General features: G+C 34.7%; 11 protein-coding genes and 1 non-coding gene across 15 annotated transcripts; 7 read left to right on the forward strand and 5 right to left on the reverse strand.

The window, feature by feature from the left end:
• Positions 1–760: 760 nt before the first annotated feature.
• Positions 761–8401, reverse strand: LOC110635975 (phragmoplastin DRP1C). Its single transcript, XM_021785481.2, has 16 exons — positions 7964–8401; positions 7665–7728; positions 7105–7212; positions 6298–6399; positions 5916–5966; positions 5712–5773; positions 4940–5030; positions 4761–4825; positions 4468–4662; positions 4213–4332; positions 4052–4122; positions 3104–3329; positions 2402–2452; positions 1858–2110; positions 1383–1522; positions 761–1179 (listed from the first exon to the last, which is right to left on the reverse strand). The coding sequence occupies exons 1-16, from the start codon at positions 8093–8095 to the stop codon at positions 1054–1056; spliced, it is 1857 nt and encodes a 618-aa protein (XP_021641173.1). The 5' UTR covers positions 8096–8401; the 3' UTR covers positions 761–1053.
• A 1141-nt stretch (positions 8402–9542) lies between these two features.
• LOC110635957 (microtubule-associated protein 70-2) lies at positions 9543–15659 on the reverse strand. The gene is made up of 11 exons (XM_021785466.2): positions 14961–15659; positions 14751–14836; positions 13768–13833; positions 13509–13679; positions 13231–13401; positions 12954–13109; positions 12700–12846; positions 12504–12575; positions 11876–12412; positions 11605–11792; positions 9543–10132 (listed from the first exon to the last, which is right to left on the reverse strand). Exons 1-11 carry the CDS (start codon positions 15199–15201, stop codon positions 10093–10095), a joined length of 1875 nt encoding a protein of 624 aa, XP_021641158.2. The 5' UTR covers positions 15202–15659; the 3' UTR covers positions 9543–10092.
• An 8959-nt stretch (positions 15660–24618) lies between these two features.
• Positions 24619–28894, forward strand: LOC110635964 (E3 ubiquitin protein ligase RIE1). The gene is made up of 5 exons (XM_021785471.2): positions 24619–25283; positions 26917–27036; positions 27509–27641; positions 27777–27935; positions 28388–28894. The coding sequence occupies exons 1-5, from the start codon at positions 24769–24771 to the stop codon at positions 28547–28549; spliced, it is 1089 nt and encodes a 362-aa protein (XP_021641163.2). The 5' UTR covers positions 24619–24768; the 3' UTR covers positions 28550–28894.
• Positions 28895–29842: 948 nt separating this feature from the next.
• Positions 29843–29916, forward strand: TRNAN-GUU (transfer RNA asparagine (anticodon GUU)). The gene has a single exon. It is a non-coding gene; the product is annotated as a tRNA-Asn (tRNA).
• Positions 29917–42390: 12474 nt separating this feature from the next.
• Positions 42391–46940, reverse strand: LOC110635978 (probable UDP-3-O-acyl-N-acetylglucosamine deacetylase 1, mitochondrial). Its single transcript, XM_021785485.2, has 7 exons — positions 46667–46940; positions 46260–46586; positions 45970–46176; positions 45701–45802; positions 44294–44358; positions 43743–43887; positions 42391–42887 (listed from the first exon to the last, which is right to left on the reverse strand). The coding sequence occupies exons 1-7, from the start codon at positions 46715–46717 to the stop codon at positions 42828–42830; spliced, it is 957 nt and encodes a 318-aa protein (XP_021641177.2). The 5' UTR covers positions 46718–46940; the 3' UTR covers positions 42391–42827.
• A 1607-nt stretch (positions 46941–48547) lies between these two features.
• Positions 48548–57468, forward strand: LOC110672334 (nuclear pore complex protein NUP155). 3 transcript variants are annotated; one of them, XR_009144207.1, is made up of 5 exons: positions 48548–49535; positions 49691–49862; positions 51246–51334; positions 52225–52443; positions 52604–54827. XR_009144207.1 is itself a non-coding variant. In XM_058136586.1 (4 exons), the coding sequence occupies exons 2-3, from the start codon at positions 52237–52239 to the stop codon at positions 52766–52768; spliced, it is 372 nt and encodes a 123-aa protein (XP_057992569.1). In that variant the 5' UTR covers positions 49873–51334; positions 52225–52236; the 3' UTR covers positions 52769–52909; positions 57163–57468. The 3 variants fall into 3 exon arrangements, 2 of the variants coding, with proteins under 2 accessions (XP_057992569.1, XP_057992570.1); XM_058136586.1 differs by lacking the exons at positions 48548–49535; positions 49691–49862 and adding an exon at positions 57163–57468 and having other exon boundaries at positions 49873–51334; positions 52604–52909; XM_058136587.1 differs by lacking the exons at positions 48548–49535; positions 49691–49862; positions 51246–51334 and adding exons at positions 51950–52111; positions 57163–57468 and having other exon boundaries at positions 52604–52909.
• Positions 57469–59163: 1695 nt separating this feature from the next.
• On the forward strand, positions 59164–66549 carry LOC110672346 (protein VAC14 homolog). 2 transcript variants are annotated; one of them, XM_021835102.2, is made up of 20 exons: positions 59164–59560; positions 59661–59774; positions 59928–59993; positions 60509–60598; positions 60691–60810; positions 60917–60945; positions 61046–61188; positions 61309–61403; positions 61599–61685; positions 61862–61969; positions 62063–62154; positions 62374–62455; positions 62839–62904; positions 63643–63758; positions 63833–63953; positions 64102–64263; positions 64354–64482; positions 65164–65232; positions 65688–65987; positions 66073–66549. In XM_021835102.2, the coding sequence occupies exons 1-20, from the start codon at positions 59471–59473 to the stop codon at positions 66175–66177; spliced, it is 2184 nt and encodes a 727-aa protein (XP_021690794.2). In that variant the 5' UTR covers positions 59164–59470; the 3' UTR covers positions 66178–66549. The 2 variants fall into 2 exon arrangements, with proteins under 2 accessions (XP_021690794.2, XP_021690795.2); XM_021835103.2 differs by having other exon boundaries at positions 65688–65964.
• Positions 66550–77546: 10997 nt separating this feature from the next.
• On the reverse strand, positions 77547–81120 carry LOC110672349 (ankyrin repeat-containing protein At2g01680). Its single transcript, XM_021835106.2, has 4 exons — positions 80933–81120; positions 80448–80785; positions 79420–79829; positions 77547–78810 (listed from the first exon to the last, which is right to left on the reverse strand). Exons 1-4 carry the CDS (start codon positions 81103–81105, stop codon positions 77935–77937), a joined length of 1797 nt encoding a protein of 598 aa, XP_021690798.2. The 5' UTR covers positions 81106–81120; the 3' UTR covers positions 77547–77934.
• Positions 81121–82333: 1213 nt separating this feature from the next.
• On the forward strand, positions 82334–83500 carry LOC110672383 (probable calcium-binding protein CML25). The gene has a single exon (XM_021835152.2). The coding sequence runs from the start codon at positions 82716–82718 to the stop codon at positions 83292–83294; it is 579 nt and encodes a 192-aa protein (XP_021690844.1). The 5' UTR covers positions 82334–82715; the 3' UTR covers positions 83295–83500.
• A 2900-nt stretch (positions 83501–86400) lies between these two features.
• LOC110672355 (uncharacterized) lies at positions 86401–91281 on the forward strand. Its single transcript, XM_058136407.1, has 5 exons — positions 86401–86787; positions 87798–87964; positions 89343–89642; positions 89754–90017; positions 90721–91281. Exons 1-5 carry the CDS (start codon positions 86454–86456, stop codon positions 91096–91098), a joined length of 1443 nt encoding a protein of 480 aa, XP_057992390.1. The 5' UTR covers positions 86401–86453; the 3' UTR covers positions 91099–91281.
• Positions 91282–92062: 781 nt separating this feature from the next.
• Positions 92063–92660, reverse strand: LOC110672356 (uncharacterized). The gene has a single exon (XM_021835119.2). The coding sequence runs from the start codon at positions 92499–92501 to the stop codon at positions 92271–92273; it is 231 nt and encodes a 76-aa protein (XP_021690811.1). The 5' UTR covers positions 92502–92660; the 3' UTR covers positions 92063–92270.
• A 23401-nt stretch (positions 92661–116061) lies between these two features.
• Positions 116062–117904, forward strand: LOC110669727 (nudix hydrolase 18, mitochondrial). Its single transcript, XM_021831488.2, has 5 exons — positions 116062–116534; positions 116854–116959; positions 117073–117156; positions 117260–117388; positions 117602–117904. Exons 1-5 carry the CDS (start codon positions 116461–116463, stop codon positions 117734–117736), a joined length of 528 nt encoding a protein of 175 aa, XP_021687180.2. The 5' UTR covers positions 116062–116460; the 3' UTR covers positions 117737–117904.
• Positions 117905–144179: the final 26275 nt, after the last annotated feature.

Consider the following 144179-nt stretch of genomic DNA (forward strand, 5'->3'; position numbering starts at 1 on the left):
ATATTTTAATTAATTATTTTAATAATTTTAATGATTTAATATATATTCATTCATATAAATTCATGCATATATTCAAATTTTAAAAATATAAATATATAAATATTCTGCTTTATTGTTTAATTATTAATAGGAATTTCTAATTATATTAAAGTTTATATTTTAATTTTATTTTTAATTATAAATTGATTGATATAGTTATAATAAATAAGAAAAGCTGGCTTATTTTGGATAAAGTAATTTAAAAGCTAATTTTTAGTCGATGACCATCAGAGAACAAAATCTCAACCAAACAGGCTAGTTAAATAACTGAATATATATATACTTTTAATTTTAATTTTTAACATTATCATTAAATTTATTTAATTATTTTAAAAAAATAAAAGAAAAAATAAAAAAAATACCGTGTGATTTTATACTTTGACATATAAGTTACCATAATTTAATTTTTATCAATTTAATATTCTATTTTCCTACGTTGACAATTGCGGTTTAAACTTTAAATTACTATTAAATAATGTTGACATGGTAATCATGTGAAACTGACATGGGAAATACATGAATGACACGTATTCGCTACATAAAAGTTATGTTTGTCATGTGTCACCACATCAACGCCACATATTTGCTAAGGATGAAAAACACAGATTTCAAATTGAAAAAAATTAAATCACGATTCCTAATATGTTAAAGCGCAAAATCACGTGATATTTTTTTTTTATATATCTTTCCAAAAATAAATTTAGAATAGCATTCCACAATCTAGACATCCAATTGCATTCCCAATCTATTCTATTAATAAAAAGAACCAAACATGCTCTAAACGCATTATGATCACTGTGTTATTTCAAGGAACAATTTGATATCCAATTAATATGGGCAAAAATCAATGAAAGAAATATATTACCATACCGTGCTTGTATACTTTATAGAGCTTAATCAATTATCAAACAAAAAAAAAAAAGGCAATCTGGTTGTCATCTAGCCTAAAAATTGGAAAAAGAAAAAGGAAACTAAAAATATGAATTTACTGAATCTTGTGAGGAAGTAACTCTATCATTTCCATGCCACTGAATCAATCTCATCCCTGGCTGACTTGTATAATTCAAGCCTTTTTGCTATGGCTGCTCTTTTTTCCATGAGTTGCGGATCCTCATCCAACATCGCACCAAGTCGCTCCTTCTGCAAAAAACCATGAAAATATTCGAAATCATTTTTTACGGAAAATAATCTTCCTTTTGCCAATCAACACAAGGAAATCAAGATTTAACCAACACAAACACAAAGCTCCTGTATGTCTTCAACATTGTTATAGTGATTGAAAGATTCAAATATGGAATGTCATCTGCAAATATCCAAGAATAATAAAATTCTTACGACTTTACCTCCCTTCTCCCAACTTGTGCGTAGAACTGATTGAGAAGAGATCTCTTAGCCTCTCGGACTTGACAATAAACTACGGCTTTGGGAATAGAATTCTTTAGTGTATCACAAACCATACCAATATAAGCATTGACATTTGATCCTGAAAGAAATTTTCCAATGCATGTCACAGTACTTATTAATCCAAGTACTACATAATAGCAGAAATTTGGATGTTATACATCTTGCATCTTGTGAAAGAAATCAAAGGATCCTGGAATTATATTCAGTACTATTAATACAAGAACCTAAACTATACGCAACAATGACACTCATTAGTGAGGAAGAACATAAATGAATTAAATTAATGAAATGATTATGGAGATGGTTACTAAGCAATACCACTAAGCTAAACAGATTGTTTATATAGATATATTTAAACATACGGAAAACAATTCGCCGGATTAAAGAATGTGAAGACAAGGGTGGATAGCATACCAATCTTCCTGAAATGATAATCAGCAAAACGGTCTGCATTTGGGCCTGATGCATTTGAATTTGAGTTTGAGTTTGTGTTTGTGTTCTTCTCCCCTTCAAGGTGAATCTTCCGGAAAAATTCCACTGTAAGATAGCTAGACTCCATGTCCACAAGCCTCAAAACTGTTCTTCTGCTTTCATCACGGAATCTTTCCAAAGCTTCATTTGCTGCAGCAGCAATGTCAGATTGAAGAGTTGGAAATCTCTTCAGCTCCTGGAATCACAATGAAGTACAATTGATACAAATTAAAGTAAGGTCATTATGTTTGGCATTATGAAATTTCTGGATGAAATTCGAGATGAAGAGAAAAACATGCATACAGCATACTCTCTGAACTAGTACCAGAATGATAAAAGTAATTTTGAACTCTTTTCAGAAGAAAACCTATTTCTGTTGATCTAACAAAGAATGAAACTTTGCAGTATGAAGGTATGTGATTCTTTGCAGAGAAAGAACTAGTAATATCTAAATGGAAAAGGCTATCTTCAATGAAAGATTGCTTACCTCTGTTTCAGCTATTGACTTCCTTACAAGTTCCTTCAGAATGAAGTGCACCTAAGGAAGGCAACATAAAACACTTATCTGTGAGAAAAATATATATAATAACGAATAATCATACATAATAATGCATGCAGAACGTCACTACAAGAGATCTCTGTTTTCTTATAAAACCATTTCCTCTACAATGAAAACAATAATGATAATAATATTGCAATACCATCCTTCTTTCCCATTCCTGAATAAATAAATAAAAATGTTCTTTCATATGTGCCCTTACAACATCCATGGATTATAACTAAATGTTCTACTTGTTATCACTTCTCGTGAAAAAGAAAAATGTTGAAGGATGAGTCCTTTCAATTATTGTCCAAACACAAAAGGTCTACAAGGGAAAGTACCCACAAAATCTCAAAGTAAATACTCATGAATAAGCAATAAAAAATGAGGATTCTTTAGCAGAAGCATTATTCATCACCAATGCTGTCAAAGCTGTTGAATCTGTCCCTGTTTAGGCATTCCATAAATGCAACGGAATGTAGAAGTATTCATCTAGACAATGGAATGTAATATCAAGAACATAAATAACAAGCTGGAAAAGAAAAAAATGCTGCACAGAACCAAGTACATTGAACACATATCAGCATAAAATACATTCACCCCAAACTTCAAAATCAGCAGGTACAGCTCAAGCAAGAAGAACATTACCGCATCCACAGAGGCTTCAGCTGGGCCTTTGAAGTAGCTTATAGATCCATCAATTAGCCTTCTATACCCTTGTTCTGGAGCAATTAAATGTGGCTGATAACCATCAGCTTCTGAAACAACTTTTTGCACATTTTTCAAAGAGAGATGACGATCAAAGGGAAGCTTTTTTAAAGCAGCCGGTAGTTGATGATCAAAGACCCCATATATTCGATCCCCACCAGGACGCCTGAAATTTATTTTTATTTTGATAAGAAAAGAATTTTTCCTGAGAAAATGAATGAGAGTACCAGCTGTGGAAGACAGGATCCTCCTAAAAAAAAAAAACTCTACAAGCAATTACAGACAAGAACATGAAAAACAAGCTAAAAAAGTAATAACCTCCAATCAAGGTTGATAACACTCAAAGAAAACCCCTAAAATAGAAACTTATCTCTCATCTACATAACAATTTCAAGGTCCAGAATAATGGTTTGTGCATGCAATCATGTGGGATTACAAAGGTAAAGGCTTTCCAGCAAGTATCTTTTATTCCTTGTTCATCTGTGGAAGAATTCTTGAGTTACAAAAGTAAAATTAGCTTCTTTCACGCTTTTATGAGTTCTAATCAATTTTTTGTTGCCTAAATTATCAAATTCCAAAGAAAAAAAAATTTAGTTTCCAACATCCAAATTCTAATGTTTTCTCCACTCGACCATATATGTAGGTCTGCTCCAAAATCATTGATTTTTCCAATATGGTATGGACACTAACACAGGGAAATTGATTCAGAAAGCGCAAAATATATATATATATATATATATATATAGTGAATGTTCATAATATGAATAAATTTCTGGTTTTTATTGAATTATTACTACAGTAAAAAAAAGAAAAAAAGACCAATTTAGAATTTTCAATGTAGTATACTTTCAACTGATTCTGGAGAAGAAAATGTATATTGTAAATTACCCTCCATCCAGGTGTTCCTTAAATACACGGTCAAAAGCACGACACAATTCTAGGATTGTGTAAAGTTGTGCCTGTGAAAAAAAGTAACATGCTTCCAGTAAGTCAAATAGGATCATTTTTGCAACTAAAGAAATAGAGTCCTCAAAATTCTCAATTTTTACCCCTGAGTCTACTGCAATAGGTCTGCCAATGCGGTCCAACTCAGCATTAAGCTCATCAATGGTCTTATTTATCAAAGCAATGATACTTGGTATCCGCTGTCTGATAACCGTCTCCAAATGCTGATTCGGGGAAAATACATGAAGCATAAGAACATCAGTATATGACAGGTGTCAAAATTCAGAGCTTCAGTGAAAATAACAACTTAGTATAAAGTAGTAGGGGCCTCTACATAAATTTGATGTGGATGAAAAGACCTTGGATAAAAGTTTGGCAAGATACTCTGCTCCCATTTTACTTGCCAAATGTCCATACTCAGGGCTTGTTTCAAAATATTCACGCTCCTTTCGACGGGCAGCAATCATGTCAACATTCTTGTTGATATCGGCTTGTGAACGATTAACAATACCAACCCAGGGATGTTGCAGCCTATATGCCCTTCCTTCAAGAACCTTAATCATTCATATAGAAAAATATCACATTTACAAATCATGCAAATAAACTGTAAGCTTTAGCAATTAATTCATCAGCAATAAAACACAGTCTGTACATCCAGAGCATTGGTTCCCTTGTCCATGAGATCAAGCTTCGTCAACACACCAAATGTCCTTTCACCTATGAACACCAAGTACAACAGAAATTTGCATCTCTGTCTATCAGCAATTAACCCAATACAACACTTGGGAAGGGAAATACTTTTAGCCATGGACAATCACAGATTTTTCTCACCTGAAGGATCAACTTCTCTGGCAAGTTTTATGGCATCCGAAGTGGCAATATCTTGATTGGCAGGAGAAATGGCCAATATAATGCAGTTGGGCTACCAAATGGGAAATATATAAGATGAAGTATATAAAAAAAAATATAAACAACTGCAAAACTAGTGTATCACATAAATCGTGATTTGACCTATAAAACCGAAATCGTTAATGAAATGAGACAAATAACCAAGAAGGCAATATGCACGTTGAAGGGTTAATACGAGTTAATACTCTAAGGAACCTTTTGAGTGAACAGAAACAAGGGATATACATTTGATAGTGGAGTATGTTGGATTAGCAGAAATTTTGTAGTGCTTGAAAGGAAATATAAAATGTACGATGGAAATTGACAAGGAAATCTCATATGCCCAAAATTACTCTTAACTAGTTAATCATTGACATAGACTAAAATTCAATTACTCTAGTATGGGCATAAAATTCTTCTAGCATGGACTTGGTAACTAAAATAGAAAATGAACCAATATGCTTCAGTGGTCAATCTCAACAAGTAGTTTATTCTTTCTTTTATCAACCCTGAATTCCCTGCTTCAATTATTGTCATTTTTTTGTTACTTGGTAGAAAGCTGTGAAGGAGTCTCTTGTACTAATTCATTTCAAGTTAATTAAGTATTGAAATGTTATTTGTTCCGCAAACACCTCATGTATATGAAAGGCATCTTCTTTCTTTGAACAGATTCAGTATCATTCATCAGTAATGCTATATATATATATATTCTCACCTTCTCAACGTAAGTACGGACCATATTTTCAATATCTTCAACTATACTCTCTGGCTGGCCCTCTGCAAAACCCAAATTAACATCATTGCACAAATAGACACGAGATTAAATCCATGTACAAAATAAATAAATGGAATTAGAATGGGAATAAAAAAAAGTTAAATACAATTTGCACTAGAAGATAAGGATTGCCATAATAGTTACCTACAGCAACCTTTGTCAACCCAGGAAGATCTATGAGGGTCAAGTTGACAACTGATAAACAAAAACCATTCAGTTAAGAGCCACAGAATCTGAATAAATATAAAGCTTTAAGAAATCAACAAATAATTAATTTTATAGTAAGTGAATGTATGGAACAGAATTAATAGTGTGAAACTAAGAAGGCAACAACATATAAAAGTACCATATAGAAAACTCATTAAAAGCTCTTCGTTTTTTAGGTTCTAAACATGATAATTAAAGTGAAATTCAAAATTAGCACATGCATCAGAAAAAAATTTTGAAACTTAAAATATATTACTGTAACTAGTCAGCTACATAACTTCATTGAGCATGCAACTGGGAAAGAAGTCTGGATACAAACCATTTGGAGAATATATACTCAGGTGAATTGGAATATTAGAGATTTGTTTTGACTTCCCAGTAATACGATCAGTTTCATCCGCAATCTCCTTACGCACAGCAGCTACATAAAAGAAAGAAAGCTCATTTTTTATTGGGAAATGTTGTAAAATGATTAAATAATGATTTTCAGTACATGAAAACATGACAAAGTACCTAATTGATGAATCAAACTTTCTCTGAGATTAACAGGTTAGAAAAGACAAGTCAAGGGAAAATGTCCAACAATTCAAAATTGAAAACGAGATGAACACAACTTCTAGGGAGGCTAGCCCCACTCTTGTTTTATGATCATTGCATATGACATGGTGCATTGAATTAGCAATACTTAATGATATAAAAAGGAAAAATTTCTACAATCATTTCCATATTTATATTTTAGTAACTGATACAAATTACTTCTCCAAATTGACAACAGTTATATTGCTCAAAAAGGACATTAAGATATCCTAACTCTAATACCATTTTATCAATATTTATTCACATTTTCTCAATGTAATTATCATAGATCACTGAATCATGGATAAAAAAAAAAGTCTCTTCAGACATAACATACTGCTTTTGGATAATTTTTTTGTATAAGTTTAAGGTTTTGAACCACAAACATAACCTAATCAAGTAATAAGTAGATGAACTATTGAACATTCCCAATGCCCAAAGCGGCAATTCAATTTTTGTTTGGTTTAGTTGAGAACAAGCAGACTTCTCATCATAATAAACCATATCTGGTACCACGTCATGATCTGAGGAAACAGTTTTCTGAGCCTACCAAAATCTGTAAACCTCTTCTTTGGTGCATGAAGAAATTCTGCATATTCAGATTTCCCATCCTCTATCTTATGAAGTTGCAACACCAATGGCCTCCGTGTAACAATACCTACAAGTGCAAAAGATTAAACTGATAATGAAGTAATGAAAAAGAAAAGGAAATTATTTGTTTGTCAACTGAAATACGGCATTGACTAGGTAATGGTGTTATGACATTGACTGGATAGTGGTGATCACTTAATTTTGAAAGGAATATATCATGACTCATGAGTTGCCTTAGCTCCATTTAACTGCTTAAATATTATAACACAAGTGGAAAAATTAAATTGTGTTCTTCAAATTTTATTTAGAACCAACAAGAACGAAAAACGTTACTCTATTGAGCTGCATTCATATACACGCAGCTTAATTCAGATAGCTTTTCATTTCCTTGTTAACCAAAGCACAACGACCGACATTTGATTATCTTTTATTTTCTTCCATTGGGACAAACATCAAATGAAAATGAAAACCAGCATTGTAATGCACAATCAAATAATTCACATTAAGACTGAGAATTACCAGATCCACGAGGCAAGAAATCTCTCCCCACCACGCTTTCCAACACTGAAGATTTCCCAGAACTCTGGATTTTCACGATAGAACAACAAATTTCAGCACATTAATCACAAAACCCGCAAATCCAAAAACAACGAGAAAATCAGCAAAATATCATTCCTAACGCAAACCCAGAAATCCAATCGAAAAATTGATCTATAAGAAAATAAGATTGAGATAGATATAAAATCCCCAGAAATTAAAAATATCAAGAATGCGTAATAAATGGAGAGAGAGAGAGAGAGAGAGAGAGAGAGAGAAACCTGGCCACCAACAACAGCAACAGAAGGAAGAGCTTCCCAGAGGGACATGCCTTCACCTCCATGATCGCCTAAGACAGTGCAAGCTCTTTGGATTCTGTTGACTAACCCGATCAAGCTCTCCATTGTGGCCATTTTTCAAACGGGATCTAATAAAAATGAAGAAAATGTTTATGTTGAGAGTACAAAAGCAAATGTGAGATGAGACGAAAGCCGATTTAGATCAAAGAAGGGAATGCAAGGATCAAGAAATTAATGGGTGCTTGGATCAGAAGAGAGAGGGAGATTGGTTTGGATGTGGACGTAGAATCTGAAACACAGAGAGAGTAAACGGCAAAAACGGTTTGGAGGAGAGTTGGCATTGATGCAATAGCAACAGGAGACAGGGAGGTTTTGATTTGAATATTTGTTAAAGTTTTGGCGTTAAAACGTGATATTTCCAATATTTTAGAGGGCAAATAAATTAATAAAGGATGCAAATCTGAAAAGGGAAAACTTGTGGAAAATAATGGAATTATTATTATTATTATTATTGTTATTATTTATCATTAGGCCTGTTTAGGACAAATAATAGAATAGAATCTACCGTGATGAAGCTTCTATTGATTTTTGTACTGATGTACCTACCTTCCAATGTCCATTGTAAAAGTGTCATTTTTTTTGAAATTTGTGTATGTTCAATCAAATGGCAAGGAAAAGACTCCTTGCAGATTCTGATGAGGGTTTTGTTTCCATCAGTGAAGTACCATGGAGAAAATATATAGATCTATGGCTGATTATATGTTTCAACATCTTAGATTTTTTTTTTAAATAATAATAATTTCATCCATTTAAAAAGAAATTAAGATGAATAAAAATAAAGATAGTTATTAGACATTGACTCGTTAACTCAGGCACAGATATCATATGGCTGTGCAAATGATCTTGCATATGCCCGTTAAAAAATTTGAATGGAGAAAAAGAGAAGAAATATATATAAATTGTTAGGAGGGCAGGCTACGGGCTAAAGCTTTTACTTTCGGTGAGATATTATTACATTGCCGGAGATAAACACAATCAATCATACGTGTATGTTCCAGCAATAGGATTATGGACGACTCTAAAGACCTGCCATTCTAAATTGGCTTAAAGTTGATAATTTAATTTAATTTATTTTTAACTTTTTTTTTATCTAAATTAATTTAAAAACTTTAATTTAAATTCAATTTAATTAAAATAATTAATTTTATTAATTTTTTTTTAACTTTAATAAAGAATTTACTAAATTATATTTTAATTTAATTCATAAATTTTAATTTTTAATTTTTAAATTAAATTAAACTTAAATTAAAATTTATCAATTAATTTAAATAAAAAGTTTAAAATATGTTAAACTAAACTTTCCAACAACTACAATGTTTCGAAATTGAACCTTTTACCATTCCAAATTTAATAAAGAAAATTCTTATCCATTTTAGATACCACATGTACAATAGATCTCACATACGTTCATTACTCTAATGTAAATATTCAAAGTATCCGTTCAATTTTCAGACGATAATTTTCTTGTCAGCAATCACCCACAAAATCACAAGAAAACAGATAGAACAAGTCAATCAGTCGGAGAAAGATTTATCACCAACAATAAAGTATAGATGAATAACACAACCACAAGATACTGTATTTTATCTGATTACAAAAATATTAACAAACCTGAACCTATAACAATCACACTAGCTGCAGAATACAAATATGAACTGCAAAATGGTAGACAACAGAAAACCCGATAAGCTACCTATACAGCCACACCACCACTGCCCACTCAAAAGAAAACCTGACAAAAGGTTAGCCCAAAGTCAATTTCTTCTCTTTCTCATCCGTTTTTTTTTTTTTTTCTTTTCTTTTGCTGATCTCTAAGCAGAGGAGTAACAATCCTATGTCAGAAGAATGCCAATTTCCATCCTTGAAAATGTTCTCTTCCTGAGTATAATTTTCTTTGCCAATTACAACGTGACGCACGGTCATTAGGCATGCAAGTTACCATCTTATAATCAATAACAGGAGAAAGGGAAAAATAAAAAAATATAAAAAGAACTAAAGAACAAGGCCGATGCTGATTTATGCCTCACTGATTATACAAGAGGAATTTACCGTCATTGTGTGTTGCGTGTTAACCCACCACGTGCCACATGTCTGCACAAATAGGAGTATCTGTCAGCTTTTGAAAGACTAATTCAGAAGGCAACTTATTTGGTGATGATAAAGAATATGAGCCTATGAAATGTACCAGAACAGAAAAGTTAAGCAGAAAAATTCCCAATGTTTTCATGCTCTTAAAGCATGTGCATGATCTAACAGAGCTAGGACCTAAAATCTCCACCTTCATCTTACTAGCTAGCATAACGTTACAGGACTGGTATCTCATAAAGTATAGTTTTGCCCCTTAAACATTTCCACCAATTTCCTTTTTCAACTAGTGGAACTTTTTGTGCTATTTTTATACGTGGACATTAATTACAAACTTGAATTTAAGGTAAATAAAAATTCAGATAAAAGCTTATGGCTACCGGTATACTGTAGCAATGGAACATAAATTCCTAATATTCATATTATCAACCAGAAACACAAGAACACAAACCAGAATGCAGTTGGCTGGTTGCCTTGTAGACAACTTATTTTATTTTCTCTCATCACAAATACTCTCAGCTGAATTGCTGATCTTCAGTGATAAAGAAGAAGATAACCTAAATGAATCAATCAGATCTTAATTCATTTTCTAGTTTCAAGACAACCTCAACCTCAAGGGGAGAGGTTGGGTAAACGGAAGCAGAGATCATAAACTAAAGCCCAGTTTCCTAAGTTTTCTAGCCATGGCATTGTTACAGGCAAGCAAAGAGAAACTAAACTCTTAAACACATTCAGCTCATTAGCTGGAAGTTTTGTCACTGCAGAAAGCTAAAGCAGCACCAAGCCTGTTCTACAGAAAAAGGCAAACAATGTGCTATCAGAATGATGAACCAGACACGGAAAGGATCAATTGTATTTATCATCTCCTTGATCCTTGTGAAGCAACTGCAACATCATGGGCTTTGCTTTTCTTTTGTGTTGGGATCAATTTTGTTCTTCCAGGTTCCATGAAGGATTTTCCTCAAGGACACCATAGCAAAGCCATTTCAAAGGTGAAGATAAAGCCTTGGGGGATGGTCTAGCAATTGTGAATTATATGGAGAAAACAATAAATGGATTGTGTTGGAGGAAGGAATTCTATCCACAAATTGATGGATAGGGTTGAAGATTTTTCAGTGTCGGATAGACATAATATAAAGTACAAAATTGTAAAATATAAAGTACAAAATTGTATTATACCAAGTATTAGCATATACTTACTATTATACACTAAGTAAGCATATAATACTATTAATGTAATAACTGCTAGTAAAAATTTGATAGCTTTGCTATTTTTGTACCATCTCCGCACAAAAGATTGTGCCCCTATTTTGGCACTACATGAATTATGCGTATTTGCTGATAGTTGTAAGTTATCATGCAGCTGATAATAAAACACAAGCCAATAGACATCATTCACATCATGTAACAAGTAGTTTAGTCCCCACTCTGAAGTATATATTTATAAAGAGAAGCAAGCAAAGTTCTAAAGCAAATACCTTCCAGCAAGCAACTGAGCAGTACTGACAGGCCCTTTTGAATTACCAAACCGCTTCGCCCTATTCTCATGTTCTTTCTCTACACGCATGGCAGCCACTTCCTTCTCCATAGCAGCTACTTCCCTTCTCATCTTCTTAGCCTCAACTTCCATTGCTTTAGTTAATGTTTCTACCTTCTTCGCTAACATCTGAGAAATCAATGATCAGACAAAATGATCAACCACATATACAAATAATTTAATTGTAATACAGATAGGAGAAGACTATCAACCTCAATTGCATCATCCTTATCTTTGAGGCTTTGATCTTTTTCATGACCAGCTTTCCTCAAAGCTATGACCTCTTTTTGCAGCAAATCATACAATACCACTGGAACACTATCCTCTGTCTCTGCTGCTGGGAACTCATTGGGCTTCTCATCAGGATTTCCTTTCCAAGAATTAGGTGCCTCAGCATCTTTGGTTCCATCACAAGGTTGGTTGAATGAACGATTGGTGCTGGTGCCATTTAGGAGCACCCGACTACCCCTATCCAGTGATCTTGTGCCTCCATCAAATGACTTTGATGTTCCTTTAGCATTCTTAAGCACTGAACTGGTACTAGAAGACAGGGAAGATCTCAGCTGAGATGTTGGCATTCTCTTGGACAAAAAGCCATTGGAGGTCAATCTTGAGATGTTATCAGCCCCACCAAGGGACTGACGTCGAGTAGGCCCATTGCTTACACTTCTTCCCTCTGGTGTACTCCTATTACTACTTGAACCTCTCAAGCTTCCTTCTAGCACTTTGAGCCTCAACTGATATTTCTCCTGAAAATTCCAAGATCATATTTTACTTTCATGAAAAGGAGAAACAACGCAGCAAATGGCAAATGTCCAGCTTACAAAATCACATAATTACTTTCAACTGTGCTTCAGACTTTGCAGCTCGCTCAGTAATAGCAAGCTTGTCACGAAGTTGCTGCATTTCTCCCTGTAAAAACAGTAGCATTTGAGTGTTACTTTTGAAAAAGATCAAGGACAAGAGACAATAGCCAACAATTTTAATCAAAGAAAGTAACTGCCAGAAAGAACTCAAGTTAAAGCTCAAAATTAACCTGCAAAAATCGGCGTTCTTCAAGCCATTGTTTGACAGGCATAACTTTGTCATTTGCATCTTTCCACTCATTTGCCACCACTGTGGCCACTCTGTTTGCGGTTACTTTTGCACGGGCCAGCTCCCTGTCAAGAGTTTTTCTTTCCTCCTGCAAAATAAGATAATACACAAACCATATTTAGGGCTTGCCCAGAGAGCATAGCAAGTCCATGAAATCCAGCAAGCCTGAGTGTTTCAATCTTTATTGCACATTACATTCATCTCCTGAACTTTCCGTTGGTAATCCCTCACAGCATTCGCTGCTGCACCACCAGCAAGAACTGCCTCTTCCAGTTCTCTTACAGTCTGGGTAAGCTTTTCAACCTCCGCAACCTTTTGTCTATGCATTTTGTCTAAAATTTTATTTTCTTCCTGGTACAAACAAGCAGTAAATATATTACTTATCCTAGTTGTATATACTAGGGACATAAAATATCCAAGTTCTGACAAACTTGAAAAGAGGAACATCGTCAAAGCTAGAATCTTAAAATACCTGACAAATTTCTATCTGTTTCATTAGCTCCTGGTTCTTATTTTGGAGATCATCCACCATAGAAGCCTTAGCCAATGCAACTTGAACAGTCCTCTCAGCTTCAAGTAAAGCTGCTTCTTTTGATTTTGTTAGACGATCCAATGCTTTGTTGTCATCTTGAAGCTTTGTGATCTGGAAGCAAAAAAAAGAATTTATTAATGAAACAGAATCATCAATCACCTAATATACAACATTTTTTATATAAAACCATCATAGTTAGCTCAACACACATAACATACCTCTTGACGAGCAAGCTTAAGCTCAGCCTCCAAAGGTGCAAGAATGGCTTCAATGGGAGGCATATCATCATCCTTCTGAGCAGCATGAACTCTACGAAGAGTTGCTTCAGCTGCAAACTGTGCTGCCATGGAAGCCTTCTTCTCATCATTGATTTTCTTGATTTCAAGATTCTGCAGTAAGAGTTTTAATTAATAAATATAGCAGTATAGCATCAATAGGCAAAATCAATTTAGTTATTGAAGAGGATCCAAACAATACTTTGCTTTCTAGAAGAGATTCTGCTAACTTGAGCTTTTCCTCCACCTTCGAGAGTTCTTCAGTGAGCTTCAGCAGGAAGGGAGAAAAGCAAACTCAGCAATATTCTAAACCACATAGTTGTCAAAATGAACGAAATGAATCAAAAGCGTATGATATTAAATAAAATACTGCATGCCAAAATTTAGACATTCCAAAAGACCCTCATGTTAAAATTGCCCGCGCGGGCGCGCACACATAAATAACCCTGTGAAACTTCTGTTCTGTGAGAATCAAAAGCCACAATAATATATCGAAATTACATCACAAAAAAAAACAACAAATTAGGAACTAATAATTATTAAGACTGAAAACCTTTCTTCTGTTCTTGCAAATAATCGAAATAGAATATGGGCCAATAGACAGGGGTATAAAAAAGGAGAAGAATAAACCAGGAGATAGTTCCTGGGAAATATCAATGCTGTTAGTTGTGATGGCTCATCACTAATACTGTAAGATTAACAAGCAATGATGATGAAGAAATAAAGAAAAAGGATCAGACAGCTGATTTGGGCAGTGTAGTTGTAGGGAATACCATCCCAACAATAACCAAAAAACAAGTCCCTATTCGTTTTCACCAACTTGGAGGAGCATTCATTTGTAATCGGTGCTGTTAACATTACATCGTAGACCGGTGCTAGGATCTACGTTTCCAACTAAGAGAAGAAAATTCATAGACAAGATCCTATAAGTCAAAAATGCCAAACTCAATCGACTTCAAAGCTTAACATTTAATCAAGAAGCATTAGCAATGATCAACCATAAGTTGATATCTAAGGGATAATCAAATTCACTTGCAAAGGGGGAAAGATTAACTCACGACTGCCAATGAAAGTGAAAATCATCGATCAATAACATAAAAAGGAGCCCGATTTGTAAATGGAAAACTCTCTAAAATGGGAAACCCTGGAAAAAACAGAGTAGAAGTAGAGAGAGAGAGAGATGACCTCTTCAACTGCCTTCTCTCTCAGTCGCTCAGAAAACCTCAATGCCTTGATCTCAGCTTGTGCTTCTCCTAACTCTCTGTCCTTATCTGCACCCAAATATCAGAAAAGGGAAAAATAAATAAATAAAAAATATCACGACGACGAAAATAAATCCAGCTCAAAACCCGGCGAAATAGAGCTAAAAACCATTAGATCGAACCACATTCAGACCTCTAACTTCATTCTCAAGCCGATTAAGCTCAACCTTAACCGGATCCGAGCCGTGCAGCAAAGTAATAATCTCATTATCAGCATCAAAGCTACGCCTAACCGATGTCCTCCGACGAGACGAACTCTTAGACCCTTCCTTAAACGATCCAGAAACAGCAAGCTGCTGAGCAGACGTTAAAGTAGCCACCGCAGCCCCATTAACATCGGCAGCCACCGTCCCGTCGCCGGAAAACTCCGCCATCTCCGATCTGATCCCTTCCTGGCCCACCTTATCCCTCACATCCAAATGCACCAAGATCAAATGCCAAACGCTTAAAATCAACACTCTACAAACCTACAAAACTACTAATCCAGGGATAGCAAAACAGAAACAGAAACAGAAACCGCTTCTTTTCTCTCTCTATTTCAGGCTGAAGAATCTGAAGATTGAAATGTAGATAGGAATATATAAAACCAAATCTGGTAATTGAAACAGTGGCTGTAACTAAGCAGCTACTACTTAACCACAGGGTGTAAAATGTGTAGATTACAGTTACAGAGAGAGAGAGAGAGAGAGAGAGAGAGCAAGTGAACTTTTGTTTGAGTGTTTTTGTTTTGTTTTTCTCTCTCTATCTAAATTCTAAAGATTGGGTTTTAAATCTGGCCTTTCTCTTACAGAGAAGAGAGGGAGAGAGAGAGAGAGAGAGATAGGAAAAAATAAGAGGGATTTGATTTTGGATTATTTAAAGCGAGAAAAATACGTGTTGTAGGAAGAGACGAGGCGCTTTGCTGTTAAGCAGTGACACTACTACTTAACTAGCCACTATATTATTGAGATAATTTTATTTAATTTATTTTTAAAATTTAATTATTGTTTTTCTTTTTAAATTTGCTTGGGTGGGGTGCGTATTGCGCCACATCACACTAACTTGTGATTTGCCTGAAAAAGGCCACAGAGATTGGGACATGCGTACAGCGCACGGCGGCGCGTTTTAGTAGTTTTCGTGTTGGATATGGCTTATAATGTGGAGGAAGGAAATATTTTTAGTTTTGAGTTCATTTATTGGTAAGTATTATTTGGAAAGTATGTTTTACGTACAAAATACTATAAATACTTATTATTATTAAAATGAGATCCTCGTTTAATATATTTTTATTAGCCAAAAGTAAAGGCAATTGTTCACTTTACAGAATGTATTAACTCAATATATGAATGTATAAAAAATCGTTCAATTAAAAAAATTACTTAATTTAAAAATTTAAATTTATAAATGAAAATTTTAAGAATAGATTTATATTTCTATTATAATTGTTTATTTGTTATATATACATATATGATATTTATATTTAAACACTTATTTCTATTATTAGCAAATTAAACTAAACATCCATGATAAATAAAAGTGTTTAAGTTACTTTAACAAATAAATTAAAGATAAAATTGCTTCATTTATATAAATGGTAACTTGTTTCTTTAAGTGAGTACAGAACTATGTACAACTATAGAATAACTCTCCAAAGACCCTCACTTTTTTTGTTGTTTTAGAATGATTTGGTGAAACTTCCCTTTTACAACAAAAATACTATCACTATTCATGAAAAAGAAAAAGCAGAAACACCCAATACAAAAGTAAGCAATGCTCAACTTCCATTCCAAAAACAACCCAAATAAGCCATGCTAATGATAAATATAAAGAATGAATATAAGATTTATGTAATTTAACCTTAAAATTTATGTTAATAAATAAAATAAGAAAAAAATTTTCAATTATAATAGAAAGAGCAAGATATAATTGTGCAAAATTTTCAATTTTTAATGTTAATATATTTTTTTCGAAATTCTCACAATATTATCATAATAGTTAGAAAAATATAATTTTTATATTAGTTTATATTGCAGGACATTAGAATACGAAATTTTTTAGATCGTATTACAGTTTGAATATATGAAAAATGTATCATCAAGACGTATATAAAATAATTTTTTTAATTAAAATTTTAATTCTCAAATAAGATGTTAATTATTAGTATCTAAACAAATGAAGTATTAATTATATATGTGAACAAGTAATATCTTAAAAATATATGATTTTTTTAAAATACTTGTATTAATCTACTAAAATATTATATTATATTATGATTTTTTTTTTTTGGGGGGTAAACAGAAAGACTTTAATTGAAAATTGAGAAGTGATTGTCCCACTATCTATCTAGAATTGTGGTGATCAAGGTTTCAGTTCATATTGCTGCATCTGAAAGTGAAAGGGAGTTATGGGGCGTATTATGCTATTTTCATGTGGGCTTGCATGTCCTTGTAGGGGATAGAAACTTACATAACTGTGCTAACCAATGCTAATTAATTAAATTTAATGATATAATTAAATTTATGAACTCACAATTAATCTCATATTAATAAAACTTTTCAACTACTTTTAAATATTTTATATTGTACAACTACAACATTAAAAAATATACATATATAAAGCACCAATCAAAGTTTTAATTATTTTATTTAATCTCAAATAATTAATAATGTAAAAATAAATTATTTCGAAATATAAAGTCTCACATTTCTCAAATTCACAACTAATCACACATGAATATAAATAATTTGAATTTAAAAAATTAAACAACCACAAAATAAAAAAAGTAATATAATAAACTTATTAAAAGACTATTCATATATTATCAGGTATTTGATATAAATGATTTAATACTCTTATTTTTTAAGTGAGTTTTAATGTTCGATTCTCATGAATAACAAAAATACTCATAGAAAAAAAAAAATCAATTGAATTAAATTCTTTACAAGTAAAAATTTTTTTCATATTAAAAAAAAAAAAAAAAGGCTATTGGGAAACTTGGGTTATATTTAAAGAGTCAGTTCAAACATCAAGTACAAAAATTGACTTCAATAATATTCAATTATTTCAAATTACAAATGAAAAGACAATTCAATAGCAAATCATGGAAGCCATCAATTTGCATATGTGTGTAGTCTTGCAAATGGCCAAACACAAGATGTCCATTTTCTCAATAGAGTAGTGCGATATGGTGAAAGAATATTGAACCCTAAACCTAGTAATGAAGTACAAAAGAGTAGGGATGTTGCCACAGTATTAGTTCATTATTCCTTTTATTTTTGCATGGAACCAATTGTTACTTCTAAATTCATACAAATTTAATGTACAAAAAAAAGAAAAAGCAAAGAATTCCAATTTCCAAAGGACCGCAAGGCAACTTCAACATCACATGTTCTCATAGTTCAATATTATTCTATGAAATTACAGAAGGAAAATTTTATGAAGTTCGAAAAATATATATTGAGCATGTTGATAAACAACGGATCATGTGGCAAATTTCACTATCAATATTGATTTGATGAATTCAATTCAACCACTTATATATACACTCCCATATGTAAAATTTTGCTTGTTTATTATGTAATTTATGAGATGATAATGATGGATAATAAATAAATTAATTGATGAATGCGTAAAGTTTATTCATATATATTGTAATTATGGTAATTTATCATAAACAAAAGGCTGAATGCAACAATAGCATTAACTCTGCGATATTCATCAATCCACATGTCATATGTGAACAATGAAAATTGTATATCATTCTATAGATATCATTCCATGGCTTTATATAGATAAAGGGATATGAAATGCATATGACGAGCTATGTTTTTACAAAAAAGAGATTTTAATAATACAATTAGAGTGTTGATGGAGACAAAACTCAAAGGATAAAGAATATCAATTTGCTCATATATATATATATATATATATACTCATCTATAAAGCTTGGGGATTGAGGATATATGTGGGAGATACAATCTAAAGAGACCATTTACAAAAATTTGGGAAATGCAAATATAATTTTTTTTATTAAATATATATTATAAATGAGTGAGAATCGCATTGATCTCTGGTTAGATTAGATTAAAGTTTGTGTATCATCTAAAAACTGGTAGCATCATATAACTTCACCTTAACATTCATGATTGGTTGAAAATTAACTAGTCTATCAACTAGGCCAAGGCAAAAAAATATTAAAAAAAAAAAAAAACTTGATAGATATAATTACTCGAACACCATCTTGTCTATCAAGTAGACTGAGGTAAAAATCTTCAAGAAATATTCTTTTCAGCTGAGAAATCCCATTGAATATAAACAAAAACCAAAAAAGGCCTTAATCTCTATTAAAAAGAGAAAAATAAATAAATTTATAAAAATATTCATGAATTTGAAATAATTACCCTTATTAACAAAGCAAAACAACTAAACAAACAGGAAAAATAAGAGAAAGGGCCACTACCAATCAAAGAAGGGTCCGCAGTAGCCCTTGAGAGCCAAAAGAGATGGGAGATTTTTTTTTTCCCTACCTATTTGAGAGTCGCTATTAACTTCTAACATTGTTAGATTAAAAGATAATTGAGCATATCATAAATCTCAATAGACTTTATGGGCCTAATCTAGAAATAAATCTTTATCATGAAGGATAAATTTTGCTTATTATTTTTAATTTTGACCCTTCAACTTTAATGTCAAACGGGCTCATAGTTTGCAACTTCTTTCAAATTGTTTTTTTTTTAATAATATTTTAAAATTATGTATTTTTCTGAAAAGAAATCTTAACCTTCTAACCTTAATGTCAATAAGGTTCATAATATGAAACTTTCCATCTTTATTTAGCAAGGAACAAAATGAAGGAAATGAGCAAGTCACTATAGCTTAGATCACAATTACCCCTTGAAAGGCTTGATAGACAGCCACACTATCAAGCTCAATCATTATCCAAAAAATAATTCAATTGAAACACTTGTACACTTTAAATTTCCATTAATTCAATTGAAACATAAATATAATTAAATTTGCAGATGGACTCGCATACTCTCTCAAATTGTGCATCTCTCCATATAGAAAGTGAGAGGACAAAATAAAGGGGAAAGCAAAAGCTGCAACCCTTGGCCTTTTGTTGATATCCCTTTAAGAATAGGCATCAATGGAGAACCAAAATCCATAATTAATCTGCTCTAGTTATTAATCAGTATGGGATTGTTAATCTTAATTATTGGTCTTAAAAAGGGATTTGAAATTGAATGTAGTGTGGTAGGGTTTCTTTCTGTTCCCACAACAACCTCTGCTCTTACTATTTATTTTTTTGCTTTCAAATCTAGAGCAAACAAGGCCTTCCATAATACACACAAGCAGATAGACACTTGTTGCTTGGTATTCTAACGACAGCGTGAATATGACGCTTCACCTACTGCCGTGTACGCCCTCTTTGAATGAACCTTCCCTCCCTCTTTCTCTCCCTTTCCTCCGGCTCTCATCATTCATCAATCAGTCAGCAACTTTGTTTATGGGAAGAAGGTTTCTTGAATCTTCAACAATACAATACATTACATTACATGTCCCTTATTAATATGTTTATTGCAAGTTATTACAATTGGGGTTGTATTGCTCATAAAAATCAATATTGTTAATAATTTATGTGCATTCAATATCTTAATTCAATATTGTTAATAAAATTTATGATTTTTAATTTGATATATATATTTAATAATTATAAAATTAAATTAATTGATTATATTATTAATATATATTTCTTTTATTTATTGTCATGGTATCTTCATGTCAATTAATACACATTGGAATTAATATCACATAATATTTTTTTTTATTGATTTAACTATTGAATTCTAATTAATAAAAATGGAACTTTTCATTCTTATCAATTAAATTAACCTTGTTGGATTATAAACGTAATTATACTAATTAATCATTAGATGGGGCTGTTCGGTCTCCGATCAGTCAAAGTGCAAGGATTGTTAAAGAAAGATTAGGAGGCCCGCATTTTCCATGACTACAGAGTCAAATTTTGGTGCGGACTGATTGGCTAATGAAGCTCTCTCCCTTCCAGTTGGTTTCCAGTAGCTCGTTTCTCCTCCCCTGGGTCTGTTGCAATGGCTTGCTCATGATGCGGCCGGGATGGGCTATACCCGGATTTGCATAGTGTAGTTTTTGTTGGTTTTTCTCCGTTTTTAACTAAAAAAATTAATAATTTTTGCTAATTTTTATCAATTATTCATTAATTTTAGAATTTATTACACTTTCATTTTTCATCTTTATTTTATTACTATAAAATTTCTTAATTTAAAAAATATTATATAGAAGTTAAAAAACGTTATGTAAAAATCCCTCATGCTAAAATCTCATCATATCTCTGATATGTGACAGTATCACATTCTAAAATGAAAAGATTTATCTGTTTGACGTTGCTATTAGAACTACTATTAAGAATAAAACTTTCTTAAATATATTAATTGTAGAGTATTAAAAGCTGATTTGAAAATAAATTTAATATGTTTCAGTATAAGAACAGTAAAATAACCGAATAGTTTTTTCTAAATTATATATTTTTTTCAATAGCATCTAAAATTATGTTTTTTTTTTAAAGACTTTTTTAGAGTGCAAAAAATATAAGATATGTTAGATGGATTTTCTGACTTTAAAACTATATTTTTTTTTGGTGAAGCGATTTGTTATACTAAATATAAATGAGCATGAAATTGTATGAGTTTCAATTGTGATGGGTATTTTGAGTGATAAAATAACACAATCCCTAATCAACTTGGAAATATTATTTTTAGACTTTTGAGTAGGATTAACAGACGTGAGGTGAATGCTAATTTCATATATAACACTTGATTTTCTTTAATTTTAAAATGTGGGACTGTCATGTATTAAATTAGTTAGAGATATGATAAAATTCTGGTACAAGAAATTTTTATGTAAAATTTTTCTAAATTAAGAGAACTTTTATGTAATATTTTTTAAGTTGAGGGATTTTATGATAAAAAAATGAAGATGTGAATGAAAGTGTAACATTCTCAAAAGTTGAGGTACACTGGGGAAAAGTTTACCAATAATCTTTAGAGAAGTTGTGGAAAGAAAAAGTGAAAATAAATTGAAAGAAAGAAATCTAAGACAAATCTTGTTCAATGTTAGGTGAAAAGAGAGCAAGGGCTACAACCTCAAAGGAAATAAAAGTGATAAAGTATTTCATTGCACATTGACACAATGTCAATATTTAATTTTTGAAAGCAGCATTTGATTTTGTGGGTTGTTACAATAATGATAACTTTTATGCAGACTCCGAAAGCATGGGCTTTTTTATTGAAGGGGAGTATAAGTTTTGTTAATTAAATATGTACATTTTGGGTGGTGCTAAACCTTCACTAGCTTTGTACTTCAAGATTTCTTTTGAGATGAATCTTGCAATTGTGCCTCGCTAACAACCTTTTTACTATCTCTTTTTGAAACATCATGCAACATGAGGATACTTGGTACATCTTCCGAGTGGGAACCTAACAGTTGAATCATTTGCTGGATCATTAATCATTCATACTGCCCTGCTCTTGGTCTTGGAAGCGTGATAAAGATAAAATGAAGAAGTGTTTTCTCATGAAGCAAATGATCAGTTGATCATCCTTGTATTGTTTGATTTGTACGTCTTGAATGTGACATTTGTATGGAGGTTCAGGTACACAAATATATGTAAATAATTGGCATTGGTTGGCCACCCAGTACATGTTTGATATTTCTATTCTTCTGTTTAGGGTATCTGCTGTCATTTTATGGTAGCTGAAAATGTTGTACTCTCAGTTCTGTAAAAACCGTAGTGAAATAGTACAGTGAAATATCTTTTCGGACTTACTGTAGCTTCCCTTTTCTTTTCTGGATATTGTGTGGCAGGAACCATAGGACATTGATGTAGGGTAAACCCACTAACATTAATTTGGACAAGGACACCCAAATTGATGTCCAATGCCAGTTGCATATTCATCTTCTGACTCTTATATTATTAATACTCTGTTATCATTATAATTATGATGATTGCTATATTTTGATTCAAATTCTTTGTGATAGACAATTTGTTTGTGATTAAGACTTAATTGTTGTAAGTTTATGATACTAAGTACTTGGTGAGAAGTCTAAATGGCTTCTCTTAAAGAAAGAATCTAATCTGAATTGGAATTCAATGTTATGTCCCCGCAGATTGTGATACTATTTGCATCCCTTCCTCTGTCTTTGTGAAAGCAAATGTTTTTCCGTGGTTGCTGGAGCCCTATGAAAGAGGTGCTGAGGGGATCCTGGCTATGGAAAAAAGCAAAAGGCAAGGGTTGTACACCAAGATGAGCTGCTGCTCATCTTGGGAGAAAACAGTATGAGGTTCAGTTTGCTTACTGTTGTCCTGTACATGTTTGACAACAAATATGAGGCTACTTGGTCTCTTTAATAAATGCAATTGGCTTCAGCAATTATTCACAGAACTAACAACTGATTATCCTGGACTTTTTTGTCTGATAATGTTGTGTAGATGGTGAGGTTTTTGAGATTCATATTTTGCGCGCAGGGATGGAATATTAGTTTTGTATTATTGATATCAGTTGCTAGTAGCAGCCTCAACAGCCGTGTTAAAAAGTTTACAGCAATGCAGCATATCACCAATTCTCTAAGTTCATCAGGATTGAAATTCAAACGGCATTCATGGCCATCATGTTTTAGTTAAGAGAAAGACTTACTCAGTCAAATGGTCTCAAAGAAAAGCTCCAGCCCACAGAAGATCTACCGGAATAAGTTATCAGATGGGATATTTGCCTTCTGTTGCTTTTGTTGTTTTCATTTCTCTGTTCTACAATGCCCATTTTTCACCTTGCCTCCTTTGCTTTCTATAGGTTGTAAGTAACAATGTCATTTCTGGATAGCTTAATTTGGCCTTTGAAGTCTAATAATTAGGACTTCATGACAGTCCTGAAATCTCCTTTGAAAAGAGTTTCTTCTCGCTCACACTTTGCAAACAAAGTATGAATCATTGGATCACGCATGCCCTTATTGAATGTTTTCCATGCTGTGGATGTTGCAGCTAGTTATTTAATTCCAACGACGAGAGCATGTTTTGGCTGTTAGTCAAGGAGGCAAAAGCGAAAATAAAAAGGAGTACAACGTATTAGGTGATGATTCATCTCCTCCTCTAACATACTGACAACCTACGATCTTTCGTCTGTGCCTTACCACTCTCAATTTACCATTTGCCATTCTTACTTACCCATTATTTTTTCTTAATTAAAAATTAATGAATTTTATATATATTATATGTCTCCATTTCTTTTTAGTGATAGATATACGCTACTCAACAACGAAATAGATATTTATTAAAATTATTATAATTTTAATAAATTTTTTATTTTTATATAAATTATATATGTAAGCTGTCCATAAATTAATGTAAAATCTTGCAAGACTAGCTTCTATGCATGCTCAATCCACACGCTCGACACACACATACTACATTGAAACATGTTTCTAATTCGATTAATATTTATTAAAAATAATATTATATTAAAGTATTTACTATTTTTTGAAAAAAAATTATAAAAATACCACTGAGAATGCAGTGAGTAGGTGAAATTTCGCGCGCAAAAACCTCAACTATGAGTCAAACAACAGAAACGCGTCCACCCAAATCCAAACCCAACTGTGTGTTTGGGATCTACCATTCAAACCCTCATAGCATTGAATTTTAGGGAAAAAAAAAAAACTTTTAAAAATAATTATATTATATTAAAATTAATTTTCAATATTATTTAAATAGTTAATAATCTCTCTTTTTTTTTTTCTGTAAAAGAGAGATCTCTATTTTTGGTTTCTTCCAAAAGCCCTTCAGTTCAATCTTCACCTCCCAAATGAGCTACTCAAGCCCCTAATCCAATAATTATAATCTTCTTCCCCAATCTAGATTTGCGTCTCCGCCAATGTCAACGCAAACCACCGCCTCTACAACCGCCTCCTCGGCGGAGAGTGAATCCCACGCTCCGCTCCTCCTCCCCAGCCAAGAAGCCCCCTCCTCCCCTCCCGTCCGCCCAACTTCCCTCGCGCTTCTTCTCGGCCGGGCCACTGGCCGCCGCGGACCTTCCATGTTAGTCAGAGAGAGAGCGGCTCGTGAGCTGGAAGAGCGACGCGCCGATTGGGGGTATTCGAAGCCTGTGGTGGCCCTGGACTTGTTGTGGAACACGGCGTTTGTTGTGGTTTCGATAGTGATGTTGATTCTGACGGTGAACGAGAGGCCGAACACCCCGGTTAGGCTTTGGATCTGTGGGTACACGCTGCAGTGCTTGGTGCATATGGTTTTGGTGTGCTTGGAGTATAGGAGAAGGAATACGAGGAGAGTGAGAGTTGAAGAGAATCAGCCAGAAAACGAAGGAGGGAATGTTGATAGTGAAGATGAGGATACGAGTGATAGGGGTTCCCAGAGTTCTAGCCGATCAAGGTGAGTTTGTTTGATGTTGAATTTGACTTATTGGCTTAATTGGATACTTGAAATTGTGCTGTTCAATTTAAATTTTTTCTTTTTTAATTTCTGGCGTGTGTTTGATAGTTTACTTTAATTATAGAAGTATAGTCATTGTTTAATTTTGGCTCGCTCAACAGTGAGCATATAGTGCTGTAAATCTTTTCTGGTCTGGGTAACTAGTGTAGAGATGAAGTGCTGTTTAGCTTAGTAATTATGAAATGATTGTGCCCATGAAGTGAATTTCGCTTGGTTGACTAAATTTGTGATTCTAGAACCTGGGGATCAAAACAATGTAACAGATATAGATAATCACTAAGAACCTTGGTTAGAGGAAGCAGAAGTCAGAGTGGAAAGACAAAATTTGAATATTATATGCAGAATACACAAAGAAGATGTGAAGTAGGAAAATTTTGGAATCAATGGGAACTTATAATGAAAGTTCCATTTTAAATAATTATTACGTTGGTCATATGGATTCGTTGCCTGGGAAGCAGTATGATTTGAACTTGTATGATAATTTATGAATTGCTTGTAAGAAAAAAAAAAAAGGCTCCAATCTCATGAGTAAGTGATTTTGAGAAATCCTTACCATGTAAGTTAGTTTTACTTAGCTTGCATTTTTTCAGAAGTTCTCGTCTATTGTCCCAAATGTCCAACTAACTTTCAAAAGGCTTGCGATTAGATTCTTGGGAACTTTATCCTTGTTCCAGTAATGGACTTTAGGCAGTGGATGGATTTTATGTTATGAAATAACTTGTTTCCAGCAAAATGATAAATTATGCGTTAATTTTATTTTATTCTTAATCAAACACAAAGACAAGAAGCCAATTTGCAACATTCTGTCGTTACTCTCTTTCCCACCTAGTGCCATACTAAATGTGTCAAATGGGGCATTGAGAGTGGCTTTCTCATGGAAAAGTGTTGAAAGTTTGGTCATACTCATACGATCTCTCACAGTTTTTTGGTCATGCTTGTACTATTGGTATTATCTGTTTCTATTCTATTATGTGAGTAGCAGAGAATTGGCTGGAACTAATGGGTGTTGAACTCATGTAAAGAATGAGGAGCTGGTGGATTATTATTTTTTATCAGTCATTGTAATGCAAAAGATCAGAAAAGGAAGAAGAAAATTTTCTTTCTTTGGGTTTCAGTGTTATTTCAAGTACAGGGCGAGCTGCTTTTGTGGATTTATTCATAAAATATTGTCTTACCTTTTGATAAGCACCACCTGTCTTTCAAGTTTAAACGCCAGAATTTTTTTAGGTAAGTTCAAGGACTATATATTGAATGAGAGTTGTTGTCAAGCCAAGGAGAATTATTTATTTCTTCCTAGCAAATTATTTTATACTTCCAGTTCCTTGATCAGATCACTAACCAAAAAGCATGTCTTAACTACATCTAATTGCATATTTATGGTTTTGCAATAATTATTGTCGTACTTGTACACCCAGTCTGTCATCCATTGTGGTATTGATTGATGCAAAATATGAATCAGTGTCGGCTTCCCTTGGTACTCAATATTTTCACTGCTTTTGGTCTTGTGTTATAGTAGGCACATTAAAAGATTTTTAAGTATTGATCTCTTATTGAATTTGTTATGGTGGCTTAGTGTGGCTAAACGATGTGAATCAGTGAACACAATGGCTTCATTTATATGGTGGATAGTTGGCTTTTATTGGGTAGTTTCTGGTGGCGACGTCCTTTCGCAAGATGCTCCACGCTTGTACTGGTATGTGTTCTGCACATGTTCTTCACTTTCTTTATGTTATACTCTTTTTTTTTGTGTGTGTGTGCGCGCGCACGCTCACGCTCACCATCCTGGGAATAAACAAGGAAGGGGACTTCTGTTAGCCTTTTATGTTAAATTGCAAATTTTACTAGAATGTGTGGTCTGGGATATTATGTTGTGTTAATATAATTTGAATATAATCTTTGATGCTGTATGTCTAACTACTTCTTTTGTACTTATAATTCTCTGCAAAATTACAAAGTTGTTGCTCTTGGACTTTGGGGATGAGGATGGTGGGCTGTAGGTTTCATTCTTTAATAAAAATAAATTTTCAATAAAGAAAGAAAAGTTGGGGTCCCACGAAGCAATCAAAATGATATTTCTCATCTTATGCTAATTTCCCAAGAAGTCATCTTAATTAACATTTATTCTTCAGATGCATTGTACAATCTCTAATTTGGAATCTATGCAGGCTGGCTGTGGTTTTTCTGGCATTTGATGTGTTCTTTGCGATCTTTTGTGTTGTTTTGGCATGTTTGATTGGGATTGCTCTCTGTTGCTGCCTACCATGCATCATAGCAATTCTTTATGCTGTTGCGGGGCAGGTATGAAAAAAGCAATATTTATTTAGTTTGATAATAGAACCATAAACAAATTGGAGTTTTACGCTTCTTGCTGCTGTTGTTGCTTTTGTGATTGATTTAGCTTATTGCTGCTGTCATTTTATTTTTATGAAATAGGAAGGTGCATCTGAAGCCGATCTTAGTATCCTCCCAAAATACAGATTTCAGGTGATAGGCAATGAGGAAAAGCCCAATGTTGGGGCAGGGAAAATGGTTCCTGTTGAAACAAGCAGTGGATACTTAGCAAATGAACGCATACTCTATCCTGAGGATGCTGTAAGTTGCTGTCTGTATTACAGAATGTTCTTTTAATTGAAGTATTATTATGGAATTAGAGATTATGGGGTGAGTGGAAAGTACGTTCTCTCTCTCTCTCTCTCTAGTTCTATTCCACTTGGAGTTGAAGTTAGCAATTATGCCAACAAGTTTTGCTAACTAGCTTCCAACTCAAATCATTTAATGGTGATTCGTGATGGAACCCTAGTTGCAAAAATTAATAAAATTGGCTGCTATTGAAGAACGTTTTAAATTATAAAACTTTAGTCATTAGCTCGATATTATTATGGTTAGGAATTAGGGGAATGGAAAGTGAGGATTACTTTCAAGTGGCTGTGTTTCAGATTACTTGTTATTTTGTTTGTTACAATATAAGATTTAACTGGCCCTTTGGAGATTGGTTTAGCATTTTCTTTAATTTTTTTTTTATTTTTCTTCCTTTTATTTGTTAGGAATGCTGTATATGTCTCTGCCCATATGATGATGGAGCGGAGCTCCATACACTCCCTTGCAACCATCATTTTCATTCAACATGTATTGTTAAATGGCTCAAGATGAATGCTACTTGTCCTCTCTGCAAGTACAACATTGTCAAAGGAAATGAACAAGTATGATGAAAGGGATAGGGAAACCCACAAACAGCTGGGTTCATCCACCTGCTCTCTGTTTATCTTTCCGTGCAGAATAGATCAGGGCAAAAGGAAAGAAACTTCTCCAAATTCTTGGCAAAATTACAGTATATGGAGCTGAATTTGTCAATAGAGCTGCCTTTGTCTTTTCCGGCCTTTTGGAGTTGTCTCAATTTGTATTCAGTTGTTTCAGAATTTGCTGAAAAGAAAAAATCACATTTTGCAGGCTTTCTGCTTTTGCTTGCTGAACTGTTTTGTAGTTATACATTTGTTCCTATATCGCCTGCCTGCAAAGCATATACCCCCCAGCTAATTGGCGGTTTTTTTTTTTTTTTTTTTTTTTTTTTTACCTCTCTCCTTCTAAATCTGATTTCCAAGCTTAATGACAAAGTATTATGCATCTGTATTGCTGCTTTCCTTTCCAGGCAAAGGAAAAGGAAGAATCTGAAATTGCATTAATTGAAAATTGAAGTGGCTTAATATTCTTTTTGTTTTATTTATTTTTCCTCATGTTGAAACCAATATGGATGGAAGGGGTATAATCCTTGTTTCTTTTCCATTTTGATAATTTGAAAATAACTTGAAAAGCATAATCATTCTCATATGTTATCACTAGATAGATTATGACACATGAAGGCATCTTTAACACCAAGTTGGATGAATCATTTGCCATTATCGTAAAAGCCAGAGGTGGAAAGGTAGGATGGATCTTTCTGGCTTCAATGTTAATTCTAAAAGCCATAAGCTCCCACACGCTATGAAAATTAGAAAGGTGTCAAGGTGACGAGTTTTGTTTTTGCAAGTCACATCGCACTTTCATTTTCATCCATTGTTGTGGCTCTCAATTGGAAGAGGGTCACTCTAATTGCACTACCAACTAAAGTAAATGGAAAGCGTTACAATAAGAGTAGAGTTTAGTGCGTATACTATACTATTAGGATTAAATTCATTTAGTATAATATGTGTTTTGTTTTTATAAGATGGTTTCATCCATGAATAATGGCCTGTGATTAAGGGTGGAAATTGTTAGCTTAGGCGGCCAACGTGCAACCTACAGGGCAAATGATTAGGCTTGGATTTAGCTGATTCCAATTAGTTTAAGACTTTTGTTGGTGTTGCTGTTATTTTACAAATAAGAAAAATGGAAGAATCTGGGTCAGGCAGAGGCTCAGCCAGAACTAATTAAGCTTTAACCCTTGAGCCCCAATTTGCCAACCAAGCCCTTAAAATTTTTTCAACATTAAATAAATAATACTAGTAAGTTTCAATTAATAATCAGCTGGAGTAGCTCAGTCGGTTAGAGCGTGTGGCTGTTAACCACAAGGTCGAAGGTTCAACCCCTTCCTCTAGCGGTTACCGTTTAGTTGCATTTTCTTCTTTTTTTTTCGTTTCTTCACTTTATTTATTTTTTAAATATTAAATATCCCCCTTGTTTTCATATTTTATATAACAACCCAGAAAATTAAAAAATATATATATATATATTTTGAAAAATGGGATTGGCGTGTGACAGTGGGTTTCCCACTGTCACAGCAGCTTTTTTAAAAAAAAAAAAAAATAAAAATAAAAAACGGGAGGAGGAAGCCCCCCCCCCCCCATTTTCTCTTCTCTCCCTTTCCTTCCCTCTCTTCTTCTTCTTCCTTTCTCCGATGGCCGTGGCGGACGTCCCAAGCGGCTCCCACCGTGGCGACCCTCGCGACCACCGGGACCACAAAAAGCAGCGGCAGAGAGGGAGAGGAGAGAGAAAACGCGCCTGATGGGCGCGGCTTTCAGTAGCGATTCCGGCTTCATCCTACGTCCGATCGAGGCGATTCCGGTGGCGTTGGAAAGCTTGTTCCGAGAGCTTTCTTTTAATACCAATTTTGAAGCAAATGGAGGTCGGATGAGTGAGATATGGAGGAGAAAAGTTTCGGGTTTTTCAAGCTTTTTCGTCAGATCTATATGCACTGAGGAAGAGGAGAGGAACATGGTGGTATGATCAGACCCGGCAAATGTCGCGTGGCCGTGGCCACCGTCTTGTGATGCGGTGGTGCCGTGATGGCTCCGTGAGCTATGGAGATGGTTCAACTTCCAGAGGCTTCCTCATAAATTTTTGGAATTTTTGAGACACAGATAAACTTCTGGTAAGACAATTTTCATTATTTCTCTGTCTGTGGAGCATAAATATAGTGTTTCTTAAACAGGAAAAATTGGAGAAAAATTCTAAGAAAAATATATGATGAAAGTAAAATTATTTGGAGATATTCTATGGTGTTTGTTGAATTTTTGAGTGATTGTAGAATATTTTTGAAAAATATAGATAGATTTTAGTTAGATTTTTAGCATATGGGCATATAAGATTATTTGAAATTAAGATAATTAAATTTTATATAATTGGTTGAAGCTTGAGGATGGAAGTTTAAATATGTAAATATTTAATTGGGTTGGATTAAGAATACGTTAGATGTTGGAAACTTATAGAATCGAGTAAAATTCTTGAATAAAATATTCATGGGTGATTAGAAAATTACAATTCATTTTGCAATAGCCTTATAATATTATTAAGGACCGCGGGGCAAAATTTTAGAATTTTTAGAGCTTGTTTGAATGGATTTTTGAAAAATGTCAATTATAGGGACTAAAACGTAATTTTTAAGATTTTGAGTATTGTCTGATTTGGAGGGCCCAGGAGGGGCCATGTGATATTGATGAGATGTGATTGTGGAAATTGAGAATTTAGAAGTGTTATTTGAGCCTTTTGCAGGTTGGGTAGGTTCTAGGTATAGGGGAAACTCTGCCGGATTTTCGGCACGACTTAGGACGTAATTGGTCTTTTCTTGAATTGTATTGAGTTATTTGTATTAAATAATTGTAATATAATTGTCAGGTGAGCCGGGACAGCCTTCTTCCTCCGCCCAGCCGCCACAGTGATTGTCGTCAAGTCTGTGAGTAAAATATTAATTTTAATTGTAATTTCGATATTATTATATGTTTAAGCATGCCCATGCATCACTTATATGCATATATCTATGTAGATAAATCCTAGGCACGATTTATGTTGCATTCATAACTGTGAAAGTGCCATGTATGTTGTTGTGGTAATTTGGAGCAGTGTGCGTGCGTTGGCGTGCGTGTGATGTGGTGTGGACTATGGATAGGACGGGGTAGTCACGGCTTGAGTAATTCGCTGGGACCCGATCCTTCGAGGGGTAGTCACGGCTTGAGTAATTCGCTGGGACCCTCGATTTGGTTATTAAGTGGAAGTCCGAGCTGAGTAATTCGCTGGCACCAGGTTGGATTTAAGAGAGCTGTATAGGGGATCAGCTCCCATATGTTATGATTGATACTACAGGGTGTGTGAGTGCTCCAAATTACCTTTTTGATGTTATGATGTGAAAATGATATTGATGTTGCATTTCACTCTACAGGGTGCATTAGTTTTAGATAGTTATAGAGATTATGGTTAAAATTGATATTTTACTCTCTGAGTCGAACGCTCACTCCTGTTCACCATATTTTTCCAGGCTACAGGAGGAGACATTTTTCAGAATAACCTGTCCCTTTCCTCTCAGGTTATGAAAAGATTACTTAATTGTATTATTATTCTCTAAATTTGTAATTTAGGACTCCGCATGTGCTAGTAGTAGCATTAAGCCTATCAGAGACTGTATGAATTCAAGTTTTCATATTAATAAATGAAAAGAAAAAATTTTATGAGTTTTAAATGGTTATAAATGAGGTAATAGGGTTGAGCTGGGCTCCCCTAATTTTTGTTTCTGATAATTTCTGGGCTAAGATGGCTCGAAATAAAATTATAACAGTTTAATTTAAAATTATTTTATATGCATATTGGGCCTAAATTGTGGGCTTGATTATGGATTTGAGAACAGTAAGGCTTACTACGGGCCTCGGGGCTTTATGCCGCCTGTGTCCTAGTCTTGGTCCTACCATAGGTTGGGTCGTGACAAAGTTGGTATCAGAGCTTAGGCTCTAGATTCATGGGAAATAAAATACTTGGGAGTGTAAAAGGAGTCTTGTTAGGATGTTACATGCGGAGTATAGGATTCTGTTTTGTCTTTTTTGTAATTCTTTGTTTCTAGATTCTGCGTTATACCTCGAGAAATATAAAAGTGCCTCAATTAGTGTCTTGATTTTCGTGGAGTACATAGAAATGTGAAATAGAGTTAGTAGACATGTGACGTCTATCATGAGGATACGTACTCCAAGAAATGCTATGTTTCTGTCTGTATGGGTTTAAATGGTGTGCCCATTTCGTGCAAGGCACGAGTACATAAAGGTGAGTCTTGAAAGTACAGTTGCCCTAGATAAGGATGAGGATACCACTACAGGCAGTCATCAGTGGATGACCCCGTCAGAATAAGTTTATGATAATAGAAGATGCAAGAGAGATAAGAGATTAAGAGGCCTAGTCTTCCAGGACGTATCGTAGTAACTATACAATGTTCTCGATGTCTGCTCTGTAAGCTGCAGATTATAGTACCAACATGAGATTATTGTATAGAGCTGCGTGCATCCCCGTGGTGCTCCATAATGAGGGTGTTTGCGGATGGCTTCTATTTTGGTACAATTATGCCAGAACAGAGTTCTATATCTGCAGAGGAGTTGGGAACTCCTGGTTAAGAGTCTAGAGCTAGAATATCGAAAGGTCACAGTTGGGTGGTAACTAGAGTCAGTGACTCAGTTACCCTAGCATGAGCTAGAGTTACAGTAAGAGTTGCCATCAGACCAGAGGTTTCGGACTAGTTGCAAAGTAAAGGTGACACTTATAGAGTGAGATCATCTAGTTTTCGGTATGGAATTTTGGATGATTTTTGCAGTATGACAAACATTTTGCTTAGAGCTTAGTGAGAATAGTATACCTTGCGTGTATCAGTATGAAATAAAGTACAACCCTACTACTTAGAGAAGGTCGAAACTATGAATTGATGATTTACAGAGCTATGATATGATAAAGGAGGCATTAATTTGACATGGTTTTGGGCAAGGTAGTAAATGTAGTACCTTTGTTACAGCAAGTTAGGGTATAGTACTATCTTTTCAGAAGGGATCGAAAGTTATTACTAATAATGGTGACCAACAAAAATAGTGTCCCAGATGGGAACGTAAAGTGTGGTAGAGAATAGTTGGCTCGGGTATCCTGCAGATGATACAAGTTCCATTATAGGAATCATATATAATCAGATCATGATGGATGTAAATCCTTTGAATTGGATGACGGGTTTGGGTACCCGGAATCTTAAATTTTGGCTAGTTGAGTAAACATGGAAAATAATAATAATAATAATAATAATAATAATAATAATAATAATAATAATAATAATAATAATAATAATAACAAATAAATAAAATTACTGCATAATCAGTTCTCGAGGTAGTAAGGGTATTATGCAAGCTAAGAATATAAATCATACAAAAAAAGTATGACTGTAATTTCCTGAGTTCCTTTCTAACTTCATATCGTTCAAAACAATAGTATAATCTAATTATAATAGTGTTAAGAGTAATAAATTAGCGAAGATAAATTATAGAAGGCCAATGGATAGAGAAAGTGCAGAATGAAAGTTTGGACAATTGATTGCAGATGCAATATAATCTAAATGCTAGTGGAAGTACTAGCTAGGGTGGTCAAAGGACCAAATCTGAGTAGCATAGACATGTGATAACGTGGTAGAGACTCTAAAAGATATAGTTTGCAGGTACAGCTGTCATGTTAGGAAGAAGAATGGAACCAGGGATAGAATAGTCAAGTTCTATTTTGGGTAAGACAAAGGAGATAAACGGAAGGACAACCTGAGGAGCGCATAATAAAAGGAACAAAGTTAAGATATAGGGTAGGCTAAGTGTTATTCTTGGCAAGGTGAATGACAAGGATGGAAAACCCAAAATGGGACCACATTAGTGAGAATAGTGATGGAGGTATGGGATAACATAATAATGAGTAAATGCTAGAAGGTGTGCGATGGTATTGCGGACTACCTAATTAGGTAGAGAAAACGAAGTTAGTAAGTAGTAAGTTGAATAAAGGTCAATCTAAGGGATCAAATAGGTATGATGATAGGAAAAGAATTATAGATAATGACACATAGGTTTTAGGTTAGACTTTGGAGATAGTGAGAAGGTAATTAGAGGTTCGTTATGAATGTCAGGCAAACATTTTTAGTGTGATCAACAGAATCATTTTGCAGTGAAGCAATAACGACAGAACAACAGTAAGGGTAGAATGAAAAGTGACAAGTATGGGTGGTAATAAATCACTAGAAAGTTCAAGGATCAAATTAATGACCATAGATAAGGGTGGAATTAGTGTTGAAAGAATTTATTAGTGAGAGAAATCTTTCAGGAATCAACAAAAGTTAAGGGCACAATATAAACTATAATAGATATGAATCATAGGTCGAGTATAAGTAAAATTAATAAATTATAAAATATTATGTCAGGAAGGACAATGGTACGATAAAGGGTTCATACAGATGATATCTTATAGGTAAAGCACAATTGTGCTAAGAGATGATGAAATTTGAAGAGAAAGACCAAGAAACATAGATTAAACATTATTATATGGACAATTGGCGTAGTTGAATATAAGAGGATATTTTTCTTTCTTTTCAAGTTTAGCTTGTGCTTTTGGTTTTAGAAGGTTATATAAGGAACAGAGACTGAGTCAAGGAGACCTAGTTATTTGAGAGTTTGGTAGGCACCAATTCATATACAATTTCCTGATATGAGAATGACAGTAAGTGCATACCTAGTGTTAAGTATGAAAGGATGATCAGAGTAATGACAAGAGTTAAATTGAGTTAGCTACTAAGGCTTGCGACTGTTTTAGACCATGAGCTAGATGAAGTACTATTTATGGATGAGTTTCAATAGATGAAATTGTTGCTGATGGATAATTTGAGGTTGAAGTTTAGAAAGCTATGGGCAGTATACGTGATTATATTAAGGAGAATGAACATGTGAAGTATCTTGTTTAGAATTAAGGCATGGCACATATTTTCCATAGCCGTGTTAGTTCAGATGGAACTTATAGTTTCTGGGGCTCATATCCATCCAGGATAAGTAATTTCCTACTAAGGCTGGTAGGGAATGATAATGTTCTGATAGTTAAGTTGGAAAAGGAGATACAAAAAGAAATTTTCATAGGTAATTATAAGTGTTACATAAGGTGAAGACTGTGCTGGTTGGAGTAAATCGTAAGGTTAGAATTCCCGAAGTAATAGAATTAGTAATCAAGATAAGACTAAGTAATAAAATGAAAGTTAAAGTTGATGATGGAACGGACATCCTTGAAGGAAAAAGTATAAGAACGAGAGAAAACCAAGGTTAAAGAATAAGTACAGTAGGTTGGAAAGATATCAACAATAGTAGAAATAGGAAAAGGAAGTGGATAAGATCCAAAGAATAGGAAGAAAACTTGTAAAGCTAGTTATAATAATGAGGATAAGGAGGAATAGGTATGCTAGGAACATACTAAGAGATGTTTAAAACAAGTTATTATGAGATGATAGATTAAAGGGGTAGTAGAGCCTCGATCTGAGTGCCAATGTGTCAGAAGTAGGCCATATACTAAGAAGCTATAGGAAGAAGTCTAGATATTTATATTCCAGAGAAGGAGTGAGAATTGATAAGTCGCATGGGTTGAGTTGTCAGAGAATATAAACACTTTTGTTACCTAGAAGGAGAGACCCGGTTTACTTTCCAATATTGATAAATGATACACTTGGCCCTTGGAGGAGACTCTACCTGACTAGTTACATAAGATCGATAGAGGTTGGTCTAAGTACCTTAGTAATGACACAAAAGAGATTAAAAATTTGAAGTATCATGGGAGGAGAAGAGAAGATTTATAGGTATTGACCACTGAGGTCATAAGTAGAGTGAAGATCTCGAACAAGATGCCTAGATTAGGAGCTACAGGAAAGCTACTCATAGGATACCATGGAATAAGGAACATAAGTTATGTCATTGGGGAAACAGAGATTATTAAAACAAAGGAATGATGACTGAAGTCACCAAGAGACATGTTGGGGCGTAATAAAAGTGAGGTAAGCACCAAAGTTGATTGAAGTTATGAGACATCAAGTCAAGAACAGTGAGGTATAGCGAATACTTGAAATGTCAGAAAAATGGTCAATGAATAGTTACAAGATAAAAGCCCTCTAGAAAGAGATGATGACAAATAGGACACTATAGTAGAATCAGAGAACAGTAGAATGTCATATATAATATACGAAGAGTTCGAAGAATAAATATTTTACCAATATCTGCATAGCTGGAGGAGTAATGATTGCACTTATTTCGATAATCTTCTTTTCCATATCTCTTGTTTATTCGTAAATTCGAGGACGAATTTTTCTTAAGGGGGGAAGAATGTAACAACCCAGAAAATTAAAAAAAAAAAAAAATTTTGAAAAATGGGATTGGCGTGTGACAGTGGGTTTCCCACTGTCACAGCAGCTTTTTAAAAAAAAAAAAAAAAAATCAAAACCGGGAGGAGGAAGCCCCCCCCCCCCCCATTTTCTCTTCTCTCCCTTTCCTTCTCTCTCTTCTTCTTCTTCCTTTCTCCGGTGACCGGCCAGCGACGTCCCAAGGAGCTCCCCACCGGCCGGCGACCCTCCGGCGACCACCAGGACCACCAGAAATGGCGGCAAGAGAGGGAGAGGAGAGAGAAAACGCGCGCACAGTGGGCAGCGGCTTTCCGGCGCGATTCCGGTGGCGTTGGAAAGCTTGTTCCGAGAGCTTTCTTTTGATACCAATTTTGAAGCAAATGGAGGTCGGATGAGTGAGATATGGAGGAGAGAAGTTTCGGGTTTTTCAAGCTTTTTCGTCAGATCTACGACGATCCAACCGTTGGATCGACGATCCGAGACCACATATGCACTGAGGAAGAGGAGAGGAACATGGTGGTATGATCAGACCCGGCAAATGTCACCGGCGGCCGTGGCCACCGTCTTGTGATGGTGCCGTGGTGGCTCCGGTGAGCTATGGAGATGGTTCAACTTCCAGAGGTCTCCTCATAAATTTTTGGAATTTTTGAGACACAGATAAACTTCGGGTAAGACAATTTTCATTATTTCTCTGTCTGTGGAGCATAAATACAGTGTTTCTTAAACAGGAAAAATTGGAGAAAAATTCTAAGAAAAATATATGATGAAAGTAAAATTATTTGGAGATATTCTATGGTGTTTGTTGAATTTTTGAGTGATTGTAGAATATTTTTGAAAAATATAGATAGATTTTAGTTAGATTTTTAGCATATGGGCATATAAGATTATTTGAAATTAAGATAATTAAATTTTATATAATTGGTTGAAGCTTGAGGATGGAAGTTTAAATATGTAAATATTTAATTGGGTTGGATTAAGAATACGTTAGATGTTGGAAACTTATGGAATCGAGTAAAATTCTTGAATAAAATATTCATGGGTGATTAGAAAATTACAATTCATTTTGCAATAGCCTTATAATATTATTAAGGACCGCGGGGCAAAATTTTAGAATTTTTAGAGCTTGTTTGAATGGATTTTTGAAAAATGTCAATTATAGGGACTAAAACGTAATTTTTAAGATTTTGAGTATTGTCTGATTTGGAGGGCCCAGGAGGGGCCATGTGATATTGATGAGATGTGATTGTGGAAATTGAGAATTTAGAAGTGTTATTTGAGCCTTTTGCAGGTTGGGTAGGTCCTAGGTATAGGGGAAACTCTGCCGGATTTTCGGCACGACTTAGGACGTAATTGGTCTTTTCTTGAATTGTATTGAGTTATTTGTATTAAATAATTGTAATATAATTGTCAGATGAGCCGGGACAGCCTTCTTCCTCCGCCCAGCCGCCACAGTGATTGTCGTCAAGTCTGTGAGTAAAATATTAATTTTAATTGTAATTTCGATATTATTATATGTTTAAGCATGCCCATGCATCACTTATATGCATATATCTATGTAGATAAATCCTAGGCACGATTTATGTTGCATTCATAACTGTGAAAGTGCCATGTATGTTGTTGTGGTAATTTGGAGCAGTGTGCGTGCGTTGGCGTGCGTGTGATGTGGTGTGGACTATGGATAGGACGGGGTAGTCACGGCTTGAGTAATTCGCTGGGACCCGATCCTTCGAGGGGTAGTCACGGCTTGAGTAATTCGCTGGGACCCTCGATTTGGTTATTAAGTGGAAGTCCGAAGTGAGTAATTCGGGCACGGGTTGGATTTAAGAGAGGCGTATAGGGATCAGCTCCCATATGTTATGATTGATACTACAGGGTGTGTGAGTGCTCCAAATTACCTTTTTTATGTTATGATGTGAAAATGATGTTGATGTTGCATTTCACTCTACAGGGTGCATTAGTTTTAGATAGTTATAGAGATTATGGTTAAAATTGATATTTTACTCTCTGAGTCGAACGCTCACTCCTGTTCACCATATTTTTCCAGGCTACAGGAGGAGACATTTTTCAGAATAACCTGTCCCTTTCCTCTCAGGTTATGAAAAGATTATTTAATTGTATTATTATTCTCTAAATTTGTAATTTAGGACTCCGCATGTGCTAGTAGTAGCATTAAGCCTATCAGAGACTGTATGAATTCAAGTTTTCATATTAATAAATGAAAAGAAAAAAATTTTATGAGTTTTAAATGGTTATAAATGAGGTAATAGGGTTGAGCTGGGCTCCTCTAATTTTTGTTTCTGATAATTTCTGGGCTAAGATGGCTCGAAATAAAATTATAACAGTTTAATTTAAAATTATTTTATATGCATATTGGGCCTAAATTGTGGGCTTGGTTATGGATTTGAGAACAGTAAGGCTTACTACGGGCCTCGGGGGCTTTATGCCAGCCCAGGTCCTAGTGCCGGTCCGGCCCATAGGTTGGGTCGTGACATTTTATTTTTTATATGCTAATCAAAGTTTAGAAATCAAATCATCAGATTGAAACCGATTCAGTTTTGAAAATTAATATATATTGAATACTTATTTATATAAATAATTAATTGAATTTAAATTATATTTTTAAAATAGTATTTATAAATTTTTATATATTATATTTAAATAAATAAATTTAAGTATTTTATAAAAATTTAAATTATATATTATTAATAAAATATTTTATACAAATTATTAACTAAAATATATAAACTTAAACAAGTATTAAATAATACAAGTTATAATTACATGAAGTATGATGGAACTTCGATTGTAGAATGAAATATTAATAGAGCATCTGATTATCAGATTAAAAATGTCCTTCAATATATGACCATGTATGCTATAGCCTCTAGTGCTAAAGGAAATAATGACTTAGCAATAGCTAAAGCTACTATTGCTAGTTTTACTGGCTAACTAAAAGGTTTGTGAGATTTTACCTTATCTGAGGAAGGAAAAGCTCAAATTTTAAATGCGGTTAAAACATAAATCAGAGCTGAAGCCCAAGTTGTGGTCCCAGACTGTATCAATACCTTATTATATACTATAGGTATACATTTTATAGGATCAGCCAGTATGTATATAGATAGATATCAGAAATAGCTTATGAATCTTAGGTGTCCTGATTGATCTCACTTTAAATGGTATAAGGATATCTTTTTTGCCATTATTTTTACCAGGGAAGTTAATCAATTTGATTTTTTGAAATAAAAATTTCTTTATGGGTTACCTTCTTTATTTGCTAAAAGAGTCAAAAAATAAATTAGAAGCAAAAACGAAGGTACAATTCCTTATCATCACTACACTGATGGAAAATTTGCATCCGAAGTGGTGTCTGCAGGAATAGCATTGTGCAATGAATTAAAAATACATAAACAAATACAAAAGGAGAAATTAACAGGAAAAAAGAATTTTGGGCAATTTTTGTGAACATATAGATTTTCAACCAATAACTTTCCCTTATAAAAGGAAAGTTAGGGGCGAAAAGAAAAGAAAGAAAAAATATTATAAGTCTAAAAGGACTTACAAGAGGAAAGAAGAACTGAGTCTTCTGGTAGCTCTAGGAGTTCTAGCGCAAGGTTTGAGGACAAAGAAAAGAAAAAATAAAAAAATAAAGAAATATTATTAGTGTTTAATATAGATAGTAGTCTAAGTAATTGGAAGTTGCCTCCTATTTCTGCAAATCTTATTTATAAGTCTAATACAAATTTTCTTTTAAAATCTGATTATGTGGTTAAAATTGTAGAATAAAGAACTCCTATCCATGAAGGATTATATTTTAGGAGTTTGTTTTCTGAGGATCTCTTAAAAAAACATCAAAAAACTTACTCCTTTTTGCACATAGGAATTGTTCAAGTTGCACTAAAACCTACAACTAGGCTAGGTTTTCAAAAATTTGAATCTGATTTATTGAATCAGAAATTCTTTATAAGGATTGATCGCAAGAGTGCTAAAGAGATACTCTTGAAAGATGTTAAAAACATCGTTCCTAAACAAATATTTGCTCACTGGCAAGCAATTTTGTCAGTATTTGATTTTGACATTGAATTTATAAAGGGAGAAAATAATTCTTTGTCTGGTTTTCTAACTCGTGAATTTCTTATAGGACATGAGTTCAAAGGTACCAATGACTCCCTCAAAGTGAACCCATGAGATATCGCCACCTCCACCTAAAAGTGTGGATAAACTAAGAGATGATGTTTATGAACACAAAGACCATTTAGGGTACATAGAGATTTGTAATAATCACAGTTTCCATCACAGTTTATTTCTATGTCAGATTCACTAGTATATTTTTTTTTCTTCAGAAGTGTAGTCTAGTATATTAACTTCTACATCTTCTTCATCTGAACTGTTCAAGAATATCTTTATTAAAGACTCTTTCAAGCCTTCATCTACTAAGGCAACGAAAATTCAGCTGGTTTATTCAATTTCGGCTTGAAAAGGAATCATGGGAATTTCCTACATAGTTCTATGAATGGTTTTTTAATTATGGACTTTTCTTAATTTCTCTACCTAATAAGATAAAAGAAGTCTATGAAAATTTTGTAGATTCTAATAAATCCTTAAAGGATGAAAGATTATTATTTACTATCCTATACAAAATGCCATAAATAGTACATTGGGATTATATTATCTCGGCCAAAAAATATAAAAAATTCTCTGAGTTCTCAATAGAACATATTCAATGGCTAATCGTTTAGTTGCATTTTTTTTGTCATTTCTTCACTTTATTTATTTTTTAAATATTAAATATCCCCCTTGTTTTCATATTTTATTTTTTATATTAAAATATTTATATGCCAATCAAAGTTTAGAAATCAAATCATCAAATCCAAACTGATTCAAATTTGAAAATTAATATATATTGAATACTTATTTATAAAAATAATTAATTAAATTTAAATTATATTTTTAAAATAATATTTATAAATTTTTATATATTATATTTAAATAAATAAATTTAAGTTTTTTATAAAATTTTAAATTATATATTATTAATAAAATATTTTATGCAAATTATTAACTAAAATATATAAACTTAAACAAGTATTAAATATTATTTAGATAACAATAATCAAATTTTAGATGAACTTAAATAATTTAGGATAAATTTTCATCAAATCTAAAATGAATTCAAATATTGAGCATAATAATTGAGCTTAAAAGTAAATATTTTTTACGAACACGTAACCTATTTAATTCTGACCCAAATTGTCCTCAAACCAATAGCCTTTTAGTTATTCAGTTGAAAGGGTGGTTAATCTTGGATGGAGCCACAGCCAACCCATTACCCCAAATTCTCGCCATTAATTGAAATATACCACATGAACTCTGAATAGAATCTCCACCTGTTGAAAGCAAACTGGTAAAAAGCCATCCATTTTCCTCTGTGAGTGCATGAGATTGAGAATCCCTTAGTTCTAAATTCATTTGATGGATGCCAATATCAAAACTACCACCAACGAAAATCTAATTACGGATAATATCAAAAACATTTGGTTCTAGAGGTCAACATACCATGCCATGAAGATTAAAAGAACACCATAATTAACAGTAAGCCCATGGCATCAAGGCACCCCAATCCTACATCACCGTGAGGGGAATCTAGAGGTTGGAAACATCAAAAGATTCGTAGGGTGTCCCTCTTTTTTCCGATCACTGAACCACACAAGACCCTTACCATAAGCTGCATGACTGGCTGCGTCTCTATAATTCTCGTCAGAACTCGTATGTTCTCCATGTGAATTAAATCATCAGAACAAAGTTGATGTGTTCTCAATCAGTCAAAATTCTATATATAAGAGATGCCCACACCTTTTCGATTTTTGTGGACAGCAAAGTTACTTCTTCAATAGGTCATTAAGGCGACACACAAAATCAGCATGCAGTGCATGGCCACCCTGTATTACATTATATTTAGTTAGAAACTTAGACAAAGTCTTGGCAATTGTCACATAATCATTAGCCAACAACATTAGTAAAGATAATGAATGCAGAGCTTTCACATGATACAGCCACAATATTGGGAAACGCATAAATCAATTGCATTCAATAATCACACGACAGAAAATGACACCACTTTATCAGGCAAGGGAAATTCAAACTGCCAGAATGACAAGTTTTTGACGGGACACACCAACAGCAACAGTACTCCACAAGCTTTTGTTGAAATTCAAGTGTAAATAAGCTGAAGTGTAAGGAATTGCTTCTATAAAATTTCCAGAAATACTTAGAACATCTAGATCACTGCTTAGGGAATGATAGCTAGAATCAATAAACAAGTGATGTGCTGTCAACAATAAAAAGTGTGAATATTTTGTTTTTTTATTACCAAGATGAAAATGTCAATTTCAACTTCAAGCACAGTTGCACATAAATTTATTTGTCCATTTTATTAAATCAGGAACATCAGAAAGGAACAAGTCAATGGATTTAGTAAATAAGCATAGTTGATGGTTTTGCAAAATTTGGTAACTATAGAATATCCAAGGTAACCTATCATTATTCATATATTACCCACAAAGACAGGCGAAACGGAACTTTCCTACTGTTTGGTTAAAACTATAAAACCTGAACTCCTGCATTATCACTGCAATATCCTCCTAGACAAGAATACATAAATTAAAAAACAAATGTAAAAGAAGCCTGAAGATTAGAAAATTTTTCATGATTGCTAAAATAATCCATAAACATTTAATGGACATGGACTATAGCTGTCAAAACATGCAAGAAACGAAAAAAGGTCTAGAGAAAACCTTGTAAGCAATTATGTGTGCCACTGGAAGCCCTTGATTACCAAGCCGTGCAAACAGGGAAAGGTCACCAATAAGATCCAAGATCTTATGACGACAAGGTTCATCAGGGAAACGAAGTGGTGGGTTCAACCAGCCTTTACTGGCACTACAGACAAAGACAATGGATTACATAATGAACAGAGTGAAGAGCTAACTAATTGATAGGTTTCAATCTTACACTCATTTTCCATGTGTATAAATTAAATTGAATCCAGGTTTCATGTCATTCCATCCATTTTCCAGCAAAAGCAAATGGTCTACTTTAGTTTAACAAGAGAACCAGTTAATATATTTTGCTTTAAAAAGAAGGGAATTGCTTGCTATGTAAAAGAATTTAACAAAAGTGCTCCAGTGAATTGCAAGCAACTCCTAATATTTTAGAGATATTTTTGACTTTCATCATTTTCCTTTGGCATGGGAGTCATGACAGCTAAAGCAGCACAATAAGCCTATGCTATCTAGCATCTTGGAACCTTCTTCTTCAAAAATGAATAAAGCATCTCGCTAATCACCTGCAAACAATAGCATTCTGTAATGTTCCCCCTTTAATGAGTCCTATATTTCGCATTTGCTCCACCTGCAACAATTTTCCAAATGGAACTCTAGCATTAGAAAGCAGACTAGATTTAAATGTGCACACCTCCTCCCCCCACAAGCCCACACAAACCACACCCCCCCCCCCCCCCCCCCTCCTCTTCCTCCCTTTTTTCCTTTTAGTTTTGTCATCACCAGAGCTAAAACATCATAGTCACCCACTAAATGACTGCCAGGTATAGAAACCATGGAAAAAGGAATGCCTAATAGCAAAGCTGATCTGCAAAAAAATTTTGGTTCTGTGCATAGCTGTAACATATGATGACATGTCAAGAGGCTAGATATACTTGACAGATTTTTATCTAATGGAGCAATGCCTAAGCCAATGAAAATTATGATCAACCTTTTCCTAATTCACTGGAACCATCGACAGCCAGTTGCTCCAGAAATATTTTTCCATCCTCCGTTGACATAGGCATTATACTAATAGACCACCTGAAGCACTTGAAGAAATTTTGTTAACTCACTGTGAACCAATTAAATAGGGTGATCTTACAGTGGTGTATGCACAATTACTTTTTATATCCCTGAAGTGTAAACAGGTGTTTCCTTAGAGAATCTTGCATATACAAGTAACCCACAATATATCACTAATCAGCTACAAAAATAGCTTTTATAATCAATTTTGATAAAGAGAAAAATGATAGAAACAATAAACTGTACGTCACAAATTTTGTAAGGGAGCATACATGTCACTTTTTTAAAAACTTAATACAAGGTTACATCGGGAAAAGAGCTCAGGCTATTGGCAGAATGTCTAGAGGAGAACCATGAAAAGAGCTCTGGCTATAGGCAGACTGTCTAGAGGAGAACTATGTTCTAGATGAATTTATAAAAGAATCCCACTTGTAGAGGAAAAGAGCTCAGGCTATAGGCAGACTGTCTAGAGAAGAAGTGAAGAACTAAGTTCTAGATGAATTTATAAATGTATCCAGGTTTAACTATGTGCTGATTCTTTTCTTCACTTCCCCCCTATAGCTTCAAGCAGTTAAAGTCAAAGAAATTCCTAGAGGTACAGTTACTACCTTTTAGAGAAGTTAAAAGGTTGATTTAGGGTCTAATACTTAAGATAAGAACTTAAACCACACTTAGAGACAAGAGAGGTGTCTGCTTGTCATTTATGTGCAATTCAAAAATCCAGTAAGAAACATATCTTTCAATTATCATATGCCTGAACAGTGATAATATAAGATGAGAAGAAAAACCAGTAGTACCCTTTTTTTTTCATCACTTAAAAGGTTGATAGTCCTTTATTCAACAATATCAAGCTATGATATTGAACAGAAAATAAAAATTACCTACTACAAGAGAGAAGTTAAACAAACCTCCTCGTATATGCAAAAAGTTCTTGATGAAGCTATTTGTTTGACATAGAAAGAATCATCCAAAGGAGCTAAAGAAAACCACTGGCAGCCAATGGCACAAACCTGGGAATAAAAAGAAGAAATGGAAGAGTCGTTAGTACAAATCCAATCTCGTCTTTCTATTTCTGGGTCAGACAAGAGTCGTGCTTCCTCAACCAGTATAAAAGAAAATTAGAAAAATGCCACTCTAGCTATCCTGTAAAAACAAAAACAAATAAAAGCATAATCACCTTAGAAAAATCAATCCCATAAGTCAAGCGAACATTAGGCGATGGGATTGCAGCCACAAAAGAATCATTCTTGCACACATACACAGGTTCATTCAAATAAGGCGCCATTCTTTCACAGCTATTGCCACTCTCATCTACCGCCACAACCAAACCAGCCTTTTCTATAGCTTCAACCCATTGTTTCGCCGACCCATCCAATATAGGAATCTGACTCATTTAGTAAGTCCCATATTAACCTTTCACATATCGAGCATAACAAATCCCAAAAAACATAGACAAAGCCATCAAACCTCAAAATCGCAATCATCTTCTTCGGAGTCGACATTATTGTTGAAAATCTGAATCTTGCAATTATCAATGCCGGTGGCCTCGAGAGCAGAAAGCAAGTGCTCAACGGTTCGAACTTTGAATCGATCAGCAGACAGCGTAGTACAAAGAGGCGAATTTTGCTGGGCGAAATCAATGGATGCAGGAATGGAATATTTAGAGTGGAAATCAAAGTACCTCCCTTTCTGAGCATACTCCGGCGATAACCTCACGGTTGATTCATTGCCTGAGTGGAGACCCTTCCCACTGACCTCCACGCATCTCCGTATGGTTTGTTGAAGCCTCCCGCTCTAGTATCGACAAAACACAGAATTTAAATATAATTTTTTAATCTTTACATATGAGAGAGAGAGAGAGAGAGAGAGAGTACGGATTTCCAGGAGATGATGGCGGAGGACATGAGGGCACCGGAAAGAGTCATTCGGTAAGATGGACACTGAAACGGTGTCGCTTCTTCAGGGAAACGATATTGACGGCGAGGACAGGACGACAGGAATTTTGGCGCGATAGATGGGTTTTGTAGTTTTCAGTACACTTCCTTCAACCGGATATACAGGTTCAATGCACCGGCGTCGTCAAACCGGGCCAACCTTGTCCAAGGGCCGCGTGGTTGGATTTCATTTTTTTGGGTCTTAGACGTCAATCTTGGAGCCAAATTCATTAAATTATTTAAAAATAAGATATAAATTTTTAAAATAATAAGTATATAGGTATTTTTTTATCAAAAATAAATTATTTTATTATTAATAAATTTTAATTATGTGATATTAAAGTCTTTTTAAAATTATAAGGTCTCAGATTGGAGTAACAATTAAAATTATTTATAAAAATAAAGAATTTCACATACATTGCATACGAGAGTCCCAAGATTTTGGAAAATGCATCACGCTTTGCATTAAAAGCCATGAGAACCATCTTCATACAACAGAGCTAGCAATTCAGAAGGTATTGCTGTTAGCCAATTACACGAAAGTTTTCCTTTTATATATAACTTTACTAAACAGTCTGTTACCCTATTTGCCATTCATTTCACCTTTAACAAATATACATGGCCAATAGAAAATAGCTAAGTTTCGGATTAAAAGGATCAGCGCTTGGTTGTTCTAGTCAACTTCAAGGATTGGATTTTGAAGAGCTTAAATTAAAATTGAAGAATCCAATTCCATGGTTGCTGAAGTAACTTCCATATCAATAGCTATTCTGTACGCTTCCTACATAACTCTTGCTTCACCTGCTAAGGCTGAAGAGCAATAGGCTTTTTGAACAATCCCATCAACAATGTGTCCTGTGAAATTTCGCACTACAACTGTAATCACTGCATCATGGGATCCTTGTTTCCTGGCTACATCTGAATTAAATTTTATAGTTCCTCTTGTTGGAGGTGACCACCTTTCCGAGGGCTCTAGCCTAAAGTCTTAAATTATATCTTAAAGCTATTTAGCATTAGAAATAAAATCCCAAGGCCCACACAACAAAGAAACTCATAGCAAACAAGCATAGGATCTTATAGAAGATCATTACCTAACGCCACTTGGAGTGGAACGATGCCCTATCTGTCGCACCAAAGACCATCAGCTGCCAAAAGGCTAGCCAAGCAAAAGACTGCGATAAATTGAAAGAGAAGATAGGGCCATGTATATGCTGGAGAAAACCGAGATAGAAATGATAGAATCCAAACTCTCAATCTCCTCTAATCCATAAAAAGATTGGTGGCTAAAAAGAATTTTATCTTTTTAAGGTAAATAAAATTTTTAAGTCTCTAATAAATTATTGTTAATTTAGTTGATTCATCTAAGCACTTAATAATAATTATTAGAGTCAAATAAGTACTTATTAATTAAATTGATAATTATTTATTTAATTTTAATAATAATTATCACGTTTAAAAGGATTTTTTTTTCAATAACTACTGTTGGACATACTGAAAAAGAGAAGAACAAATACAACTTAGCAAGTAACCATCCTAAAAAAAGTTACCTTAAGAAACATCGCCTTGCAGCAAGGGCAATAGCTCTCGAGGTGAGCTGAAAAACCGAAAGAAACCAAGAGGCATTCCATGATCAAATTTAGCCAACCAATCAGCACAATTGTTAGCTTCTCTACGTATAAGAGATCCGTGGTAATTGAGGGCCATAGGTTGACCCAAAATAGATCGACTCGAAATAGCATTGCATGCCGCAATACTATGGACTTGCACAATAATTTGCTTATAACCCAAGTCCCAAGCTAGATTAAGACCCCAAGAGCACCCAGAGCTCTGCACTAAAGTTATCACATTGGCCAATGCAACAAGCAAAACCAGCAATCAAATTCCCATAAGAACCACGCAACGGACCACCAGCATCCCCAAATCTATTAATCATGCTTCCATCAATAAGCACAGCCACCTAATCCTCCGGCGAGGGAAGCCATTGAACCAATACTCCATGTTGCACTTTAGAGATCGAATGTAGGGAGTCTGAAACTCAAGCATTAGTAGTTTCCTTAACTTGGAGAGGATGAGGAGAGCAAGATCTTTAGGTGGGTCAGCTTCTCAAAAAATTTATGGCATTCCTCTATTTCCAAATCATCCATAAAGCGAACCCAAACACCGTTGTCCATTTAAAAGTATGTGGAACCAAATTTAATCAAATTGAAATTCGACGACTTTGCCATGCAGCCTGACGCGTTTATTTGTTCAGTAAATCACATTATCACAATGAAAGCTGGTTTATATAGCTAAACAAAACCATAGAGCTATCGTTTGCTTAACTAAGCCCAACGATCTGAACCGGAGTGCTCTTCAAAGTCTAAACCATTTCGTCCCCTCCCGCCTTTCAAAAATGGCTTTATTTGCCCGCCGCCACTCTAAAACCTCCCTCAGAAGCCCTATGGTATCTCTCGACTCCTTTACCTCACAAGTGCTCGAAGAACACCTTTCTGTCTCTTCATTTCCTGCGCGCTCTCCAATGTTCCATTTCAAGTCTCGAAATTCCAAGCCTAAACTTATTATAGTGCTTCAATTTCAAAAACTGCTCCTAACCCTTGGGTTTTTTTCTAGGGTTTTGTTTTTCTTTCTTCTTTTGTTTTTTCATAACAAAATGTCGTGGGAAGGGGAGATTGTGCTTCGAGACGAGACAAATGCTGGTCTCGTCGTTAGCGACCGCATTGGGCGGGAGGTTGCGGCTCAGCTTGACCTCGAAGAGGCCCTTGAAGCTTCCAGATATGCTAGCCATCCTTATTCTACTCACCCTAGAGAGGTATTTTTGAAATCTTTTTTTTTTTTTTTTTTTTTTTATTTTCTTTGGAAGAAATGGGTAACTATACAGAGGAAGTTCTACATGGAGAGCCTGTCTCTCTGTTGTTGAATATGCCTTTGCCAGCAAATAATTCATGATGTGTGATTCAATTGCAGTGGCCTCCTTTCATTGAGGTGGTGGACACCTGGGAGTTGCCCCCCCTGTACTAATTGAAAGATACAGTGCAGCCGGTGGAGAAGGGACGGCTTTATGTGGAATATTTCCTGAGATACGTAGGGCATAGGCATCGGTTGATGATTCCCTGTTTCTATGGAGATTTGATAAGTGGTGAGACATTCTTTACTTGTCTAGTGGGCTGTTTAATGATTCGGCAGCCCAGAAGCCTAATTACCTGAGGTGATACTAACTTTGGCCAACAATAATGAGCATTCTGTTTGCCATGGAAACTCTTTATTCTGACTAAGTTTGGTTGTGGCTGTCTGTTAGTGCTTGAGTTGCTACCGTAGATTGGATTATTCACGCATGCTGCCATTATATCTTTTTGTCAATTTATAACTGAATACTGATTAATGGCAGGAACCAATCTTGTATATTAGCTTCCTAATAGGCAATGACAACTTTAAATTACTAACCGGCACATTCTACCTGCATAATGAGACATGGAGTTAATTTTCAGGATGAAAATTTTTTAACTTAAAGGCCCATCAATGGTTAAAGTTGGTGTGTCAGTTATGTTTAATGTGTATGGTGTTGGTTCTTGATCAGACCTAACAAAAATTTGGATCACGCGTTCACATTTTCTTGAGATCATTTTTTCCTTGCTCAACTCAACTCAACTCAACCGAGCCTTTATCCCAAAACTTTATAATAATTCTGTTTTTATCATTGCCAATTTCCCATAAACTTAGGTTATTCATTTTTTTAATGTCATGTGATAGTGATAAATTGATAATACAGTTTTCAGTTAATATTTCAAAATAGTTGCCTTACATAAAGTCATCAACAAAACTAGGATTCATTCTCTTAATGTAATGTCATAGACTAATAGTTATGGTTCAGTTTTCAGGTTATATTTCAAAATAGTTGCCTACATAATGTCATAAGCAGAACTAGGATTACTGTCCTTTTCCTGTGAATGTATAATGATTTCCACACTCAGAAAAGAACTTCATGAATTCTGATCTTGTGAATAATGGACTGTTGTCTGTAGGCAATCTAGATTGGTAATGGACTTGTCGGAGTCGTCATTTATTGTAATACACATTGTAAAGTTCCTAAAGTACAACTACAAAATAGTACTTACCTTACTTGCATTGTTCTCTATTTGTATTACCCTCCAGCACCTATTCCTCTCGTTTCCATTTTGTGTTTTCATTTCTTCAAACTGTTTGATCTTGCCCTCTTTGTGCAAGTCTCTTTTATTCTTTCTCTTTCTCTCACTTCCTGAGCATGCCATCACTGTCATTGTTCTTGACTTGATGTCATAATAAAAATACTAATTTCATTATTTGTTTTCTTTGTGTCTAAACATTCTATTTACGATGAGGTATGGACAATGTTCTGAATACAGTGGAGAGGGACAAGCCATTTGTGTTGTAGGCCTTGCCAAATCTAAACCTGGTGTTTTTGTCAAAGCTATTCAGTATCTTTTAGTTTTAGCCACTCCTGTTGAGGTAGTAACTCAAAATTTCTTCCAATTATGTCTTGAAGCGAGAGCACATGCTTGCAGCTCATGTATTGCTAAAACTGGCTGAGAGATGCTCAACTGGTGCAAGAGATGTTCCTAGTCTTGAACAGAGGTCAGCAGTCTCTTTAAAATTGTCTGATTCCATCTTTATTATCTGTCTGTCTTTCTGATAACATGAAGTCTTGCTATTACCTGGGTCAGGGCAGGTTGTTATCACAATCCAATTTAAAATAATCCATTGTTTTGAAACTATTGGACATTATGATACCTAAATCACATGAAGTATTTGTAAATACACACACAAGCACATCCACATGTACAAAAGGTCGAGGGGCCATATAAGGGCTGATACTGAGCAGGACACTTCCTGGCATAGCGAAATCTAATTTCTTTCATCATTTCAATATGGATCGAATTAGTCGATGAAAAGGGCCAATCGAGCTCAAATTTTGTCTGCCTTCATTTCCTCAAATTCAAAATTCTCTCTTTTACATTAACAGTTAGAGTAACAAGTCATTTCATTTTGTCAATGTCAGGCATCAATACCTAAGCAATGCTGTTCTACAGGCAAAGAATGCAAGTGATAGTGGTGGTCTGGTAGGCTCCACAAGGGGTGCCAGTGCCTAGACAGTGGGTTGTTAGATTTGCTTGAGGGGAAGCTTGTAGTTCTTCAGTTTCAAATAAAAATAAAAGAGGAACTGGAGGCTATAGCTTCCAGGTTAGAATCTTTATCTAGCATGTCTGAGTCTGTCCAAAATGTCAGTCCCTAATAATAATGCCCATGCAGAGTATGCAAAAGTGGCACAAGAAAAAGCCAAAGAACTATCATTGGATTTAAAGAGTATAACTACTATATAATGAATATGCAGTTCCTTCTGAACTCTGGGAGGTATATCTATCTCTTGCGTTCTCATTCTTACTTTGATCAGACCATTGTGGCGATTCAGAATTGTTAAGGTTAATTGTTTTATGCCATGATTTTCATTTCTTTTTTCCTTTCAGGTATGTCTGGAGATGCTTTACTTTGCAAATTATTCGGGTGATGCTCATAGTAGCATTGTCAGAGAAACTTGGGCCAGACTAATTGATCAAGCTCTTTCAAGCGGTGGCTTTGCTGAAGCTTGTTCAGTATTGAAGAGGGTTGGTTCCCACGTATACCCTGGAGATGGAGCTGTTTTACCATTAGACCCTTTATGTCTTCACCTCGAGAAGGCCGCTCTGGTAAACTTTAACTCCATAGATATTTATATGCTTTGCTGTCTAACTTAATCTTTTGACTTATTGTCCCATTTATACTGTTTGACCAGAATCATCTATTGTATGGTTAACTATACTTCTTTGTATGTTTCAGCTTTATTTTTTTCTTTTTGAATTTTTGCAGGAGAGAATGGAACCAGGGGTTGAATCTGTTGGCGATGAAGATGTAGCAAGAGCTCTTCTTACTGCTTGCAAGGGTGCAACTGAACCTGTACTAAATGCTTATGATCAGTTGTTGTCAAATGGGGCTATTTTGCCATCTCCCAACCTTAGGTTATGCCTTCTCTGATCAGTTCTAGTGGTACTCCAAGAATGGACAATGTCAGTATTTGCTCAGGGGTTCCCTAATATTAGGCGGAACATTCTCACATGAGCAAACAACAGTCATTAACAAAGGGATTCGTGATAAGATCACAAGTGCAGCGAACAGGTGAATTTGTCCTTTCAGCTATTTGTTACTTTTTGCTTCTTTAATTGTCATGCATGCTAGACAAGAGTTTCTTGGCAGGTAAAGAGATTGCGGTTACAATCTGATAGCTTTCGTGTTTCATAAGTTTGCTGAACATAAATAGTTTGAAAAGAAACAAAAAAAATGTGAGATCCTAGATCTTATTCTTATATTGGACTTCATGAAAACTGAATATTAATAAGAGGAATGCTAGCAACACTTTCTTTTGGACCCTTTCATTAGAAATTTCCTCTACAATTGGACACATACAGAAAAAAATTGAATTTTAAATCAATAATTTCATGTGAGAGAATATAGACCAATTATTAAGAGAGTCTCTAAGAAAGTGTTCAAGAGAGAGTTTTGCTGGCATTCTCAATACTACTAAAAGAGATATAAGTTTAAGATTATTGGGACTGGAGTAGTTCTGAAATTATGTGGTTGACTTTTGTGATGTTCAAAGAATCAACTCAACTCAACTAAGCCTTTATCCCAAAAATTTGGGGTCGGCTATATGGATTCGCTTTTTCCACTCTGAACGATTTTGGGTTAAATCCTCAGAAATGTGTAATACTTCTAAGTCATGTTGTACTACTCTCCTCCAAGTCAATTTAGGTCTACCTTTTTTTTTTTTTCTATCCTCTAACCTAATGTGCTCTACTTGTCTAACTGGAGCCTCCGTATGTCTACGCTTCACATGACCAAACAACCTTAATCTCCCTTCTCTCAATTTATCGTCAATTGGCACCACTCCTACCCTTTCTTTAATACTTTCATCACGGACTTTATCTAGTCTAGTATGGCCACTCATCCACCTTAACATTCTCATCTCTGCAACTCTTAACTTAGATGCACACGACTCTTTCAGTGCCCAACACTCACTACCATATAACATAGCCGGTCGTATGGCTGTACGGTAAAATTTTCCTTTTAATTTATTGGGAATCTTACGATCACATAAAACTCCCATGGCACGTCTCCACTTCAACCATCCGGCTTTAATCCTATGACTAACATCCTCCTCACATCCCCCATCTACTTGAAGGACTGAGCCTAGATATTTAAAGTGATTACTTTGGAACAGTACCACTCCATTCAAACTAATTCCTTCCCTATCACCAGTTTGGCCTTCACTGAACTTGCAATGCATGTATTCTGTCTTCGTTTTACTTAACTTAAAACCCTTTGACTCTAGAGTACTTCTCCAAAGTTCTAGCTTCCTATTGACTCCTTCTCGTGTCTCATCTATCAGAACAATATCATCCGCAAACATCATGCATCAAGGAATACTCTCTTGTATATGTTTCGTCAGTTCATCTAAAACTAATGTAAAAAGGTAAGGGCTTATGGCTGATCCTTGGTGTAATCCAATTGAGATCGGAAAATCTCTTGTGTCCCCTCCCACTGTGCGCACAATAGTAGTTGCTCCTTCATACATATCTTTCAATACTTGTATGTACCTAATAGATACCCTCTTTTGTTCTAACACATTCCATAAGACCTCTCTTGGAACACTATTATAAGCCTTCTCCAAATCAATAAAAACCATGTGTAGATCTTTCTTCACATCTCTATATTTCTCCATCAAGCTTCTAATGAGAAAGATCGCTTCCATAGTTGAACGACCGGGCATGAAACCAAATTGATTGAGAGAGATAGAAGTATCATGACGTAGTCACTGCTCCACAACTCTCTCCCACAACTTCATAGTATGGCTCATGAGTTTAATTCCCCTATAGTTTGAGCAACTCTGTATGTCTCCCTTATTTTTAAAAATAGGTACTAAAATACTCTTCCTCCATTCATCAGGCATTTTCTTTGAGTTTAGAATCTTATTAAATAATTTAGTTAACCATGCCACTCCCATATCTCCTAAATACTTCCACACTTCAATTGGTATTTCATCTGCCCACAGCTTTACCCACTTTCATTCTCTTAAGTACTTCCTTTACTTCTAAAGATCTAATCCTTCTAGTATAATTTACATTCTTTTCTATTGTTCTAAAATCTATATTCACGCTATTTCCATTTTGACTATTATTAAAATAATTTCTCCATCTTTCTTTAATGTCCTCATCTTTCACCAACACTTTTCCTTCTTTATCCTTAATGCACATAACTTGATTGAGATCTTGACATTTCCTTTCTCTACTCCTTGCTATTCTATAAATATCTTTCTCCCCTTCTTTAGTTTCAAGTTTCTCATATAACTTTTCAAAGGCCTGTGCTCTTGCTTAACTAACTGTCTTTTTTGCCTCTTTCTTTGCTATCTTGTACTGTTCATATGCCTCATTATTATCACATTTAGGTAATTTCTTATACCATTCCCTTTTTCTTTTCACTGCCTTTTGTACTTTCTCATTCCACCACATCTCTCTTTTGAGGGTGGTCCATGTCCTTTAGACTCTCCAAGTACTTTTCTAGCTACTTCTCTAATCTTTGATGCTATCTGTATCCACATATCATTGGCCTCCATATCTAGCTTCCATACTTCGGACTCGAGAAGCTCATTTTTGAACTTCACTTGCTTTACTCCTTTGAACTCCCACCACTTTGTTCGAGCTACACTATTTCTTCTGACCTTACTTGAATTGTTCCTAAACTTGACATCCAAGACCACCAACCTATGTTGACTTGTTAAAGCCTCTCCTGGAATGACCTTGCAATCCTTGCATAGAGCTCTATTTGTCTTCCTGGTTAAGAGGAAGTCGATTTGGCTTCTATGTTGCCCACTTTTGAAAGTCACTAAATGTGACTCTCTTTTTATAAAGTAGGTATTTGCTAGTATTAGGTCGTATGCCATAGCAAAATCCAGGATGTTTTTTCCCTCCTCATTTCGACTGCCAAAACCAAAACCTCCATGAACATTCTCATAACCTTGCCTATCACTTCCTACATGTCCATTCAAATCTCCACCAATGAAAACATTCTCTTCATTCGGTATGCTTTGCATTAAATCATCCATATCTTCCCAAAACCTTTGTTTACTCTCACTGTCTAGTCCTATTTGTGGGGCATAAGCACTAACTATATTTATTGTTTCTCCTTCTAGTACTAGCTTTACTAGTATAATTCTATCTCCTACTCTTTTCACAGCTACTACTGCGTCTTTCAATGTTCTGTCTATGATTATACCCACTCCGTTCTTGTTTCTCTCCTTTCCGGTAAACCACAGTTTGTACCCTGAATTACCCACTTCCTTACTTTTCTCTCCTACCCATTTAGTCTCCTGAATGCAAGCAATATTCACCCTTCTCCTTTCTAAGGTATCCACAAGCTCCATTAATTTTCCTGTAAGTGATCCAACATTCCAAGTATCAACCCTAATTCTCCTTCTATCCTGCTCCTTCCTAATTGGTCTCCTTCTATGATATCTTCTATTGTTTTCTATGTCTATCTTGTGTTCTGTTCCACTATTTGTTCTACTATCTGTCCTATGGACTAACTTCTTTACCCACATCCGTCCATGATGTGGGAACCCTTGCTCACTTAACACCACTCCCGAGCGCCGGCATGGCGTGTCGCTTTCGGTGAACGCACTACACCCTTGCATATTTATCACTACACCCGGGCTCCGATGTAGCGCGTCGTTAGTAGAGGACGCTCCAACGTTTATATCTTTTGAATCCATATCATAGGGTGTGACGAAATTTTTACGCTGGTTGTCACCTACCGCAACCCTCCTCCTTTATCCGAGCTTGGGACCGGTTAAGTGCAAACTACTTAGGCGGAGTTATGTTCAAAGAATCAATTAAAATAAAATGGAATCAATTGAATGGAGCAAAGTAAGTGACCTGGTTGGCATTGATAGCCAAGAATGACAAGATGCCATAGGCTTACAGGTCTTGTTTTGCCTTGAATTTTGGCATTAAAATTAGCGAGTATAGGTGCTTGCTGTCTCTTAACAATGTGACTTTAGGAGTAATCCTATGTGGTGGACTAAATATTTTATTGAAAGCTTCATATCCAAAGAGCTTTCAAGCATTAGTTTTTTGGGGTGCTTTCGGCATGGTATTTTTGTTTATTAGGTGATATTCATACGTAATTGGTCATAATTATTTCCTTAGATTCTTCTTTTTATTTTAATTGATTCCATTTGCTTCCATGAAAGGAGGATATTTTATCCTTCGTTTTGTAGTTCTCATGACCAAATCTTCTTTTAGTAGGAAAAAATTGTTGAGGACTTCAGCTTCTCATTCCAAATATTCTGTTATTGATGGATTTTTGGATAACAGGTACATGACAGAGGTGAGGGGGTTGCCCCTTCCCCTGAGCAAGACTGAGGCTGTTTACTGAGGATTTCGAGAACTTGAGGAGTCTCTGGCAAGTTTTCTTTTGATCGATTATAATTGTTTTATGTTCAATGGTGTTGTATGGAATATTTTTTTTCAGAAATAAAAAGTTAATAGATTCAGTATCTGTTATGTAACACTATGCTTTGAATTTTTTTACCATTCTTGTAAAATTAACCCTTGATTCATAGAGAAGCATGAATTCTGATGCCAAGGTGCTCATAAAATCACTTGGCTGACATTTGATTCCTCCCTTCCCCTTCATGTAATTGGGTCACGTATTGATATGTGCTGTATGATTTATGTTAATATTCTTTTAGACGTTTTTTTTGAAGATTGACAAAATTTAAATACGTCATATTTGTAAACAATGCTATTTGATCTATGCATTTATCGGCTGCTACGTTGCTGGTTGGGGGAAGAATATGCGTATAGGAGCTGTCCAATCTTCACCGTCCTATCCTTTTGAATCAATAACAACTTAACAAAGACAAATTTTTGTCAATGTCTTCTAAAGGTGGTATTGGGTCCCATGGGCCATACTTGTCATCTTTCTCCCCAATATCTACACGCCTATCTGAAGATTCTTCTCACGCAATTCCTAATGTTGGGTGACTACCATGCCCATTTGGAAACTGATTAAAATTTTTCTCACAGCTAGAAGCCAATAAAACACCACGAGGGAAAGATAATTAATTTTATAAAAAACAAAAATAACAACAAATCAAAAGGCAGGTTTATGTCTTAATCAATCTCATCATATGTTTACACCGTCGCAGAACCAACGAAAGAGATTTCTACCGTTACAGCCCCTTATTTTTGTTTGCATTATCCACTATTCTAGAGATAAGATTATTATTATTATTATTATTATTATTATTATTATTATTATTATGCTGATATTGATGGGAATGGATTTGGATGTAAAATTATTATATACAAAGAATAATAAGAGGAAAATCAAAGTCATTGTTAGTCCTTATTACTTTAAGCAATAAGCATTTTTTTATTAAAAAAAATATATTATAAAGTTTTCATGTAATGTCCAAATACTGCTGCGCATGTAGTGTATGGATAATGGAGTCATTGTTTGTTCTTATACTTTTATTTTAGTCCTATTCTTGTTTTCTTCAGGACTCTAGCCATTGAATTCTCAACTTGGATTGGCAAATCTGCCAACTGGATTGTTCTTTTTTTTTTTTTTTCATTATTATTATATAATATATTTTTTTTGAAAGCAATATGAGCAATTAGTATATATTAATAATGAAATAGAGACACTCTTTAACCTTCATAAAGTTACACTTTTAAGTTGAAAGCAAAAGGGATAATATATATATATATATATATATATATATATATATATATATATATATATATATATATATAACTGCATTATTTTTATTAGTTATACACTTATATTTTGCTCAATTTAAAAAAAAAAGATTTTTTTTTTGAATTTCATGTGTATTGAAGCAACCAGAACATTTCAAGATAGTAAAGCAAATGCTAAGATTTTAGGTAATACTGCATAATGATAAATTATTTGGTATACAAAAACCACTTTTGTGTATGTCTATAATTTTTTTGATAATGATGAATTGGCCATAGGATTGACATATAATTAAGCATATTTTTCACTTTCTATAAGTTTCATGTGAATTAGAAATTTTGAAGTGTGAAAATTCATCATCTCACAAATAGGGATTTTGTTGTACAAAAGAGATTTCAGTAATAATAATAATAATAATCTTCTAGAGCGGAAGTAATTATCCAAATAAAAGGGAGGGTATTTAGTAATTTCGTAAACCCAGACTTATGAGTTGAAATTAGGCATTTTTAGCATGGAAACGGCATCTCCGTGAACACAAAGACAGTGTTCTGTGTGACCTTTGAAAATTTCACAAAAACCAAACGATAAAAAAGAAAAAAGAAAAAAAAAGAAAATTACTTTCCTGTCAAAAAAAAAAAAAAAACGGAACAAACGAACGAATCCTCCCTCTTAAAATTAGGTCATATTTTCATCACTGGAGATTTCTCTCCCTCTTTTTTTTCAGATCTGATTTCCCTCCTTCATTTCTTCTTTTCTTCTTCTGATCTCTCCGAGCTGTGCACCTAAGAGAAGAGGAAGTGAACCAAAATGTTTAGATTCGAACAGGAGAAGATCAGGAAACGAATTTGATTTCCGTTTCCTTCCAGGAATTCACATCTAAGTGACGTTGATTCTCAGGGTTTTGTTGTTTCTCCGGACATGGCTGACGCGCTTTCCGTGGTTCCGTTCTCCGTTCTTCGTAATCTCTCCGACAAGCTTTATGAGAAGCGCAAGAATGCTGCTCTCGAGGTATATCGGTCTTTCCACTTCGTATAATTTGATATCTAGGGGTTTTAAATGGTTTAATTTTATTAATATGTTAGGTTCTTTTGTGTGTGTGTGTGTGTAGGTTGAAGGTATAGTGAAGCAGCTGGCGGCTGCTGGGGATCATGACAAGATATCTGCAGTGATCAATTTGTTGACGACGGATTTCACCTACTCGCCTCAAGCCAACCACCGCAAGGTTTGTAAATGCCTTAGAAATGAGTATTTCAGTCGGTTCAATTAATCGCTAATTAGAATTCTGGATATGAATTTGAAGCTACGCTGTCTGGTTCATAACTTTTGTTCTGTAATTTGATTTGTTTTTTCACTGTGTGTGAATTTAATCTTGTAGGGTGGATTGATAGGACTAGCTGCTGCAACTGTAGGGTTGACTACAGAAGCAGCCCAACATCTTGAGGTAATTGATCTAGCACAAGTCTTCAAATGCTTTTAATTTGAAACTTGTTTTCCTCCTTCCTTTTCTTTAATCTAGTCCAGATGCTTTTATTCTAGTTAATAGATATGGCATTACATCGTCACACTAAATTCCGTAGAAGCATTTCAATTATCAGCTTCCCAAATTTACATATTTTTCTGTTTTATTTTAGAGATACATATGGATGCAAGGTCTCATGAAGTTGGTGCTATTTTTAAATGGGAATTGTTGACTATCTTAAATTGTGGAAAATATTCATTGAGGTTTTGGTATAAATTCATAACTCTCTTTGGAAATGCCTTCTTCTGAAATAATATGAGATACTATTTTCCTAATGGAATACTGTGATTAGAAGTTTAAGAACGAGATTTGTATGAAACAGAGTGACTGAAAGACATGCCATCCTTTTATGTTTTGTTATATTTTTATTCAAAATTTGTAAGCATTGCTGAACTTTTTCCATCTACTTATCTTTTGCTCTGAATGCATCTCAACAGCAAATCGTGCCGCCTGTGCTTAATTCTTTTTCTGACCAAGATAGCAGAGTTCGTTATTATGCTTGTGAAGCCTTATATAATATCGCAAAGGTAGAATGGAATTTGTTGATTTGTATTTCATGTTTTTTTTTTCCTCTGGATGTAAGAGGCCTCAATATGCCCTTTTTTTTTATTAACTGCAGGTGGTGAGAGGAGATTTTATTGTATTCTTTAACCAAATTTTTGATGCCTTGTGTAAACTCTCGGCAGACTCAGATGCCAATGTACAAAGTGCTGCTCATCTTTTGGATCGGCTTGTAAAGGTGAATAATTGCACCCACCCACAAGTATTTTCTGGTTACCTATATTTGTTAATAGGAGTCTCTTTAAACTTGAAATCAGTTCTCATATTGTGCTATAATGAAACAGGACATTGTTACTGAAAGTGATCAATTCAGGTATGTTTGTATTGGATATGTAGATCAAGATTAGCAAGAGAATTTTGTCAACTGCCCTGGTAATGTATTTTTAATGTTTTTATGATGTTCTCTCTGCCAGCATTGAAGAATTTATACCGTTGTTGAGAGAACGTATGAATGTCCTTAACCCCTATGTCCGCCAATTTTTGGTTGGATGGATCACTGTGTTGGACAGTGTTCCAGATATAGATATGCTGGGTTTTCTTCCTGATTTTCTTGATGGTAAATATCATTCTTTATCTGAAATCTGATATGCCTTTTTAAAACGTATTTTATTATTGCTTTCTAATGCATGTGAACTCACAAAACATGTGAACTCACAAACTCTTTTATGAACCTTAGGTCTATTTAATATGTTGAGTGATTCTAGCCATGAAATCAGACAACAAGCTGATTCTGCCCTTTCAGAGTTTCTCCAAGAGATCAAGAATTCCCCAGTAAGACTTCTTCTCATGCTAAATCCCCAATTTTGCTCTTGTACTTTCTGTTTCCTGGTGATTTGCCCTAGAAAATTGTGTGTGCGTTTGTGTTTTCTCAAGAATTTATATAATTTGATATCTAGCATTTTGACATAAAAACCAATTCTTTTGTTCATTTGTAATTTTCTGACTCAAGCAGTGCTACTGTTGAAGTCTGTAGATTATGGTCGTATGGCTGAGATATTGGTGCAAAGGGCAGCTTCTCCAGATGAATTTACTCGGTTAACAGCTATCACATGGGTAAGTAGATTCGTAGTAAATACGTACATCAATGGATATATGCATTTGTGTTTCATGCCCATTTTTTGTTAATATCATTTTTATTCTCTTTATTTGTAATAAAATGCAGTGTTGGGATTAGTTGCAATTTATTATTTCATTTGGATCATTTCAGCTTTTTATACCATTCTGTGCAGATAAATGAATTTGTAAAACTTGGTGGAGACCAACTAATTCCTTACTATGCTGATATACTGGGAGCCATTCTGCCCTGTATATCAGACAAAGAAGAGAAAATTAGAGTGGTAAGCTGGTTTATGGTTTAAACTTTCTGGAACAAATAAATATGAGATTTCCAAATCATCCTAATTCCTAAGCCTTCTTTTTTGGTCTTAAAGGTTGCTCGCGAAACCAATGAGGAGCTTCGTGCAATCAAGGCTGATCCTGCTGAAGGATTTGATGTTGGAGCAATACTCTCCATTGCAAGAAGGTGTAGTTTTTGTAACCTGGGATTAAAAGGAAAGGGTGGAATTAGGTTTAAAATGTTGTTAGCAACTTGCCTTTTGAGTTCCTACGTAGCCCTTATGCATCATGATTTGAAAGTGCCGACTATGGTTCCTTGTTTAAGCTAGTCATAATGTTGTTTTTGCTCAATTGTTTAATGTTTAAAATAATCTGATATTGGTTGTTGATCTTTTCAACGTTTCAGTCAATTATCTAGTGAGTGGGAGGCCACTCGGATTGAAGCGTTGCACTGGATATCAACACTTTTAAACAGGCATCGATCTGAGGTGATCAAGGATTGTCTATAAATCCTATAATCTTGTCCTTTTTTTTTTGAATATCTGATATTGTAGACTCCAATAAGATCTTCTTTTTTTTTTTAATTTTTAAAAGGTCCCTGTAGTTGAAATAATTCCATTCCTGTTACCAAGGTTTCCAAAAGCACATTTAGCTAATATTCTGGAATTCTCTGTACACTGGGTAAAACTGTGTTAGTGGAACTTACATTCAGTGTAAAAGGACCATGATATTTTATTAGGGGGCATGAGGGGGCTATGCTAACAGGGAAGGAGATTCATACTCTCCACTCTCGAGGCGGCACTACTTTGGTCTTATATCATGTTCACTGAATATGTTTAGTGCCTTACTTCTAATTTTCAATATGAAACAGGTATTACAGTTTCTGAATGATGTATTTGATACCCTTCTCAAAGCACTTTCAGATCCTTCAGATGAGGTAATCATGTACTATTGATCCTGCTTTCATCTTTCATTGGTTAGTGTGAACACCAGAACAATAGTAAATGGAACTAGAAACAAATTTCCTTGCATAGTGTGAAATTTGAAAATCCAATGATTTGGTCATCTATTTCTGAGTTTCATTTTCTACTTGTTTTGAATTTCATATCTTCTTTAAATCACCTGGGAGCAAAGTATTTGAAATGAATCACGGAATAGCAAAGATGAAATACACCAAACTATGGGGTGGTAAACGTGCATTGAACTTTTTGTTCATCTAAAATTCAATAGATTAATTCTCATAAATCATTAGATTATTAGTCTATAATATTACTATGGATCATATCGGTCATTAATATTTCTTGATTATTAGGCTTTGTCAAAACTCTGTAAAAGAAAGTTGTGTACTTGTTTTTTTATGGTAAAAGTGTAAGTTAAGAAGTCATTAATATGAAAAGAAAAGGAAATTTGGGTCATAGCATTCTGTAGTTCAACCTTTTTTTCCTCGTTTCTTTTCTGCTGTAAAGGAAAGCTGCTTCTAATTGCTTTTTCCTACTTTGTAACAGCTCTTTCCTTTCCCAATGATGAATTCAAGAAATCTTATATCTTACTGAGTTCATATTCTCACTATCAGTGCTTTATATACAAATTTACATTTTTGTATTGTTGACCCAAAAAGTAACTTGTAGTTGTCTCTCATTTATTTAATATGGTGCAACTCTGAACATCTTTCCAGGTGGTCCTCCTTGTTCTTGAGGTTCATGCATGCATAGCAAAAGATCCACAACATTTCCGTCAACTTGTTGTTTTCTTGGTGCATAATTTTCGTGTTGACAATTCTCTTCTGGAGAAGTGAGTGTCTTATCTCTTATTCTTTCCCTTGTAGTTTCTTTTATTAAATTCATGATTTAGCCGTCTCTTCTCAGGCGTGGTGCTTTGATAATCCGAAGACTCTGTGTACTTTTAGATGCTGAAAGGGTCTATCGGGAACTCTCCACAATACTGGAGGGTGAAGCTGATCTGGATTTTGCATCAATTATGGTTCAGGTTTGGTCATTCTTCTGAAAACTAAAATGCAGCATCATCACATAAAGCAGCATTTGAATGATATAATTGAAACATTTGTAACATACCAAACTTTTATTTAATATTTTTCAATTCTCACTCTTTTATCTCCAATTGTTTATTTTTTCAGGCTTTGAATTTGATCTTACTAACTTCCTCTGAACTAGCTGAGCTTCGGGGTCTTTTAAAACAATCACTAGTAAATCTGGCTGGAAAAGATTTATTTGTTTCTTTATACGCTTCGTGGTGCCATTCACCTATGGCAATTATAAGCCTTTGCCTATTAGCACAGGTAAGAGTTATTTTTCATGTTCAAACCCTTGCTTTCTCTGTCATGAATTTTTCACTCTGATTTTGTTGCACGTGATCATTTGTTGTTCAGACATACCAGCATGCAAGTGTGGTGATTCAGTCACTGGTAGAGGAAGATATCAATGTCAAATTCTTGGTCCAACTGGATAAATTGATTCGCTTGCTAGAAACTCCAATCTTTGCTTACCTTAGATTGCAGGTGCATAATTGAAACTATCAGAATTTACCTTTCTACCTGGTAGAAGTATTGTGCTTCAATTTGATATACTTTAAAAGGGTGTAGAAATTTTTGACATTACTTAATTTAGTTTTCATATTTTGATAATTATTTATTGCCTGGGCATCTTCTGACCAGCGACCTGAATTGAAAATTTAAGTCTGCTGGTTGGACTCTTTTGTTTGACATCATATTTCTCCATGTTTCTCTCTGGCTATTCCTCATAAGCTTGTGTTGCAAAGCTATATAAATAGTTTCGCAATTATGGAGGATTAAGACGCTCACTTTTGATGGGATGTTGATAGCCAAGCAAGGCCACTGTGGTGGAGGTTTTGTAAATAAATGACCATCTGCTGCGTTGTTTATTTTGAAATGTAGCCCTTGTACATGTGAAACAGTGATAGATCAATATTTAAGTGATGTATGATCATTATTGTCAAGACTGTTTTGTGTTTTTCCTGGACTGAGTTGTAGTTGGCTGCTTGTCATACCATTACATATATATATATATATATATATATATATATATATATATATATATATTGTGATTAATGCTATTAAACTTAGATTGTGATGATTAGCTAGTTTAGTATTCCTGCATTTGCCTGCCTTATTCAGTGGAGATATTTTGTTTGATATCATAGCCATTTTGGGGTTTTGCAGCTTCTTGAACCAGGAAGATACATGTGGTTGTTAAAAGCTTTGAATGGTCTCTTGATGTTACTACCCCAGGTATATCTGACATTGCAAATTACTTGTGTTCAAATTTCATTCTGTCGCTGTAATGAGCAGAGGTATATTAAAATGTGGATGTGCTAATGCCTCATTTGTGTTACGTTTATGCATAGATGTATGTGGCTGAGAGGATGAGGATTTGCTAACGAGCTTTTTGTTGAATTTTGTTTCTGGTTATGCATTTTAAACATAGGAGAGAGATTCTCTTTCTTATCAATGATTTACTATCTGAAGGGATGGAAATACAGTTGGAAAGAAATAGAAGTATAAAACAAAAATGAAGAATTTATACAAGATGCAAATGCTTTCAAAATTAAAGAAATTAAAAGGAGTGAATTTTGGACTTCTTATTTTTTATTTCAGCTTGTACTGCATTGGTACTTGCTAATTAGTAGTTCCTTCTATTAGCATGTGGGTTTTTATATGCGATTTTATTTGATTCTTTGATACAGCAAAGTGCTGCTTTTAAGATATTACGGACTCGTTTAAAAACTGTCCCTTCATATTCCTTCAATGGTGAGCAAATTAAGCGAACATCTTCAGGCAACCCCTACTCCCAAATTCTACATCACATTCCTAGTGGATCACAAATATCTGAGGATGGTGATGTAAACCAGGAGGTTGGGAATTCTTGTTTGCATAATGGAATTAATTTTGGTTCAAGGCTTCAACAGTTTGAGCAAATGCAGTCTCAGCATCGCATGCATGCCAAGTCGCAGGCACAGTCACGTAACAATTCTACTTCGCTGAAGGTTTACAGAATTTCGTTTAAGATTGTTAGTTAAGGCTTGCTTGTGCTTTATCTTTAAATAATATCGTGCCCTCATATGAGTGCAGGAAGCACAAAGACCAGAAGACCCCCTACAGCAGACTCCTGCAGCAGAGATGGATAGGCCTCCTTCAAGATCATCTAGGAGAGGCCCAGGGCAGCTACAACTTTGAACATGGTGTTTCCTGCCTTTGTTTTGGAGCCAATTGTACACTCATCTGAGCATGAAGGGAAATTCTCAAGATCTGGTATAACTTGTAAAATTGTATATCGTAGTTTGTCCTATTATTACATTTGTAGAGTTTGTGAATGGTAAAAAAAAAAAAAAGAGGGTTTTGAACTAAGATAAGCTTGGGCTTTCCTAAGCTATTATTTTTCTTTGTAAACAGAGTATGCCCATGTGGTTCTGTTATTTTTTTATTGAAAACCATATGGGCTAAGAGCAAAAATATTTTAGAGAATATGCAGTTTGTTTTGTCTAGTCCGCAGATGTTACGGGACGGTGACCTGATAAAATAAGGAATCAACTAATTCATTTACACCAATTTTCGCCACCTTCATTTTCATATGCATATGTTGATTTATGTAAAATTCTTTGTATTTCCCTTTTATATGCGATTCCTTTCAGAAAAACAGCTTTATTCGTTCTCTCCTTCCACTGGAGGAACGTTACTGCCGTTAGTTTATTATTTCCCGTAATGAATTCTTGGTTAATGTATTATATAGGCAGAACAAGAAATGTTGAATTATATTCATGAGATATTCTTTTGCTAATGTCTTGCACCGTAACGCCTTTGGGCTTGTAAAGGAGGTGATTGTAGCCAACACCAAAGATCAAGTTGCTGTTGGGAAAACTTTTAACCATTTTTTTTTTTTAAACTGGAAAATGAAAATGAAAAATCTGAAATTGGTAATTAAATGATTAAATTATTGAGTTTGTCAATCTGGGGATTAGGTGCTAAAACTTAGGGTACTACAAGGAAAATCTACACTTGTGTTAAGTTTATATAATTAATTAAAAACATGTAACATATCATTTAAGTGTATTTTAATTTTTTAAAATTTTTAATTTAAAATGCCTTCTTAGCTGTATATTTTCTATGATCTAAAACATAAGCTACAGGATTGGATCCACAAAATTACATTGTAGGTTTAAAATAGAGTTTCTTGAATGAAATAATTTTCAAATCAAAATAAAAGATTTGAGCCTAGATAAAAAAAAATTGATATTTATTATAATAAGTTAATTTTTTATATAAAAATAAAAATAATAAAGAGATTGTCACATAGCAATTTTTTAAGTAATCTTATTAGTTTAAGTGACACTCTTTTAAATCAATTTTAAAGCTTCAGCTTTAATATATATACTAATATGTTTATGCATTGCACAATTTTTTTTTATAATTTTAAAATATTTAATTAATTAATATTCTTACTGAATAAACTTTTATTGATAAATTTAAGAAGCTTTAAACATAGTTATCTTTTCCATTTTTTTTGTTTATTTAATATTCTAAGCAAATCATTTTGAAGACATTCATCTAATTTTCTTTTTATCAGTAATTTAAAAAAATTCAAATAATTAATGGATAAAATCGCCATTTTATACGTATATAGTAAAAATGACTCCAAACGGTTATGAAAAATTTAAGACGATATTGAATAGTAGCATAACAAAGTCAATTAACATAATTAAATTTGTATTAATAGATTGAAAATTAATAATTCAATGAAAATTAATTTATTAAATAAAAAAGAAAATTCGGGTGAACAAAATATTCATAACACACATGTTATTTATATTTTATTACAATAAAAAAAATTAAACATGATAATTAATAAGTAATTTAATTAGTGCTTAAATTCTTTTAACAAGAAAGAGCATGACTACTTCCATATAATTTGTATAACATAGTGTTAAATTTTTACTAATTTTAAGATATAATTATTAAATTTTTATAAAGAAATAAAATAGTTAAAAAATTTAAAAACTTTTAAAAAATTTTAAGAAATTTTTTATTATAATAAAAAATTAAGCATGATAATTAATAAATAATTTAATTAATGCATGAAACTTTTTTTTATCAAGAAAGAGAATAAATACTTGCTATAAAAAAAAATACTTAGCATAAGTTAATTTACTATTATAAATAGTAAATGCTGCATAGTAGCAACAAGGATAAGTGTCATATGATAATTTCAAAGAATTTTTTCCTTAATTTTATATAAATAGATAACTAGATTTATTAATTCCATATTGTAGTTAGTTCAATTATTTATTCAAAAAAAAAAAGCCTTGGAGTTTGTTCGGTACCATTAGGTATTCTAATAGCCATCAATTATTTTAATTATTATTAACTATTAATAGTTAGCTATTTATATAATGATTTAAAACAGAGGTGTTTAGTAAAATTAACTATTAAATTAGCTATTACGTATAAATAGTAGCATTATCTTTTTAATCTAGTAAAAAAATATCAGACACTACTTTAAAAGTAAGAAGAGATAAAATTTCATAATTTACTTTTATAATCTCTAAATATTGGGTAATTTTTATAATCTATCTCTAAATTTTACATTATATATTAGATAATATTAAAAAATGAACTATAAAAAATATTTCTAAATATTAAATAATATAAATAAGAGATATAGTATTAAACAACACTATCAGGGCCTTTGACAGTAAAGCCTGATATCACATAAACTTCTTGTTTATTATTTTCTTATTAGCTAATGTTAATTCATATGCAAATTTGGAGATAACCAATTGCTTGAAAACCTGATACAGAAATCACAAGATGAAGAAAATATTAATTAAAAATATTGAAAAATCTAAAAATAGAAAAAAAAAATGAGAATCAAACGATCCAGCTAAACTGTAGAAGGGAAATTAAAAATGGATCAGATAGGTTCTATATCACCCAATTCTTGAGGTAATTTCGGTTGGTTTAATTATATCATATTATCGCATAATAGTACTTTTAAAAAAATAAAAGAGAAAATAAGTATCAAAAAATTAAAAAAAGGAATACGTTATAAAACCCCTTGAGGATTAGTGAAATTAACACTTGCGTTCATCTTTTTTTAATTAGTTGAATTAATTCTTGAAGATGGAAGATAGAAATTAATGTCACCAACAACATTTTCCTTAAAAACTTATATAATATATTTGTTAATGAAATTAAATATCAAGAAATATTTAATTATTTTGGGAAAATGATGTGGGTGTGTTATTTACATTAAACATAATTATGGGGTTTTGTGTAATTTATCCGCACAGAAGCTCTCTTCAGCCCAAAGGAGTTCTTCATTGATAGGATACCATGCATGTATACAATTCATAATTGCCATGTAGCTACATGTTCGTAAAGCTACCAGAACACGTTTTTGAAGGAACGGAAGCGTGAAAAATACAAGTTTATACCATTGAATTCAAAAATTTTCACCTAGGGTCACATGCATCATGCAAGATTTATTTTTATCTATTTGATTTTAATGATAAACAACATATTAAAACTCTTTTAATATGTTTTTGGATCTGTATTTGCCATTTAAGATTTTAAAATTAATCAGATTAATTTTAGAACCCTAGATTAAATCAAGAACGATTACACTAACCTCTTGATGCACTGCAGCGTGTCTGCGCCTTTGAGATTTGTCTTCAGGACACCAAATGTTGTCCCTCTAGCTTGTCCACACCAAGAACACCTATGGCAGCCCTTGAATAGCTTCTAAAGCTTTTTCTATTAATTATAAAATCAAGTTATGCCTTTTAAGAGATTAAAGATGTAGACAGGACACTAGAAACAATTTCTAGTGTTCTTAATTCAAGAGATTGATGGCTAATCTCTTTGAATTGATGAGAGATGAAGAAGAAGAGAAGAAAACCCTCAAAGTGGCGTGACAAAGGAGTGTGGCTGCTGGTTGTCTTTTATTTTCTCATAAAAACACTTAAATAGCTAGGTTAACACATTAAACCCTTGCCACATGTCACCCTTTGATTAGCTCTAGGTTTAAGTGACCCAATCACATTGTGCCAAGTGTCAAACCTATATTTAATCTTGATTTTAATCATCTTACATGATTAAAAAACATTTGGCAAGCTTATGTGTAATCCCATGTGTCACCATCTCATGGTGCCACGTGTCACACTGCAAAATGACCAAAATGCCCCTGTGTCTTAATTTTGAGTTCTCAACCCAAAATAATTATTTTTCTTCTTCTAATTAATTTATATCAAATATAAATTAATTAATTAATCTCTATTAATTAATTTCTCATTAATTAAATTCATATTTAAACACTTTAAATATAAATTTAATTTATACTACACATCCAATAATCTAGATTTGGTTTCAAGTCATGCTAGGGACTTTGCAATTTAATTGCAAACTAAACCTATTTAATTAATCAATTAAACTCTTTAATTAATTAATTAAATCATATTTAAATAGGTGATAACTTGTGTATGTGTGTGACTTAATAGGCTCATCACTAATTGGCAATGAGACATGATATCAACTCTTAATATCATCAGAACTCTTTCTTACCATAAAGGTGGCCATGGCATGCTATGCTAGGTGTTAACCATGGTCTATGAGGTTCATAAAATGATTTCTCTAAATCATTTTATGAACCTCATAGACCATGGTTAACACCTAGCATAGCATGCCATGGCCACCCAATTAGTAATAAGGTTTACCTTAAATGAACCTATAATCATATGTTACCATGCACTAGAATCTCTCTGTTACAAAATCCCAACTCAAGCTGGAATCATGGTTTACGTCAAACTCCATTTGCTATGAATATTATGTTCTCTTTTAATTCCAGTTCTTGATTAAAAAGATTTTCTCATCAGAAACTCTTTTCTGAATAAATCTATCTGTCTGGCAGAACTTGAAACATCAAGAACAATTAAATGAACATAGGATTTTATCTCTATTTACTTAGAGGAACAGATTCCATCTTGATCAACACCTACCTCCATATATAACTAGTAGGAGCCAACACATGCCCATATACCCATACATAGTACAAGTATGAAAGCAGCATTAAACTCAAACTACCTATATCCAAGATAACTGTGCTATCTCCTGTCTAAAGATTATATGCACTAATATGATTTATGACAAAACATTGACAAGAGTAAACTCCATGTGCTTGTCATAAGCGTCACTGGTTCGGCCTACTTATCATTTATAAGTGCCTATCATGTTTGTTATATGGCATGAGACTCACCATTCCATCTTATTTATATCTCATATAAATAACTTGGGAACAAACATGAATACAATCTTTCTGGATAAGTCATGTCCTTATTATGAAGTATCCTCAATTGTGAACCTATTTATGATACTTCGTGCTAGAAATATTGTCACTCATATTCTTAACAACTTAAGAATAATATTTCTAACAAAATATCAATGGACCTTTTCTATTACACATAAATATATTATGTAAACGGAAAAGTGAAAATGCCTTTATTAATAAAAATATGTACAAGATACATACTAAATGATATGCTCTAGGGCATACTACTAACAATCTCCCACTAGCACTAGAGCCATTCATTACAATATCTCAGACCTATCTTCTCAAGATGTCGGTCTAACTGAGTCTGTGACATAGGCTTAGTGAATGGATCAGCTGGATTTTCAGTTGATGTTATTTTCTGAATGGCTACATCACCTCGCCCAACTATATATCTGATAATGTGGTAGTGCCTTTCTATGTGTTTGGATTTTGGGTGAGACCTTAGTTCCTTAGCTCAGATGATCGCTCCATTGTTGTCACGATGTAGTGGAACCGCTGACTCAATGGAAGGAACTACTGTAAGTTCATCACGAACTTCTTTATTCAAAGCGACTTCCTTTGCAGATCTCGATGCAAAGAATATACTCACCTCTGTAGTGGAATCTGCAATCGTGCTCTGTTTGGAACTCTTCCAACCATCGCACCTCCATTACAAATGAACACATATCTAGAGGTAGACTTTCTATCATCAATATCTGATTGGAAATCAGAATCAGTATAACCATCCAATTGCAAGTCTCCACCTCCATAAATCAAGAATAAATCCTTAGTTCTTCTCAAGTACTTAAGGATATTCTTGACAGCTATCCAGTGTTCCAAACCTGGATTGGATTGATACCTACTAGTCAAACTAACAACATATGCGATATCCAGCCTAGTACACAACATTGCATACATTAAACTTCCAATAGCCAAAGCATATGGAATCCTGGCCATCTTATCTCTTTCTTCAGGTGTCTTTGGAGACATCTCTTTAGAAAGATGGATACCATGTCTCACTGGTAACAATCCTCTCTTGGAATCAAGCATGTTAAACCTCTTTAACACTGTTTCCAAGTATAGACTTTGGGATAAACCAATTATTCGTTTCGCTCTATCTCTATAGATGCGAATCCCAAGAATATAGGTTGCCTCCCCTAAGTCTTTCATGGAGAATGTATTTGACAAGCATACCTTTATAGTTGTCAACATACCTGTGTCATTACCCATCAATAGTATGTCATTCACATATAAGACAAGGAAAGTGATAGCACTGTCACTAACCTTCTTATATACACATGGCTCATCCTCATTTTTGATAAAACCAAAGGATTTAATGGCTTCATCAAAACGGATGTTCCAACTCCTCGAAGCTTATTTCAACCCATAAATGGATCGCTTTAGCTTGCATATCTTGGAACCATCTTGAGATTCAAATCCCCTAGGTTGTTCCATGAAAATGTTTTCTTCAATGTATCCATTGAGAAAAGCTGTTTTGACATCCATCTGCCAAATCTCATAATCATAGTATGCAGCTATTGCTAATAAAATCCTAATTGATTTAAGCATGGCAACAAAGCAGAAAGTCTCCTCATAGTCGATTCCGTGCCTTTGGCGAAACCCTTTCGCTACTAGCCTTGCCTTATAGGTCTCTACCTTTCCATCAGAACCAATTTTCTTCTTGAAAACCCATTTGTTCCCTATAGGTACAATACCTTCAGGTGGGTCAACAAGATCCCAAACTTGATTCTTATACATGGAATTAATCTCGGATTTCATAGTATCAATCCATTTTGAAGAGTCTATATCTGATATAGCTTCTTCATAGGTAAGTGGATCATCTCCATGATCTACTTCTTCATGAGTAGACAACTATTGTTCTTCTTCATGAAGAAAACCATATCTCACTGGTGGGTGAGATACCCTGGTTGTTCTACGAGGAACAGCTGTAGATGTTTCATCAACGGGTATAGGTTGACTAGATGGATCTATATCCATCTGATCTGTTGGTTGGTCAGAATTCTCTAATTCTAACTCTATTTGCCTTCCTTTGCCTCCTTCTTGAACAAACTGTTGTTCAAGAAATGTGGCATCTCTACTTATCACAACTTTTATGAAGTAGGCAAATAAAAAAATAATATCCAAAACTATCTTTTGGATATCCAACAAATCGACCTTTTTCTGATTTGGTCTCCAATTTATCAGTGTTCAGCTTTTTGATATAAGCTGGACAACCCCAAATCTTAACATGCTTAAGACTTGGTTTTCTTCCATGCCATATCTCATAAGGTGTGGAAGAAACTGATTTTGATGGAATCCTATTCAGAATATACAAAGCTGATTCTAATGCAAATCCCTAAAAGAAGATTGGCATATCAGTATAGCTCATCATACTACGTACCATATCCAATAGGGTACGATTTCTCCTTTCAGATACACCATTCAGCTGTGGCGTTCCTGGAGGAGTCAGCTGAGAAACAATGCCATGCTCTCTCAAGTATTCATCAAATTCAGTACTCAAATATTCACCTCCATGATCTGATCGAAGAACTTTAATATTCTTTCCTGTTTGATTTTTTACTTCAGATTTAAATTCTTTGAACTTTTCAAAAGATTCATGTTTGTATTTCATCAAATACAAATACCCAAACCTTGATTTATCATCAGTAAAGGTAATAAAATAATGAAAACCCCTCTAGCCATTTCTTTAAATGGACCACATACATCACTATGTATTAGCTCCAAAATATTTTCAGCTCTTAGCCCTTGTCCAACAAAGGGTGATCTAGTCATTTTGCCCTGAAGGCAAGATTCACAAGTTGGAGTAGGCTCAGAGCCCAATGAGGATAGAATCCCCATTTTCTCCAATTTTGCAATCCTATCTTCTGCAACATGACATAACCTTAAGTGCCAAATATATTTTGAACTTGAGTTGTTTTCACCATGGCATTGTATTCATTTAGATTGCTATACTCTGGCCAGTGGAAACACTTTCTTACTGGTAATGGAAACACTTTATTATTGGCAATGGAAACACTTTCCTGTTGGCAGTGGAAACACTTTCCTTTGCCTTCATCAGCTTTAGTCTTCCTTTTCTGTTTAGCTATTTTCTTAGAAGGACCAGGAATCTGAGGTTTCTTTTTCTTATTGCCCTTCTTCTTGTTGGACTTTCCAGCAGAAGAAGATGCAAGCAAAGCTACCTCTTTTCCTTTATTGCCTGGCATATTCTTTTGGGCAATAACCAGCATGTTGAGTAATTCAGCTAAGGTGCATTCCTGTTTAGTCATATGGAAATTTGTCTCAAAATTCCCAAAAGAATCATGAAGGGACATTAGGATCAAATCCGTTTGTAGTTGGAAATACATTTTGAAGTCAAGATGTTCCAACTGCTCAATCAGCCGAATCATCTTGTTGACATGATCCCCAACATTCTCGTCCCTCGGACATCCTCATACGGAATAGCTGTCTAGATATCTCATACCTAGCATTCTCTTTGTGCTCACCATACAACTCTTGTAGGTGAAGGAGGATCTCACTAGCACTCTGCATGTTCTCATGTTGCTTCTGCAACTCATTACTCATGGAAGCAAGCATGTAACACTTAGCTCTCATATCATGCTCCTTCCACTTGTCCAAAGTTTCATGTTCCTCTTGTGTGGCCTCTGGAGGTAAGGGACCAGGAACATTTGAATCTAGAATATATCCTATATGTTCAAGGTTCAGGACAAGTTTCAAATTTCTAAGCCAATCAGATGATTTGGTCCTGTCAACCTATTGTGATCAAGTATGCTTGCAAGGATATTGGATGGTGGTGGTTGTTTTGTGCTCATTTTTATCGTAAAATTAATCGCATAAAATAACCAGATTAATTAGTAAATGTATCATGTAATTAACCAAAATGATTATGGTCTTTTAATCAAATTGGTCCTCCCACTAACTTAGCGAATCCTACACTTCCAAAGTAGAAAACGAAAATCCTAGTTGGATGGATTTCTAATGGGTGATTGAATTCTTATAATTCTATTGATCATCCTCAGGTACATCCATTATTGGAATTACAATAAACTATAAGTGAGCAACTCTTTGCCCATCACATCTCATGTGAGGTTCAATCCTTTACCTAGCCCTTAATGCTCAAAATCTCGTGTACATCCATTATTGACTTATCTTGCATTAGTTAAGTTGATCCCATTGAGCCAGTAATTATGCAAATAATTTTAATGTCCTCAGGTACATCCAATATTGGCCACTAAACCATTTACATATTTACAACATCTCATGCTTAACAATTATTCTTAAGAAAATCTCTTAAATAAATTGCATCTTATGCAACTATTTAAAATTTCTTAAAATAATTACCCCAATGGAGGGCCTATGTTATAATTACTTTAATTATAGCATTTCCAACTTAATCATTTGTTTGGAAGATTTTATAGCCATCCTAATTACTATTAAGGTCTCACTTTGCACATTATCCATTTAGCATGCATATATCATATAATTGCATACATTCCCATACATCTCATGCATTCATGGATAAGCAGTAAATATGGTATGATCATGGACTTTCTAAGGGATTCAATTCTGAGCCACCAAGAATTGAATCAGGGCATTCCTAGGTGCATTTCATTCATTCATTCATTTTACAAGAGTTGCTGAAGGAGTACATAATCAACACTTGATCTTGAATTCCTCCTACTGGTCCCACCAATGCTCTTGACCTCCTTGAACTTCTTGCAATCCAATATTACATAGTAATCCTTGGCATACCAAGGCGAATTTACAAGAACTTAAATAAATGAAATTACAACCCAATATTACATAGTAATCATCCTCACCCTTTGATTAGCTCTAGGTTTAAGTGACCCAATCACATTGTGCCAAGTGTCAAACCTATATTTAATCTTGATTTTAATCATCTTACATGATTAAAAAATATTTGGCAAGCTTATGTGTAATCCCATGTGTCACCATCTCATGGTGCCACGTGTCACACTGCAAAATGACCAAAATGCCCCTGTGTCTTAATTTTGAGTTCTCAACCCAAAATAATTATTTTTCTTCTTCTAATTAATTTATATCAAATATAAATTAATTAATTAATCTTTATTAATTAATTTCTCATTAATTAAATTCATATTTAAACACTTTAAATATAAATTTAATTTATACTACACATCCAATAATCTAGATTTGGTTTCAAGTCATGCTAGGGACTTTGCAATTTAATTGCAAACCAAACCTATTTAATTAATCAATTAAACTCTTTAATTAATTAATTAAATCATATTTAAATAGGTGATAACTTGTGTATGTGTGTGACTTACTAGGCTCATCACTAATTGGCAATGAGACATGATATCAACTCTTAATATCATCAGAACTCTTTCTTACCATAAATGATTTCTCTAAATCATTTTATGAATCTCATAGACCATGGTTAACACCTAGCATAGCATGCTATGGCCACCCAATTAGTAATAAGGTTTACCTTAAATGAACCTATAATCATATGTTACCATGCACTAGAATCTCTCTGTTACAAAATCCCAACTCAAGATGGAGTCATGGTTTATGTCAAACTCCATTTGCTATGAATATTATATTCTCTTTTAATTCCAGTTCTTGATTAAAAAGATTTTCTCATCAGAAACTCTTTTCTGAATAAATCTATCTGTCTGCCAGAACTTGAAACATCAAGAACAATTAAATGAACATAGGATTTTATCTCTATTTACTTAGAGGAACAGATTCCATTTTGATCAACACCTACCTCCATATGTAACTAGTAGGAGCCAACACATGCCCATATACCCATACATAATACAAGTATGAAAGCAGTATCAAACTCAAACTACCTATATACAAGATAACTGTGCTATCTCAGGTTTAAAGATTATATGCACTGATATGATTTATGACAAAACATTGACAAGAGTAAACTACATGTGCTTGTCATAAGCGTCACTGGTTCGGCCTACTTATCATTTATAAGTGCCTATCATGTTTGTTATATGGCATAAGACTCACCATTCCATCTTATTTATATCTCATATAAATAACTTGAGAACAAACATGAATACAATTTTTCTGGATAAGTCATGTCCTTATTATGAAGTATCCTCGATTGTGAACCTATTTATGATACTTCGTGCTAGAAATATTGTCACTCATATTCTTAACAACTTAAGAATAATATTTCTAACAAAATATCAATAGACTTTTTCTATTACACATAAATATATTATGTAAATGGAAAAGTGAAAATGCCTTTATTAATAAAAATATGTACAGATACATACTAAATGATATGCTCTAGGGCATACTACTAACAGTTCTTTCTCCTATGCAAATTATTGCTATGAACAACGAGAACCACTTCATGCATAGGAGATCAAGTTACAAGAACTACCATATACAAAATTATACATTCCTCAATAATCTTCTGTAAACAACTACAATACAGAAGAAAATTAGCCAACTCTCGCACGCCAAGCCCTAAAATCCAGAAATGCAACCAACCATCAACAGTTTTTTTTTTTTTTTTCCCTTCTTCTTTGGCTGGGAAAAAGCATAGTTGATTGCGAATATCAACAGCAAAGAGATCATAATAGGAGAGTCTAATGCAGTGTTCACAAAGCATATATCTTCTCCATATCAGAGTTGTAGTCTTCAATATCTGATATGTTTGCCGAGTACAGAGACCATGAGAAAGACTTACTTCCACTGGCCCTTTTTATGCGTCTCTGGGAATCTTTAAAAACTCCAAAATGTTGTCGGAAAACAAAGTAGCCCATACTTGCAAGTGTCCCAACAAGAATTGGTGCCCCCATTAAGGTTATTGTTATAGCCATCCACGAACTGCCTTTTCCCACTATCACAAAAGCCACAGAAAGAAAAGACCCACACGTGCAAGCACAGGCAGCCCACATCAGTTTGTTAACAACTGATACAACCTGTTTCTGAGCTGTAGTGTCCCACGCCACCAAGGTGATCTGGACCACGACAACGGCTAGAGATATGAATAGAGATGTTGCATTTAGAAGGCAAAAAACTTGGAAACCAACATTATCAGCTATCTTAGCCTTCCCTGCTTCACTTCCATCTGTTATATATTGCCCAGGCAAGTTGAATATAGCCAAGAAGGCAATAGAAGCAAAAAGAACAGCAACAACAGTTACAGAGTTGGTGGTATTTTGGACAGCCTCTCTGTGAAGTTTCCTTAGTTCTTTTGCAATACCAGAAACTCTTCTGTTAGTTTTTTCATTTTGTATGAGTTGTGAGTGCACCTCATGCTTTATATCACTCACAGTCCTCTTAAGCTCCATTGCTTCATCCACTTGTCCAACATACCTAGCATGCTTGGCACCAGCCTCTGTGAGAGCTTCCTTGATTTCCAATGCTGGTTCTCCATATTGGAGTTTATCAGCCAAATCCATTGCAGTTTCACGCTGATTATTGATGGCATTGACATCAACATATACGTAGCTTAGCAGAAGGCTTACAATCTGAAAATTGAGAAAAGAATATAAGTACAGTATATGGCTGGAGGAACAAAAATTACATTCACGCTGCTAGACCAAGTGATAAAGAGGCCATTTTATTAATATTGTGAATTAATGTTAGGTTTAGAGTTGCAGGTTTGAAAGGTAGAATATCCTTTTGCATAATAGAAAACTCAGTTTTAGCTAGGGTTTTCTGAGTAACATGAAGATTGTCAATTTAAATTGGGCTGAGTGAATGTTGATGATTGTTTATAAATGTTCTTTATTGTTACATCTTGTTTAGCTAATCAAGGTCTTAATTTGTCTGATCTGCATATGTGAGCCTAGAATCATATTCATATACACAATAATGAAATAGAATTAGTCTTAAATTCAGGTAACAGCTGAAGAAGGAAATACAGCAGCAGCAATAAGCTATCCTGTGATATGCAATTAAAAGTTTTACTTTGACAAGTAGCAGTCGACTGTTGCTACTAGCACATGATCCACCTCATTAATAAAATACTTTTGTAACTGTATTCTGCATGTGAGGGTGATAACTAATGAAGAGAAGTTAAATAGTTAATGACAAAACCAGTATGACATAATTCGAAATTCAAATAAACAACTTACCAGTGGACGAGATTTCCTTGTGGCTATATGCACTGCCCTGTTACCCTTCTTGTCACGCTCATTCAGTATTGAGGAATCAGCCGATAATATGGCCTCCACTACAGCAGTGCTCTGACCCTTTACAGCCATGTGGAGCGCAGTTTGGCCTTTCTTATCTTTGATGCATACAATATCTGGATCACGGTCTATTAATAATTTTACAATTCGAACAAGGCCATACCTAGCAGTTGTGTGCAATGCCGTTTTCCCATTTTTCCTCACTATCCTGACTGAGCTGACATCAGCATCCAAGATAGCATTCACCACATCCAAATGATCTTGAACAGCTGCTGAGTAAAGGGGGCTAGTATTTGAGGAGTCACAGAACTTGCAAAGCTCAGGCCAAATGCTCAAAAGCTTTTTAACAATACCTGAAAGCAACAGCCAATAATATACCAAATTAAATGGCTTGTTGAACAATAAACATTGTTAGAAGATAAATACTCTAAAATGTGCAAGTGTTTCAATAGGAATGAAACTCAACTCTGATGACTAAAATCACATAAACCCTCTAGGATTATTATGCAAATAAATGCAGTATTTGCCTGCAGAGAACAGAGTTTCTCTTGAAAGCCCTGAAACTTGAAAAAAAGTCAATTTCTACCAGCATGATCTTTAACTTCCAATACGCATAATAAGTCAAAACTTCCACTTTAAATGAGTTAACCAGATGACTTGCTATTTTCTAGCCTCTCCCTCACACATGCTTAATAAAACCAAGAAACAAATCAAGTCATAAACACCTCTCTATTACAGGGAAACAATTGTCCCTATAATAACAAGAGAGTATGCAGTTTGGATTGATGGCTCAAGCCCCAGCTTCCCTCGTCATCAGAGTACTAGCAAGTGTAATCACACCCAAAAAAATGAAGAATTAAATTAATTCCAAACTCAGATCATAAAAAGAAAAAATAGAAAAAGAACCAATAAACAAGCAAAATCAAATTAAATGCCGAAGCCGATAAGCAGCCAAAGAATCAGAATCATACCCAAATGACCCTTCTTAGCTGCAACATGGAAGGCATCCAAGCCAGACTTGGCCCTGATCTTGACAGCTTCCACATCATAAAAGTTGATCAAATAGCTAAAAACCTCATCCAAATTATTATCTGCAGCTATATACAACGCAGTCTCCCCTGCATCAGTTTGCGTAGCCATTAGATCAGACACCGGAGAGGACCCATCAGATGGCTCATCTTTTGTCAGCTTCTCCACAATCTCTTGCAGAGAGTTAAGGTCTCCTGATCGCACGGCCAAGAAAAAAGATTGGTAGGTTATGAAGCACAGTGATTTTGGCTCCATCATAAGGTCACTCAGATCTCTGTTTCTAGAAAAAAGAAAAAGGAGAAGAAGAAAGGAAGGGACATAGGTTAATTTCTCCTTCAATGAAGAAAAGGACCAGCTGTAAAAGACTCAACCTTTATAATCCTCTCTATAAAAAAAAAAAAAGTTTTTCGTCCTTAAAGATTCTCACTTTCTGCTAAAAGACAGTTTCTTCTTCTTCCTGAATACGGATAAAGAGAGGGCCAGATGTGAAAACGAGTCCCTTGAAGTGGAGAAGAGAGTGGTGGTGGCTTTGGGAAGATGTTGAAGGTGTTTTGAATGATGGGTGGACGTGGAGATAATGGTGCCAATGGGGTCGCCCATTTGAGACTCGGAGAGCAATCAATCATGTGGAGGCCTACTGTTGAGTCCTGTGAGAATCCCATTGAAAGTCAACACAATTGTCCAATAGTTATTTGTCAGCATTAAACCATTTCTTCTTTATTACATTATCATTATTAATCTCAACTCAACACTCAACAGCCATAATAGCCGGCCAGTCAGCCAGCAAAACACGGTTTAGGCCTTTCTTGGGATCCTTGCAAAAAGAAAAAAAAAGTTTCTGCCATTTATCAAATCTGAAACGAGACTGCTAGCTCTGCAAGCTCAAGTGTATAAGTTTGATCATATTCTTGTGTTGAAAGAAGATTGTACTAAAACATATCTTAGATCAACATGGGAAACTGGAGACTTATTATCAAAATGGTTTGATGGTTTATTTCATCGCTTCTTCTTCTTCTTGTTCTTCATCTTCTTTTTGAACTGATTTCATCACTCTTCTTTCTTCCTTGCAAATATCTGGATATTATATTAATTATTGAATATTGAAAAGTCAGTGTAAAAAGGTTAAAAATAGTACTATTCCATAAATAGTCAAAGAGATGGAAATCTGTCCCCGTTACTTTGACCTTCTAGCCTTATGACTTCATGGAAAATATACAATCTGGTTTTGCAAATATATATATATATATATATATATATATATATATTTAAAAAACTTACTTTCGCCTATAAAAATTAGAATTTTTTTGGTTATTAAGATAAAATTAATATTTCTTATCAATATAAAAATCATATATTATTTTGGTAGTGGTTATTAATGCTGCTCTCTTGCTGAATATGTGAATACTGAATAAGGCCCTAAGAAAAGAAGTGGGACACTGCTTAAACCAAGCCCAAGCAGTAGATGCATTACCATGCCAACCAAATCAAAGTCCATTTGGTTTACAAAACATGCTTGCCTTGCTTGCGCCTAAATTTTCCCTTTCTCGGTTAGGCCCATCTAGGGCCTCATCAGAGGATTGTGGTCCATGGGCTACATAAGCCGGTTAATATGAGGTTTTTTTTTCCCCCAAATTTCTCCTCCCTTTCCTCTATTTTGGCCTTTGTCATACGTAGTGAAAGGAGATCAAAACTCATTGTATTTAATTATGAATAAGTCCAACAGTATTTTTGCTATATTTTCACATGCTCTATTCACATTATTCTATGGGCCCATCATTGTAATCTGTCATTATTAATTTTATTTAACATACAAAGACTTCAAATGAAAACATGAAAAGGGAATTTGATATGGGATGAAATTGTAGAGTTAAAAGACTTCTAAATTCTTAGAATTTGGAAAGGATGTATTATTAATTTCATAGTAGAGAAGTAACGTGGAAGCACTATAATTCCAACACCTTCCAAATGGGAATGAAGAATTCAACAAGAACACGTTGGAACCAGCCCAAACCCAATAGATTTTTCACCCTTCGAATATATTTGTGGTGCAATCATACCTAAACTTTCTCAATCTGCAACCTCCAAATTTAGTATCCAGAACAGCAATTTCCATCAAAGAACAGATAAATTTTCCATTCCCTTCTCAACGCACGGATATTCCCATTTTCCAGGGAAACTGTACTTTATTTTTTGGAAACCCACCTCTAGTTATGGGCTTTAAAGCGCTTTTCCACCGCAAGAAATCCAAGAAATCAGCTGATTCTTCCGGCGATCCACCTATCGGTGTCGCACCATTGACCAGATCGAGATCTCAGTCCCTCAAATTCAAACCCCAGCTTGAAGAACTCCGACAAGTTTTCAAGAAATTCGATGTAAATGGAGATGGGAAGATCTCTTCCTCTGAGCTTGGCTCCATTATGTCTAGCCTTGGCCACCAGGCCAACGAGGAGGAACTGCAGAAGATGATTACGGAATTCGACGCAGATGGAGATGGGTTCATCGATTTTCAGGAGTTCGTGGAGATGAACACACAAGGGATGGATACCGATGATGTTCTGGAGAATTTGAAGGACGCTTTCTCTGTTTATGACATTGATGGAAATGGGTCGATTTCTGCTGAGGAGCTGCATAAAGTGATGGGAAGCCTCGGCGAGCCCTGCTCTATTGCAGAGTGCAAGAAGATGATTAGTGGGGTTGATAGTGACGGCGATGGGATGATCGATTTTGAGGAGTTCAAGGTCATGATGACGGTGGGTATTAGATGGGACTCCATTAACGGTCACGGATGAATCAAGGTGCTGATAGTTGCAGCGGCATCAGATGTGGTTCTGGGTTGTGTCTGTCTCGTTTCAGAGATCTCATAGGTTCCTTTTTCCCATTTGTCTTGTTATTTTTGTTTCTTGGCTTGATTTTGATTGGAAACTCTGTGAATATTAATTTGATACAATACAATTGCTTAATATTAATTTTGTATTATGAACTTTTAATTTCTTTATCTTCTTCTTCCCGTCAAATTTCATGAAGAAATGCTTGTGAATTGTGATCTGATTTGTTGAAGAACATCCACTTCAATTGCAGGTTGGGCTAATGAATGCTTAACCATTAATTATATTAATTTTCTTTTTTTGAGGTTATATTTCAAACTGTATTTTAGTTACCTGTTGTTTTTTTTTCCATTTATAGTATTTCCCATAAGCCCCCATGATTAAATTCTCACAAGGTTCCTGGTATAAATTGTAGAGTTTTGGTTGGAACATCTTATTATCAGGATAAGAAAGGAGGAGTTGATAGAAATAAAAATAGAAATTCAGAATTAAAGAACAATTTTTTTTTTTTTGGTTTGTTTGTTATATGGAAAACTTGAGAAATGGGTTAAAACTTCCAATAACACGGTGCACACACTCAACACGGTTGACTAATTACGTGTTCTTCGTGGTGATGAAGAAGGTCTTTGCTCCATTTCTTTTAATAATTAAGGAATTCATTTAATATGGTACCAAAGTCTTAATAGATATAGTTAAGGAATTATTTTTTTAACTAACCAATCTGTATTTCTTTCCCCCTTGGGTAGTGCCAATCTTGATCGTATCTATGATGTAGATCCGATTTTCAGGTGCTTACCTTTTTAGTTTATTTTATTTTATTTGTGGTTATGTGATAGTATTAAAAAAAGAAAAGAAATGATTATTTTTAAATTTTAAATTAAAGATAAATAATTTTAAAAATTATTTTATTGACTTTAAGATGTAACAGGATAGCACATTTTTTTTATATTATTTATTAATTTTAAAATATATTATATTTATGGTAAGAAATAGAAATGAATAATTTTCACTATCTAGTATATAATTATTATTTTAATTTATTAAATTTTTATTAAATTTAAAAATTAAAAATCTTATTTAAAAAAATCAAAATTTTGACATTAATATATGTTAAAGTTGAAGAATACACATAAACTTATAAATGAATGTTATTATTTTAAGTAATTAATTTAAAAATATACCATTTATCAGCTAATTGTCATTATCTTCTACTGATTGGTATAAGCTAATAGATAAAAAATGTCACTTGATAAAAAATATTGATTAATATGTTATGTGATAAAAGATATTAATTAATTAATATGTAAATAAAAATATAAAGATAATGATTATTTAAAATTCTTTTGAAATAGTTTATCCTTCTAATTTTTAAATATTCATATTAAAAAAAGATATTGAATATTGATTTTATTTTTTATCCAATAATATATATATATGAACTAATTTAAAAATACAAATAATTTATTATTTATTAAATTTTAAATTTTAATAAAATTTATTAATTTTAAAAAATAAATTTATTTCTCAATGCTATTGGATATTGAATATAGTTCTTATTGAAAAATCTTTCTTTTTACTCACTGATTTTAGTAATTTAATTATTTTTATATAATTATATTTTTAATTTTTTTTTTCAAAATTTTGATATTTATGTTTGATATATATATATTTTGTGCTTAAAAAATAAATTTTCAATAAAAGATTTAGAGTTTGAAATTATTTAATGTCTAAAAAATATAAAAATCTGAAAAATAAAATATTAATTAAATTATTTATTTATTCACACTTAAAATAAAATTATAATTAATTAAAAATTTTATTATTAATAAAATTTTATTATTAATAAAATTTTATAATATAATTATAAAAATATAAAATATAAAAAATATTAAATTTATATTATTAAAATAATAAATAATATATAGAATATACAGATAAAATAACTAGTTTTGTATTAATTTTATCTCTTCTAAACTCCATTCAAAATACAAACTTTATAGTAAATTTATTTTTATGGTGATATTAATTTGAAATATAATAATTTATTAATTAAAAATTAGAGAGCTAGAGTTAATTATATGTTAAAAGACTAATTTTTATATAAATTTATTGGCTCATTTTACTCATTAATTTCCACGGTAATGTTATCAATTGTTTCGATATTTTTCATTAAATAATTAAATATTTTAAATTTAACTTAATTTTTTTTTATGTTTGATCTTAATTTGATAATATTTTAAAAATAAGGCAAACCTATCTATTAATCTTTAATTAAAGTTACAATTAACTCAAATAAGCTTGAGTTAAAAAATTTACATACTTGATTTGTTTCATAAGATATTTAAATAGAATATCATTATATTTAATTTTAATTTGACTTTCCTCTTATGTTTAAATATTATTTAATAAAAATTAAATTCAATTAAAATATTTTAAAAATCATATACTTGTAACTCGAGTATAGGAGAAGAGAAATTTTGCGTTGAAGTATAGTTTAACATGAAAATGACTGCTAATCGCTATCCCCATTCTGCTTAATTATGATTTTGAAATGGGATTTGCCTTTAAGATTTGTTATTAAGAAATTTCAAAATAATCAATCATTTTTAATTTAATATTATTAAAATTATTTTTAAGATTATAAAATTTTAAAGTCAAGTCTGATCCAAGTCAATAATAATAAAAAAAAAAAAAAATTAGCATGCCTTATCCATCTGATTGAGATTTGAGTTGATCTAATAAAAAATACTATAATTTTTAAAAATTAAGATATAAATTTTTATAAATCATTTTCTCTAATCATTAATATAAATATTATACCATCAAATAGAATCAAATAATATAAATAAAACAAATAATATTTACCAAATAATACTGAATAATATAAATAAAAAAAATATTTTAACTAAAAATTACCTTAAAAAGGTTGCCGAAGAGACCTTAATCTTAAAACCTTAATGCAGCACTTAAAAAAAAAAAAAAAATCAACCGCTGCTGAAATCATTGTGGGCTTTTCTACAGTAACAGGTTGTGCCCATTGCTGGCCCGACTAAGAAAAAGCTCGAATCTAGCAAAATTCACAAATTTCTGGGCACAAGCCAGCGCCTGCACTAGCGTTCAACCATGGCTGCCTCTAAGATGGTAATGGCTTCTCTAAACCACTGCCGTCCGCTTACATGCGCCGCTATGGTTACTACTTCTTATCCTACGCGCCTGGTTCCTCACCCACCAGACCTCATTAAATGGGTCAGGCGTGAAGGTGGGTTCGTGCACCAGGCGGTGAAGATATTTCAAGACGGGAACAACGGTTTCGGTTTAATTGCCACTCAAGCAATTCCAAAGGGGTCTGAGCTTATTGTTCTACCTGATCACATACCCTTGAAATTTGGGCCTCTTGAGTACGAGAATGCAGATGGGGCTACTTCTGTGTTGATTAATTTGGCTCAAAAAGTTCCTGGTATGTATTTTAGTTTGTTTTGCGATGTTGTTTCTGTTTTAATTGTCTTTTTTTGATTCCACGTAAATCGTTCGTGTGGAGTTGCTTTTGAGTTGTTATTGAAACAACTTTGCCTAGTTATAATTTCGATAAGTGATTATCAATTTATTTCACGGTGCACCTTTTTCTTTAATTCTGCAGTGAAGATTGAATCTTTGATTGGCATATTTGTTTAATAAAAATATAAATTCACAAATTCTTGTCCTCAGGTATCACAACGTGCAAATGTGGGTTCTATGTCATTCAATTATCTCTTGCTTCATAACTCTGTTCAAGTTCGTTATGTTTTCCAATAGCATAGCAATGCTTAAGTTGCTTCTATGATGGTAAACGTGTAGGTTATATAATAAGCTGCTCCATTACTGTATTCTTTAAGAATAAGCTCCTGTTGATTGACTAAGGGCGTTTTCCCTGTGGCCATAGCACTAGAATCTTAAGTGGCACAGAACCGTGGGTTCTATGTCCATATTCTGAGCTCAATAAACAATTATAATGGATAGTCATTGTCTCCTTGAGGCTTAGTATGCATAGCAATAACCTTCTCAAAGTGATAAGATCTTATAAAGATAAAATACTGATTTCCAAGAAATCTGACCTCGCATTTTTTGGCTTTCTGATTTATTTTACAGTTTCATGAGTTTGTATACTTATATCTCAAGTTCATAATAGCATCTTCAAGTTTCATAATGGTTAAATGAGTAGATGAGCTGTGAATGGTCTTTTGTGTATTTTTTTTTCATCTGAACTTGTTTTAACATGCTAAAATAATTGCTAAATAGTTATCATTTTTTCTTATGGAAAGTATTATATGAGTCTTTGGAATTGTGATGCTTTGAAATCCGACTTCCATATGCTACAAAAATCTTGTAGGTTTTATTTGCTCAATGTAGGTTGGTAACTTCATGTGTTGTAAAATAGGCTGTTTACACTTTTGAATATGAGTAAATTGGACATGTGGGAGCATTTGGCAGAGGAACTTTGGGCAATGAAATTGGGTGTGAAGCTTCTGCAAGAGAGAGCAAAGGTTGGATCCTTTTGGTGGCCATATATCAGTAATCTCCCTGAAACGTACAGCGTACCTATCTTTTTCCCCGGAGAGGATATAAAGAACTTGCAGTATGCTCCTCTTCTTCACCAGGTATTTGGATTTTTTCTTTTCTTTTTCTTTTTTTTCGAAAAAAAAAAAAGAAAGGAAATTTTATTAAAGTAGAAAAAAAGAGAATTAGAAAGTAGAGGATAAGAATCCTCCTATCATGACCAAAAGCAAATCAACAAGAAATACACACAGACAAGATTAAAAAAGTAGTTATACTGCATGACACCAAGGTCTCAACTCTCAAGACCCTGTATCATAGACCTAAGGATTTGCAAGATACAATCTTTTATTCCTATCCCTACCACCTCTTAATTTCTGGAATTTTCATAGGTGCTGACTTCTGGTGCTCTCTCAACCTTCTTTTTTCTCCTACTATAGGTGATCTGGATTGTCTCTCCTGATATATCTTTAGGTCCTATTGGTGTAGGAAATCCTAGATATTTTAGGACAGCCTATTTTGTGAAAAATTATAGAAAATGGTTTATTTATTTGATTTTATTTCAGCATTTTATCTTATTTAGTATTCCTAATTGGGGTTGAATTAGAGTTCTAAAATCTTAATGTAATTGGGATTTCTAGCTCTATAAATGGGGCTTGGTTTCTATGTTTTATTTACAGAACTATTATGCAATTGATAATTGATTTGAGCAATAAAAATTGAGAATTTGTTTCTCCCAAATCTGGGAATTAGTTTCCTTCAGCTTATAGAATTTGTTTCTCTTCTTCAAAATCCCCTCAATACCTATTGGTTCTACATTACCAATGATATTAATTATCTCAATAGCAACTGATATCTCCATACTGATAGAGATATTATAGGCAGTTACTTCTTCCATGTGGATGGGAAGTAAACCTCTTCTGAAATCTATGCATCCTTCCCGTCAAGCACTTCAACTTGTATTGACTAAATGTCTATCTGTAGACTCCACATTGAACAATAATCCTTACCAGAGGAATTGCTCTCAAAAACCCTCTCTTGAGCTGCATCTGCTTTCTTCTCCTGGAACAAAGAACAGTTCCCTAAGCATGCTTCCTCCTCTTGACGTTTATCAAGATAGGTATGCAATCCATCAATCAGCAATATTTCAGTTGACCAGCTGGAAAGCCAATATTTGCTTCGAGCTAAATTGTCAAGGGCTATGTAGTAAACTAGAAAATCCTGCCAGGTACAAATTTACATGGATCACATTATTTGTTAATGTAGTCTGACAACAAGAAATGATGCATCATTACTAATTCAAAAAAGAACAAATATAGGCTTTTCTGTTGTGAAATAAGGTCAAATGCCCCACGTTGTGTTCCTGCATATGAATTCTCTTGTCTCAGCTAGTTGGAGTGTGTACATAGCCACCCTCATTTGGCTTTCTAAATTTATCAATTTAGCTTTGAGTGCAAACAAGGAGGTCCTTTTCTGTACCAGGTAAATAAAAGATGTAGGTTTCTTCTTGATTTTGAGCAACAAGTCAAACACAGTATTGAAAATTTGAAACCAAATGATGACCCTTATGGAGGCCAAGATGTAGATGCATCCTCACTCGGATGGGCAATGTCAGCTGTTTCATCTAGGGCATTTCGTTTATATGGGAAAAAGCTCCCCAATGGAACCTATAATGATGTCCCCATGATGCTTCCTCTCATTGATATGTGCAATCATAGCTTCAATCCAAATGCACAAATTTTGCAAGAACAAGATCCAAGGAACGCAAGAATGCTTATAAAGGTATTTTTTTTCCTTCTTCTATTTTTGAACATATCATATTTTCTTTTGAATTAAAGAGTAGTCACTATGAAATTTTCTGTTGAAATTCTCATGAACTCTCTATCATGCCAGGTTGTGGCAGAGACACCAGTTAAACAAGAAAATCCTATACTACTTAATTATGGATGTTTAAACAATGATCTTTTCCTATTGGATTATGGATTTGTGATACCTTCAAACCCTTATGATTGCATTGAGCTCAGATATGATGGAGCTCTTCTTGATGCCGCAAGTATTGCTGCTGGGGTATCTTCACCTAACTTCTCTTCGCCAACTTCATGGCAACAACAAATTCTATCCCAGCTAAATTTGGATGGAGAAGCTCCTGTTCTCAAGGTTTGTGCACCTTTTAATAGGACCATTTATTTCCTTTTCAACCATTCACTTTACAAATATATGGGGACTCTAATCCTCCTCCCTGTTTATGTAGCAATAAATTGGATCAAGGTTTCATTTATTATTTTTTGGCTCGAAGTGTTTATTTCTTTCTATTTGCCTTCAAAGCATCTTAATAGTATTATCAGCAATCTTCATTCCGCTATTAGTAATTGTTAGGAATTGGGTCAAAGTCTGAAGTTATATGCCTTTCAATTTCCTTTCAAACTCAAAGCATCTTAATAGCATTATCAGCAATCTTCAAGCTGCTATCAGTAATTGTTAGGAATTTGGTCAAAGTCTGAAGTTATATATCATCCAGTTATGCGTGTGGGGTAGGATGCATTTGGCTTGTTGACTGGATATTTTTCTTGTCATTGTTTCTTCATCTTATAAATCTCTGGGAAGAGTATTTGATAGGAAGTAAACCTTCGCTGGCTTGTAACCCTGCATGAAGATGATGGAATGAGTCTCCTTTGCTTCTTTAGATTTACAAAATAGAAATAAATGATATTACCTAGAACTAGAATTCAAGTGAAAGAAGCCCCTTGAGCTCTAAGCTGGTACCAGTTGTCCATCTGTCATAATCACGCTGAATACTGTAGCAGATCTTTTTAAGCAATTTGAATGTTCATATTTTTGTCTTGTTATCTTTTTGTAACAGGTAACCTTGGGAGGTCAGGAACTAATAGAGGGACGCCTGTTGGCCGCCCTCAGAGTACTGCTTACAAGTGACATGGAAACAGTTCAAAAACATGATTTGGACACTCTCAAATCATTATCAGCTAATGCTCCTCTTGGAATTGCTAATGAAGTGGCTGCTTTTCGTACAGTTATTGCACTATGTGTGATTGCACTGGGACACTTCCCCACCAAAATAATGGATGATGAATCCCTGTTGAAACAGGGTGTTTCAACCTCAACTGAATTGGCTATCCAATTCAGAATCCAGAAGAAATCTGTAATTATAGACGTTATGAGAGATCTCACTAAAAGGGTAAAGTCATTGCTGGCAAAGGATATGACCACTGCTCAAATCTAATAGAAGTGGACTATTTTTTAGTATGACTTGTTCAATATTCTTGGTCCTACAGTCACGATCTCACCATTTATGTTGCATCCCTCCGTAATTTCTCTACTGCTTACAAATTTTTGGCATATTGTCGATGCCTCTTCTGTCAGTGTTTGTTCTATTTGAGATTATAATCAAGTTTTATTGCATGGATTCTTATCTCTATTCCACTTCTCTCCAGTATGCTAAAAACTTTTATCTAAATTCTCTTCTTATGCTTGCATCTTAAAACCTGGAAGGTGTACTAAGAGTCGACTACTAAGTGGGATTATAGTCTGTCCGACGCAAATGAAAGGGAAGTTGGGCTGGATTGCTAGAAATTGCATGGGGATTAATGGGCGTTTTCTGGTTGTCGTGCTAAATGTGCCATGTAGTTGATATTAGTAGAAATTTCAAAGCAAATGCAGAGGACATATGTGGCTTAATTCTATCCGTGCTCACAAGGGCATTTTGGTAGACATCACTAGGGACTATTTTTTAATGGCATGAATTCGTGTTTCTGCACCATGTGTAGCAGTTCTGCTGATGTATATGCATATATTTATCGTTGGCGTTGTTAAATCCGTTAAGTTTTCATATGTCATCTATTTCCAGTGTCCAACACCCGTATCCAAGTCCTAGCAACGCAAGTCTTGATGATGAAACACAAAGAAAGTAGAATTCTGCTCAAAAAGATTGGCGTTTTCTTCTTATTAGGAGAAATTTGGTGAGATCCTCTGTGTTGAAGCCCAGGTTTCAAGTACAGTGCTCCTTTTTCCAAATCATTTGCTGACTCATTTATGGCATATTCTTTACAAAATATCTTTTCCAGTCCCTTCTTTATATAGTTGGACATGGAGGAAAGAAAAAACCCCTCTTATATATATACATATATATAAGAGGGGTTTGTAAAGATGGACAATTATATATATATAGGGATGTTGTTGTTACAAAGAAGAAGAAGAAGAGAGATGTATACAAGTTCAGTAAATCCCAAAAACAGAGCAACTGGAGGCAGGGAATAAACTAAAAGCCAAAACAAAAAGGGTAAAGTGGTAAATATATCCCTAGAAATAACAGCAAAGAAAAAGATCTCTAAACTTAATAAGCATCTGCTGCTATGCAGAAATGATATTCATATATTATCCTGGGCAAACCTTCCTTTAGTTGCCCACAGAGATGGGTCTCTCGGCTAAACCCAGAGGCGAACGCGAGCGATCCCTGGTGATCTTGCATATAACTCGTCTCATCTCTGTCTGCTTCAGCGACGGATGCTTGATCTTATCGAATTCTTGCTTGATCTTTATGACTTGGCTGTGAATTGGAACACCACCGACATCGGCATCTCCATCTCCACGATGTGTGTTGCTGTTCTTGACGTGCTCCTCCTCCATTTGGTATCGAAAATTAATCCTCAAACGAAACTCACACCCTTGTTCTTTAAGGGCAGGTTGTTGGGGTCAGAAAGAGATCACACTTTAGGCTCAGCACAACTGCCTGTAAGAAGTCCTAAACGAATTGGTAAGTATGTATGTGTATATATATATATATATATATATATATATATATATACATATATATAATATATATATATATGGGGGAGCAAAGTGAGATAAAAGGCACGTTGTGGGCACCAATAAGTTGCTCAAAAAGCCAGGCTGATTCTTCAAGATAGATTTATGTAACAAATTCATATAAATGAATTTTTCCGAATTTTTCACGTGGCTCCATCTATGTCCATTTTAAGAGGAAATATGTTGAATCGTATAAGCAATCAGCCACCAAAATTGCCCTTTTGTTTGTTTTATTAAATCTGCTTATTTGTATTTTTGACCTTTTTTTTTCTTTTGATTTTCTTTTCTCCATTCGAGGTCAAAGAAATAATAAAAAATAAATAAAGTCAAGTGATTAATAAATAAATTAGTAATTAACTTTGATATGCTATATGTGAAGGTGAGATGCATGTTAAGCATGTGCAAAAGCAAAACCACACTGTAGAATTAGAATTAGAAATCAATGAAAACGTGTTGAACCAACCAGGCTACAGCATAATTAATTAACAACTGTGAGCTTCTTGACGTGAAAACATGCTTCATTCCAAGACCTAACGCTTCTATCATTAATCATTCTCTAATTAATTCATTATTCACATATAATTTTTGGGCTTATCCATCAATTATTATTTCGTAAAGTGGAAAAATATTTCTCAAAGTCTACCACGTAATATTATTTTTTTATAATATTATTACGTGATTAATATATGACAGAGTTTAATTCGTGATATTCTCTTATTATATATAAATTATAAATTATTTAATAATTATTTTATTAATATTATAATAAATAACTATTATTATATGATAACTTTTAATATATATATATATATATATCTATATATTAATTTTGTTATAAAATTTTTATTAAAAAATTTAAGAGATAAAAGTAATAAAATAAAATTTAAAATAATTAATAAAAGAGTCTAACATATGAAATTCTTTTTTTATAGTATTGTCACGTGGCTAATACATGATATTTTTTTTCATAATATTGCTACATAGTATTTTCTATTATATATAAGTTATAAATTATTTAATAATTATCTTATTAATATTATAATAAATAGTCATTATTATAAAATAATTTATAATATATTAATATATATTAATTTTATATATTTATTTATATATATATATTAATTATTTTTATCATGAATTATTTCTATCATGAAATTTTTATTGAGTTATTTAAGAAATAAAAATAATAAAAATAAAATTTAAAATAATTAATAAAAAATTAAAATATTATATTATTTTTATATATTAAAATTAAAATTAAATATATATATATATATAAAATTTAATAATCACATAAATTAAAATAAATAACTCCCTTGTTTTCATATATAGCTTGATTAAAAACCAGATTACTTGTTTTCATATATAGCTTAATATATATATATATATATAATTAAAATTATTAATAATCACATAAATTAGAATAAATAACTCCCTTGTTTTCATATTTTTTGTCTCTCTATATATGTATATTTGACGAGGGGTCTATTGGATTATCCCAAGGCAAGCGAAGGGCTTCAACTTCCAATATTGGCTTAAGGACATGCGCAAATGGTCATTAGGACAATGACTGTGAGGATAACCATCACGTTTTTGTGCGTCTTCTTTTGCCACGTGGTATTATTTTATTGGAGAAACTTTGAGGTGCTTGTTGACGTGTTCGTTATGGCGTAGTTGGTAGGTTAAACGATTGATTGATGCTGGCTGCTACTCGGATGGGCGGCTATTTGAGATTATGGTTCATTCTATTTTTTTTTAATTATAATTAAAATATATTAAATTAATTTTAGATTCATATTTTTAAAATAATTTATTTAACACCTCATTATGCTGAACTGTTAGGGCAATCATGCCACGTGGCACTTTTTTTTTTTTTTTTTTTTTATCTTGAACCACTTGTTGTGAATGTAAAGGTCAATTTAATATCGACATAATCATAATACTTAGAAAATTAATTAAGTCACACTTGTTGTGTAGATAATTGTTGCTCCCATTTTACTTCTAACCCGTCACATTTGTCAATTTAATATCGACATAATCATAATACTTAGTATCCTCCGCACCAACTCATTCTCGATGCTCCTTTCTCTGGCAGGACAATGTGACAGGTTACCACACTTATAGCTTGGCTATTAGATTGGTGAACACAATTTGTCTTTAGTTAATTTGTCTGCAAATTTTTAAACATAAAGACGCTCCATTTTGTCAAAGGGATAAATGTTAAAAAGAGCCCATAACATGCCAAGGCTTAATAGCACATAATATATGAAATGGGCCAAACTTGACGAGTTGGGTAATCCTCTAGCAGTCCTAAGCTCAATTCATTTTTTTTTTATTTTTATACTAATTAGTGATAAAATACTAATTAGTGATAATGAATTCCATAAAATATAATTATGTACACATGTTAAAAATAATTCTTTTTAATTTAATTGTCATTTTTTTGATTTGGTTGTAATTCCATGTAATATGTTTACATCACTATAAAATTACTCGTCACTAGAGCACTATGAATCCACAATATGCAATAAGTGCATAGTTTTATTTTTCTTCAACTCCTATTTTTTTTTTCTTCTTCTTGCCATTATATATCCAAGGTTATAAGTTCTTTCAACTTTCATAAATAAATTATATTTTTTTTTTGCCAATTTCATAAATAGGTTATAATCTTTTTAACATTACCTAATATATATATATATATATATATATATATATATATATATATACATCTCGGCATGGAAAAACATTTTGTTTATACATTAATGGTGTTAATTATCATCGGCAAACTTATAATAATGCTAGAATACACATAACATGTGATGAGCTTTTAAGAGAATATACTCAATAGATGTGTCATGGGGAGGATTCAGGATAATATTCACATTAATAATAAATCTAATATTTTTCTTATACATAAAACACAAAATATATTATAAATTCACCTATTTCATATATTTATTTCTTGACTTTATAATAAATTAAGTATAAATAAAAATTTTTCCAAATTAAGATGACGTTTCAGAATTATTACTTGACGTATCATTATGTAATTAATTTAGCCGACGTATCCTTTATACCTTAAAAAAACAAAATGGAATTCTTTACAGAGGCAATGAAGAAGAGTAATTGTGCCCACTGGAAATTTTGTGATAACTTGTGCTAGATAGATGAGGGAAATTTTCAGATCTTTTGACTTCATAAATATATAGCACAGGTATCGGCTGCAAACAGTGGTGATATTTTCTAATTTAATTTCCACGCACTGATACAAAAATGAGTCATCATGACATATACATTTGGTGGTTCAGATTTTCCCTTTCACATGGTCACGTTACGGCTTGTTAAACCGAATATCTATATATTACAATGGGCTTCGGCTCACCTTTTTTTCAAATTTAACTTTTTTATTTTTAATTTTTATTTTAAATATATTAATTTAAAAATAAATAATTCATTGAATGATAAAACCATTTAAAAATAATTTTTGTATTAGTAATTTAAATGTTTAATTAAAAGTGTTTAAAATAATTTAATTTATTAAAATAATAAAAAATATGTATAATTAAATATCGTGATTGATTAAATATAAATTTAATTATTGATAATATAATATTTTATTTAATCAAAGAGCAGTTTTAAAGTTAGTAAATATCTTATTTATGAATCTTGATTTATTATATATAATTTTTTTTAATTATAAATAAATTTAATTGATTTATAAATTAATATCCATAAAAAATATTTATGATTGATGATATGTAATAAATCATTAATTGGGAAATTCTAGAAGAGGATAGGGCTTTTACATTGGCTTCAGGGGGTGACTTTCATTGAGTTGATTGCATCTTCATCACCCTCAAGTCTATCACAGACAAAATATTGTGTGTGTTTTTTCTAATGAAGTTTAGGCACGCAACTATATGCTTGAAACTCACTTTTCAATTCATGCCCTAATAAGGCTTTGATATTATGTATAATTTCATTATCATATCTTGCTTGGATTTCTTAAAGGATGGAATCTGGAAAACTTTGCTCCCTGTAGAAAATCTATATCACAATTTTTGACTATGAAAACGTAGTTTGCAAATTAAAAGCATCTTTGGAAATGCATCAGAAATTTCGCTTATTAAGACATCAATCATTTTTGTAGGAAACGTGTCTATATCGTCTAATTTTCTCATAAGAGGAAAAAATTATATATAAATATAGGTAATTAAAATTTTTTGTTTAAAAATATTTAGATAGAGCAAAATAATTTTTAAGGTACAACAACGAGTTCTTTTTTCATTTTGGATGATCATATAAATCTTTTATAATATAAATATCAATGGAACAGAACAGAATGCATTATTATTTTATCAGATTTTATTGATAGAAGAATATTATTTGTACTAGAAGATTTAAAATCTCCTAATGCTTCCTTTAAAATAAATTATTTATAAAAAAAAAATAATAATTAAATTCTCATACAGTCATATTTGATTTTTATTATACTATATATATATATATATATATATTTGTTTTTTTAAAAAAATTCAGTGAGTCAATTGACTACACTTACTTACAACTAAATTCATCTTTGCCTGTGAGATAAATGAGATGTCTTTAATCATCAAATCAAACGAAACTAAATTGAAGCTGAGTTTTAATCTACAGAAAGTTGTTTAGATACATATATACAATGATTAATAGTTGTGATTATAGTATAGTTTAAAATTAAAATGATTCGATTTGTTTTAAAACATAATTAAAAAAAAACTAACGGTTAAATTGACTTGAATAAAAAATTAAATTAAAATTAGAATTAAACTTAAAACTTAAACAACCCTATGATTTTAATCACAATCTCCTTAAATCTTAAAATAAAACAATTAATTTTGATTTAGACTCTATTCGTATATACCTAATGGCCACCCTTACTAATTTTGAAATGTATAATCCTCAATTGTGTTCCCAATAATCCTTTAAAATCTGAAATAATATTATATAAATTTTTACGGATATATATATTTTTTTACCTACACTAAGGTACTCATACATTCAACCAACAGAAAATCATATATATTATCGTGTAGGACTTACAATAATTTTAATTAAAATAATAATTAATGATTAATTAAATATATATACCTAAATAAAGGTAAAAATTACTCAAATTTTATGTGTACACACGCAATAGAAGGTAAGGCCAATGTCGATAAAAAAATGTTGAAAATCTAAATTGAGAATGAATACAAATTAAAAGGTAAATATAAATGTTAGATTGCAATATTAACTTAACTAATTATTTTAATATATAAAATAAATTAATAACTTATATAAATATAAATTACAATAAATTGAAACATAATTTAACTACCATTTCCTTTTGAAAATTGTTGTCTTTATCCACCCTTCCAATATTTGGCCTAACAAAACAAGTTAAATAACATCAATGTTCCGATTAGCATAGTAACAATTACTTTTTCATAAAATTATTCAATTTAAAGTTCAAAATTCAAAATTTATTTTTAATATTTTTAAAACGTTTCCTCGTGCAAAGGTATCTAAGAAAAGTTGAAGATCTGTTCAAGCGAATGAGATTCTATAAATTTATAATTAATATTTTAATTAAAAAAATGACAAAAGAGAATAAATTCTCATGAAGTGGGCGGAGACATGCACGTTTTTTCCACTCCATGTGAGTCTGATCGTCCGACCGATTCAAACCCTACGACTTACTAGTCTTCCTTTGAAGGCGACACTTTAATTTTTAATTTTAATTAATGTTTTCTTTGGAAATTTTTTCTTTCTATGTGAATGAATTATTGGATTCATTGAGGGAACAAACAATGAGATTGATTGAGGATTGAATTTTAAAAATAAAATGTGTCACATGATTTTTTTATTTAAACTTGTTCTATATTGACTTGTATTAATTATTTATATTTTAAATATCATTATAATATTGTCTACCAAAAAAGAAAAAAAATTGCATGTTGTATTTCAACTAATATATATATATATATATATGTAGAACTGTTGAAATGTCTTAATTAAAAATAATGGACGAAGGGAAAACAAACCTCAAAATTAAGGGTAATAAATAAAATTATCCAAAATTTACATCTTATAATGATTGATCTTAAAAAATTGTTGTGTAAACTTAATTTTTATCATAAATTTTAATTAAATGTCGTTGACATAAATTAATTATTACCAAGACATGATGATGGAAATGGAGAGCGACCTTAAGAAATGTAATATGTAATATAGATTTTATTCTTTTGAAACGTACATTAATATTTAAATAGGCCAGTAAAAGTATATAATACATAGAGGAAAAAGATCATCTTAAGAAATGTTAACATTATAAGTGTCTGTTTCACATTGAAAAAAACAATTTATAAAAAATTATTTTATTATTTTAATATTTTTATAATTAAAATTTATTAAATTTAATTTTATATTATTTTTTTAATATTTTTAACTAATTTATTTAAAAATATTTTTTTAACAACAGTTCTAACAATAATATTAAACAGGTCTTAAGTTATTAAATTTATTATTATTATTATTATTATTTATCTATTCGTGTGAAACAATAATAAAAATTTATATGTCTACACATTCAGTCTTAAATATTGTAATATTCCTAATTTTTAAATTACTTATTTTATGGGTAAATATTAATATTTTATTTTATTAAAATTTTGAAAAATTATTTAAAATTTTTCGAATTTTATAAATTGGTTTTGATTTTTCAAAATCAATAAATTTTGTTAAATTTTACAAATTAGTTTAAAAATCAAGTGGTAAAATTAAAAATATATTTAGACTCTACAAATTTTTCTGAGTTTTCTGGAATTTTTTTGAAATTTTTGGACCTCATTTTTTATCTCAGGCTAGAGTAAAAATTTAATTTTGGATATTCGAAATCGGACCAATTGAATCGAATCGGGCCAGATTGGACCTATCCAATCGGATCGGCCTTCTTCTTTTTGTTCTTCCCTCTCCCTAGCACGCCCGACCTCCTCCCTTCCCTCTCCTTTTTCTCTCTCCTCCCTCCTCCCCTCACCGGCCAGCCACCATCCCAGCCTTCCTCGGTCGTCGGCGCACCTCCAGGATGCCTCGCCGTAGCTGGCCGACGCCACAGCTAGCCGGAAAATCTGGCCAAAGCTCCTCCTATGAGAGCGCGCCGTTTCAACTTTCAAGGCCGATTCTGGCTGATCCAGCCACCAATTGAAATGGGACTTGTCCCAAAACCTATCTACACTTCAAGAGCTTTTCATAGACATCAAGAATACAAAAATCCATCAAGTGGTTTGCCTCATTTTTGCCCGAGAATTTTTAGCCCATTTTGATTTTTGGGTTAGATTTCTCGCAAACAATGAACCCCACGAAAAATTTGAGAGTGCCGGAGTGCTACCCTCGATGAGAGCTTCGCAGCAATACCCATTTCAAAATTTTCTGATATCGTTTTTCAATGGGTCCCATAAAATTTTACAGTATCTTTTTCGGGTATTAAATGAGCTTAATAAATTTCGTAAAAATTATGTACTAACCCCCGTGATATTGGGCTTCACGTAGGTACATTCGATTAGCTGCAATTCGACTATCGATCGAGTCTGCATTTTCGAGCCGAACAAACAGGCGGTCGAAGCTACTTCAGAACCGGATCAAGATTATAGGCTACCCTACTATTTTCAGATGTCCCGGATACGTTTTCAGTATCAAAATTGGCATAGGTAAGCTCGAACTCTAAGTTTCCTTAATTATTTAGTTTCGGGTTTTGATTAAAAATCTATAAAATATTCGTGGGTAGTTAGAAAATTATAATTCCTTTTGTATTGGGTTAGTTATATTTCTAAGGATCGCGGGGCAAAATTTTAGATTTTTTAGAGCTCATTTGGGTAGCTTTTGCAAAAAGTGTTAGTTGTAGGGATTAAATTATAATTTTTCAAAATTGTGGTTTGACTATTGGATGGGCCCATGAGGAGCCATGTGATGTGATTGAGATATGGTTGTGTGACTTGTAGATATAGAAGTGTATTTTTAAACCCTTTTATAGGTGGGGTAGGTTTTAGGTATTGAGAAAACTCTGTAGGATTTTCGGTACAACTTAGGGTGTTTTTGGTTCTTTTTAAGCTTGTATTGAGTCAATTATATTAAATAATTATAATGTAATTGTCAGGTGAACCGAGACAGCCTTCCTTCTCCGTTCAGCCACCATAGTGATCTTGGTTTACATCTGTGAGTAAAATATTGATTTTAATTATAATTTTAATATTATTATATGTTCAGGCATGCCCATGCATCACTTATAAATATATTTACGTAGTTAAATACTAGGCACGTTTTATATTGCATCTTTAATTGATGAAATGCTATGGATGTTGTTTTATGGTAATTTGGAGCAGTGTGCGTGTGCTGGCTTGCGTGTAGTGTGTGATATTGAATATGGATAGGATGGGTAGACGAGGCTGGAGCTTGACTCACTAGGGCCCGATCCTTCTATGGATAAGTTGAGGTAGGCATGGCTCGAGATGATCTCGCTGGCCCCCACATTTGAACTATTAAGAGAAAGTCCGGCTTGAAATATACTCGCTGGCAGAGGTTGGATTAAAAGAGCTGTATAGGGGATCAGCTCCCATATATATATTGTTTGAAAAGTATATGGGCGTGTGAGTGCTCCAAATTACTTTTTTATTGTTTATGATATGATTTGTATGAAAACTATGAAGGCGTTACATTCCACTCTTTAGGACACATTAGCTTTGGATAGTTATATATAGAAATTGTACTTAAAATAAGAATTTACTCTCTGAGACGAACGCTCACTCTTATTCACCTATTTTTTTAGGATACAGGAGGCCCTTTATTGAGTTTAACCTGCTCTCTTCTTTGCAGGTCTATTATCGGTATGTAATCGTATTTTGTCCTTTTATTCTGTTCTAGAACTCCATATGTATTATTATTATTAGTGATGCATTCATTTGGATCTCTTATGTATGTATTAACTGGAATTGTAAGCATGATATATGTCACACCTTACCCCTCCGTAAGGCATAACATGATCCCGTAGAATACTTAATGAACTACCGAACTTCACCTACCGATAACTCATTAAGTACCCTACAAGGGATTTTAAAACAATTTTCTTACATTTTGGAAGTGGTGAGCATTTTGGTAGGAATTAAAAACCATTTATTCAAAGCTTAAGGACTAGTAAAAATTTTTGTGCATTTAAATTTTGCATAAATTTTATAAAAATTTTGACAGAGTTCCCTCTGTATTTTGAGAAACCAGTTCTTCAAATACCTGTAAAAAGCACTTCCAAACATATTTCACAACTCCCAACCACCAATAATTCTCAAATCAACTCAATCAAGGCACTTCAAATAATTTCACAATACAAATCAAGATTTCTCATCTCAAAGTATTTAATATCTTCATTTACAAAACATAAAGTAGAAAATTCATGTTTACAAATATTAAATTTACAGAAACAAACCCAAAATAATATTATTACAATTTATTTACAACTGCTCAATTTACATTGATACTTATGACATTACAATATTTACATCAAAATAACCATAAGGGTATAAAACAATACCCGTACAAAAGCTTGATGTGATCTGCAACTCGATGACTCACTCTGCGCTTTTTCCTTGCTCTTATCTGCACGATGAAATTAATCTATCGTGAGTATAAACATACTCAGTGGTGCACAATAAAACTTTAAAATGCGATACATAAATCATTTATTGATGAAACATAATTTGAATACTTCACAATCACATTTCACAAATATCAAAGCTCATAACAACTCATTTTGTCAAATAATATATTAAACAACAGTTTAGTCAAACAATTGCGTAAACACAGTGTTGCCAAAGTCGTACACAACTTAAGCCATGACACAAAATTTCCGATCAATGCCGTGTTGTACACCACGACAAAGCAATCTCAACCCCATTAATCGAAACCAAAGAGGGAGGTGGCTAGCTAGCTAATGAGTACTCATCCGATCTACAACCTCAACTGGCAAGCCAGAGAGGGAGGAAAATAAATGATCTCAACCCCATAAATGGAGGAGGAAATGTGATACTGTCATGCTAAGTGTGAACATAAAATCCATTTCAAACATTTCATTCAAATATTGCATACAAAAATCAAATCAATTTCCAAAGTTATAATTTGATCACAAGGTGGCAACACAAAAGTTCATATGTTCATAATGCATGCTAAATCAATTTTTCAAGAGTAAAATGCTTAAATAGGGTTTATTGTGCACAAACCTCAAGCGAGTCGTCCCTTAGCCTCGACTCGTTTCCTCGGGTTCCTTCCCGATATTCTTTTCAACTGAAACACAAAATTTTACAATGTTTCAGTACTAGAACTTAACATAAATCCCAAAATAAATTTTAACTTCGCATTTACTTAGCTCTAACGTGTTAAATTCGACGTTCTCGAAATTTTGTGTTTCGGGTTACTATTCACTGCACTATTCAAGTCAAATAATTGACTTTCTAAGGATTAATAGGTATGGGAACTTCAACTTCACCCACATACCACATTTTGTTCATTAAACTTGTTGGTTTTGGTCACTTTTTCAAAGCATAGGTCATTTTGGCAAAATTGCCAATTTTCGGTTTTGTGCTCCGAAGTTGCACTATTCCATTGGTCGATCTACTATTGGAATTTGACAAAACTTCCTTCATAGAAAATGTTCCTTATTGTCTAAAGTGTATTCTCATTTTTGGATCACCTCAATCGGAGTTTTGTAGATCAAGTTATGGCCAAAATAAGTTTACTTGCTCACGTGCAATCGCTCATACTGCAATTTAGGTGCTGGCAGATTTTTGGTCCAATTTTGGTCAGTAATTTGATCAAGTTAAGTTCATAATTTGGTCTAACTTTCTTCAGATGAAATGTTCTACTATGTCTTAGGTTTCCATCGATTCAAGAATCGCCTAAATCCGAGTTTTCTAGAGAGAGTTATAGCCATTCAAACATTGCTGCTCCACTGAAAATTCTGCAGAGTTTCAGTACAGTAATTTTAACTTTGCTCAATGATTTGAATGAGTTAATGGCCTAATTTGGGTTGGTGTTCTTCATGAAAGTTTTAGGTCTATATCATATCTAATTTATGGTAGAATTTCAGGTCAATTTGACCTACCTAGCTCGAGTTATGACCAAATGAACAGTTACTGTTCATTTGGTCAGTTTGGTGCAGGGCAGCCTGCTATCAACTCACTTTGGTCAATTGTTTCACCAAGTTTTAGTCAGTTTTTGGTCATGGTTCCTTAATGAAAGTTGTACTCTTTTATGTCTATTTTCATCTCCAATTGGTGTCATATCCATTAGGCTTGTAAAATTTGAGTTTTGGTCCTTCAAAGTGGGTTTGGTCATGCTGCCAGCAGCATGACCATTGACCTACGAATTTAACTAAATTTTCCACCATTCCCATACAATTTATTTGGTCCTAATTGATCATTATTTCATTTCACAATAGGTCAAATATGCCATTTATGCATTTCTCCAATTTTTGATTCATAAACCCTTGCATTGAAACCCTAAACTCACTAACTCTTGCATTTAACCATAACTAGTGCACTTAACCTTAACCATTCAACTAATCAAAGCTTTTAAACTCATTCTAATGCATCAATTTCATGTAAATCATACTCCTATCAAGCTGCCCAAATTTCAGTTTGGTCCCTCTCCCATATTTGTTTCATTTAAATCAAGTTCTAAGCTCACTTAATTACCTAAACATGCATTTAAATGGAAAAATAAAGGGTTTGATATGCTAACCTCACTTAAAGCTTCAAAACCCTAACCTTTGCTCTTCTTTCTTCTTGAAATCTCCTTCTTAAGTAGTAATAACAAGCTTTAAAGAAGTCCTTATGAGAGTTATTATGGTTGGTAAATAAAATTTCTAGGTTGGGATTTAGAGGATTTATGGAAAGGAACCGAGAATTCCAAGCTTTTCTTGCTTAAAAATGGTGGAACAACATAAGAAGAGAGGGAGAGGAGAGAGCTACGGGAAAAGCAAAAGAAGAAGCAAAAAAAAAATGTGTTTGAATTTTTATTTTTATCCATTTTTGAAGACCAAAATTCCCAAATTAATAAAATAACTTAATTAATCTTTTATGACATCATCTTTGACTTTTCTAACTTCTTTCTTTTCTTTTTTTTTTTCTATTTATTTTTTTCTATTAGTTCTTTAATTTAATTCTCGATTCCGAAATTTTCTTTTCTCCGATTTTATTTGTGATTAGGTCGAGTCACTCTCGGGTCAATTGACCAAATCGCCACTCGCGGTTCATCGGTTTGCAAATAATTCCATATTTCTTCCGGCTCACGACCTAATTATTTGACTGGCTTAAGCTTCTTTTCATGATTTTCTCTTTTCCATTGTTTCATAAGGGTCCTAAGGACCGCAGTCACTTTACTGTTCGAAATTTGAGTTTAAAACGACTTCGCAGTCGTTCCCGAGGAGGTCACTCATCGCTGTGACTCTCGGCACGTTTAACCTCTTATGTTCTGTTTTTCTTATTTATAGTTAACTAATTAAACATTACTAATTATTTGTGTTTATGGCTTCTCAAATTGTCTTAAGTGTGGCCCTAATCCCATTAATTGTCCGGACCGACACCGGTCACCGGAACAGTGAAATCTACCAGGCTATGCAACGGGGGTGTTACAATTCTCCCCCCCTTAAATAAATTTCGTCTCGAAATTTTACCTGGTATCAATCTCTGAACAGCTGTGGGTGTTGTCTCCTCATGTCCTCCTCTCGTTCCCAAGTAGCTTCTTGGCTCGAATGATGGTTCCACAGCACTTTTACCAACGGTATCTGCTTATTCCGTAGCTGCTTCACCTCATAAGCCAGAATCTTTATGGGTTCTTCTTCATATGTGAGGTCTGGATTCACTTCTATTTCTTCTACTGGTAGTACATGAGATGGGTCTGATCGGTATCTCCTCAACATGGACACATGGAAGACATTATGTATCTTCTCCAACTCTGGAGGTAGTGCCAACCGATATGCCAAAGGACCCACTCTTTCCAGAACCTCATATGGCCCGATAAAACGAGGACTTAGTTTTCCCTTTCTGCCGAATCTCATAATCCTCTTCCAAGGAGAAACCTTGAGGAAAACTTTCTCACCCACTGCATACTCAATGTCCCTTCTTTTCAAATCAACATAGGACTTTTGACGGTCTGATGCAGCTTTAAGTCGATCTCTGATCACCCTGATTTTCTCTTCAGTCTGTTGAACAATTTCGGGTCCGATCATCTTTCTTTCACCCACATCATCCCAACACAACTGGGTTCTACATTTTCTGCCAGACAAAGCTTCATATGGAGGCATCCCAATGCTTGATTGGTAGCTGTTGTTGTAAGCAAACTCAATCAAAGGCAAGTGTGTATCCCAACTGCCCTCAAACTCAATCACACAAGCCCGTAGCATATCCTCCAAGATCTGAATTACCCTCTCAGACTGGCCATCTGTCTGTGGATGGAATGCGATCGAAGTTCAATCTAGTTCCTAGGGCTCTCAAGACTACCCTGAATCTAGAAGTGAACCTAGGATCTGTCGATACGATAGATACCGGCACTCCATGCAATCTCACAATCTCATCGATGTACAACCCGCCAATCTGTCCAAACTGTAGTCCATTCGGACTGGCAGAAAATGAGCAGACTTGGTTAGTCTGTCAACAATGACCCAAACTGCATCATGACTCTTCTGTGTCCTCGGAAGTCCCATCACAAAATCCATTGTTATTCTTTCCCATTTCCATTCCAGATCGTAGCGGATGTAACAACCTGGGGTACTTGATGCTCGCTTTACTTGTCGACAAGTTAGGCATTTGGACACCAACTCTGCCACATCTCTCTTCATACCCATCCACCAGTAATGCTCCTTTAGCCCTCTATACATTTTTGTACCACCAGGGTGCATGGCAAAAGGAGACTCATGTGCTTCCTTCAAAATGATCTGCCTCAAATCAACATCATTAGGAACACACATTCTGCCTTGGTGTAGCAGTAAACCATCATCTCTGATTGAGAACTCTGGTTTCTTGCCCTGCCGGACTTCTTCCAACAGCTTCTGATACCTTGCATCATTCTGAGCAGCCATTCTGATCTGATCAATTAACACTGGCTGTACATGCCATGCAACTGCTGCCTGCCCATCATCATTAATCTCTAAACTGGCATGTAATAACCTCAACTCATGTACCAAAGACAAAGGAGTAACCCGTAGACTTGCCATAGTCTTGCGACTTAGGGCGTCAGCCACAACATTAGCTTTCCCTGGCTGATAGTCTATCAGACAATCATAGTCTTTTATCAATTCTAACCATCTCCTCTGTCTCAAATTCAACTCTTTCTGGGTGCCCAAATACTTCAAACTCTTATGATCTGTGTAAATGTAACACTTCTCCCCATACAAATAATGTCTCCAGATCTTAAGAGCAAACACAATAGCTGCAAGCTCCAAGTCATGTGTTGGATAATTCCTCTCATGCGGTTTTAGCTGGCGTGATGCATAGGCAATAACATTTCGATCTTGCATCAACACACAACCTAACCCATTGTGAGAAGCATCGCTATAAACTGTGTACTCTTTACCCGGAGTAGGTAAAGTCAGGACTGGAGCCTCTGTCAAACATCTCTTCAATTCATTAAAGCTTTGCTGGCATTTGTCCGTCCACTGAAATTTCACATCTTTTCTAAGCAGCTTGGTCAATGGAGATGCCAACATGGAAAATCCCTTCACAAATCGACGGTAGTATCCAGCTAACCCCAGAAAACTGCGAATCTCTGTGACATTTCTGGGTGGCTTCCAATTAAGGACAGCTTCAATCTTGCTAGGATCTACCTTAATGCCCTCTTCTGACACTACATGCCCCAAAAAGGATATCTCCTTCAGCCAAAATTCACACTTCGACAATTTGGCATATAGCTGTTTCTCCCTCAAAGTTTGCAGTACAATCCGCAGATGTCTATCATGCTCTTCTGCATTCCTCGAATAGACTAATATATCATCGATAAATACCACCACAAATTGGTCGAGGTATGGTCTGAAAATAGTGTTCATCAGATCCATAAAAGCAGCCGGAGCATTGGTTAACCCGAATGGCATGACTAGGAATTCATAATGGCCATAGCGGGTTCTAAAGGCAGTTTTAGAAATACTCTGCTCTTGTACTTTCAGCTGATAATAACCTGATCTCAGGTCAATTTTGGAGAATACACCGCACCTCAACTGATCAAATAAATCATCAATACGGGGCAATGGATATCTGTTCTTTATTGTCACCTTATTCAACTGCCGATAGTCAATGCATAACCGGAGAGTGCCATCCTTCTTCTTTACAAATAATACTGGCGCTCCCCAAGGTGACACACTAGGGCGAATGAAGCCCTTATCAAGCAACTCTTGCAACTGCACTTTCAATTCTTTTAGTTCTGCTGGTGCCATTCTGTATGGCGTTATGGAGATTGGGTCCACACCAGGCACAACATCAATTTCAAACTGCAAATCTCTTTCTGGAGGTAATCCTGGCAATTCTTCAGGAAATACATCCGGAAAGTCACATACAGTAGGAATGTCCTCCAATGCTGGACTCCCCACTTGGGTGTCTATCACATGTGCCAAGTACGCCTCACACCGTTTTTTAATCATTTTTCTGGCCAGTGCAGCTGAAATGATATTTGAAGGCAATAATTGTCTCTCCCCATGTATTACTACATCACCATACTGAGAGAGACCAAAAGTGACTGTTTTCAGTCTACAGTCAATCATGGCGTGATGCCTGGCTAACCAATCCATGCCCAAGATAATGTCATAATCTCTGAAGGGCATTTCAATTAAATCAGACAAAAAAGTGTGTCCTTGGATCACCAAAGGACAGTCTCTATACAGCCTATTTACCCTGACCTCCTGGCCTAATGGACTAGTTACTAACACATCATAGTCCATTGGTACACACGGAATAGCAGTAGAACACATCACACTAGCACTAACATACGAATGTGTGGAGCCAGGATCAAATAACACATGCACATCTTTGTCAAGGATGGAGAAATTACCAGCTACAACATCTGATGTTTCAGCCTCTTCCCTTTGACGCATGGTATATACTCTAACTGGTGCGCCACTGGATGCTGGCTGGTTAACAGTGCTCTGACTTCTAGGGGTGTTACCAGGACCCCTACCTCTGCCTCTGTTTCTAGCAGCTGACTGTGACCCTCTGGGTGCAGAGACTTGAGCTGATCCTTCAGATGTAGTAAAAGATCCAGACCGGCGCGGACTAGTGCAATCCTTAGCGAAATGTCCGCTTCCTCCACAGTTAAAACATGCACCAAGAGCCTTGAAACAAACCCCACCATGTGTTCTACCACACGTTTCACACCGCCGACCGATAGAGATCCTCGGTGCTCACTGGTCTCCGACTGCATCGGGTGGTCTTTGGCCGTAAAATCGCCTCTGCCTCTACGGGAGCTAGATCCCCAAACTGCTTCCTCTTCCTGCAACCACTTCCGGATGTTTGTTCAAGAATCTTTTCAGCTTTTCTTTCTCTTGTGAACCCTTCTTCACCGCCTTCAGATTCTATCCTTTCTAATTCCAAGGCTTGTGAGATCAATTCAGAAAATTCGATGTCCAAAACCCACAACTTGCATTCTCAAATTCGCCTTAGCCCGGACTCAAACCTCTTGCATCTGTCTGCGGGTGGAGACTAAGCTTCCAAAGATAGTGGCTTAGTCTTGAAAAATCTTTCTCATATTCTACTCTGATTCGGTTCCCTTGTTTTAAACTCGTAAATTCTTGCAACTTCATGTCCACATATGCATCGGAACCCATTTCGTTGGAACTCCTCAAGAAGTCGACTGTGTCAAGACAGGTGGCTCAACCAGGCTGTGGGGGATGGTCTTCCACCATTCAAACGCATCCCCTTGCAATAAGGAAACAGAATACTCAAACTTCAATTCCTCTGTACACTGTAGCTTCCTGAAAACTCGTTCCATTCTTTCCAACCACTGTTCTGCCTCCAGTGGATCCACAGTGCCTTTAAACTCAGTGGCCCCAAATTTCATCAATTTTTCATACTGCCGAGCTGAGGGCTGTGGTTGGGCTACAGGTATTGGCATCTGAGCTTGGGGCGGCACATTACCCGCCATTTGCTGAAAGAAGGCAGCCATCTGCTGCATAAATTGAGCAGGAAACTGCGGTGCTGGAGCAGGAGCCGGAGTGGCTGACCCACTCACATTCTGGAGTGCTGGGGCTTCCCCTTGAACCTCAGCCTCAACAGATTGTTCTTCGGAATGATCTCCTCCTTCCATTCCGTTTTTCACAATTTTCTACTTCCTGAAATCAAACACAAGGAGGTTGACCTCCGTTAGTGCATATTTGTAAATATGTCATATGTATGATGTAAATATGTCATATGTATCAATTAAAGACACTTGAGCAGTTGTACTTATCAGAGAAATATTCACATGCATAGTCAAAATTTATTGCAAAATCATGCTCTGATACCACTAAAACATGTCACACCTTACCCCTCCGTAAGGCATAACATGATCCCGTAGAATACTTAATGAACTACCGAACTTCACCTACCGATAACTCATTAAGTACCCTACAAGGGATTTTAAAACAATTTTCTTACATTTTGGAAGTGGTGAGCATTTTGGTAGGAATTAAAAACCATTTATTCAAAGCTTAAGGACTAGTAAAAATTTTTGTGCATTTAAATTTTGCCGCAAATTTTATAAAAATTTTGACAGAGTTCCCTCTGTATTTTGAGAAACCAGTTCTTCAAATACCTGTAAAAAGCACTTCCAAACATATTTCACAACTCCCAACCACCAATAATTCTCAAATCAACTCAATCAAGGCACTTCAAATAATTTCACAATACAAATCAAGATTTCTCATCTCAAAGTATTTAATATCTTCATTTACAAAACATAAAGTAGAAAATTCATGTTTACAAATATTAAATTTACAGAAACAAACCCAAAATAATATTATTACAATTTATTTACAAAATCTCAATTTACATTTATACTTAATACAAAACAGAATTTACATCAAAATAACCATAAGGGTATAAAACAATACCCGTACAAAAGCTTGATGTGATCTTCAACTCAGTAGCAGCTCACTCTGCTGCTTTTTCCTTGCTCTTATCTGCGACAGTAAATTAAACTATCGCTGAGTATAAACATACTCAGTGGTGCACAATAAAACTTTAAAATGCGATACATAAATCATTTATTGATGAAACATAATTTGAATACTTCACAATCACATTTCACAAATATCAAAGCTCATAACAACTCATTTTGTCAAATAATATATTAAACAACAGTTTAGTCAAACAATTGCGTAAACACAGTGTTGCCAAAGTCGTACACAACTTAAGCCATGACACAAAATTTCCGATCAATGCCGTGTTGTACACCACGACAAAGCAATCTCAACCCCATTAATCGAAACCAATGAGGGAGGTGGCTAGCTAGCTAATGAGTACTCATCCGATCTACAACCTCAACTGGCAAGCCAGAGAGGGAGAAAAATAAACGATCTCAACCTCATAAATGGAGGAGGAAATGTGATACTGTCATGCTAAGTGTGAACATAAAATCCATTTCAAACATTTCATTCAAATATTGCATACAAAAATCAAATCAATTTCCAAAGTTATAATTTGATCACAAGGTGGCAACACAAAAGTTCATATGTTCATAATGCATGCTAAATCAATTTTTCAAGAGTAAAATGCTTAAATAGGGTTTATTGTGCACAAACCTCAAGCGAGTCGTCCCTTAGCCTCGACTCGTTTCCTCGGGTTCCTTCCCGATATTCTTTTCAACTGAAACACAAAATTTTACAATGTTTCAGTACTAGAACTTAACATAAATCCCAAAATAAATTTTAACTTCGCATTTACTTAGCTCTAACGTGTTAAATTCGACGTTCTCGAAATTTTGTGTTTCGGATTACTATTCACTGCACTATTCAAGTCAAATGATTGACTTTCTAAGGATTAATAGGTATGGGAACTTCAACTTCACCCACATACCACATTTTGTTCATTAAACTTGTTGGTTTTTGTCACTTTTTCAAAGCATAGGTCATTTTGGCAAAATTGCCAATTTTCGGTTTTGTACTCCGAAGTTGCACTATTCCATTGGTCGATCTACTATTGGAATTTGATAAAACTTCCTTCATAGAAAATGTTCCTTATTGTCTAAAGTGTATTCTCATTTTTGGATCACCTCAATCGGAGTTTTGTAGCTCAAGTTATGGCCAAAATAAGTTTATCGCTCACGCAATCGCTCATACTGCAATTTAGGTGCTTGCAGATTTTTGGTCCAACTTTGGTCAGTAATTTGATCAAGTTAAGTTCATAATTTGGTCTAACTTTCTTCAGATGAAATGTTCTACTATGTCTTAGGTTTCCATCGATTCAAGAATCGCCTAAATCCGAGTTTTCTAGAGAGAGTTATAGCCATCCAAACATTGCTGCTCCACTGAAAATTCTGCAGAGTTTCAGTACAGTAATTTTAACTTTGCTCAATGATTTGAATGAGTTAATGGCCTAATTTGGGTTGGTGTTCTTCATGAAAGTTTTAGGTCTATATCATATCTAATTTCTGGTAGAATTTCAGGTCAATTTGACCTACCTAGCTCGAGTTATGACCAAATGAACAGTTACTGTTCATTTGGTCAGTTTGGTGCAGGGCAGCCTGCTATCAACTCAATTTGGTCAATTGTTTCACCAAGTTTTAGTCAGTTTTTGGTCATGGTTCCTTAATGAAAGTTGTACTCTTTTATATCTATTTTCATCTCCAATTGGTGGCATATCCATTAGGCTTGTAAAATTTGAGTTTTGGTCCTTCAAAGTGGGTTTGGTCATGCTGCCAATAGCATGACCATTGACCTACGAATTTAACTAAAATTTCCACCATTCCCATACAATTTATTTGGTCCTAATTGATCATTATTTCATTTCACAATAGGTCAAATATGCCATTTATGCATTTCTCCAATTTTTGATTCATAAACCCTTGCATTGAAACCCTAAACTCACTAACTCTTGCATTTAACCATAACTAGTGCACTTAACCTTAACCATTCAACTAATCAAAGCTTTTAAACTCATTCTAATGCATCAATTTCATGTAAATCATACTCCTATCAAGCTGCCCAAATTTTAGTTTGGTCCCTCTTCCATATTTGTTTCATTTAAATCAAGTTCTAAGCTCACTTAATTACCTAAACATGCATTTAAATGGAAAAATAAAGGGTTTGATATGCTAACCTCACTTAAAGCTTCAAAACCCTAACCTTTGCTCTTCTTTCTTCTTGAAATCTCCTTCTTAAGTAGTAATAACAAGCTTTAAAGAAGTCCTTATGAGAGTTATTATGGTTGGTAAATAAAATTTCTAGGTTGGGATTTAAAGGATTTATGGAAAGGAACCGAGAATTCCAAGCTTTTCTTGCTTAAAAATAGTGGAACAACATAAGAAGAGAGGGAGAGGAGAGAGCTACGGGAAAAGCAAAAGAAGAAGCAAAAAAAAAATATTTTTGAATTTTTATTTTTATCCATTTTTGAAGACCAAAATTTCCAAATTAATAAAATAACTTAATTAATCTTTTATGACATCATCTTTGACTTTTCTAACTTCTTTCTTTTCTTTTTCTTTTTTTTTCCTATTTATTTTTTTCTATTAGTTCTTTAATTTAATTCTCGATTCCGAAATTTTCTTTTCTCCGATTTTATTTGTGATTAGGTCGAGTCGACTCTGGTCAATTGACCAAATCGCCCCTCGCCGGTTCATCCCGGTTTGCAAATAATTCCATATTTCTTCTGGCTCCCTGACCTAATTATTTGACTGGCTTAACAGTTCTTTTTCATGATTTTCTCTTTTCCACTGTTTCATAAGGGTCCTAAGGACCGCAGCGTCACTTTTTACGGTTCGAAATTTGAGTTTAAAACGACTTTGCAGTCGTTCCCGAGGAGGTCACTCATCGCTGTGACTCTCGGCACGTTTAACCTCTTATGTTCTGTTTTTCTTATTTATAGTTAACTAATTAAACATTACTAATTATTTGTGTTTATGGCTTCTCAAATTGTCTTAAGTGTGACCCTAATCCCATTAATTGTCCGGACCGACACCGGTCACCGGAACAGTGAAATCTACCAGGCTATGCAACGGGGGTGTTACAATATATGAGTATGCATGAATGATTATTGGATTGAGTAAGGGAGCTGAGCTCCTATTTGAATTAGTATTGTTATGAGTACGTAGAGGGTGAGCTGAGCTTTCCATATTGTTATATATATTGTGCTTACAGGTCGAGTGAGTCAAAAACTCCCTAGTGGATGGTCCATGTTATGGCCGGACTCTATCCGGTTGATTTCTTGAAATTGAGCTCAATATGGGCCTTAGGATTATGTTAACGAATAGTTATGTTTACTATGGATCTAGGAGGCTTTAGGTTGGCCCAGGTCCTAGTGTCGGTTCGGCCCATAGGTTGGGTCGTGACAAATATTGAATTTATCATTTTAATATGTTTCAAGCGCTAAAATTTTTTCAAAATTATAAATAAAAAATAAAAATGAATTATTTTATTGAGTTAATTTTTTTTTTTTGTTTTTATGAGATAACAAAAACCTTGGAATAATATTTAAATTCATAAGAAAACGATAATATTGGATAGCTAGACTTCCTACTTTTAATCATTAAATTGTAAGCGAAAACAATAATTAATATTAATTAAGAAATGATTAATATTATAAATGATGAAACTAACCATGCAGTGCCAAATAGGGGAGGAGCCAGAAAATTATTTTTGAGGGGTCAATATTGTATATAAAATTGATTTAGTATATTATTTATTTACACTTAGTCTCCATATGTTTCTTTTTTTCTATATATTTTAACGGCTGAATATTATATATTCAAAATTAACATAATAAAGTATAATTAAATTAGAATTTTTTTTAAAGAGTGCTAATACTTCAAAAAATATTTGAATTTATATTGACAAATAAATAATTTTAATATTTTTCATTATTTATATCTTAATAAAATAACATAATTTTTTTTTGAGAGGTAGCTAAGATAAAATACTTTTTCCTCGAAATACATATTTGCATACAAGGAAAATTTAAAAGGGTTGAGGCGCCAAGACTTCCCCTAGGCCCCTCCCTCCACCCCTGATGCCACAATCATATGTTGAAAGTACATACAAATTAATGTTAATTCCTAAAAAAAAAATATTAGAAGCATATTGTATAGTCAATTAAGCCTATATAATTAAGAGAGAGTATTATTTAATTTTAGTTTTTTAATTTGACAAAAGCCCAATCGGAGGGAGCTAGCAAAGAGAAATTATTAGATTTGACCAATGGAGACATAATTAATAAAAGAAAAATAATTAAATCTAACAATGATTAAGTTAGGTATTAATTAGTTACCTTTTGATGCAATTAAATAATTTTTGCTTTTATTTTTTAAAGTTGCCTTAGTGAATTCATAATTTATTGATATGTTTATGATATAATTTCCCTTTGCAATGTCTCATATCTTTAATATTAATTAGTGAGAAAAAAATATTAAACAAAAAGAGAAAAATGACACTTGTTATTCCATGAGAGACTTGGATAAAGATCAGATCGCTTCATTCATAATGACAAATTTAAAATAGAATAACATGTAAAAATTAACATGTGGAATAAGAATAATTAAGTATACATGGATTAAATAATGTATGAACTTAATCTAGATTTATCAAACACCTATTATTGGCAATAATACATGAACGTAGGGCAAATTTTTTCCACTTGAGCTAGCTAATCCATTTTCTGTGCGTATCACTACATCACCACCTCCAATGATATTTTAAAGTCGGTGGATGTAATTGTTTTGGTAAGTAAAATGTATTATAAATAGCATATATTCATTGCACCCAAAGCCAACGCGTTTAATGCTAGACTAAAATATTAAGCGGTGTAAAAGAAATATACATATATATAAATTCTCCTAAAAGAAGCATAGTCGCAAGTAGCATGCTATAAAACTTTGTAACCAACGCAAAGGCAAAGACCGTATTCTCACACGTGAGCATGTTCTTCAAAAGTCAACTTCCATTATAATTTTCGTGTAGACCCGTGTGGACTTCTACCTCATTTACCACCATAAACAGAAGAAGAAACAGCTAGCTACAAAGAATTAAATCCTTTGCCTTATTAGTTAGGAAACGACATAGAAACTGGCCTGTGGACGCGTCCATTTGACAATACTTTCTTTTATTTGTTATTATAATATAATAATAATAAATCTTTATAGATGGATCAGGGATGGATACACCCTGAAAGCATCCACGGTGTTAGTTAAAGTTTCTTTCTTCTTCTTCTCTATATAAACCTTTTGTTTCATCGGTGTGCCCACCCTTTCTAGCTTCGTCTCTTTCGTGTTTCTTCTGCCTATTCCTTCATTCTCTTTCACCTGATATTTCTACGCTTTGCCCTTATTATTATTTCATTCAACTGTGTAAGAACCAATCTTACTTTCGTAACTGATTTCACCCAAGATTGTAGTTTTGCAATCCAAGAAAATAAAACTACAACAAGATTTAAAGCTATTCCTCGTGTTCCTTCTTCTCTTTCAGTTCAACAACTTAATTTGATTCATTTCTCGTGTAAATCGATCCTATTCGAGTTCAGTTTCCTTTACATATACAGTACTTTGAAAGATGGCTTGTTTGGTCTCTCGCTCAGGAAGGGAGTTGCAGAGATATGATAACCAGGGCCGCCGCCAAGTTGTCGGGTGGGTCTTCCTTTTATTTTTCTTCTATTTAAATTTCTTGATTTGTTTGGTCTTTAGTGAGATTAATTCAAGAATGCAGCCTTTTTTGTGGATACAATTGTTTTTTTTTGAACGTGGAAGAATTTTATGGGTGGCCCCCTTTTGTAGTCTTTTGGATTGAGGGCCCAGTTTCTGTGTCTCTTTCTCTTTCAGATTTCTACTACTGAATTTTGTTGTTTTCTTCTTGAATTGGAATAAAATAAATTTATTTTAATTAATTGACAAACTGAGAATTCATTATTTCTTACTCCTGGACTCCTGAACTTGAACTTGATTGCAGATGCATTCCATATAGATTCAAGAATTGCATTGATGGCTCCATTGGAGATGCATTGGAGGTTCTTGTCATCACTTCACAAAAGGGTCAAGGAATGATGTTCCCCAAGGTATATATGCATATGGAATAATATTTTCTTTTAAATTGAACTAATTTTTTGATATTTTCTTTCCATACATATTATTGATTATGCATTCTCATTTTACTGCCTGAACGTATCAGGGCGGTTGGGAGCTTGATGAATCTGTGGAAGAAGCAGCTTCTAGGGAGTCTCTTGAAGAGGCTGGGGTTCTTGGCCATGTTGAGGTTAGTTTCCATTTGTTGTATTATAATTTCTAGTGATTGTAGCAAGCTATGGCTTTTTGGACAAAGTTTTATTAATGAGGTTATAATATGATGAATATGGCAGGATGAACTAGGCAAATGGAACTTCTTAAGCAAGAGGCATGGTACATTTTATGAAGGGTATATGTTCCCTTTGCTAGTCACCGAGCAACTTGATCTCTGGCCGGAAAAACACGTCCGTCAAAGAATTTGGGTAAGTAGCTCATCTCTGATTATTCTTTTATTATTACTGTTATTATTTTTGGATTGATTGAGCTTGACTGAATTCAATACCACCAAGTATAAGCTCATTCACAAATATTTCATTTTATTAAGGAAGTGCCTGACCAAAATGATATTTTATTGAAATTTATATGGTAAATTATAAAAGTGCGTCCTAATTTAGATGTGGAACTGTTTGATACAGATGTCAGTGGAGGAAGCCAAAGATGCTTGTAGGCATTGGTGGATGAAGGAAGCCTTAGACATACTAGTCGTGCGTCTAACGTCACTGCAACAACAAAAGGAAGAAAATGATGTACCCTCATGCTCTCTAAGCTAAGGGATGATTAAATTAAATTTTGTACATGATAACCTAATACTGCTGATTGAACAAATGAGCTAGTTAGGGCAAAATATATGGATCCAAGGCTGATGATTGTAGAAAATAGAGATCGAATGTTTCCTTTTCTCTCTGATTTATGGAAATTTTGGCATTATTTTTGTTGCACTTACTTTTTTTTCATTTACTTTTGATCATCAAATTAGCATAAAAAGGAAAGCCAAAAATCATAACTTGTTAATTAAGATGCAATGTTCACATGTATCCTACTAATTTTCCATGAAATGAGCAAATAATTATATACAATTAGCTCCTATTTAATTTCCTATCGTCTATTCATATTACTAAATGGGAAATTCTTGCACTAACTCCATAAAAATTTATTGCTTCTCATGCACCCCAATCGACTATTTGCAGCCTTCAACTTGTTATCAAGAATCAGAGAGCATTTCTTTGGTGTCAAGAACCAAAGATATATATCAAGACAGGAATATGTGCTAGTTTCTTGGAAAAAATTACTTAGACTCAGTTTATCATAGATCAAAAAAATAAACATATGGTTCCCGCCTATTTTTTATGTGAATCCTATCACTTATGTTGTATTTTAAGTGTTTGAGAATTTGCAGTTTAAATTCTGTGGATTTAATGGCTATGGAGCTTGTCTCATGCTTCGAAGCACAGCACATTAGGTATATGTCAATCATGATATCCTTTTGCTAGCTTGGTTGCACCACAGTACAGTTTTATCCATATCTAACGACCAGCCACCAAATAATTAATAGGTAGTTGTAGCATCAAATGCTTTTAATTATGAACATCATTTCTATTTGGAATTTTTCCCCGCTTCATATAGCCAACTGAATTAGATAAATTTTCACATATCAACAGTATGTAATGATCTAGAAGAATAGGGAAAAAAAATCATAATCATTTCATAAAATTATCTTAATTATCTTACTTTTCTTAGGGAATAAAAATTATCTTATTAAGTGGGAATCGACATTACTTTAAATATGAGAGATTATCCAAATGCAATCAAAGAAAACAGGGTTCACGCAATTTCGATATAATTCATTATTGTTATAAGCACATTGGAAAAGAAAATTTAGGGGCAATTGTCCCGGCAAGCTTGATTACTACCCTTGCTTGAATTTTAAACAATAATCTTCGGAAAATTAAGGCTCCGTTCCGTACCCATATTTGATGCCTCGTTATCCACTCATCCTCCACCGGAGAAAAGTAGATTTACACACACTAGAAAGGCGCAATTTGGAGTCCTGCGATTGATATGAGTAAGATATTTTTGTCTTTGACTTATAACATAATTAAATCAGTTTAATTATAAAGTTTTAAAAATAAATTTATTTATGATATTTTTAAACTTATAAGCTAAAAAAAATAAATTGGTGACTAATTTTTTAGAATTAGTTTGATCAAGTATTTTATTATGTTGTTCTCATTTAATTTTTAAAATTTTGTCATAAATTTTATTTAATATTATTTTTAATCATTTTAATAATAAAGATACTTATAAATTATTTTTTTTGTCAATATATTAACTGCTTATCAGTTATTTATAATAATTTAAATCAAATACGTAACTACTTATAATTTTAAATATTAGTTGGAATTAGTCTAAGCTAAATTGCATAAACTAGCCAGACTAAAACACCTTCTAAGAAATTTTGCATAGGAATACTGGGATTTGTTTAGCATAGTCTTAGCCACTTAATAAAAAAAATTATTATAATTATAAATATATATTAAATGTTACTTTGGCCTCTTCTAAAAATATATCCTAATTCCATCGTTGACCTTAACTTTTTATTTTTTTTTTTGATTTTGAGTGAAATTCAAATTCAAAATTTTATAGCGTTCTCGTTATCAATCTTATGTGGCACCAATTCAAATTGGACCCGTTGGTATGCTACCTGTAGTTATTCGCCCTTTCACTTAACAAGCTAGCTTCAGCTTTAATCAAACTGTCAAGATTTGTGTGGTCCTCTATGAATCTTTACCAGATTAAATTGCTTGTGGGGCATGTGTACACAGCCTTCATTTTCCGGGAAAAAATTAAATGGAGAGTTTGATTTTCCACGAAAGAAAATCAATATATAAACTTGGCTCAGGTGTGCTTAGGATATAGGAGTGAGTCCTAGAAATCCAAATGGCTTGCTAGCTAGCTCATTACTTATCCTTTAAAATTAAAAGCGTATATATTGGAAATGTACATGTTCATCCTTTTAATTTTCTACCATCAAATGGAACAATTCTTATGAAACTGCGTACTGTTCTTATTATATGAAGGTGGCCTAGCCTTTGCGTGGAAAAATTACTATTGCAACTAGCTATGTATGAGGATGTTCAGAAATTCTAAATGGAAGCAAATCAACCTTCAAAGACGTGGATTATATATTCACTCTCAAAAAGAAAAAAGATTGTGATTATATACACAAAGTAAAATAGTTCCGTCCCTTGCTAGAGTTGTTGTTTGCAGTATAATAACAGTTCAATTTCAGTTAGTGTGCGTCATAAAGCTAGAGTTAGTAGTTAAGATTGAATACTTTACCTCATGAAGACAAGAATTCGACCATTAATTCTTATCTATGTGTGGTTGGTTGTTTGTACACTTTGGTGTAGGTAAAAAATTTCTTTAAATTATTAGTCTACTGGCTCTGATGACTTCAATTTGCTGATGAGATAAGGTGACTTTTGTTGACCAGCTTGATCAATGATTATCCGCTTAGGGTTATGAATATTGAAGAAGCTAGAAGGGCAATGATGCCGCTGGAGAAAAATATTATGGCAACTGCATGTCTTTGCATTGTCTTTAGCAGCAGAGAGCGGATAACAAAGAGAAAGAAATGAGACCACCCATCGATTTGGACTTCAACTTGATTCCCACATAATAACATTAGATATAATATAATTAAATATTCCATGGCATTCCTTTTAATTTCAATAAATGTAATTCAAACTTGTAAAACTATTCAGGCAAACTGAAGGAGAACAAATCAATTCTATAAAGGCGATAAATCTTATAATGGTAAATGTAGAGATTCAAACTCTAAATCATTTTTAAAAGTAGAGGAAAAGCATTCAAACGATGCATGATGGGCAATTTTTTTTTTATTTACATGTCAACTATATTATATTATTATAAATGATTTGAATGAAGAGTCATTGAAATAATATTAGTACATATAATTAAGTAAAATCATACAATTTTTGAAGAGGCAGCAGATTTTTTTAATTATTGAACCAAAATTATAATATATATTGTCATTCATTCAATCAATTGAAAATAAAACATTTTTTTAACACTAGTTCTGAGGGAAGTTTGATTATTAGAATTTCTTGCATTTGCATGTTCTGTTAATTTTCTTACATTTTAAATAAAGGGAATAAGCTAAATCTGCTAGTTAAAAGATAAAAGAGTTTTAGAAAAATATGTACTTGCAATTTTATTGAAGTGACTGATCTTTAAATACAGAAGGAGTCCTAACTAAATCTCCAATAAAATAGATAACTTATTCAAAAATTCAAAAACCAAAAGAAACTAACAGAAGAGATAAAATAGCAACTAAAATAGTGGAGAGTGGAGAATGGTGTTGTAGGATTAGTTCAGATATTTTGGCTGCTTCAATCTCTTTTACTCCCCCTCAAGTTAGAGGTTGTGTCAACAACGGCTAACTTGGAAAAATGTTGGTGAAAACTGGATTTAGGAAGAGGCTTAGTAGTGTCTGCAACCTGGTTAGCTACATGAATTTGTTGGACATCAACTAGCTTTTTTGAACTTGTTCCTGAACAAAGTGGAAGTCAATGGTGATGTGTTTCATCCTCCTGTGGAAAATTGGATTTTGACAAAGATATGTTGCTCCCACATTATCACAATAAATAATTGTGTGCTTGGAAGGGAAACACAAAGCTCATGGAGAAGATTCATCACCCAATTAGTTTCAGCTAAAGCACTGGCCACTGCACGATACTTAACCTCGGTTGAGGATCTAGCAACTGCACGCTGCTTTTTAGAAGACTAATTGATAGGAGTGTTTCCATAGTATAAGATATAGCTAGCAGTGGAGGTTCGACCAGAGGGATTACCAGCCCAATCAGAATCTGAGTAGACATATAGAGTTAATGCATTGTGGAGTTCTATCTTTAGCCCATATGTTTTTGTTTGCTTGAGATACCGCAAGCGTCTTTTTTGTCACATCTTACCCCTTTGTAAGGCATAACATGATCCCGTAGAATACCTAGTGAACTACCGAACTTCACCTACCGATAACTCATTAAGTATCCTACAAGGGATTTTAAAACAATTTTCTTATTTTTGATAAGTGGTGAGCATTTTATAATATGTATTTAAAACATTTAATTAAAATTAAAACTATTTAATATTTTTGGTCCATTTTATTTTTTCGCAAATTTTATAAAAATTTTGACAGAGTTCTGTCTGTATTTTGAGAAAACAGTTCTTCAAATACCTGAAATAAAAGCACTTCCAATAATTTTCCAACCACTGTTTCAAATTCATACTCAATCTCAACCAATTTCTCAACACATTTATCATCTTTCAAATCCACTATCCAATAATCATCAAAATACTAGCAATCCATTTCATTCAAATTAAATAAAATAGTTCCATTCATAATTCATTAAGGATAAAACAATTTATATATACATCATACTAAAATCTACATTGGGAAAATCCAAACTAAATTTTATTACAACTTTATACAAACTTTGTAAAAACTGCTCAAGACAGAATTTACATGTCCATACATTTATGTGCATTACATACATCAAAAGAAATATTTACAGTTAGGGTATAAATTATACCCGATAACTTCAAGCTGATAGATCCTCAAGCTGATAGATCCTCAATCTTCAGCAGCTCAGTCTGCTGCTCCTCTAGTCTCTAAATCTGTGACAACAATAACAGCTATCGCTAAGTACTGGGACTCAGTGGTGCATAACATACTAAAATAATCTTTATGCAGAATTTAAATCACATTTATTCAAAAATTGGACTGAATATGACAATTAAGTTCAAAACATGCATTATGAGATTTTAATCCCAAACAATTTCATTTTTTTTTTGAAGTATCAAATCACATTTCATAAAACCCATAGTTATATCATGCCATTCGAAACAAATATAATCTCAATAGCCAGAGGCTAAGAAGAATCACATCACAAGGCTAGCTAGCTCAAATATATGAATATCCATTCAAATCCTCTTTTACTGGCACACCTCAACACTCTCCAGAAAAGGAATCAAAATTCGAAACTAATTACCCCCACTAGTCATGCTAGTGAGGTGTTCAAATATATGGTCATGACACTGTGGTTTCAAAACTTATCTTAACAATTTGCTAAACATTGCTATTTCAAATATACACAATAACTTTCACAATTTAAATCAAAACATCATAAATAAACTTTCAACAATTCAAAGCAAAAGTAAAATATATATTTTATTCACTTTATCAATGAATTTTAAAACATAGTGATGTTGTGCACAAACCTCAAGCGAGTCGCCTCTTGGCTTTGACTCGGTTCCTCGGGTTCTTTCATGGTATTCTTTTCAACTGAAACACACAATTTTATAGTGTTTCAGTACCATAACTTAGCATAAATCCAAAAATAAATTTAACTTCACTTTTACCTAGCTCTAACGTGCTAAACTCGATGTTCTTGAAATTTTGTGTTTTGGTGTTACTATTCACTATACTATTCAAGTCAAAATGTTGACTTTCTAAGGCTTAATAGGTATGGGAATTCCAACTTCACCCACATACCACATTTTGGTCACCAAACTTGTTGGTTTTGGTTGTTTATTCAAATTCTAAGTCTTTTAAGCAAATTTGAAAAGTTTCAGTTTTGGTGTCTAAGGTTGCACTGTTCCATTGGTCATCTTACTGTTGGAATTTGGCAAAACTTCATTCATAGAAAATGTTTCCTAATCTCTTAAGTTTATTCTCCTCTTCGAATCACCCTAATTGGAGTTTTGTAGCTCAAGTTATAGCCATTTAAACCATGGCTGCCGGATTGGACTCAACCTAGATTTTCTGGGCAATTTTGGTTCTGGCAGTTTTAGGTCACCAACTTGGGGTGGCCAAATGACTTGGTTAATGGCAGAATTTGGGTTTGTGTTCTTCATGAAAGTTTTAGGTCTATATCTCAACTAACCACCGGTAAAATTTCAGGTCATTTAGACCTTCCTAGCTCAAGTTATGACCAAATGAACAAACACTGTTCATTTGGTCAGTTTGTACAGGGCAGACTGTGATTTTTCAAGTTTGGTCAATTTGTTCACTAGGTTTTGGTCACTTTTTAGGCATGCTTCCTAAATGAAAATTGTGTCATTTAATGTCTATTTTCATCCCCAATTGGTCTCATACCAATTGGACTTGTAAAATTTCAGTTTTGGTCCCTCAAAGGTAACTTGGTCATGCTGCCAGCAGTATGACCACACTCAATCCGAATTTGGCCTTAACTCCAACCATTCCAACGCACTTCATTTGGTTACAAATGACCATTTCTCACTTCAAATTAGGTCAAAGACATCATTTACCACTTCCTTACATTTTTTGTCTCTAAACCCTAAGTCCAAACCCTAACCACACTAAATTGTTGCATTTAGCTAATTTCAAAGCTTTTAACTATAATCATTCAACTAATGGAGGTCCATAAACTCATTCAAATCCATCAAACCATACAAATATACTCCCATACACCTGCTGGCTGAAATTTAGTTTGGTTCTCCACACATATTTTTATTTCATTTTAAGTTTATTTCTAAGTAACTCAAGCTATAAACACAACTACTAAATCTCAAACTTTCAAATTGGTGTGCTTACCTCACTTGAATTTGAATTCTCTAATTTCTCTCTTCTTTTCTTCTTTCTTTGAAGATCAATCTTCTTCTCAAGTGACTAATACAAGTTTTTATGAAGCAATTATGGGAGAAGTTGAGGTTTAGTAAGGATTTTAAAGCTTGAGTGCAAGCTTTAATGGAGGAAAATTCATGGAGATGAGAGGGAGAGTGAGGGCGGCAAGGGAGAAAGGAAGAAGACCAAATAATTTTTTTTTCTTTTCTTTTCTTTTTATGTATTTTGTCTTATGGAAGACCAAAATATCTAAATAATTAAATATATTAATTATATTCTTTACGGCATCATGCATGTCATGCATGATGTCATCTCCCTACACCTTTTTTATTTTTTCTTCTTTTTCTTTTTATTTTTCTATTAGTTCTTTAATTTAATTCTCGATTCCAAAATTTTCTTTTCTCCGATTTTATTTGACAGTTAGGTCAGGAGTCAGCTCTTGGGGTCAATTGACCAAATTGCCCCTCGCCGGTTCAACTTGGTTTGCAAATAATTCAATATTTCTTCCGGCTCTCTGACTTAATTATTTGACTGGCTTAACAGTTCTTTTTCGTGATTTTCTCTTTTCCACTATGTTTATAATGGTCCTAAGGACTGCAGCATCACATTTTACGGTTTGAAATTTGAGTTTAAAATGACTTCGCAGTCCTTCCCAAGAAAGTCACCCATCGTTGTGACTCTCAGCTCGTTTAACTTCTTATGTTCTGTTTTTCTTATTTATACTTAACTAATTGACAATTACTAATTATTTGTGTTTATGACTTATCTAGTTGTCTTAAGTGTGGTTCTAATCCCCTTAATTGTCCGTACCGACTCCGGTCACTGGAACAGTGAAATATACCAGGCTATACAAATAGGGGTGTTACATTTTTATAGCTTGCCAATGTGTCTTTTTATGAGAGTGCATAAACTATGATAATTTGTTAACAACAAATGATATATTGGGCCTGGTAAAAGAGAGATACTGTAGCTTGCCAATTATTCACCGATGCTCAGTGGAGTCAATAGGGGGTGAATCTTCATCAATGGAAAAGGAAACATTAGAACTCATTGGAGTGGACACTCCTTTGTTATCTTGCATATTTGTATCATTAAAAATGTCCAATACATATTTTGTTTGTGAGAGAATCAAACCATCATCTTTTTCAAGTATGTCTACTCCCAAAAATAGTTGAAAACACTAGGATCTTTAATCGAAAACCTTTGGGATATAGAATGAATTACCTAGTTAACAGTGGTTGAGTCACAGCCAGTGACAATGATGTCATCTACATAAACTAGGATATACACAGTAATACCAACATGTTGCATAATAAATAAAGAAGTGTCAGATTTTGACTTGAAAAATCCCATGTGTACTAAAAAATCCTTAAGTTCATTGTACCATGCCCGTGGTGCCTGTTTAAGTCCATAAATGGCCTTTTTGAGTTTGCAAATATGATTGGGTAGATCAAGATGTTCAAACCACGAAGGTTGGTGCATAAAGTCTTCTTCAAAATGACCTTGAAGGAAAGCATTGTTGACATCTAGTTGATGGATAGGCCATTATTTTTGGACTGCAAGAGTGAGAACTAGTCGAATTGTTGTTGGCTTGATAACTGGGCTAAACATAGAGTGGTAGTCCAGTCCCGACCTCTGTGTGAACCTCTTTGCAACCAATCTTGCTTTGTATCAGTCAATGGTGCCATCTGGTTTGCATTTAATTTTGAATAACCATTTGCAATCAACAACATTTTGGTTGGGTCCATGGGTACCAATTCCCACGTTTGGTTCTTCAAGAGGGCATCAAATTCAAATTTTATGGATTTATGCCAGTGAATGTGTTTTTGTGCTTGCTTGAAAGTGGTGGGAGTGATGGGGTTGGAGATGGTTTGCTAGGTAGTTAAATATTTGCTTGGCCTTATGTAATTTCAACTATTTTTGAAAGATCCAAATTTTTGTCAAATAGTAAAAAAAAAAAAAAAAGAGTAAGATAAATGTTGAATAAGAGCAATGGTCGATCCATTGCCATTCATGTTTTTGAATTACTTTAATGTGTACCTGTGTGTTTCTATGAATTGATCTCTCTTAAATTTAAGTGTTGAACCTTTATATTGGTGAAAATATAATTTTTTTTATAATAAGAAATTAATTTACTCCTATTTTTATTAAAAGAATTTAATATTTATATTTATTTAAATTGACTTTCAATATAAAGTGAATTGGTGAGAAAAAAATTTAAAGTATTAGTGTAAAGTCCTGAACTTTTGAGCTCTGAACAGTACTATTTCAGTCCATGAATAGTACTATTCAAAGCCAGTTTGAGGACTAAAAAAAATGAAATGAAAATGAATTGAAATAAATAGTATAAAAATTAAAGTGACCATCGGGTTATAGATTTAAATGTCATTATTGAAAAAGATAGACTATAACCCAATGAGGGATATTTTGGTTATTTGACACTCAGAGTTGATTTTTGACCTAAATGTCTATTAAAATGTGTGATATTAAAATATTAAAAATAACTTAAAAATAAGAAGAGTGTATGGAAATTAATAAAAGGGACACAAAGGAAATTATGGAAATTGTTAAAAACAGAATTAAAAGTAATTAAAATTTAAAATTTAAAATTTAAATTATGGATAATTATAAAAGGAAGAGACAAAATTAATAAATGAAGAAAAAGCTCATCTTCTTCCTTTTAGCTCCCTTGACCAAATTCAAGCTCTCTTTCTCCTCCATTTTTGTTCATATTCCAAGCTTGATTTTCTTGATAATTTTCCATAAATCACCTAGCTCCTAAAGTAAAAGTTTGTAATTTGGTCTTGATAAGAAGATTGGTTGCAAGAGGAAGTGGGGAAATTGAAGATTTGGAAAGTTAGGAATTGGCTCAAGTGAGGTTAGTGCCTAATCTAGTCTCCTTACTCCTTTAATTCTTGAAAACAAGTTGTATTGTAATGAAATTTCATGAGAAATGAAGAAATGATGCATGAATTGTATGTTAAAGAGCATGTGATTGCATGAAATGGAGTTGATGTGAATTAGGGTTTTTAACAAATTGGGGGATTTTTAGCTATGGTATGAAATTGATGTTGTTAAGGTCAAATATTGACCAATTAATGTGAATTGATGGTGAAATGAAGTTGGTAGTTATGATGAATTAATGAATTGGAAGTGTGGTACATGTGTAGGAATTTTAGACCCTGAAGTCTAGTAGGTTTGAATGAGTATAACTTGAGCTATGTAGCTCCAATTGGTATGAGGCCAATTGGAGATGAAACTTAAGACAAAATACTAGAAATGTCATGAAGAAAGCTTGCCTAGAAAATGACCACAAGTTGCCCTAAATTAGGCTTGAATCCGGAATGAATATTTTGGACCTGTAGAAATAACTATATGAATAGTGTTTAATAATTTAAACATAACTCACTCTAGGAAACTCCAATTGACTTGATTCTTAAATCGTTGGAATGGTGAGACATAGGAGAACAGTTCATATGAAGGACTTAGAGTCAAATTATGACCCTAACTCAACCAAATCGCTAGCCAAAATAAGACTATCAAACCTGCCCTGGACTAAACCTGAACCTGGAAATCCTGAACTTTAGGGTATCCAACCAGTTGTGGTAAAAATGCAATAACTTAAGCTACAAAACTGCAAATACAGTGATTCCAAAACCAAAATGCTCATAACACATACAAGTACAATTTTTGTGTTTTGACCAGAAGCCAGATCATAAGGCATCTTAGGGAAATTGTTAGCAGAAATAAGGAATTTCCAACCTGGATTTCCTGCACTAGAACCATTTTTACCATTTGACCCCAGGACAGTAATTAGACCATAACTTCCACTAGAAAATTTCAATTGGGATGAATTAAAATGATACGAAAACCTAAGAAATAGGGCTACAACTTTGGTTAGAAACCTTACTAAAATTTTGAGTGTAAGACCCTTCAATATTAATTGCAAGACAGACCTGAAACCTGAAATCCTGGAGTTATAAGATCCAAGAGTCTGAGTTGGTTAATTAGCCATAACTTACCCTACACAACTTCAAATTTAGTGATTCTTGCACCTATGTAACCATAAGACATAGGGAAACAACTCATATGAAGAATACCAAGCCAAATTATGACGGTAACTTGCCCAAATAGCTAAACAAAATTGAGTTCTAGAATCTGACCTATTCTGGAACAGTATTGGTCACTGGACCAGTACTTGGTAAATTGACCATAATTGGAGCTACAAAACTTCAAATTAATTGATTCAAAAAGCAAATTAAATTTAAGACATTAAGGAATAATTTTCATGAAGAAAATATGGTCAAATTACTATTGTAGCTTGGCCTAATATAAGAGTAAAATCAAGATACCAATTTTGGAATTTTTGAATTACCCCTAAAATGACTTGAAATATGATTAGTAATTAATACCAATGACTTAATAAACATGAATGTGACGTGAATATGTATTTGAGACTCATGTTCCCAACATGATTAGAACAAAGTTGCTATAAAGCATGAATAAAACATGTGATGAAATTTTGTGAATTATGAATATGTAAGAATATTAATTGCCCATGTATGTCTAAACATGTGTGTATGGGGTGGATAGATTGGCATGCCAAGAAGGGTTATGTTTTGCAGTATTGCCTATAGCTTTATACCATTATGTGATTATGGCTTTTGCCATTCTGTTGATCATGGCTTCCAGCCATTCTATTACATTCTATTGTATATTGTTTTATGCTTGATTGCTATTATGGCTTTCTAGCCATTCTGTTGCATACCTAGTTGACATTATGTGTCCCATGGTATGACTGTAACGTCCCAAACTTCTGTGCTCTGAATAGTGTCATATTTAGTCAGTAAATAGTACTATTCAAAGTCAGTTTGAGGACCAAAAATAAGATGAAAAATAAAATAAAATAAGCAGTATAAAAATCAAAGTGACCATCGGGTTATGGACTTAATCGGTATTACTGAAAAAGATTGATTATAACCCAATAAGGGGTATTTTGGTCATTTGATACCCAGAGTTGACTTTTGACCTAAATGTCTACTAAAATGAGCGACATTAAAATTTTGAAAATGCATTAAAAATATGAAGAACATATGGTAACATAGAAGGGGATATAGATGGAAATAATGAAATTGTCATAAATATAATAATTATAATTAATTCTTTAATTAGAAAAAAAAGAAAAAAATAATATGACACATAATTATATAAAGAGACAAATGAATTTAATTGAAGAACATAATCTTCGGTTCCCTCTGGACGACTTCTTCAAGGAGGTCCTAAAATTCCACCGAGTGTGCATCGCCCAAATTCACCCTAACTCGTGGCGGATCTTGGTAGCCTTCCGAGGCCTGTGTCGAGCTAAGGGAATCAGACCTACGGCTAAGGTGTTCGCCGAATCAGACAGCTAACTCAGAAAAGACGCATTTAACATTGGTTCTTTCAGCGAAGCCTCATTGCGGGCTCTTCACCGACCGCCTCCTCCCTTAAGACTTGGAAGAACCGCTTCTTCATTCTGAGGAGCAAAAATCCGTCCTGCTTCGAGGACTTTCCCCGTAGCTGGTGGCACCAGGGGCCCTTGATTCCGAAGCGCATTACCCTGAACAAAGAGGAAAGCCTAATAGTGCTGGAGCTGAAGAATCAAGCTGCCACTCAAAAGTACTCCTGTTTAGATGCGGTGACTGCCGAGCTGCATCATTGGACGATGGAGTTGATCACGGGCGAAAAGCGCGGGCTTCAGCTCTCTGATCTTGGCATCGGTATTTTTTATTTCTCAGATCTTTGGACCTTATCGATCTCACTGACCTCTTTTTTGTGTAGGTATGGCGGGCGGTGAAGGTTCCAGGAAGCGGAAGAAGGAGAGAGAGATTTCCCGGAAAATAAAGGAGATGAAGCGTTCGGCCCTACTTCAAACTCCCGGCCATGAACCAGGGGAGACGCAAGGAGGCCCGTCCCGACCTTCGGGGCCGCCGATCACTGAAGCTGTCCGATCTCCTCCTCAACAGGAAGAGCTGCCTCCACCTCCTTCAGCTGTTCCAAGCACAGAAGGGGGTCGTTCTCGACCTCCTACGAGGCCCTCTTCTCGTGGCGCCCAAGTACTGATTGCCTCCCTAGAGAACAACCGGACCGTTCGGGAGAACCCCGATTTTGCCAAAGTTTTGGGGTCTTCCATCTGCCTTCGGGAGGATCGGGACAGACTGTCTCCGGACAATCTCGACGACATCCTAACCCGATCCATGAGTCTGAATGTAGAGTGTCTGGTGAACCAGCACATAGCTCGGGAAAAGGCTCATCGCCTGGGTAAGGAGATCGAGAAGAAGAATTAGGAAGTGGCTTCTCTCCGATCCCAACTCCTATCCACTCAGGATTACATATCTCAAGTTGAGGGGCGGGCGAAGTTCTATGAAGACAAGCTGGCCGAACAGTCTCATGTTCCGGCTGAAAAGGATCGTGCTCTCGGGGAAGTCCAGCGCCGCCAACGAAGCTTCTCGTGTCGCTCAACTTATCGAGGAGCTTAAGGCGAAAGACGAAGAAACGGTGACAGAATAGCAGTGCTTATGTGAATGCTCACCAGACCTCTTAGCCGAACTCCGAGCGTTACCTGCAGGAGGACTTCTCTTGGATGGTCGACTGCTCCGAGGGTGAGGATAGTGAGGAGGAGGGAGAGGGTGAGCGAATAGATCAGTGGGGTGATCCCCACCAATAACTTATACAAATTCTGAAATGAAATGAAATGAAATGACTCTTTTGTTCAATGAATGGTTGTGATCGGAAAATTTCTAAACACTTGATTGTCTGAGTATATTGAAATAACTGAAAAAGATTATTAACCTAAGTGCGAGAGATCGGAAAACATAATGAGCATGAGATCGATAGGGAATCAACATTAATCGGGACTTGATTAAAATTGGAAATTTGACTTGAACACTTAAGATCGAAATCCTCATTAAACCGGACCAAAACCTTAACTCTTAAACTTTTGAAAGGGAGATCGGCAATAAAACTGGTAAGAAAAGATCTAGTTCACTTCGTTTATACTACAACGGATCGGAGAGATCGGTGAGCGATTTAATAGACTAGTAAGGATTTGACTGATGTGAGGACTTAAAATTGATTCAATTTTTTGAGGAGGGATCGGAAATGTGACTGTCTATCAAAGAGAGATCGGAAATGTGACTGTCTATCAAAGAGAGATCGGAAATATGGCAAAGAGAGGTCGAAAATGTAGTTGGCTGGCAAAGGAAAATTTAGTGCTGGGGATCGGTTTCAAAGTTTGTTGATTCTGGGGATCGGCCAAAATATGGTGTCGACAGCTGCCCCTCTTTACATACTTTCTATTAAGGGAAAAATTTCCCGTGTAGGAATTATGTAAAGATTTAGACCTGTATTTTGGACGATTAGGTGTCCGAAACTAAAGCATACCTAAGTCAGTGACCTAGGGGTCAGTATCAGAAGTTAAATTAAAATCAACTTGGATCAAGGGACCAGAGGTTGATAACAGGAAATTTAAATTGCAGGAAATTAAAATCAACTTAGATCAAGGAATCAGAGGTTGATAACAGGAAATTTAAATTGCAGGAAATTAAAATCAACTTAGATCAAGGAACCAGAGGTTGATAACAGGAAATTTAAATTGCAGGAAATTAAAATCAACTTAGATCAATGAACCAGAGGTTGATAACAGGAAATTTAAATTGCGGGAAATTAAAATCAACTTAGATCAAGGAACCAGAGGTTGATAACAAGAAATTTAAATTGCAGGAAATTAAAATCAACTTAGATCAAGGAACCAGAGGTTGATAACAGGAAATTTAAATTGCGGGAAATTAAAATCAACTTAGATCAAGGAACCAGAGGTTGATAACAGGAAATTTAAATTGCGGGAAATTAAAATCAACTTAGATCAAGGAACCAGAGGTTGATAACAGGAAATTTAAATTGCGGGAAATTAAAATCAACTTAGATCAAGGAACCAAAGGTTGATAACATGAAATTTTAAATTGCAGGAAATTAAAATCAACTTAGATCAAGGAACCAGAGGTTGATAACAGGAAATTTAAATTGCGGAAAATTAAAATCAACTTAGATCAAGGAAACCGAGGTTGATAACAGGAAATTTAAATTGCACTTACAAAGCAAGCCTAATCTCGACACAAGAAGTCCTTCCCCAATGAAGTGTACTTAACAGAATCCCGAAGGCCGATGATGAATGGAGGACAAGTCGCAATACTTGACCTATGGCCTCATTTCTTCAAATGCCCGATTCCTGTTTTTTTGACTTTCTCCCGAAAAGCACCCTTGCGGGTTTTCACTTCCCCTTCGTCTATATGACTAGAAGCGCCCTTCCAGGTTTTCACCTCTAGTTTTTTTTTTTTTTTTTTTTTTTTTTTTTTTTTTTTTGGCAATTCCCTGCAAATCTCATAGTAAAGTACGTGAGGTTATCAATTGTCAAATCTTAATCTTATGGCAAAAATTTTAACTGATTTAAATAGCGCATTAAATAACGAGATTGCAGAAAGATAAATATAAGGGAAAGATAGAAACATGGGGAATGAAGTGTGATTTTATTACGGTTTAATATAAACAAAGAAGAAGTTTCAAAGAAGAAGGGTACAAGGATAGATCTCACATATTCCCTGTGGCTGATTTTGAAATCCCTTAAATGCCATTATTTCAAGTTCTCTGAAGCCTCGTGCCGTGACAGTTTCCTCTTCATCCTGGTTTCATGCCCCCCATTCCTTATTTCTCCCTTTTTGTTCTCGGGATGCCCTTTCGGGTTTTCACCCCTAGATTTTTTATTTTATTTTATTTTTTTTTTGGAACTCTCACTTTTTCAGGATGCCCCTTCGGGTTTTCGTCCTTCACTCGTTTTACAGAAAGCGCCCCTTCGGGGTTTTCGCCTTCTTTCACACATTTTGCTAGGAGCGCCCTTTCGGGTTTTCACTCCTACTCCCTTTTTTTTTTCTTTTTTTTTTCTTTTTTTTTTCTTTTTTTTTTAGGCATAGTATCTCTTGACGGTGTCAGCATTCACAGGTCTCGGAAACTCTTCACCGTCCATGTGGGTCAAAATCAAGGCTCCTCCAGAAAATGCCTTTTTAACCACATAAGGTCCCTCGTAGGTTGGTGACCATTTGCCCCGGGGATCATTTTGATTCGGTAGCACTTTTTTCAGAACTAGGTCCCCGGGTTGGAATTTGCGTGGGCGAACGCTTTTGTCAAATGCTCTAGCCATTCTCATCTGGTATAACTGCCCATGACATGCTGCTGCTAACCTTTTCTCATCCAGCAAGTCTAACTGATCCAACCTTGACTGGATCCATTCCGACTCATCAATCCTTGATTCCTTCAGAATCCTTAGGGAAGGAATTTCAACTTCAATAGGTGATACCGCTTCCATCCCGTAAACCAGTGAGTATGGAGTTGCCCCGGTTGAGGTCCTTACAGAAGTCCGGTATGTGTGGAGAGCATAAGGAAGCATATCATGCCAATCCCTATACGTGACTGTCATTTTCCGGATTATCCTCTTGAGGTTTTTGTTTGCAGCTTCCACCGCTCCATTCATCTGGGGACGGTATGGGGAGGAATTGAGGTGTCGGATTTTGTATTGATCACACAATTTCTGAATCCTTGGACCATTCAGATTCTTAGCATTATCAGTGACGATTTCATTAGGGAGGCCATGCCAGCAGATGATATTGTTTCTGAGGAATTTGAGAAACGTATTCTGTGTGATGTGCGCATAGGATGTCGCCTCGACCCACTTGGAGAAATAGTCGATGGCTACAAGGATGAATCTGTGCCCATTGGATGCCTTGGGATTGATGGGACCAATCACATCGATGCCCCACATTGCGAAAGGCCATGGCGAGACGAGGTTGAATAACTTATGAGGTGGCACATTTATCGGATCTGCATAGATTTGACACTTATAGCATTTTCGAAAATATTCGATGCAATCCTTTTCCATCATAGTCCAAAAATATCCCCGTCACATGATTTGCTTAGCCATCATGTGCCCATTGGCATGGGTTGCACAGTTTCCCTCATGCGTCTCGAAAAGGATTTTCTTTGCCTCCTTTGCATCCACACATCTCAACAGTTCACCGTTGGACCCTCTCTTGTATAGGGTCTCACCACTGGGGAAGTATCCCAATGCTAATCTCCGAAGCATCCTCTTTTCGTTTCGGTTTGCCCCTGAGGGGAATTCTCTGGTTCTGCAGTAGCTCAGGATGTCATGATACCAAGGTTTACCATCGGGTTCTTCCTCAATCATGAAGCAATATGCTGGCTCACTTCTTGCTTTAATCTTCAATGTATGAATTATCTGACCCTCTTCGATTTGAGCCATAACAGCTAGAGTGGCTAATGCATCAGCAAATTGATTCTTGTCCCTACTAAGGTGAGTGAAAGAGATTTCTTCGAATTTCTTAATCAACTCCAATAAGTACTTCTGATACGGGATTAGCTTCAGATCCTTGGTTTGCCATTCTCCTTTGACTTGATAAATAATCAAGGCTGAGTCTCCATATACTTCCAACTTCCTGATTTTCATTTCGATGGCAGCCTGTAGCCCCATCACACAAGCTTCGTATTCCGCGACGTTGTTGGTGCAGTCAAATCTCAACTTGACAGCTATCGGAAAGTGTTTTCCATCCGGGGATATCAACACAGCTCCAATTCCATTACCAGACAAATTGACAGCTCCGTCGAAATACATTTCCCATACATCGGCTGGTCCCTCTTCTTCGCAGTCTACTTCATTAATATGCTCATCTGGGAACTCAAAATCCAGAGCTTCATAATCCTGGATAGGATTTTCTGCTAGGAGGTCAGCGATCACGCTACCTTTCACTGCTTTCCGGGTCATATAGACTATGTCATATTGGGAGAGTATGACCTGCCATTTAGCTATCCTTCCTGGCACGAATGGGCTTTCGAATACATATTTGATAGGATCCATCCTGGAGATGAGCCATGTCTTGTGATTCAGCATGTAGTGCTTGAGGCGATTTGCTGTCCAAGCTAATGCGCAGCAAGTCTTTTCTAAGAAAGAGTACCTCGACTCACAATCATTGAACTTCTTGCTCAAGTAATAAATAGCCCTCTCCTTTCGGCCGGTATTATCGTGTTGTCCCAAAACGCACCCCATCGAGTTCTGTTGGACCGCCATATACAGGATAAGAGGTCTTCCCGCCACTGGCGGAACCAACACTGGTGGGTTTGACAAGTACTGCTTGATTTTCTCAAAAGCCTCTTGACAAACTGAATCCCATTGGGTGGTGTTGTTCTTCCGGAGTAGTCTGAAAATAGGCTCGGCCTTGGCAGTGAGATTAGAAATAAATCTCGATATGTAGTTCAACTTTCCCAGAAAACTGCGTACCTCCCTTTCTGTTCTTGGGGATGGCATCTCTTGAATAGCTCGAACCTTGTCCGGATCTACCTCTATTCCCTTTTCGCTCACTATGAACCCCAACAATTTTCCTGACCTAGCTCCGAATATGCATTTGGCAGGGTTGATTTCAAGCGATATTTTACGAGTCTCTCAAATACTTTCCTCAGTACCTGCACATGACTTTCTTCTCCCCGGGATTTGATGATCATATCATCCACATACACTTCCACCTCTTTATGCATCATATCGTGGAATAATGTGACCATTGCGCGCTGGTAGGTAGCACCAGCATTCTTCAACCCGAAAGGCATGACCCGATAGCAAAACACTCCCCATTGAGTGATGAAAGCAGTCTTATCCTTGTCTTCCTCGTCCATCGGGATCTGATTGTACCCTGATGCCCCATCAATACATGAACACCTGCCTAATCCCGCAGCATTGTCAACTAACACATCAATGTGGGGGAGAGGAAAATCGTCTTTCAAGCTTGCTTTATTAAGATCCCTGTAGTCAACGCACACTCTAACTCTCCCGTCCTTCTTCATTACCGGGACGACGTTAGCTACCCATTGAGGATATTTGACCACTTCCAGGAATCCAACGTCATACTGTTTCTTGACTTCATCCCGAACTTTAAGCAGTGTGTCGGGATTCATTCTCCTTAACTTCTGCTTTACCGGGACTGTCCCCGGAATTAGGGAAATTTTGTGTGTCACTATCTGAGGGTCCAAACCCACCATATCATCATAGCTCCAGGAAAATATGTCGAGGAATTCTTTAAGCAGACTGATCATATCTCCCAATTCTTCACTCTCCACTACCTTAAGTTCCCTTTTTTACTTCTTCTGTGCCTAAATTTATGGTGTGTGTTTCGTCTTCACAAGGCACTAGGGAGGGTTCATCTTTTTCATTGCTTTCTTCTGTAAGGTCTTCCTCAGAATCACTTGAAATGTGGCGATTATGGGGATTTCAAAATTAACCAGAGGAATTTCTGAGTCTATTGGATTATTAGGTGTTAATTGATGAATGGTCCTGAATGAATGAAAATAGAACATATCATAAGGATGGCATTCAAAAGGAAAGGAAAAGAGAATTGGATTTAAAATGCGCTATTAATTCATTAATATTTATGCCATAAGAAAAAGGTCCATTTACAGTATTACACTTGTCATCATGGACAAAATGATCAAGTGTAGATAACCAAAAGTACTTTACTCGAAATTGAGTACAGGGATGTCCTTCGCTGTCCAATTGTCCAGTTCTTGCCCCTCAGTCACTGGTGAGACCAGAGCTTCGTAGAGGGAATCCAGGTGAATGACATCAATGGATGGGTCATCAGGTGATTCTTCCACATCTGCCGGATTGTCAATAACCGGTTTAGTGAATACATCCGTAATTCTCGGGACTACTTTAATTCTCCCGATTTTCTGGTCGAATCTTTGATCTCGAAGTCTGTTTCTCATCCAGAATCGCCCATCCATGAGAGCATCTTCCTCATAACCCAATCCGTAACGGCCTATCTTCTAGATAGCCGGTATCGGCTCCACGATCCCTTGCAAGGCAGTGCCCAAGCCTTTCCCCTCTTGATACCCATTTCTTGACATTACTTTGGCCACCATAGCCATAGCCCCCTCCTTCCCGGTATCTTGTAACTCAAGGGCCTGGAAAGAACTCTCCAATGACTCCTCGGCCGCTTCCACATAAGGAAGTGATTGCGGCTTGGTGACCAATATGGCTTCTTCACCCCCTTACGATGCGATTTTGCCGTCCTTAATGTATTTTATTTTCTGGTGCAAAGTTGAAGGAACAGCATTCGCAGAATGGATCCACGGCCTCCCCAACAACATAGTGTAGGCCGGCTCAATGTTCACCACCTGAAACGTGACGTTGAAAGTACATGCACCGACTTGGATTGGCAAGTCAATGTCTCCCAGCACCTCTCTCCTGGTACCGTCAAAGGCTCTTACCACCATAGCACTCTGACGTATATACGATTGGTCGGCCGTGCTTTGGCTAAGGTAGCGCTAGGCGATACATTGAGGTCGATCCGTTATCGATGAGGACCTTGGCCACTATACAACCCTTACATTTCACAGTTATATGCAGAGCTTTATTGTGCCCTAAGCCTGCAGGGTCTACCTCCTCTTCAGAAAAGGCTACAAAGCTGGATGCCTGGATTTGTTCTACTATCTTCTCAAACTGCCCCGGTGTGATATCGGGGTTTACAAAGGCTTGATCCAGGATTCTCTGCAAGGCTTGTCGGTGGACTTCCGAACTCAGGATCAGTGATAACAGTGAAATTCGGGCAGGTGTCTTCCTCAACTGCTCCACTACATCATACTCACTCTGTTTCATTATTTGGAGCAGCAGTTCTTCCTCTTCTTTATGCTCAGCAGGCTCTACTTCCCCTGCCTTCTCAACCCCATCTTCTGCATTCTTTGATGACTCTCCCATCTTTACTTTCCCTTTTCTTTTTTCTTTTTCTTCGTTCACGTAATACCTCCCACTTCGAGTTATGAACTCGACTTCTTGCTCATGCGAGGAGGATTTTGTGGTAGCGACAAGTTGAGGATTATTCTGGGGAGTAGCACTAGTGGTAGGTCCGGCATAAGTCATCTGAAAGTGTTCATGAGGAGTGAAACATGGCTTAGGAGGTGCCGGGGGTGAAGCAAGGCTAGGAGCCGGTGTACTGCTTAACGCTCCTTGGGTGAAGACTTGGAAATTGTAATTCCAAGGTGTGGCATGGGTGTTGGTAATAGGGAGCTGAGATGGGGCTCGGATAACCGTTACTGGCGGCGAGGCTACTGGGGGTGAAAAGGTGATTCTGGGTTTGGAGGTAGAAGCATTCTGGCTGTATCTAGTGGTGTTCACTCCCTCCTCCATCTTCGACCTTGTCTGGCATCTCAAAGAGACAACAAGTTCAGGACCTCTTGTTTGAATCCCTCACAATTCCGCAGCTCATGATCGGTTGCCCCTCCATGATAAGGACACTCCGTACATTCTTCTACTCCCATTACCTGAGGGCAAAGGTAGTCTTCCCTCATTGCCACAGCAAAAATTTCTTTAAAGTAAGGAACCAGCTTGTCTACTTTCGGTGTTGATCCTTCTCTATCAGACTCTATCATATTTACACCACTGCCCGCATTATGGTTAGGCAGTGGGTTTGAGGTAACATTGGGGAGGGAACCATTTCCCTCGATTTTCAGCCACCCGTTTTGGATTAAAGCGTGCACTCTCCCCCTGAGTGCACCGCAGTTGTCAGTTGAATGCCCTTGTGCCCCTCCATGGTACTCACAACGGGCAGTGGCATCATACCACCTAGGGTATGGTGGTTGGATCGGGTCTAGGGGAACTGGTACGATTTGGTTTATACCGACGAGGTATCGGTATATTTCACTGAGTGGGAGGGGAAGAGGTGGATCAGGGTTTCTTGGGGGTCTTGGGTTGTTTTGTGGTGGTCTTGGTTGAGCAGGAGGAGGAGGTGGTCTTGGTTGGTAATTTGTAGGTGAAGGGTATTGTGGGCGTGGGTGTGGATAATTAGGGAAAGGAGGTGGGATGTTGGCGACTGTTTGGCCGTGAGGGGGAGGATATGGCCGATAATTGTTTTGAGGGAACGGGGAATAATTGTTTTGACGGGTGACGGAATGCACATCACCATCCTTCTTCTTGCCAAAGCTGGCAGTCTTTTTCGCAGGGTTCTCAGCCAACTCCTGCAACCGTCCCATTCTTAGATTGGCCTCAATTCTTTCGCCAGCCTGTATGATGTCAGAGAAGCTATTGGAAGTGTTCCCAATCATCAAGTTGAAGTAGGGAGCCTTCAAAGTCTCGATAAATAGAGAGCATAGCTCATTATCGGTCACCGGGGGATGTACTTCTGCCGCCTTTTCTCTCCATCTCTGGGCATACTCCTTGAAGCTTTCCCGGTCTTTCTGCACCAGATTTTGAAGATCCCTCCTTGTGGGGGCCACATCGCAGTTAAATTTGTACTGCTTCAAAAAGGCCTCGGCTAAATCCTTCCAGGAGCGCAGTCTGCTCCTGTCTAACTGAACGCACCACCTCAGGGCTGCTCCAGAGAGGCTCTCGTGAAAGAAGTGGATTAACAGTCTGTCATCATCTGTCATAGAGGACATCTTGGCAATATAGGTGGCCAAATGAATTCGAGGGTCCGAATTCCCAGTATACTTGTCAAAATCGGGGACCTTGAATTTGGGCGGCATCACCACATCCGGTACTAATCTTATTGATGCCACGTCAACTGAGCCATACATATTCAGGCCCTCTATAGCTCTCAATCTCTCTTCCAGAGCGGACAGCTTCTCATTTTCTCTCATCTTACTTTCTCCTCCTGTTGTGTGAGGTACTCCCCCAACTGGGAAATGAGGGGCAGAATGAATTGGAGGGTTCGGGACCGAAAGGGATGGTTCGGCATTCGGGATGGCTGGATAATAAGAGAAAGGAGGTTCATTATTTAGTGGAACCGGATTGACAGTGACCGTCGGATCCGAGATTGATGGCTGGAAAGTGAAAGAGGTTGAAGCGTAGCGAGAATCAACCGTTGTAGGAGGTGGGGGAGGTAATGGTAGGTTAAGGTCTGAAGCTGGCTTATTTTGGGACATCTCCCTCATCAGCTTCATAAGTTCTGAAACCTGGTCTTTTAGTTCAGACACTTGCCCCTATAGGTTCTGTACTTGTTCCTGGTCTTCCATTAATTTTCTTGTTCGAGATCTTGTTAAGTACACTCGCTGGGGTTGAATTGCGTGCTTGGTCAGACTTGCCTTGTTCGAAGCAATGTTGTTTTTCTGTAGGGAGGCAAAAAAAGAAATTTTTAGTGAATTTTGATCAAAATTAAATAGGGTCCTGATGTGGACGAAGGATACGGTGGCATTTGAGAGCCAGAAATGAAATCTGTTGAAGGATAACTGCATCACTTTTATCATGGCATCGTTCAATAGTCTGACTGTGAATGACAGGGTTGAATGCGTATTTATGATACCTGTCCATATGGCGCATTCAATTTTTCATATAACCCTAGCGAGGGAGTTCCTACGGGAGTCATATTATTCATTCACAAATTTGCTAAACAGTGGCCCAAAAATCATTTCGTTAACTGAATAATTTGTACATCGTATTCCTTACATTGGCCTAGGTTCAGGGAGGTTCTTTATAATGAGATGACATTTTCTGAGATACTCATATAACCTTTCTTCTTGTTTGACAGGATCGAAAACTTTCAGAGCATATTCGGATTCGGGTAGGAGTTCTTGCTTTCCCTGTGCTATTGTTCTTTCCAGCTGGTCCACATTCTCTTTCAGTCCTTGATAGAGAGCAGCTTGTTTTTCTTTCTCCTTCCTTTCCTTGGCACACTCTTTCAAGATATCGTTGATAAGTAGCGCCTGTTCTTTTAATTCAAGCTTCTTCTTTTTGTTTTCCTGTTTATACTCTTCAACGAGTACCTCTTGGTATTTCATCTTTTCCTGAAGCTCACTATTCTGTGCTTCTACCTCTTTCATTACAGCGTGGAGGGAGTTTTTTTCCTTTTCCCACCGTATCTCTTGCTCTTCAAACCCCATCCTTTCGGCCCTTGCCTCTTTCTTGAGTCTTCTCACTTTTCTTTTAAGTTTCTGCTGTTGGTCCTCCAACTGCTTTATTTGCTCTTGCAGTTGTGAGTTTTCGGTATTTGCCTTTTGTAATGAGTCATCCAGACGGTTATCCGCTTCTTCTAATAGGACATCTCGGCGCGGGTCGCTGTCTTCGAATTCTATAGTTGAGTGTTCTCGGTCCCTGTTAGCCCTCCATTCAAGATAATCGCGTGTGGCACTTGGACCTTTAGGCGACCTTTCCATCAGAGAGATGTTTTCCCAGGATCTGCGAGCCATTTTCAACCCTTCCTCTTCTTTGAGCTCGTGGTAGAAATGACCTTGGTGGTATTCTTTACTGTCGATTCTGGTCTGTGTCGAGCCAAACTGCCTCATTACCAACGCCGGAGTGTAACTTGTGTACCCGGTTACTCCGATTAAGGATACCGATTGATTACCTCCCGTACCGATCAAAACGGGTTGGCCTGACGTCCACAGCTTCCTCCAACAGTATTCATGGCTATTGAAACTCAAAATCCGTTCCCGCCACTGCTGTTCATTCTTCGGACTGATTACTAACCGGGTCATCTTCTCGATGGGAGGCTGGTCAAGGTACCAGGTCAATCCTTTGGTCTCCACAGGACACATGTGGCTGATAATCCAGAGGTATAACAATTGAGAACAACACTTGATGGACCCTTTACCCTGTTGTCTGCAGTAGGTAAGGGTTAATAAGGTCTCCGCAAGAATTGCCGGTATCGGATTGACCTCCTGCCTTTCTACCGCCCAGAATACTTCCACCGTCTTTGCGAGTTATGATTCCTAATGGTCAGGAACAAAATCAAGCCATAGATTCCCAATGCGAGTGCTCACGAAGCTTGATCCCATTTGTTTCTCTTGGAGGAATTGATCTAACCGCTTCTCGAGGTAGGTCAATACCATCCATGCGTGTTCCTTTGTGATTTCTTTTGACTTTGCTTCCTCCGAAGGAATACCTAACAAATGTGTTAATCGTTTCCAGGTCTGCCTATGCTCAAGGTGTAGGTAGATCCGATTCTGTGTTGAGTAAGGAATCCCTAATAATGCCTGATATTTTTCCATGGTGGGAACCGTATCAATATCATTGAAAGAGAATACCCCGTACTTTGGATTCCAAGCGTGACATGGCCTTTAATGCCGGGATTTGGACCTTGACTCGCATTATGGTTGCAATTTTCCCGTATTTCCTTTCAAATCGTGCCTTGACCTGATCGGGAAACGACCTCCATCCATTAGACAGACCCTCGAGGCTGTTCATTCGGACCTCAATTTTATTCAGATCCCATGAGGGTAGTAAGCTAGCATGTGCCTTGGAAACATTATTTTGCGAAGTCTTGGAGAATGAGTTGATTCGGACCAAAGTTTAGCATTCGAACTTCTTCTGATCGACTCGAGGATGCCATGATAAAAATGATGCCTTATCTTTTCACGGACTCTTGGTTTCTTTGATGCTGCGGAAAAACTCATTAGCAAGATAAATTTGGGTAATTTTGAATCATACTGTTGGCAGGGTGACACATACACATTTATCAAAGTAGGAAAATGTGTAGGTGTTTCAGTAGAATTCAAGATTACCCTCACAAAAACGAACAAAAGGAGATTAAAGCAGAACAGGGTAAGAGTAAGTATGCCCCTTTTGTCCTAACATAGGGAGACTCCTGATATCGGATGAGTGCTACCTAATTGGGCATTACGTCTTATAAGGTAGCTTACTACGGCTTTCAGCTATTGTGATAGTTTAGCTCAAGGTCTAACTATCTAAAAGCCACGGGTTCCCAAATTGCCCCTCTCAGAATAAGAGAGCCCGTTCTATAACCATGATATTATCGGGAAAATTCCATGAGTATCACAGTGGATAGAACGAGTTTCAATCTGAGCAGAAGCCTTCACGGATACTAACGGGGTAAAACCCACGGGTACCGCTACATGACCCCCTCCTACTTTCCTAATAGGATAAGAAAGCCCGGGTATAGGACCGAAGTGTGTGAGGACATCGTGTGAGTGTTCAGTGTGTGAAGGGACACCTTTACCTCTTCCCAATTCAGGGGGATTTTATTCTTTCGATTTTTCCTTTTTCCTTTTTTTTCGAAACGAAGAGCACTGTAGGGGATAAAATAAGTAAAACAAGCAAAACAAGCGGAATAGTCAGTAGGAATAAACAAAAATTAACAAGTAAAGTATCGCCAGGTGAGCCCACCTAACTATAATTTGATTGGAAAATTAAATCTACTTTTAGACCTCTAGACCGGGGTTAAAATTTCCCAGTAGTCGCCAGGTATGCATGAGGATTTTGCGGTCGCCTGAACGAACCCTCACCGAAGTGGGAAAGAGTGAGGAGTCGCCACCTTAGTTTTGAGGAAAACTAAGGAAAACCATTTGTGAAAATAGATTGAAATGAAACCACTTCAAGACAAAGATTCTAGGTTCGGGGTCCGTAAACGGGTGGGGAAGGTGTTAGGCACCCCACCTCGTCCCTTAATAAGGGTAAGTAGATTTAATTTTGCATTAGTTAGGAGGGCTTGAATGGACATGTTAATCCT

This window comes from Hevea brasiliensis, chromosome 15 (assembly GCF_030052815.1).
Source record: "Hevea brasiliensis isolate MT/VB/25A 57/8 chromosome 15, ASM3005281v1, whole genome shotgun sequence".
Lineage (NCBI taxonomy): Eukaryota > Viridiplantae > Streptophyta > Magnoliopsida > Malpighiales > Euphorbiaceae > Hevea > Hevea brasiliensis.

Coding starts and splice junctions, on each gene's coding strand:
- LOC110669727 (XM_021831488.2), top strand. CDS start 116,461: ATGGCTTGTTTGGTCTCTCGCTCAGGAAGGGAGTTGCAGAGATATGAT. Junction 116,535..116,853: donor GGCCGCCGCCAAGTTGTCGG/GTGGGTCTTCCT, acceptor ACTTGATTGCAG/ATGCATTCCATATAGATTCA. Junction 116,960..117,072: donor AAGGAATGATGTTCCCCAAG/GTATATATGCAT, acceptor TGAACGTATCAG/GGCGGTTGGGAGCTTGATGA.
- LOC110635978 (XM_021785485.2), bottom strand. CDS start 46,717: ATGACTCTTTCCGGTGCCCTCATGTCCTCCGCCATCATCTCCTGGAAA. Junction 46,177..46,259: donor AAGATGATTGCGATTTTGAG/GTTTGATGGCTT, acceptor TAAATGAGTCAG/ATTCCTATATTGGATGGGTC. Junction 44,359..45,700: donor CTTTTTGCATATACGAGGAG/GTTTGTTTAACT, acceptor AAATTGTTGCAG/GTGGAGCAAATGCGAAATAT.
- LOC110672346 (XM_021835102.2), top strand. CDS start 59,471: ATGGCTGACGCGCTTTCCGTGGTTCCGTTCTCCGTTCTTCGTAATCTC. Junction 60,946..61,045: donor ACTGAAAGTGATCAATTCAG/GTATGTTTGTAT, acceptor TCTCTCTGCCAG/CATTGAAGAATTTATACCGT. Junction 64,483..65,163: donor TTGCTTACCTTAGATTGCAG/GTGCATAATTGA, acceptor GGGGTTTTGCAG/CTTCTTGAACCAGGAAGATA.
- LOC110672349 (XM_021835106.2), bottom strand. CDS start 81,105: ATGGGCGACCCCATTGGCACCATTATCTCCACGTCCACCCATCATTCA. Junction 80,786..80,932: donor AAACTGTCTTTTAGCAGAAA/GTGAGAATCTTT, acceptor TCTTTTTTCTAG/AAACAGAGATCTGAGTGACC. Junction 79,830..80,447: donor AGCTAAGAAGGGTCATTTGG/GTATGATTCTGA, acceptor TGTTGCTTTCAG/GTATTGTTAAAAAGCTTTTG.
- LOC110672383 (XM_021835152.2), top strand. CDS start 82,716: ATGGGCTTTAAAGCGCTTTTCCACCGCAAGAAATCCAAGAAATCAGCT.
- LOC110672355 (XM_058136407.1), top strand. CDS start 86,454: ATGGCTGCCTCTAAGATGGTAATGGCTTCTCTAAACCACTGCCGTCCG. Junction 87,965..89,342: donor ATGCTCCTCTTCTTCACCAG/GTATTTGGATTT, acceptor TTTCTGTACCAG/GTAAATAAAAGATGTAGGTT. Junction 90,018..90,720: donor GAGAAGCTCCTGTTCTCAAG/GTTTGTGCACCT, acceptor TTTTTGTAACAG/GTAACCTTGGGAGGTCAGGA.
- LOC110635964 (XM_021785471.2), top strand. CDS start 24,769: ATGTCAACGCAAACCACCGCCTCTACAACCGCCTCCTCGGCGGAGAGT. Junction 27,037..27,508: donor GATGCTCCACGCTTGTACTG/GTATGTGTTCTG, acceptor GAATCTATGCAG/GCTGGCTGTGGTTTTTCTGG. Junction 27,936..28,387: donor TACTCTATCCTGAGGATGCT/GTAAGTTGCTGT, acceptor TTTATTTGTTAG/GAATGCTGTATATGTCTCTG.
- LOC110672356 (XM_021835119.2), bottom strand. CDS start 92,501: ATGGAGGAGGAGCACGTCAAGAACAGCAACACACATCGTGGAGATGGA.
- LOC110672334 (XM_058136586.1), top strand. CDS start 52,237: ATGCTTTACTTTGCAAATTATTCGGGTGATGCTCATAGTAGCATTGTC. Junction 52,444..52,603: donor ACCTCGAGAAGGCCGCTCTG/GTAAACTTTAAC, acceptor GAATTTTTGCAG/GAGAGAATGGAACCAGGGGT.
- LOC110635975 (XM_021785481.2), bottom strand. CDS start 8,095: ATGGCCACAATGGAGAGCTTGATCGGGTTAGTCAACAGAATCCAAAGA. Junction 4,663..4,760: donor AGGGAACCAATGCTCTGGAT/GTACAGACTGTG, acceptor TGAATGATTAAG/GTTCTTGAAGGAAGGGCATA. Junction 1,180..1,382: donor CACAAGTTGGGAGAAGGGAG/GTAAAGTCGTAA, acceptor GGTTTTTTGCAG/AAGGAGCGACTTGGTGCGAT.
- LOC110635957 (XM_021785466.2), bottom strand. CDS start 15,201: ATGGCGGAGTTTTCCGGCGACGGGACGGTGGCTGCCGATGTTAATGGG. Junction 13,110..13,230: donor AACAGATAGAAATTTGTCAG/GTATTTTAAGAT, acceptor TGTTTGTACCAG/GAAGAAAATAAAATTTTAGA. Junction 12,413..12,503: donor AGTCTGAAGCACAGTTGAAA/GTAATTATGTGA, acceptor TGGAATTTTCAG/GAGAAATATCAGTTGAGGCT.